The sequence below is a fragment of the Aplidium turbinatum genome, chromosome 2 (assembly GCF_918807975.1).
Source record: "Aplidium turbinatum chromosome 2, kaAplTurb1.1, whole genome shotgun sequence".
In the NCBI taxonomy this organism is placed as follows: domain Eukaryota; kingdom Metazoa; phylum Chordata; class Ascidiacea; order Aplousobranchia; family Polyclinidae; genus Aplidium; species Aplidium turbinatum.
This window is the reverse complement of record NC_137473.1, coordinates 22,662,934-22,807,112: the sequence shown is the minus strand read 5'-3', so window position 1 is coordinate 22,807,112 and position 144,179 is coordinate 22,662,934. Positions and strand designations below refer to the sequence as shown.

The 144,179-nt window shown below is 38.3% G+C and overlaps 1 protein-coding gene across 2 annotated transcripts; it reads right to left on the bottom strand.

Moving 5' to 3' along the window:
- Nucleotides 1–36,819: 36,819 nt before the first annotated feature.
- LOC145764534 (N-acetylneuraminate (7)9-O-acetyltransferase-like) lies at nucleotides 36,820–104,010 on the bottom strand. 2 transcript variants are annotated; one of them, XM_082576151.1, is made up of 19 exons: nucleotides 103,865–104,010; nucleotides 103,402–103,495; nucleotides 91,468–91,597; nucleotides 84,106–84,141; nucleotides 67,470–67,532; nucleotides 58,150–58,194; nucleotides 55,640–55,760; nucleotides 54,276–54,493; nucleotides 53,149–53,273; nucleotides 48,829–49,017; nucleotides 48,292–48,490; nucleotides 46,992–47,111; nucleotides 46,303–46,465; nucleotides 44,341–44,459; nucleotides 43,224–43,375; nucleotides 42,843–42,933; nucleotides 41,534–41,611; nucleotides 40,082–40,174; nucleotides 36,820–39,845 (listed from the first exon to the last, which is right to left on the bottom strand). In XM_082576151.1, the coding sequence occupies exons 1-19, from the start codon at nucleotides 103,992–103,994 to the stop codon at nucleotides 39,573–39,575; spliced, it is 2,439 nt and encodes an 812-aa protein (XP_082432277.1). In that variant the 5' UTR covers nucleotides 103,995–104,010; the 3' UTR covers nucleotides 36,820–39,572. The 2 variants fall into 2 exon arrangements, with proteins under 2 accessions (XP_082432277.1, XP_082432278.1); XM_082576152.1 differs by lacking the exon at nucleotides 84,106–84,141.
- Between the last annotated feature and the right edge of the window lie 40,169 nt (nucleotides 104,011–144,179).

Sequence of the window (144,179 nt, the reverse complement as noted above, 5' to 3'; positions counted from 1 at the left end):
TGCCCAACAGCACAGTATGGGTCTAAGTATGGGGTCAAAAGTGAGGCAGGGGTGATGACAGTAAAATCCCTAGGGTCGTCACTCAAAGGTACCAAAGGGCGTTCGTTCACGATCCGAACGGCACTGCCTGTGTACGTAAGCAGTTCAATAAAATTGGGCTTACGAATTGAAGAGTCCAAAATGTGAAAAAATGCAATTTTAAATTGTTTAACCATTGCCTCCCAGGCGCCACCTTGCGCCGGAGCATACGGAGGTATAAATTCCCAGTTTATCTCTCTCTGTCTCAGGGCGTTGTGAAATTCAGCTGATTCTATCAACTCGGATAACTTCTTAGATGCTGCCTGAAAGGTACTTCCATTATCGGAATAGATAGCATTAACCTACCCACGTAAATCTGTAAACCTTGTAAAGGCAAGTAAAAAATCACTCAGCGACAATGACGTAGGCCTAACCAGCTCAACATGAATAGCTCGAGATGCCATACATGTGAACAAGAGTCCCCAAGCTTTTTTGTGACTTCTACCTTCAACAAAGGTTAAAGGTCCAAGATAGTCTAAGCCGCAATCAAAAAAGGGTTTCCTATGCGCAGTTGTGCGAGACAAAGGTAAATCAGACATGAGCTGCCTTATAGGCCGTGCTTTCTCAATCGCACATACACCACAATCATTAAGATACCTCTTCACGGAGGCATTACCATTAGCGATCCAAAACTTCTGTCGCGTAGACAACAAAGTGTGCTGTACTCCACAGTGCGCATTTCCATTATGATGCGACAGTACAACAAGCCTAGTGAAGGGGTGCCTCGAAGGCAAAACAATCGGATGCTTTGCTTCAAGAGAGATCTCGGGAGAATTACTTAAGCGCCCTTCAATGCGGATTACACCAGCGTCATCTACACAAGGTCTGTACTTTTTAAGTGAACGTAATTCTTTCAAGCGTTCCTTCTCACGTTGCGAAGCGCCAACACTACCTCGTTTTATCACTTCCTCAAGGGCATCCGGCGATCGTTTGGTCATTAAATGTACCACATCGCCATACACGCTCTTCTGAACAAACTTCACAGCCAACTCTGAAGCACTGTTAAGATAAAATGCATCCAGTTTTGGCTTCACAAAGCTACGCTTTCTCGTTTTACAGCACAAAAATTCAACAAAAGCAACCAAATAAGCGATTCTCTTTTTCATAACATACAAAGAAGGTGCGGCCTCGATCAATCTGTGAAGACCACCCTGTCCAACGTCAAGCGACTCCTCTTCGTCACGAAGATATAGGCTATGGACAGGTACTGGAGTGGCATTTTCTACAGATGGAATTTCCTCACACTGGTAGAGAAGACTAGAACCATTTAACCACAACTCTCGAAATTCTTTCTTTGTAATAAGATTTGGCCTTGTGCCAACATCAGCTGGGTTCATATCGGTAGGGCAAAAACGCCAATCCTGGGCTTCAGACAACAATAAAATATGCTCAACTCGACGCGTAATAAACTTATTCAAACGTAAATCAGGGTTTTTAACCCACTGCAACACAGTACGAGAATCACACCAAAAATACTTAAGGCAGTCGGGCATCTTCAATGCCTCGTAGGCCTGCTTCACGAGTCTTGTTGTATTTAAAGCGGCAACAAGCTCTTTCCTAGCTATCGGCCAAGAAAACTGATTTTTTACAACAATGGTAGATTTACCCAGAACGAAAGACACACTCGGAACTCCGTTAACCAGTCTACGTAAGTAAACAACAGAAGAGAAAGCTTGATTCGAAGCATCACTAAACCCATGCAATTGATATGAAACAATATCATCCGGACTGCACACACCAGAGTTTGCAAAATACCATCTTGGTAACGAAAAATCCTTAAGCAGGTCCAAAGAGCGAAGCCACGACTCCCACTCTTTAACAAAGCTATCAGGGACCTCGGTGTCCCAATCAAACTTGTCTATCGCCAATTGCTGAAGTATAAGGCGTGCTTTTAGAAAAAATGGCGCTCCAAAGCCTAGCGGATCAAAATTTTGTCCAAGCTGACTGAGCATACTTCGGCGCGTGTGTTTAGCTAAGGGCTTTAAGGAACATGCGATACGCATCTCGTCAGACTCGGTTTGCCACACACAACCCAATGTCTTCGCTGATGGCAAAGTCATATTTTCAGTCTGAAAGTCAATGTCACGAATCAAAGGTGAAAGCATCTCATTATCCAAATTTGACAAGACAATCATAGCCTCCTTGTTAGCACTCCACTTAACAAGCTTAAACCCACGGCTATCAAACAAAGCAATTGATTCATGAGTGATTTGCTGAGCTTCCTCTAAGCTATCAGCCGAAAATATAAAATCATCCATGTACATATTATTTGCAATATTGCAGAGAGTCAATTCACCAGCACTGCTGGGATTCTGCTCGATCATTTTCTTTATAGCCAAGCAAGCGATATACGGGCTACTCTTTATTCCCCAAGGGTGTACACAAAACGAAATTTTACCATCCTACCATTTTCAAGGTCATCATCTTCAAACCACAATATACGAAACAAATCCCTTTGCGACTCAGGTAACTTTATTTGAAAGAAGCATTTCGTCACATCAGCCATGAGACCAAATCTACTCAGCCGAAATCTAGCCAAGACATCTACCAGAGGGTTTAACAAGTCAGGACCCGAAAACATTACATCATTAACACAAGTTCCTCGAAATTCAGACTTGCCATCGTAAACAATACGCTTTTTTAATTGTGACGTCACAAAGTATGATAAATACCATTCAAATCCCTTGACATTTCCTGCTTCACCAGCACGCTCAATATAGCCATTAGATTTAAGATCTTTCATGGTGTCAGTAAGGAAATCACGAAGTTCAGGTTGTTTTAAAGCCTTCTTCCTTAAAGCAGCAACTCTATCTGACGCCAACACAAAATTGTCAGGTAGATCAATATCTTCCTTCAACGGAACAGGTATCTCAAATCGACCATCTTTCAACTCAATATTCGGTTCAACAAGTTCTCTAGCCAAAATGTCATTGCGAGACAATTCACAGGTTTCATTTTGCAAGGTCAAATCCTGAATGACTTTATTCAGGTCTGCTATTTCCATATCACGAGACTCAATTTTACGCTGAAAGCCAGAGATGACATCCGACTCTGAAGACGTCTGCACTCTGCACACGTTAGCAACGCTTTCATCTAAGGGTGACTTACCACCACAAGCCAACCAGCCGAGAGGAGTGAGTAAAGCATGTGGTTCACTACGATTTTCACCAACACGCTCCTCTTTGGCCCACATCAAATAAGTGTTGTCGTTGCCAATCAGTACATCTACAGTACTACATTCATTCAAATGAAACATATTCACGTCATGAAAATGACGGAAACCATTTAAATCTTGTTTATGCAGTAAAGTTTTAACATCGTCAGCCCAAGCTGGGTTAACCACCGAAGTTATATCACAAAACAGTTCATCTGTCTCTAACGACTGGATGTTGAGTTTAACAAGGTTAGCACAAGTAGGTTTCTGACCAGCCAGGGTATCCATTTTAAACGACGCTTTATCGTACGGTTTAAGACCAAGTTCGCACACCAAATCACTCGAAACAAACGTCAACTGCGAACCAGGATCATGCTGACAATACACCAACTTCGATTTGCCAGTCATTGTATTCAAAACACGAGCAGCAGTAACGCGGTTAAAAGCTGCTTTAACATTTCCAATCTTAACATTACGCACAGGAACTCTGGCACCAGTATCATCTTTGCCGACCGAATCCAGAGAATCACGTGACGTCACATAAAAATCATGCAGAAGAAAATAGTGTTTCCTATCGTTGTTAGGCCCACACTTACGACAGTTATTTGCATGAACGCAATCCCTAACCATATGCTGGCGCAAACAATTCAAGCATTTGCCAGCTTTCACAATGACATCTCTCCGATCTTTAGGTGTCAAGCGCAAAAATTCTTTACAATTAGACAAAAAATGATATTCAACTTGACCACGTGACGAACAACAAATACATGCCGGCAGGTCTTTACGTCTAGCCTCACCACCGCGCGGTGCGCCAACAGCAGTCGAGTACTGCGAACTCCCTGACATCACATCATCATGGGGTTTTACGGACGTCTGCCTAACCGGACATGAAGGCAATTTTCCTTTGTCAAACTTTTTAAAATGCTGCGACTCACCAGAATCGCCCATTAGCATAATGCTAAAATCAGTCGACTTGCGCGTTTCCTCCCGTACTACAAATTCAAACAAACACTGAAAAGTAGGCTCATCAGTACCACCATACTGATCACCTAAAAAGTCAAGATAACGCTGCTTAGCGTCAAACGGGAGTCGCTTAGCCAAATCCAAAACAAAACGTCCTTCCAATTTGTCACGCTGACCATAAGCTTGCGCGTAAAGCAGACACTGCGACAATTCATCTTTAAACTCTTTCAAATCACTGGAAGAGATTGAATTCAATTTGCTACCATAACGATACTTTCTAATTTCCGGTTCGGCGAAAAGACCTCCACGAACTCCAAAACGTTGGGACAAGCGAGCTAACGACATTTCTATCCTGTCTTCCTCTGACAAGCCAGGAGTGTCAGAAACCAAATTAGCAATCGTTTGCGCAGCTGTTCTAACACAAGCTGCTTGTAACAAAGTCAAACGTGTTCGTTTAAAGGGCGAAGCTGCCATTAAGGCCATAACACGATTTTTAAAGAAGACAAATGGCATATTATTACCATCGTAACCAATCAAGGCCGCCTTATCGAAAAACGTCCTACTATTTTGGTATTCAAAAAAGCAATCCTGCTGTTGAGAACTCGATTTAGCGGGAGAAGACAAGCCATATCCCTTAAGGGGCTGAGTGGGCTCAGTCACATGCACAGCCCGATCACGATCCTCACACACGTTAAAATCAGGAGACACGATACGCCTCTCACAACCACCCAAATTACGTGTAGCTGGGCGATCAACAACTAGCGGCGCAGAAAACTGTGAAGGGGGCAAAGCATTACTGCTAATGGCGGCCCCGTGACCTGTACGCTCTGGGGGAGGAGTTTGGTTGTAATTCACAGACCTTGGCTCTACAGCATTCGGAAGACCCTTAGCAGCGGCCCCAAGACCTCCTGAAACAGCTGGAAAACATGTGGATTGTACACTTGTACAGGTCCACTTACGGATTCAACAGGCGTCTGGAAAAGGTTAGGTAAATTAAACTGCGATTGATGTTCACTTCTGGAATGCCTAGAAGAGCCCTTCCTAGAGCTACGCCGGGAGCTCAACTCAGAACGATATTCAGCTAAAACTACCTCTTTACGTTGTTCGGCCCTCAACTGAGCGTCTTTGAGTGCGAACTCAGCAGCTCTAGCTTCAGCTTTCGCGGCGGCCTCAGCAGCTCTCGCTTCAGCCTCAGCTCTCGCGATGGCCTCAGCTCGTACGGCCTCAGCAGCTCTCGCAGCAGCCTCAGCTCGTATGGCCTCAGCTCTCGCGATGGCCTCAGCAGCTCTTGCTTCGGCCTCAGCTTGTATCTGGAGCTCCTCTCGTTTTAACTGTAGGTTAATTTGTGTAACTATCCGTGACGAGCTCTCAGACATCCTAGTGCTTACATTTGAGGCGCTATCCTCAGGATGTATATCAGCATCCAACCTATCTGAGAACTCACTTTCTTTTTGTTCGAAGTTATTTTTTAACGAGTTAAATTCGGGATCTACCCTATCACGAAGTTCTGCCAGAATTGCAGAGTTACAAATTTTACTCAAAAGAGCATGGAAATGCCTTAATTCCTCTTCTAAAGTAGAGAACTTAGATCGAAAAATTAACGTTCCTGCTTATCACTCAAAGAACCTAGGGCTACAGAAAGTTTCCCAATTTGAGTCAAAATATCCCGTCTAAGATGCGGGCCTCTCGAACTGACTTAACCTCATCGTTACTGGGTCCCTCCCCAGAATGGCCTGCCCGACCGCAAAGAACATCATCAGGCTTAAACTCAGTCGAGTCGACGGCGGTCGAGTCCCTGTCGCCACCGAGTGTAGACATATTAAATGTTGGGGCTAAATTTAACAATTAAAAAGTTAAATTACACAAACACACAAATTTAAGTTATAAAAAACTTAACTGTAAAGACCGTAAAAAAAATACAAAAAAGAATTTAAATGCACGATACCGTAGCTGTACGGGTATGAAGTCCTAAAGTCCACAAAACTTGCTTGGATTCTTCCACTTGAATCCACAAGCACAGATGGATTGTCTTTAATCTTCTTTCTTGCCAATGAATGTCAAAGTTATTTTTCTTCAGTACCAAACTGAGAAGAAATGTCTTTACTTTTCCTTGCTTCTGTAAGAGTGTAGACTACCAACCAACAAATCTTCTTTTATTATTTCTTGTACTTCTCAGTAGTTCTTCTGCACTAGCTGACAACAAACACGTCTTTTATTTTTTATGGTCACAGCGGTAAACCATAATCTCTTCGTGGGAAAATTGTAACATAAGATTCCCGAATCCGTTCGTCTGTATGTATCGACCGAAAAAGAAACACTCCTTGAAACGTCTATTCAATAAGTGTATTCCTGTAAAATTAGCCCGCGGCTATCGAAATCGAGATGCAACGCCGTACACCTCTAAAAACTGTCACTACGATACAGATTACTTGGATAAAAGACGGAACTTTTGTCCAGTTAGCAAGCACTAAGCAAACAGTTAAATGTGCGGCCAACTTTCAAACAATCATTTTACGAATGACCAGAATAGATAGCAATATCTCAAACTCACATATGCAGTACTGTGACGCAATAATGAAAGACAATTATGAAGTCATTCAAACAGGTGTTTAAAGCTGATGTAATATTTCCTGTTTAAACAGGTTTCAAACTGAAACAGGCCCAAACAGGTCCAAACAGGTTTGACACAAGTCTTATGAACGATGGTGCAATTTTGGCACATTTTCTAGCAACTTCCATGACGTAATATTCAGTAGACTTGAACGGTTTTTTATATGACGTTTGATTAGGTGAACCATTGTCTGGAACACTAATAAATAATCTAATCAAAAATTCTTCAGAATAAATACTTGTAGGGGGAAGGTGGGGTAAAGTGGAATACCTAAGGGTTAATTCAGTACAGTTCACTGATTTTGCCAAAAAATTTAACTTTTTTTATTTGAGCGTTAATTCTAACATATTTCGACAATTTTTAAAGTGCACTTTTGATGACTGCCAGCTTTTTTATATAAATTTTTTTAATTTTAAAATTACCTCCAATAGTCCAGTTTACTCCGCGTATGTGGGGTAAACTGGACCGTTGTAAGTTTTGAGCAAATTCCGTAATTTTTTTCCCCACAATCAAATTATTTACAACTAGCATCATTAGGGAAGACATTATGAAACTTCACAACTGCAGTTCATAAGTCCATTACGAATCAAACTTTGAAGAATTTTTTTAAAAATGGAGTTCACAGATAAAGTTGTCATCCTCTTCATTGCAACCAGCGCAGGCTTCATGCGCCCACATGATGTCCTTTGGTGATAACGAGGCATTCTGAAAAACAAGAATATAACTAAGTTAAGAACCAGCTCGTCTACTCGATCATGATTGGTGGGATATTCCGCCCCGTTAGCTCAGTGGTTACGACCCCGGCTCAAGATTACGCGGCGCTGGTTCGACTATCGGGGTATGTGCTTGAGCAACGCATTTCAGGAGTGCTCTCCATTTAGCGGCACTTAATGGATGCAATAATTTCAGGCAACAACACCTCAGCAATCGGAAACTTCACTCAGCCAATCACGGTAACCGGCCCTGCGTCAAGAGCCTCTACAAGTATGCGAAACTACCAGGAATAGCCTATCAAGGCTTTGTCAGTCCGAGGATAAAGATTCAATAACCAACCAACCATATCAGAACAACTATCCACTTGAGTGCTAATTAGGCCTACACAGCTGTTGTGTAAGATAAGCTACAAGATTACAAGTAACGCAGCATCTAATTCGGTCAAGAAACCATAAACAAGAAAAATATTTATGACGGGGTAAAGTGGACCACCACTGGTCCACTTTACCCCACCTCTACATTACTACTAATTTAACTGTTGGCCAAATTTAGGCTAGTCAGCAACAAGAGTGAATCTACGTAATGCGTACGTGATATAGTGAGGCTCATTTTTATCATTCAAAAAAACTTTTACCTTATGTACATAAGATACAATTTAAGTTACCATACATACCTTTCAGTAGATCAGAGAGTGCAAAAAGTAATTTCCGTGCTTTTTTGTGTCTTCTAAACCATGAAACCTTTAATAATGGCGTGTGCAGCTACTTTTCGTCATGCTTTACTAAACTTAATGGTATCCCCACAATAGTGAAACTTTAATAGCAAAAAAAGGCGGGGTTCCACTTTACCCCGTTGGTCCGCTTTACCCCACCTTCCCCTAGATATATATTTATAAACTTTGAATAGACAAAAGTACTGTTTAATCTTGAGTCTAGGTCAATTTCCATTGGCAACAAGTGCCTTCCTTTAAACTAACCAGTGCCTAACATTCCTGGCAGAAAAGTTACCAACTGACCAGCCTTTCAAGAACCTATGTTTTGGTCTTCTGCTGAAGAAGCCAAAATTCAATTCCTTAGTAATTTGAAAACTCACATCATTTTTTAACTACTTGTTGGCCTAGTCATGCTACCAGTGCCTTTCTGCATGCTTTCTGTCTATATGGATCAACTTGGTGCTGCAAGCATTCTGAGCTACGGTATGTTCTGAGGAAAACGTGCATATGGAGTATTATATTTTAATTAAAATTACACAGTGAAGGCCTAAAAGGAACGTTTAGCACTTCTGTAACACATTTTCTTCTTTCTAGCGTTATTCTCCCCCATTCAGCAGCCCAAACTCACCTAACAAACACTGCAACCACTCAATTTGCCAATTTTCTACAGGTTTATATCTAGTAGTTTTGCTGAGTCAGCAAAACGTATTAACCACCGACAGAGGGCGTACGTGCCGAGTTTAAAACAACGGAAGCTGGCGAACTAGGATGATCACAGTGAATGTAGTAGGCTGCTAGTCAGTAGGCCTACGTGATAACAGGTTTTAATTACAACAGGATTAGGCTAACAGGCTTCTTAAATAATAACCCAACATTCTCTGCTGATAGTTAGAAATGTTCAACAGCTAAATCGGGGCTAGAATTGTCGATGAGTTATAGTGGGAGACAAAGGGAAAAGTAATAAAGTGGCTTCCTAATTTTGATTTGATAGAATTCAGAACTTTATCTCCAATTTTATAGTACCGGTAGGCAAAAGCTGTGACAGAAGTATTTTCATTCAAACAAAATTTGGATTGATATATCTTAACTCAGTTTCCCAATTTGAACGAGAAAGTTATTACAGAAGAACAACGGCAAAAATACTGCTCACATTTAGACATGCTTGATAAAGACATGTAACTTCGCTTTGCAGATCTCGTGGACCTCCTTGTTCCAAACTGGGTGGTGCAACCATCTTCTACCGAACCCAAAGACATAGAAGTGGAACTTCAAGGACAGTTCATTGATATGCAAACAGATGATGAGTCAAGAGTGAAATTCAGAAATGATCGGTACGATTTGTTTTGGTGCCAGGTTGCTGGCAAATATGAGCTTTTCTGGAAAGAAGCTAGAATGTGGATTTTGTCGTTTCCTACGTCATATACAGAGATGTACGTATACGCCGCAAATTCTACGGCGCATACTTGCGGCGTAGAATTTTTGTTTGCGCTAACGCTTGCGGCCACATGTTTTTGGATAGTTTGCGCTTGAGGCTACGCCGTAAAGTTTTCGCCGTTTTTTAGCGCATAGCGTCAACGCATACTTTTTAATGTATTTTTTTCGCTACAACACGCCAATACCTTCCAGCGCTGCAGTTGAAAGAATGTTTTCAATGGGAAAAGACATATTGGAACTAAAACACAGCAAAATGTCAGATGAACACTTTCAGATGCTTGTGTTTCTTCGTGGAAATTCAAAATAAAACTTGTATGTTTTGAGTGGTTTATACCGTGTGAATGTTTGGCACCTAGCAAAGAAAATGAGTTTACGCTAGTGTATGCGCTGACGTTGACGCCGCCAACTTTTTTTACAAGTTGCGTTTACGCATACGGCGTATGTTTTTTCGAACGTTTGCGTTTACGCTGACGGCGTCAATATTTTTTGTATGCGCGTACATCACTGGTCATATATGGTTGAAAAGGGGTTTTCGGCTGTGACATTGATGCTTTCAAAACAAAGAAATCGCTTGCTATAGTTCATAAACCGGGTGATCTTCGACTCTATCTTGCGAGGATGTCGCCAAACATTTCAAAACTTTGTAAAAGTCGCCAATCTCATCCATCCCATTGAACAGTAGGCCTATCATGTTACTATCAATTTCGTTGACTAAATTCCCAAAACTAAATTTGTTTATCACTCTATTATCAATGTTTATTTGTTTAATTTATTTTATCAATGTTTAATTTTACTAGACAGAATTAGGGGGGCAAAATTTTATTTCAATAACCAAAAGGGGGCGATGGACTAAAAAATGTTGAGAAACACTGCTTTAAACTTTTCCATATTTTTATTAAAATTGTATTGAATGTTAAAAAGTCATGACGATTTGTTGTTTTTGTGTTGAAAAGGTAATTTTTTGAGCTAGATGTGTTTTAAAATAATTGTTTCCTGCGCAAGAAATGTTTATGATTTTTTTTGATGATATATAGTTGTATTTTATGATATATATAATATAGGCTAATTAAACTGATTTTTTTAGATAGCAATGTAATTTTTTTTCTCAGCAGTTTTTTCATTTTCAAAACATCAGGAGTTATCTTGCGTCAGGACATGAAAGCCCTGACATGTTGGTGTCAGTGGTCATTTTATTAAATAGCTACTGTACTGTGCTTTTGTTGTTTTTTCAACGTTTATTAAAATACATAAATCAATTTTGACAACTTTTATGCCATTTTATATGACAATACTGACAACCCATTGCAAGTAATTATTTGAAGCCTCTATTGCTTATTTTGAGATTTTAGGTTTGAAAGCATTGATTTGATACAGAAATAATAGAATAAATTTATGGCAAGAAAACATCGATTTGACAAAGAAATAACAGAATTAATTCTTAGATTTATATCTGTAATTTGGCATAGTGAGTTTTTTGTAAAAATACTTTATTCACAAAGCTTAAATCTGGTTTGCAATTTGATTACAGTAGGCCTACAGTAGTTATGATCTATTTGATTACTTACGACGTAACAATTATTTTTCCGTTTCACAGTTGTTCCCGACAATGGTTCACCAAATCAAACGTCATATAAAACCGTTCAGGTCTACTGAATCTTAGCGTATCACGTCCAGGCCCGTAACTAGCTTGGAGCACCAGGGGGGGCAATAAGTATTCTAGAGGGGGCCCAACTTTTACCTTCCGTATCATGTACGAAAACGACGTTTGTAGGCTACACAATGTGGGTATATTTACGCAAAAACATTAAACGTATTGCAGTGTTTATATTAGCATAGATTATCGTAGAAACAGCAGCGTGAACTGGCATTATAAAGTAAATTGCATGCTGTAGAAACAGTTGTAATGACGACAGCACAGAAATTGAGAAGTAAAGTCATTTTTAAAACATTCGACCACCAACTAGTGGTAAAATGGTTAAAAATTGGCATAGAAACCGCAGTGAAATTTATGATTGTGTAGTTGATTCTTTTGTTAGTTAATCCATTGCCTTTCATGGACTTCGAGCTTTTTGTTTATTTACATTTTCCTCTAATGCGCTGCATAAATTACACAAAATATACTATAGCCTACATAGAAAATAGGCGTTTAACTATGATCAAATAGGGCTGCAGCCGCTGCACCTGTCACTCATCGTTTTGTAAATAATAATTGTAGCCTACAATGTGTACATTGCACCTCATTTTATCCAGTGCAGAATCAACAATCATCTCTTCCAGATCAGTCGTTCATGTCCAAAACTATTTTGTCTATCACAGCATAGGCTACATCAGTAACTTTCTCAGGTCCCTTTACTCCTCCATTCATCCAGCTTTCATTATCATATGTTTACAATTGAACAACACAAGAAAATCGGGTATAAAACTAAAAAGTCAGCGAACAGAGCTAATTAACATCATTTTTCCTAAGGGGGGGCCAACGTTCTTGCAAGGGGGGCTTCACCCCCCCTGCGCCCTTCCTAGTTACGGGCCTGTTTTACGTCATGGAATTTTTCCTAAAAAATGAGCCAAGATTGCACCATCGTTCGTAAGACTTGTATCACACCTGTTGAGAATTGCTTCACAATGTTTCACTATGACGTCACAGTAACTGCGTACGTGAGTTTGAGATATAGCAATGTATTCTAGTCATTCGTAAAATGGTTGCTTGAAAGTTAGTCGCATATTTAACTGTTTGCTTAGTGCTTGCCAGCTGGACGAAAGTTCCGTCTTTATCTAAATAGTTTGTATCGTAGTGACAAGTTTTTAGTGGTGTACGGTGTTGCATCCCAATTTCGACAGCCAGGTGGCGAATTTTACAGAAATACAATTTTGAATAGACGTTTTCAAACGAGTGTTTCTTTCGGTCATTACATACAGACGAACGGATCCTGGAATCTTATGTTACAATTTTCCCACGAAGAGATTATGGTTTACCGCTGTGACCATAAATAATAAAGACGAAGTTGTTGGTTGGTAGGCTGCAGAAGCAAAGAAATAATAAAGACGATTTGCTGCTGGTTGGTAGTCTACAGAAGCACAATAATAAGACGATCTTGTTGGTTGGTAGTCTACAGAAGCAAAAGATTAAAGCCGTTTTCTTCTCAGTTGGTGCTGAAGAACTTCAAGTTAAAAATTAAAGGCGTTTCTTTGTTGGTTCTGAAGAAAAAACAACATTACATTCATTGGCAAGAAAAAAGATTAAAGACAACCCAAGTAGCAAAGATTAGCGTCTAGCCAGCTCCACGCTAGCGAAGTTATTGGCGACGCGCCAGCGATAATCGCCAGCCAGCCGCCACCGATCTGCTCATCGCATAACCGGCGTAACGCTGGCGAAATTCGACAATAAAGTCGGCTGTGCGTAAGCGCCTCGATGGCGAAAGTCGCTCAAGTTAGTTAACAACGCGCTGTCTGTACGCCTACGAATTTCGCTAAACTTACTGGCACGTTTTTCCGGTTGCGCGCACTGTCGCTGGACTGACGAATGTCGCCCTGCTGAAGCCCCTTTTTTTTCGGCCACCAGCAGCAGCTGTTGTTTTGCGAAATTATTAAAACAAAACACTAAAACTTTTTGAAGCATTTTGTGTATTAATTGTCTTTTTGTGGTTAAAGCGAGACGCAATTCAAAAATGTAAAACAACGAAAACAATGAAGATTTTTAATACACTGACTTACCACAGCTCCATTTTCGTAACACAATGCAAAAAAATGTTTCAGTAATTAATGAATGGTGGTTTTTCTGATCATTTGTAATACAAATAACAAAACAATTTACAAGTCCAAGCCATGGGAGAGCAAAGCTAAAGACTATAAACATGAGGTTATTTGTAAAAGCCCAGCAGCTGCATAAGTAAATTTTGACAGTTATCGGGCAAACAATAATTTTTAAGCAAAAAATTCTATTAAAAAAAACTTTCTTGGTTTTCGAAACTATAATGAGTTTGATTAAAATGTTTGCTTGCAAGATTTACCCTAGGCCTAGGGTAGGGGTAAGTAAAATTTACTCCCGGTTAGAAACCAATTGTGTACTACGTACTACAGTATCATAACTATAAGCATATATTGTAGGTATTGCAATACGTCAAAATCACAGCACTGGAAGAAAATACACAGCAACATCAAGAACACTACCATTGCTTCCACTGTACTCTCTGATGTAATAAAGATTAATACGAAGCTAGCAGAAAAATTCAGATTAATGAGTTTTTTGTGCTATCTGGCTTTGCTATCTGTCGCCAGCCGCCTTCAAATACCGCTTCACTGCAGATTCGATATCTTTGTCCGTCGCCTTGGCTTGCCTTCGAATCACATCTGTAATAATACAAAATGAGCTCTCTGTGAAAACAATTTCGCTCACAACAACAACTTAATTACACTACTAACTCATCATTAGATAGCACATTTTATGATCGTGGATGAAATGTCGAAAATATGTAGTAAGAGTGACGCAGAATTAGGTCAGCGCGTCATAATCACCACTGTTGTATTGAGCGGGAACATTTGCTGTTGTATGGAATATATCCAGCTGCGATTACCAGCGCTGTAGGTCTTGTTTGCAAAGTGTTAATCCGAAGTGCTAATTTACATTGGCTGGCAATATTGTCGTTTTTATATCGATTCAATGTTGTCGGACATTGAATCGTTGTTAAAAAGGAAAACTAGGTTAGTTGACATCCGAGGGAAAACACGTGTCTTCATAGTTCAGAAATGTTCCTGCTGTGGGTTAGTGACTTCAAACCCTCAATGGTGACATCATAACAATATAAATGGTCAGATTTTATGAAAGGCGGTATGCAGTTGAAACAATTTACTGAGCTGCGAGCAGTTGAAACAATTTAGTGATCGTTAGATGGTCCCGCAATACCGGATTACAATCCCGATAAAGCAGTTATTGCGTGGTGTAACGATTCTATTGCAGGACGTCGCCCAGACTTTAACAACGCTAAGTTATCATTTTAACATTGTTGCAAGTTTAATTTTATTTGCTTGTGCTATCGTTACTTTGGCCTCCAAGCACGCAAATTTGGCCGCCGAGAAGGAGCTTTCGGTAGGCCACGATGGCTGCCGGAAAAAAACACGAGTTTTAAGGCCTGCCCTAGTCAACAATTTGGGTCGATCCTTTCCTGAAAAGCATAGGCTAACAATATATACTGCATCATGTTAGCATCAAAAAAGGTTTTGCCATTTTTTACATCATAATAATAAACCAGTAGAGTAGTAGACTACTATTTCTGGTGCTTTCGTGTGTATCTCTAGTTTTAGAAGCACTGTGAACACAAATCAACACAACACTTCAAAACTAACCGCAGCTATATCTTCTTAGAAACATCGTCCATTTTCCAGGAATAGGTTGAATGCCATTCTTTGCTGCGTTTGTCTGGTTGAATGGCGGTCACCAGGTTTCAGATCCAACTATTATGGACAATTGCCATAGCACCATCCTCTCCATCAAACTCTATTATATGATATTGTTCCATTTCTGTATCTTTCGTCCAAGAAAACCTTGTATCAATAATAGGCTATGAACAAAACTACAGTTAGTTAAGAATAAACCTGTGAACAAAACACATGTAAAACAAATAATTCGTCATATGGTTTGTTCCGATCTTAATTTTGTAATAGAATATATACAAAAACTAAATTAGTAATACACAATCTATACAGCAACCGGTATATACCTGTACCACAGACTAACTTCAGACTTAGGTTTTTATTGCATTGTAGCACTAAAGTAATTGCATTACCGAAATCTCTATCAATGTGCCTAAAAACCTGCTGAAAAAACACGATAGCCTAATTTGTTTTGTAGCTATTTCCTTATCTACTTTTGCCTTAAGTTCATTGGTAGTTACATCTTAAATGCAATAAAACATGTTCACATAAATTACGTCTCACATTATTTAGTGGTTTACCGCAAGTGACTAGAATACTGAATACCAGACACCATCAAATCAACCACTTAGTGAATTTGTTAGCAACACAATTGCATATCGCAGTAACCGAACGACTAACGAGGTCCCTAACCCTAAGCTTTACTACACAGCAGTCTACCCAATAACTGGTAAACAGGTTTCAACTCAATCGCGTGTTTGAAATGGCACGTGACTTCAATCAAGCGCAACTAAAACGGAATGAAGCGCGGCCTTTCGTAAGAAACTCGACAGCGCGTTGTCAGCAGAAAACGAGCAAAAATCGAAAGCGCTTCTCTCGCACGAAAGTCGACCGCGCGAAGCCAGCAGAAAACGATGAACTTTGAAGAAAAAAAGTCATGACGATATTCGCCATCCAGGCGCAGGCCTTCCGCTAACGATTTTCGATGTCGCCAATGTGAGCGCTCGCCGCCCTGATGACGCCAGCTGCACGACGACTGTTGCTACCTGGGAATCGATCTGTGCTTGAAGATTCAAGTGGACGAATCCAAGCAAGTTTTGTGGAACTTTAGGACTTCATATAACCCTACAACTACGGTATTGCGCATTCAAATTCTTTTTGTATTTTTACGGTCTTTGAAGTTAAGTTTTTATAGCTACTGTAATAATTTTGTGTGTTTGTGTAACTTAATTTTGTAATTGTTAAATTTATCCCCAACATTTAATATGTCTACACTCGGTGGCAACAGGGACTCGGCCGCCGTCGACTCGACTGAGTTTAAGCTTGATGATGTTCTTTGCGGTTGGGCAGACCATTCTGGGGAGGGACCCAGTAACGATGAGGCTAAGTCAGTTCGAGAGGCCCGGCATCTTAGAAGTGATATTTTGACTCAAATTGGGGAACTTTCTGTAGCCCTAGGTTCTTTGAGTTATAAGCAGGAACTGTTAATTTTTCGATCTAAGTTCTCTACTTTGGAAGAGGATTTACGGCATTTCCATGCACTTTTGAGTAAAATTTTCAACTCTGTAATTTTGGCAGAACTTCGTGATAGGGTAGATCCCGAATTTAACTCGTTGAAAAAAAACTTCGAACAAAAAGTAAGTGAGTTCTCAGATATGTTGGATGCTGACATACCTCCTGAGGATAGCGCCTCAAATGTAAGCACTAGGATGTCTGAGAGCTCGTCACGGATAGTTGCACAAATTAACTTACAGCTAAGACGAGAGGAGCTCCAGATAAAAGCTGAGGCCGAAGCGAGAGCTGCTGAGGCCGCCGTGAGAGCTGAGGCCGAAGCGAGAGCTGCTGAAGCTGCCGCGAGAGCTGAGACCATTCGAGCTGAGGCTGCCGTGAGAGCTGAGGCTGCCGCGAGAGCTGAAGCCATTCGAGCTGAGACTGCCGTGAGAGCTGAGGCCGAAGCGAGAGCTGCTGAGGCTGCCGCGAGAGCTGAGGCCATTCGAGCTGAGGCTGCCACGAGAGCTGAGGCCGAAGCGAGAGCTGCTGAGTTTGCACTCAAAGACGCCCAGTTGAGGGCTGAACAACGTAAGGAGGTAGCTTTAGCTGAATATCGATCAGAGGCGGGCTCCCGGCGTAGCTCTAAGAAGGGATCTTCTAGGCATTCCAGAAGTGAACATCAATCGCGGTTAAATTTAGATAACCTTTTCCAGACGCCTGTTCAATCCGTAAGCGGTCCAGTACAACCCACATGTTTTCAAGCTGTTTCAGGAGGTCTCGGGGCCGCTGCTAAGGATCTTCCGAAGGATCTAAAGCCAAGGCCTGCGAATTATAGCCGAGTTCCTGTCCCAGATCGTACAGGTCACGGGGCCGCTATCAGAAGTAATGTTTTGCCCCCTTCACAGTTTTCTGCGCCACTAGGTTTTGATCGCCCAGCTACACGTAATTTGGGTGGTTGTGAGAGGCGTGTCGCGTCTACTGATTTCAACGTTTGTGAGGATCTTGATCGGGCTGTGCATGTGACTGAGCCCCATCAGCCCCTTAAGGGAAATAGCTTGTCTTCTCCCGCTAAATCGAGTTCTCAACAACAGGATTGCTTTTTTGAATACCAAAATAGTAGGACGTTTTTCGATAAGGCGGCCTTGATTGGTTACGATGGTAACAATATGCCATTTATCTTCTTTAAAAATTGTGTAACGGCCTTAATGGCAGCTTCGCCCTTTAAAGGAACACGTTTGGCTTTGTTGCAAGCAGCTTGTGTTAGGACAGCTGCGCAAACGATTGCTAATTTGGTTTCTGACACTCCTGGCTTGTCAGAGGAAGACAGGATAGAAATGTCGTTAGCTCGCTTGTCCCAACGTTTTGGAGTTCGTGGAGGTCTTTTCGCCGAACCGAAAATTAGAAAGTATCGTTATGGTAGCCTTAATATTCAAATAGCCTAATATTCACCTTAATATTCAAATAGCCTACTGCTGACATTTCTTGAACAATTCATTCATTTTCTTATTTAAGCAACTGTTTAACCTGATATTTGCCGCAGGAGTCATAGCGGCAATGCAATATGACACAGTAGCCTACAGTAGTTGAGTAGTATAATTATTACAATAGTCAATAGTACGGTATGTTAATTGAGTTTCAGGCAAAATTTAGGTAGGGGTCCGCAGAATTAATAATTTGTCTAAAGGGGTCCGTGACAACAAAAAGATTGGGAACCACTGCTCTAGAAGTAGACATATTCTTGCATCAAACCAACATTCTTAGGTAGGCTAAGTAATTTTTCAAGTTTTTCGAAAAAATTAAAATGGACCGTCTTGCCCGTCTGTGCAGGTAATTTGGTCCACCATGGAAGGTAAGTTGGCAGGTGATCAACATGTCCATCTCTCGGTATACTAAACAGTGGAAAAGCTCTCTTTCTCCCCAAATTTACTTTCTTTCTAGTTATTGCTTGGTTTTAGGCCTATTCAGGCACACATACATTGTATGCATTCATGTAACCTACCGGTATGGTTCATAATAACTTATAGCCTAATCTACTATTATAGCCTATAATGCAGTATTTTACCTCAGTAAACTTTTTTGCATGAGTAGCCATAAACTTTCGAAAATAATGAAAGCTGTATAAAATATCATGTAGGCTATCGGTAGTTGAAACGGCATGCCTTTATATTCCTAACGATATACTGATAGGTATGCACATGGTACGGTATAGGACCTTGTTTGTAGTACAAACCCCATTTTGCATGGGTACCAATATCGAAACATTTTTTTAAATGTATCTCTGAAGCGAGGTACGTTTTAGTTTAGACCGTCGCTTGAGAAGTAGTTGCATATTTTTCTTTGACTCACACACACCATTCCTCAACATCTTTAGCCCCTCTTCATACACCTGCTGAGACACATTTCCGCGATTGGTTTTCTTGATCTAGTTACTTACCATTATTCTATTATTACAATATGGGTTAGGAAAAAGTTGTTGCAATCTGTGGCATAAAAATGATGTTAGGAAGTGTAGCCTATTATTGTTATTGATTGCTTAATGCTGATGTAAAGCCGCGATTTACTTAGCCTACTTTGGATACTTCAATCTTGAAAAAATAAGTCATCGTATTAATGTCCATTATCATTCTATATAATAAATAACCCTAGCGTTGCACTCACTAAATCAGGGGTGACGAACCTTTTTGCGGTCGCGGCCACTTTGTCAATTACACATGAGTTATCGGGCCACACAACTTTTTAATCGTAACCTACTATGAAATCTTTCAGAAGCAACTCAAGATATTATTCATGAAAAGTAACAAACGGCAGATGAAAGTAATAGAACCCACACAGTTGAAATTATCTTACGCAGAATCGAAACATACAACAGTCAAAAATAAAAACAAATCAACTTGAGCAAAAAGGATAGAGCAACAGTAGGCTACTTGCACTGATAATGAAGACAGTTTAACTTTCGAAGCGTTTGCTTTCATATGAGTAGGCCTATGATTTCTTCTTTTTTTGGCTCTATCTATTTTGCTCAAGTTGACTAAATGTTTCGACCATTATGCTCCGAAACAACAAATCAGTTAATGAAATTTCTTTTTCAAACAACAAACAAAAGCCCATGCGAATCATACAGCTGAAGCTATCTAATGCAGCATTGAAGCATATAATATTAAAAAATAATGTTGAAGCATTGAATTTTTTTGCTTAGTGGGATTTTTAGTAAGTAGATTTTCATCTGTCGACCTCGCCCTGTAACGGCTTTTTGTAAAGTGCATTTTAGAAAAGAACTTGTAACATTACTGAGATTGCCGGTTGAATGCTTCTGACTAAGGGTGGCTGACAACGATACTGGACTGTTGAAATCAGGAAGTACATCTTGTATTACGCCACGTGTGAAGCGATCAAGGCGGATTCAGAAACGTCACGTCATTCCATCAGAAGTGTGTTGATTGAAAAAGAAGAAGCAATTGATTGAGTTTCGCTTTTAGCAGCATGATCGTAGCTTACTTCACAAGGTAGATTTAAACGATCTGTCTTAGCCTGATGCTGCGAGTTTGCTGTGGCAATAGTAAGTTGCGCAAGCTTTCGGAACACAGTTCCCTAGTCATGTGCTATGATGAATGGTGTTGAAGTCAGTGAGTGGTTCTTTAGTGTGGTTCTTTCGTTTAGCTTGAGGCTGCTGGTTGTTGAGTTTCTGTGTTGTTAGGCGTTTTATGTTGCAAAATTTGTTTTCAGTTGATTAGTAGATTAGATGACGTAGTTCTTCCCTTTCGGCACGGTTGTTGATTTTAGGATTTTGTCTGCTGATGAATATGGCCTCTTTGAAACGTAATTTTACTGCGTCATTTTCTCGGGCAATTATTGTAAATTCAAAGTCGGTGTGACACTGTTGTTGATGATTAAAGACCGAACTTTTGTCTGAGCTGAGATGTTCTTTGATGCGGGAGTGGAGTGGTCGAATCGTGCTGCCTATGTAGCTTTCCCTGCATTTCTTGCATTGATGTCTTTGTCCAGGTGGCGTTGATGTCCAGGTGGCGTTGATGTCTTTGTTGCAAGTCGTGAGTTCAGAAAATTTACTCGGAGGCACCATTGTAACACTCCTAGGGTGGCTGGTTGAATGCTTCTGACTAAGGGTGGCTGACAAGTGACAACCACACTAGATTGTTGAAATCAGGAAGTACATCTTGTATTACGCCACGTGTGAAGCGATCAAGGCGGATTCAGAAACGTCACGTCATTCCATCAGAAGTGTGTTGATTGAAAAGGAAGAAGATTACCACACCAGTCTGTTTTATAGGCGAAATCAGTCACCCTTGGCGAGTGCTGCCAGACGCAATGCTAAAAATATTAAAACTTGAAAGTAGGCTAAACAGTACAGAATTATGAGAACGTTGGACTGCACCGCAGAATACCGGCTGGTGACGAATATAAGACAGCAGTCGGTACAAACTGTTCGCATAGGTAGGCTACGTGCTGCCGAAAACAAATAACCATTTCAGATCGTCAAACTGTTTTGCGGGCCGCACAAAATTCTTTGACGGGCCGCAGGTTCGTCACCTCTGCACTAAATAATAACCTTTCTTATATACCCTAGCAAGAAAAAACTCACTCGACATCTAAAAAATTCTAAAATCCAAAAAATTAAAAATCATAATTTTTCATACAAAAATCGTGCTCACATGTTTATACTGCTTGCTATAGCCTCCCAACCCGGTGATAAGGTAGTTTCAACAGCATTTTCTCGGTATGCGTATAATACGTCACAATACCTATGTTCCAGACAATTGTTCACCTAATCAAACGTCATATAAAAACCGTTCAAGTCTACTGAATATTACGTCATGGAAATTCCTAAAACATGAGCCAAAATTGCACCATCGTTCGTAAGACTTGTGTCAAACCGGTTTAAACCTGTTTCAGTTTGAAACCTGTTTAAACATGAAATATTGCGTCACGAACTGCTGACGTGCCTTTGAGTTATCACAAAATTTTCTGATTCATTCTTGAAGTTGTTTGTTGGAAGTCGGTCGCACATTTAACTGGTTTATTTAGTGCTTGCTAGCTGGACAAATTCTCCGTCTTTTATCCAAGTAATCTGTATCGTAGTGACAGTTTTTAGAGGTGTAAGGCGTTGCATCTCGATTTTGATAGCCGCGGGCTAATTTTACAGGAATACACTTATTGAATAGACGTTTCAAGGAGTGTTTCTTTTTCGGTCACTACATGCAGACAAACGGATCCGGGAACTTTATGTTACAATTTTTCCACGAAGAGATTATGGTTTACCGCTGTGACCAACCTATTGTAACTTACTTAAAAAATTATTTAAAGTGGGCCAACTTACCGGAGTCTCCCCTACTTTGGAATGAGGCATAGCATCTTTTCACATATAAACTAGGTGGGCACTTGCCTGCCTAGTCCATTTGCTTGCCACCCTAGCCCTTTCTTTGCCCCCCTACTTTGAAACTAGGTGGGCAATTTTTAAGACTTAATTTTTATTTAAATTAGATCCAAGTTAAAGAATGAACAGCTAAATAATTCAGTGGTTCTCAACCTTTTTTTGGCTGTTACCCTAATCTCCGCCCTGAAGTGAGCCAATTAGCCCCAAGATCAATTTTCAAAAACAAAGTGTTTATTGCTATGTATTTCAAAGGGCTAACTATGACAATTAAAATGCAATACAATGCTGAATACAAGATGACAATGCGTGGTAAACATTCAATGCGAAGGTTGGACCTGGACTTCAGCCGCCAGCTTTGTGATTCTGGGCATTGTGGTACTGAGGGCGATTCTTGTGTCGCTTTCGATATCCAGGCGATTGCGCTTCTTTGTCTTCATTCCCAAGACAGTTGAAAACCTTTGATCACAGCGATACGTTGTTGAAAAAGATGTCAGGATATTTAATGCACAGTGTCGCTAATGTTGGTGCGTCCTGGAGTCTGCCAAACCAGAAGGGTTCCAATCAAAGTCTTTCCTCTTGAAATCACGTTTCAACGCTTCGTGCACTCGGAGAGTGATAAATTCTTCTTTGGCCGGGAAGTCGTCATCATCCACCTGGCTGTCATCACATGTGAAGGACTCAGCGCAACATTGGAGATTATAGCCGTGTCCAAATTCGGAAAGTAGTTGGCCAATGTCCATCTTCTTGGCTTGCTGGCCTAAGTGGTCAGCTATATCCTCCTTCAACGCCGCTGTCAACTCAAATCCATTGGCTTCGAAGTAGCCTACATGTCAAGCGTCTGAAACTGCACTACTGTGTCTTTTCCAACTCGGTTGTTCCACAATTTAACCTTCGCGATAAATGCAGCTACGGCTACTTTTATGTCGATCACAGTTACATTCTTGCCGTGAATTAAAACATTGTCTTTGCTCAATTCACCAAAGATATCAGCCAGGTAGCACAGCTGGGAAATCCACTGTTGGTTAGGGAAATATTCAGCCATGTCTGACTTCTTTTCTATTAGAAAAACATGGATAGCCTCACAAAGTTCGACCAGGCGGGTTATCACCTTACCACGTGTTCCAGCCAATTGTTCACCAAATCAAACGTCATATAAAAACCGTTATGGTCTACTTAACCTAGCTGGCATCTTACGTGTCCTGATTTGTTAAACTCTCTGGCAGATCTCTTGGCTAGATTTCGGCTTGAAAGGTTTGGTTTCTTGGCTGATGTGATTAAATACTTTTTTCACATTTTGGACTCTTCAATTCGTAAGCCCAATTTCATTGAACTGCTTACGTACACAGGCAGTGCCGTTCGGATCGTGAACGAACGCCCTTTGGTACCTTTGAGTGACGACCCTAGGGATTTTACTGTCATCACCCCTGCCTCACTTTTGACCCCATACTTAGACCCATACTGTGCTGTTGGGCAACCACATGATCGTGACCAACTAAGAAGGGATTATCGGTTCAATTTGTCACTTTCTCAGCAGTTTTGGAGTAAATGGATCGATTTTTACTTGCCAGGTTTCAGGGCCGGAAAAAATGGCTAAAAATGGCCGACAATTTGGAGCCTGGTCAACTTGTAGTGGTGGGTTCTCTCCAGGACATTGGTAAACGTGGGAAGTATCAACTTGGGAGGGTGCATGAGGTAGTTCCACAAATTAGGAAAGGGAAGCCTGTGGTTCGTAGAGCCAAAGTTGCCGTCTGCAACTATGATGAGAGTACGGGGAAAGTGAAAGTAGACTACGTGTTGAGGGATATTTCGTGCCTCGCCCCCGTAAAGAACACCTAAGTGTTAGGGTTTGAGCCTGGTTTTGTCTGCGGTGGCCGACACTTGTCTGAGCCCAGAACAGTCGGTTATTATCGCAACCATTGTATATAGCGTCATTTTAGCGTGTACCTATGGTACCAATTTCATGTATCGTCGTGTATTATTCGTATTGTTGTTCATTCTTTGCATGCCCTTTGTATTTACGTATTAACTTAAACGTGAGCGATTCAAACAATTTGTGCATCGTGTGTTTTTATTCATTGGCTCACAATTGTCGTCAATTCTTTTTTAGTTATGCCATGTCAGACTGTCATAACTAGGGGCCGCTATGTTCCAGCCAATTGTTCACCAAATCAAACGTCATATAAAAACCGTTATGGTCTACTTAACCTAGCTGGCATCTTACGTCATGGAAATTGCTAGAAAATGTCCAAATATTGCACCATCGGTCGTAAGACCTGATGAAATATTGCATTAGCCGCTTGTACACCTGTTTGAATGACTTCATAATTGTCTTTCATTATTGCGTCACAGTTACTGTCTACGTGCATTTGAGATATCGCAAATTATTCTAGTCATTCGTAAAATTGTTTGTTGGAAGTCAGTCGCATATTTAACTGTTTGCTTGGTGCTTGCTAATTGGACAAAAGTTCCGTCTTTTATCCAAGTAATCTGTATCGTAGTGACAAGTTTTTAGTGGTGTATCGCGTTGCACCCCATTTCGATAGCCGCGGGCTAATTTTACAGGAATACACTTATTGAATAGACGTTTCAAGGAGTGTTTCTTTTTCGGTCGATACATACAGACGAACGGATTCGGGAATCTTATGTTACAATTTTCCCACGAAGAGATTATGGTTTACCGCTGTGACCACCACGAGACAGCCATCGTACTTGTGTGTGGTACAGTAATGCTTCGTATCTTTCTCCCATCTTCTTGCACAGTTCCTTGAAATGACGGCTGTTCAATTCCTTCGCTTTTATAAAGTTCACAACCTTTACTTGCTTCATTGTTTCCAAATCGGGCCTCATTACCCCCCCAAAAATAGGCAAATTACCCCCCGGGGGTAATTTACACCCAGGTTGGGAACCACTAAGCTAAATGGAAAGCTTTCCTTAATGTTCCATTCAAGCAGATTAATTATCAATTTGTGTTGTGAGCACCTCAAATTTTGTGTGAGATTCTAAATGTCTGAATTACCGAAGTTTGTTTCCTGATTTTCATCAAAATAAAATACCAGCTCTTTAGAATCATCTAATTCTGCATAGATTCAACTCATTATAATATCTTAGCAGTTGTGTTTCATATAGGCTATTACCATAGTTGTTTCTTTTTACTTTAGTACAAGAGACCTCTGCAACTAAATGTTGCTAGATTAAATTTTATTACATTATTATTTACAAAATATTGTGGGCGGGGATGAATATAGGAATCAATTATGGGTCTCAAAAGTTTAGTCTAGTTATAATATGCCTTTTCACCCACAATTTGCCTGAGAAATCTACATTTTTAAGCTTAGGCCTACAAGTTTTACGCTCGGGAAAAAAATGCCCCTTTTCCCATTATTTACGCGCGAAAAGTGCCCTTTTTAACATAACTCTCGCGCTAAAAGTGCCCTTTTTGAAAATTTGCCCACCTAGTCCCAATTTGTGAAAAGATGCTATGGAATGAGGTGCACTCTTGCGAAAGTTCTTGCCTCCATAGTAGGTATATGGTAACTTCATTGCAGAAAAAATGCAAATATTAAATAAATGCGAATTCTTGGTCTTCTCCGGCTGTTTGCATTATAGGCCTACTTCCAACGTAGAACCATTGTCAGTTTCAACCATTCTCCTCTAGACTTCTCTGCTAAACTTTTTTTTTTATTGTGTATGGTTGAACTTCGTTCAGAGAAATTGAGAGTGTGGCATGCAAACCCGCAGACACAACGGATAGCATGACTTGTTACTAATCTAGCCTAGGCTATATTGAGCACGCATGTATATTCTCACAAAACATAACCACAGTCAAGAATCGAGCTAGTGTTGCTTGTTCTTGACTATAGGCTACTGCATGCAACTGCAGCGGGTGTATCATGTATCTTTTTAATAGGTGTGTTTTATTGTGTTTTATTTACCTACCTGTGTTTTATTTGCAGAACAGCTGTTCTGAACTATTGTAATGAACAATAGGCTACGATTCTGTGAGTGGTAGCCAAAAGGCTTATTATTATTATTTATTTGCGTCAGACCATGGCCACCTGGAGATGCGGCCTGATTTGTCACATTTTGCAGATTTTGATTACAGCTACTGCTAGTGCTTGACTGACATTTTTTGAGATGTTTTTACTTTTTGCGGTTTCCTTATGACATAAAACTTTTTTGTTGTCTTGGGGAAGCAGTAGCAAATGAGAAAAAGTAAGTTGAAAAACGCAAAATCAGACTGTTATTGAAAATTAACAGTCTGACTAAAATCTTCGAAATCGAATTTTCTTTGTTTTTCAACATGTGAGAATGTTAAAACCTATTGTGTCATCTGGAGAAAAGAATAAAGAAAGTGCAAAAATCTAATTTTTAGAAAAAATTATTTAAACGTTCGCCCAAAGTTAGAAAAACCTGGAAATTTCTGCAAAATGTGGCAAATCAGGCCGTATCTTTAGGTGGCCATGGTCAGACTAAGCTGTCCATATCCAAAACAAAACAACGAAATAAAACACAAACTGCAAATACACAAAGGTCATAGAGAGCCAATTTGGATGTCATCAGTTTAAGAGCTCACTAAACATCTACTGTTACAAATTTACATAACCTACAATGAGCGTTTGAAAATCAATGACGCACTACGCACTGAATCAATGACGCATGAGCGTTTGAAAATCAATGACGCACTACGCACTGTGACTGGATGCCTGCGTCCCACTCTAACGGACTGCCTTCCCATCCTTGCAGGCATCCAACCTGCTGAGCTTCGCCGTAAAGGAACCATGATTTCCCTTGCTCGTCGCGCACTGGACCCCGACCACCTCCTCCACAGTACATTCCAGCGCCTACCTGGAGGACAGCAGCGACTGAAATCAAGACGCCGATTTGTGCCCGCCGCACGACAGCTTCTGAACAACATTGAAGATCTTGGAATAAGTGCGGCACACTGGACGAACTACACATGGAACATGGAGTGGCAAAACAACACCTCCCGACTCCATGATTTCCTACCCGACGTCGATCCCCACCCTCCGGGAATGTCCCTCGCAAGACTTGCGTGGGTCCGGCTTAACCGCCTACGAACCGGCGTCGGTCGCTTTCGTTCAGACATGTGCAAATGGGGCCTGGCTCCCTCACCGGGATGCGAGTGTGGCGCCACAGACCAGACAGTAGATCATGTCGTCCATGACTGCCCAATCCATCAACCACCACATGGAGCGCCTGGACTGAAGGCCCTGGATGACGAGACTGTCGAGTGGCTGATGACATCATGCCCAAACATATAGTCCAGAAGAACAGCTCATACGACGAAGAAGAAGCGTTTGAAAAGTTGAAAGTACCGTATTCAGAATAATAAAAACAGTCAGATGACATCAGGTCTGATATAAAGCGATTTGAGGAGTATATGCAACGGTTGATAAACGAAAACATGTTTTTCCTCAATAAAGCATCAAATGTTGTTATATCATTCATTACTTGATATTCGCGGGTAGCCTACTGACATAACGAGGCAAATTGTACAAAATTCTGAAAGAATCATTGTAAAGCAACACGTAGTGACTGGTCACAGCGGTAAACTATAATCTCTTTGTGGGAAAATTGTAACATAAGATTCCCGAATCCGTTCGTCTGAATGTAATGACCGAACAAGAAACACTCCTTTGAAACGTCTATTCAAACTTGTATTTCTGTAAAATTAGCCCGCGGCTATCGAAATCGAGATGCAACGCCGTACACCTCTAAAAAACTGTCACTACAGAACAAACTACTTAGATAAAAGACGGAAAATTTGTCCAGCTAGCAAGCACCAAGCAAACAGTTAAACTTGCGACTGACTTCCAACAAACAATTTATGAATGACTAGAATAATTTGCAATATCTCAAATGCACGTACACAGTAACTGTGACGCAATAATGCAAGACATTGTCACGCAATTCAAACCCGTGTTCAAAGCGGCTGATGCAATATTTCATCAGGTCTTACGACCGATGGTGCAATATTTGGACATTTTCTAGCAATTTCCATGACGTAAGATGCCAGCTAGGTTAAGTAGACCATAACGGTTTTTATATGACGTTTGATTTGGTGAACAATTGGCTGGAACATAGCGGCCCCTAGTTATGACAGTCTGACATGGCATAACTAAAAAAGAATTGACGACAATTGTGAGCCAATGAATAAAAACACACGATGCACAAATTGTTTGAATCACTCACGTTTAAGTTAATACGTAAATACAAAGGGCATGCAAAGAATGAACAACAATACGAATAATACACGACGATACATGAAATTGGTACCATAGGTACACGCTAAAATGACGCTATATACAATGGTTGCGATAATAACCGACTGTTCTGGGCTCAGACAAGTGTCGGCCACCGCAGACAAAACCAGGCTCAAACCCTAACACTTAGGTGTTCTTTACGGGGGCGAGGCACGAAATATCCCTCAACACGTAGTCTACTTTCACTTTCCCCGTACTCTCATCATAGTTGCAGACGGCAACTTTGGCTCTACGAACCACAGGCTTCCCTTTCCTAATTTGTGGAACTACCTCATGCACCCTCCCAAGTTGATACTTCCCACGTTTACCAATGTCCTGGAGAGAACCCACCACTACAAGTTGACCAGGCTCCAAATTCTCGGCCATTTTTAACCATTTTTTCCGGCCCTGAAGACCTGGCAAGTAAAAATCGATCCATTTACTCCAAAACTGCTGAGAAAGTGACAAATTGAACCGATAATCCCTTCTTAGTTGGTCACGATCATGTGGTTGCCCAACAGCACAGTATGGGTCTAAGAATGGGGTCAAAAGTGAGGCAGGGGTGATGACAGTAAAATCCCTAGGGTCGTCACTCAAAGGTACCAAAGGGCGTTCGTTCACGATCCGAACGGCACTGCCTGTGTACGTAAGCAGTTCAATAAAATTGGGCTTACGAATTGAAGAGTCCAAAATGTGAAAAAAGTATTTGGTCACATCAGCCATGAAACCAAATCTATCAAGCCGAAATCTAGCCAAGACATCTGCCAGAGGGTTTAACGAGTCAGACAAGTCAAGACAAGAAGACATTACATCATTTACACAAGTTCCTCGGAATTTAGATTTGCCATCGTAAGCAATGCGCTTTTTTAATTGTGACGTCACAAAGTATGGTAAATACGATTCAAATCCCTTGACATTTCCTGCTTCATCAGCACGCTCAATATAGCCATTAGATTTAAGATCTTTCATGGTGTCAGTAAGGAAATCACGAAGTTCAGGTTGTTTTAAAACTTTCTTTCTTAAAGCAGCAGCTCTATCTGACGCCAACACAAAATTGTTAGGTAGATCAATATCTTCCTTCAACGGAACAGGTATCTCAAATCGACCATCTTTCAACTCAATATTCGGTTCAACAAGTTCTCTAGCCAAAATGTCATTGCGAGACAATTCACAGGTTTCATTTTGCAAGGTCAAATCTTGAATGACTTTATTCAGGTCTGCTATTTCCATATCACGAGACTCAATTTTACGCTGAAAGCCAGAGATGACATCCGACTCTGAAGACGTCTGCACTCTGCACACGTTAGCAACGCTTTCATCTAAGGGTGACTTACCACCACAAGCCAACCAGCCGAGAGGAGTGAGTAAAGCATGCGGTTCACTACGATTTTCACCAACACGCTCTATTTTGGCCCACATCAAATAAGCGTTATCGTTGCCAATCAGTAGGCTACATCTACAGTACTACAATCATTCAAATGAAACATATTCACGTCATGAAAATGACGAAAATCACTTAAATCCTGCTTATGTGGTAAAGTTTTAACATCGTCAGCCCAAGCTGGGTTAACCACCGAAGTTATATCACAAAACAGTTCATCTGTCTCTAACGACTGGATGTTGAGTTTAACAAGGTCAGCACAAGTAGCTTTCTGACCAGCCAGGGTATCCATTTTAAACGACGCTTTATCGTACGGTTTAAGATCAAGTTCACACACCAAATCACTCGAAACAAACGTCAACTGCGAACCAGGATCATGCTGACAATACACCAACTTCGATTTGCCAGTCATTGGATTCAAAACACGAGCAGCAGTAACGCGGTTAAAAGCTGCTTTAACATTTCCAATCTTAACATTACGCACAGGAACTCTGGCACGAGCATCATCTTTCCCAACCGAATCCAGAGAATCACGTGACGTCACATAAAAATCATGCAGAAGAAAATAGTGTTTCCTATCGTTGTTAGGCCCACACTTACGACAGTTATTTGCATGAACGCAATCCCTAACCATATGCTGGCGCAAACAATTCAAGCATTTGCCAGCTTTCACAATGACATCTCTCCGATCTTTAGGTGTCAAGCGCAAAAATTCTTTACAATTAGACAAAAAATGATATTCAACTTGACCACGTGACGAACAATAAAAACATGCCAGTATGTCACTACGTCTGGCCACACCACCGCGCGGTGCGCCAACAGCAGTCAAGTACTGCGAACTCCCTGAAATCACATTATGATGGGGTTTTATGGACGTCTGCCTAACCGGACATGAAGGCAATTTTCCTTTGCCAAACTTTTTAAAATGTTGCGACTCACCAGAATCGCCCATTAGCATAATGCTAAAATCAGTCGACTTGCGCGTTTCCTCCCGTACTACAAATTCAAACAAACACTGAAAAGTAGGCTCATCAGTACCACCATACTGATCACCTAAAAAGTCAAGATAACGCTGCTTAGCGTCAAACGGGAGTCGCTTAGCCAAATCCAAAACAAAACGTCCTTCCAATTTGTCGCGCTGACCATAAGCTTGCGCGTAAAGTAAACACTGCGACAATTCATCTTTAAACTCTTTCAAATCACTGGAAGAGATTGAATTCAATTTGCTACCATAGCGATACTTTCTAATTTCCGGTTCGGCGAAAAGACCTCCACGAACCCCAAAGCGCTGGGACAAGCGAGCTAACGACATTTCTATCCTGTCTTCCTCTGACAAGCCAGGGGTGTCAGAAACCAAATTAGCAATCGTTTGCGCAGCTGTTCTAACACAAGCTGCTTGCAACAAAGTCAAACGAGTTCCTTTAAAGGGAGAAGCTGCCATCAAGGCCGTAACACGATTTTTAAAGAAGACAAATGGCATATTATTACCATCGTAACCAATCAAGGCCGCCTTATCGAAGAACGTCCTACTATTTTGGTATTCAAAAAAGCAATCCTGCTGTTGAGAACTCGATTTAGCGGGAGAAGACAAGCTATATCCCTTAATGGGCTGAGTGGGCTCAGTCACATGCACAGCCCGATCACGATCCTCACACACGTTAAAATCAGGAGACACGATACGCCTCTCACAACCACCCAAATTACGTGTAGCTGGGCGATCAAAAACTAACGGCGCAGAAAACTGTGAAGGGGGGCAAAGCATTACTGCTAATGGCGGCCCCGTGACCTGTACGCTCTGGGGGAGGAGTTCGGTTGTAATTTGCAGACCTTGGCTCTACAGCCTTCGGAAGACCTTTAGCCGCGGCCCCGAGACCTCCTGAAACAGCTGGAAAACATGTGGATTGTACAGGTCCACTTACGGATTGAACAGGCGTCTGGAAAAGGTTAGGTTAATTAAACTGCGATTGATGTTCACTTCTGGAATGCCTAGAAGAGCCCTTCATAGAGCTACGCCGGGAGCCCAACTCAGAACGATATTCAGCTAAAACTACCTCTTTACGTTGTTCGGCCCTCAACTGAGCGTCTTTGAGTGCGAACTCAGCAGCTCTAGCTTCAGCTTTCGCGGCGGCCTCAGCAGCTCTCGCTTCAGCTTTCGCGGCGGCCTCAGCAGCTCTCGCTTCGGCCTCGGCTTGGATCTGGAGCTCCTCTCGTCTTAGCTGTAGGTTAATTTGTGCAATTATTCGAGACGAAGTCCTAGATATCCTAGTGCTTACATTTGAGGCGCTATCCTCAGGATGTATGTCAGCATCCAACATATCTGAGAACTCATTTACTTTTTGTTCGAAGTTATTTTTTTAACGAGTTAAATTCGGGATCTACCCTATCACGAAGTTCTGCCAAGATTGCAGAGTTAAAAATTTTAGTCAAAAGAGGATGGAAATGCCTTAATTCCTCTTCCAAAGTAGAGAACTTAGATCTAAAAATTAACAGTTCCTGCTTATCACTCAAAGAACCTAGGGCTACAGAAAGTTCCCCAATTTCAGTCAAAATATCCCGTCTAAGATGCCGGGCCTCTCGAACTGACTTAGCCTCATCGTTACTGGGTCCCTCCCCAGAATGGCCTGCCCGACCGCAAAGAACATCATCAGGCTTAAACTCAGTCGAGTCGACGGCGGTCGAGTCCCTGTCGCCACCGAGTGTAGACATATTAAATGTTGGGGCTCAATTTAACAATTAAAAAAAATTAAGTTACACAAACACACAAAATTAAGTCATAAAAAACTTAACTTCAAAGACCGTAAAAATACAAAAAAGAATTTAAATGCACGATACAGTAGCTGTACGAGTATATGAAGTCCAAAAGTCCACAAAATTTGCTTGGATTCTTCGACTTGAATCTTCAAGCACAGATCGATTGTCTTTAATCTTCTTTCTTGCCAATGAATGTCAAAGTTATTTTTCTTCAGTACCAAACTGAGAAGAAATGTCTTTAATTTACTTTTGCTTCTGTAGACTACCAACCAACAAGATCTTCTTTTATTATTTTGCTTTAATTTCTTCTTGACCTACCAACCGACAAGAACTCGTCTTTTATTTTTTTATGTGCTTCTAGTGCTTCTTGGCCTACCAGCTAACAACAACGTCTTTTATTTTTTTATGTTTTGCCTGTGCTTCCGTACAAACACTAGCCAGAGAATCGTCTTTTATTTTTTATGGTCACAGCGGTAAACTATAATCTCTTTGTGGGAAAATTGTAACATAAGATTCCCGAATCCGTTCGTCTGAATGTAATGACCGAACAAGAAACACTCCTTTGAAACGTCTATTCAAACTTGTATTTCTGTAAAATTAGCCCGCGGCTATCGAAATGGGGTGCAACACGATACACCACTAAAAACTGTCACTACAGAACAGATTACTTGGATAAAAGACGGAAAATTTGTCCAGCTAGCAAGCACCAAGCAAACAGTTAAATATGCGACTGACTTCCAACAAACAATTTTACGAATGACTAGAATAATTTGCGATATCTCAAATGCACGTACACAGTAACTGTGACGCAATAATGCAAGACATTGTCACGCAATTCAAACCCGTGTTCAAAGCGGCTGATGCAATATTTCATCAGGTCTTACGACCGATGGTGCAATATTTGGACATTTTCTAGCAATTTCCATGACGTAAGATGCCAGCTAGGTTAAGTAGACCATAACAGTTTTTATATGACGTTTGATTTGGTGAACAATTGGCTGGAACAGTGACGTAGGCTAATCGTTTTGAAGTGTATTTTCTTTTATCCGGGCTGTGCTTTGTAAGCGATCGAACCATTCGCCAAATCCCAAATTTGGGGGCCTCTGTAGCGATCTACTGTATTATTACTTAAAATAAGTTTTCCTTCCATTTTCTTAAGATACTGTAAATTTTCATGTAGCCTAACCGAGATAAATACCAAAAAGGGAGCAGACCATAAAGGGGCTCGTATTCTGCCTTTGGAACAGAGACTACTACAGTCAGGGCCTCTGAGAGAAATTTTCACTAGGGGTACGAAGAGTCATTCCGGGCCCCCCTCTCACTCCGGCCCCCCTTTGTCTTGGGCAAAACGTATGATGTTTGCTTAGGCGTATTGCACACCATACAACATTTTACTGCAGACATTTGTGCGCAATAATAGTATCAAGCTGCAATAAAACTATTCTTTAATTTTAATAGGCTATGCACAATAATACTGAATATGAAAGAGGATAAATATGTCATTTCTCTCATATGATATAGGCCTACCCCGTAGCCGGTCGTTTGGTCGACAGGACATTTGGTCGACAGGACATTTGGGTTAGGGTTAGGCTAGGGTTAAGGTTAGTTAACTAACCCTAAAATGAATCGTTCTGTCGACCTAACGTCATGTCGACAAATTGTCTTGTCGACGAAATATCTGTCGACCAAACGTCCTGTCGACCAAATGACCGGGTACCGGCCTGCCCTGCTGCCAGATAAGATAAGACTGAGCATCATAACATACAAGTTTATAACAACAGAGAATGGCATTGGCCTACCCTAAATTAAATTTTATCCCATGCATCGGAATAATGACATAATGTAAGGTTTAAGTCGCCCCGATAGCTCAGTTGGTTAGCGCGTGACTTCGTGAACAAAGAAGCTTCAAGATCAAGCGGTGCTGCTTCGACTCTCGGGGTGTGCGCTTGAGCAACGCACTCTAAGGACTGCTCTCCATCCAGTGGCACTTAATGGATGTAATAATTCCCAGGTAACAAGACTTCAACAATCGGAAATTTCACTCTGCCAATCTCCGTAGCCTAACTGGCCCTGCTTCAAGAGCCTCTACAAGTATGCGAAACAACCAGGAATAGCCTATCAAGGCTTTGTCAGTCCGAGGATAAAGATTCAAAACCAAGTTTGCCCCCTTTTTCAAATAGTTTTTAAAAAACACAAAAAAGCTCAAAAACACCCGGGCATTAAAAAAAACTAGCGGTTTGGGATTTAAAAAAAATCTCAGGTTTTTCTCAACCCTGCTTGTGCTACAGTATGCCCGTCTCCCCCAGGACAGGAGAATAACCAACTTTTGTGATTTAATTTAGGGTGCTTTTAACAGAACATGTTTGCACGTAAGGCATTAAGTCACCACTTTAGACACCTAATTTCTTTCCGGGCCCTTTTGCTACATTGCGGGCCCCCCAAGGACTAACGAATAACAACATTTATGCTTGAATTTAGTCGTTTAGGATGGTTTTACCCAAACATTTTTGCACGTAAACTATAAAATCACAATTTCGGGCCCCCCAACAACCACAAGCCTGGGCCCTCAAGGGTACGCCGTACCCTCCGTACCCCCTCTCGTAGGCCCTGACTACAGTATAGCTACATAGAAAAAGAACGTTAAATAAATCTTGTATTTGCAATTTAATAATGGACTGCCAAGATGTAAAAATTTGTAATTTAATATTGTTTCATTATTCCATAATGTTTAATTTCATTGGACCTACAAAATTATGCGAACATCTTCTGAAAAACTTTGATTGATTGAACCTTTATCCTCGGACTGGGAAAACTTCTTCGAGAGCTTAATCCGGGCAGTTTCGCATACTTGTAGAGGCTTCGAATTACTGACGCAGGGCCGGTCACCGAGATTGGCAGTAAAAAATCAAATAGGCCTACATATTCCATCCATGATGTCGCTAAATAGAAAGCAGTCTTGAACGTTTGTTGCTCAAGCGTACACCCCGAAAGGCGAACCAGCGCCGCTTGATCTTGAAGCTTCTGCGTTCACGAAGTCACGCGCTAACCAAATGGGCAATAGGTAGAAGCGTCCGCGTTTTGTCGCTTCTACCTTTTTCTAGACCTCTGCTATGTTTGACATTGTTTTTCGTTGTATGATCAGAAATAAAAACAAAACTCAATTGAAATATGACTTCGATTTTCGCGTCGCAAGCAGACAGCACCGGATTCATGCAGCATTGCAGTCCATTATACGAAATGCGTCTGTTTGGACACTATATGCCTACAAGATTACGGTAGCTTAACGCAGAAGATGAGAACATGTTAGGCTAACCTTACTTCGCCAAGTTGGAGGTCAAATGTTAACAGCTGCGCTGCAGATAATAATTGTCAGTTGATGAAATAGGCAGAAGAGCAACTTTATGGATGAATAAGCTACTGTAGCCTATTTGCATTCCCGACTTTGAGCACGTTGTTTACAGAAACTGTTTAGCCTAAAGCGGCATAAACAAGCGATAAACGTGTTTGACCTAATGCCAAAAACGAGAAATCAAAGATAAGCAGTAGGCCCAACGCGCTATTTTTTCCCAATGTAACGGAAAGGCACTACATTAGCTTTAGTCGTACTTCGGCTACTTTCCGAGTTAAAGGGGAAAATGAATAGGTTTTACAGATTTTTGATGGAAATATTAGAGAATAGGAAATAAATTTCGGTAGCCACTTTAAACATGACAATTCCCGTTGAGACCCAATGACTGCCCCGATAGCTCAATTGGTTTGCGCTTCACTTCTGGAACGAAGAAACTTCAAGATCAATTGCGGCGCTGGTTCGACTCTCGGGGTGTGCGCTTGAGCAACGCACGTTAAGGACTGCTCTCCATTCAGCGGCATCTAATGGATGGAATAATTCCCCCGCAACAAAACTTCAACAATCGGAAACTTCACTCTGCCAATCTCGGTGACCGGGCCGCAACTTTCCAAAAGGTACCATTAAAAAATCCCCTTTGAGAAACAAAAGAAAAACGCAAATCATAGTTAAATTAAGTCATCCGTTGACTTGGTGCAGAGGGTTAGGGCGGTGATAGGCTAGTCATTTCATTGACGTGGGTTTGACTCCCACTATTGCTCTTTTTTTCTTCTGTAATTACCAAACAAACTTCAAAGGGGATTTTTTAATGGTACCTTTTGGAAAGTTGCGACCGGGCCTGCGTCAGTGATTCAAAGCCTCTACAAGCATGCGAAACTGCCAGGATTAAGCTCTGCAAGAAGCTTTCCCAGTCCGAGGAAAAAGATTCAATCAATCAATGTCAACCAATCAAAACATGTTTACTATTGTTTAGGCTAAATGACTACCGTCCAATTGTGACCCATCTAGCATTCAGGTAAAGTTAATCTTTGTTAACAACAGTTGCTTTTCCCTACTTAAAATTTTCTTTCTAATTATGTCGCTGCCCTGTCCGCCAGACCTTGTAGACTTACCTTAATACCTATGGTATCAAAATTAGAAATACACTTGCTGTGCTAAATTATATCTATTATGAAGTACTTTATTCGTAGCTATGAAAGAAAAATCACAATGCTATTGACAGAACATTTCGCCTACTAAGCAAAATCTCACAAAACTAAAAAAAAATTGATTTTTTTTGATAACATTTTTTGTTATAACTCCAATCGCCACAGGAAACAACACAGAACACAGACATGCACAGCAACAAGGAAACCGATCCAATGCAAACATGTAACAGTTAGCCTACATGTTTGTAATAATACAGAAAAGTTTGGGTGTTCATTAGGATAGTTATCGTTTCTAGCAACGTTCATCTGATGAAAGTGAAAGCAACGACAAACAAGTGGATTTATTGCTTCACTGATAACAATAGAAGATTTGAATTCCACAGCCATACCTATGTTACTACCATACTCGGTCTATCCACTTGCAATTTTTCTATAAGAAGTAAAAAGATGTTGCTGCTTCTTTAGAAAATACATTACTTCATTAATGGTACGTGTACGAACCCAAATAGATATCTAGACCCGGAATTGGAAATGGTTTGAATTTAAAACTGCGCTATATCAGTAAGGTCACTGCTATATCAGTAAGGTCACTGGAGTTTGTGCTTCACAACCACTTGTGCTATGTTATGGTTGAACACAACTAAAGCGATTGAGATAAAGACTATTTGACGAAAGGTGACAAGATCACCAACCAAGGCAATGCACATAGCTTGAAAGCTCACATTATTATGTCAGCAAAGCAATGAAGGGGCATTCCAACCCTTTCAAATATTTAATACCAACTTCTTCTATAGCCTATTTTGCAAAACAATCTAGTATGGAAGCGAGTGTGAAATTGATATTATTATAACCAAATATGGGTGAGTTGGTGACAAACAGGTCTTGTGAAAAGTGAGTTTTTGTGGGTCTAAAAGCGCCAGGTGATTAAGCTCTCTTGTTAATGCTAAAAGAGCAATCATTGAGAACATTATTAACAAAGATTTTGATGCCAAAACGAGAATTTTTTTCATAAGCACCATCTTTGCAGAGACACTGCTACACAAATAATCTGACAGCAATCTAACGCAACGTTGTATAAATAAACAATTCTTTGCAATTACGGCCTTACTTCGCCTTTCTTTGAAAAATACGCAGCACACACAAAAACAAATTCGCTAGATTATAAGGCTACACCCCGAGCATAACGGCAAATAGCAATAGGATAGCGGACACTGACGGTCAAACTACTGTCTACTGGTCTATCTGTTATGAACTTGGTATCGAAATAAATCAGTAATAAATATGTCTGTAATGAGATAATACTCAAATTGGAAAAGGGTCCCCAAAGTACAAGGTGCCAGTGAAGACTGATCTTGAATAAACACACAAATGTTTCCTTGATAGCCTGTTGTCATCCAAAAATCGTTTGGCCGACCAATAAAAGAAACTGAACAACCATCCCAACGTCTGTGACGACTAGCGTCGCTAGCCGGTCATAACAATATTCCTTCCGATTCCTCAGGATTAATAAAACTTCATGCAAGCAAAGTTTCTGTGCAAAATTGCGACCTTAAATAAATTAGTACCATTACATTACAAGCAATAAAACATATCATAAAAAATTTGATTTAATATTTTTCACGCTTATCAATATATACACAGCACACACGCTATATCTTGAATAAAGTAGTAAAAAGCCCTGCATTTTAAGCAACAAAATATCTAACGCAGCAAAACATCTGCCATGATAATCACGAAGGACGAGACGAGCACCCGACCAAAATAGACGCCTTCATTACACAATGCATTTTAACGATTGTTCAATCGCCACGAAATCTCGAAGAGCACCATATAAACTTCTGTGTATAACAGGTAAAAATAATAGAATTCATACGAAAGCACAAGAACATAAAATCCCTACAGAACCAATAAAATAAAACGTAGATGGAAAATATAAAATAAATATAACAATTGGAAAATTCCTCATACACAGAAATCATCTCCAGGACCAACAAAAAGTTGTTTCCATTTACACAACTCTGACGTGCCACACCATGACAAAGATGCCAAGAACTCAATTCGCTGATTCTTACCCAGATATACATAGCCCACAGTTTTGACTACCTCTGTGATACCTCTGTGATTATACGCTGCTTGTGCTAAAACAACAAACGTTACTGTTATTCAGTGTTATTTTACAAAACTTCAATTTTAGCCTGATTTTGGAATGACACACTATTTTGTAAAATCGCTGATATTTTTCATTTGTTTTTCAACTAAAACCTCTCCCTACTCTGAAAATTACTTTTTGATTTTGAAAGGTTTTCTGCAAACTTCGACGTTTTAACGTAATAATGATACAATGTAAAACATGCAAGATATTTAAATGAGGGGAAATCGGTAAAAATTGTCCATGAAAAATGTGCCAGTCTCGTGCTGGGAAATAATTAGCGAAGAAATCGTGTGATGGGCTGCAACTACCATGAGGACGTTTGCCATGGGGGATTTTAACGGAGTGATTTTACTTGGAAAAGTACCTGCATTCTTCAATGGCCCACCATGAACATATTTGTACATTTCACAACAGTGGGGCGGATAAGCCGGGTAAGTTGCAAAAAAAGACAAATATTTAAAGATAAATAGTAATTTTCGGAAATTTTTAATTAGCGAAGAATTGTTGTGATAGGCCGATGTGTCAACCATGAGGTGGAATATGACTGCGAGAAGACTCAAGTGGCCGATCATCATAAGTGCTTGTCCGGATATACGATTTCAGCGTTTGGGAAGCAAGCTAATTCCATATGGTCCAACGACTAAGTAAACCCAAAATAGCGAGAACAACCAAGATGAACAAAAAGCGGAAAAACGACGACATGTTTCCGTCTTTAGGAGATCCGACGCAATGCTTGGCAAATATCCCTGTCAATCTGTTGATTTCATGGGCCACGCACACGAATATGAACGTACTCATTACCAGATTTGCAGTGGGCCACGTCGGTGGGCCCAACACTAGGACGCCCTTGGTATCGGCCGCCAACCAGATATGGTACTGCCCGATGAACAACTGAAAAAATAAGTTGACATTATTGGAACGTTTTCCTATTTTCTACTAAAATAGCTACATAAAACGTTGAGGAATATTATTTAAAAATCAGTCTTTAGCCCCAACGAAACATGAGTTCAACTATCTGAGTGCAAGAAGTTTGGTCGCGACGTGAGCAGTGAGTTCATCGTTCAACCCAATCAGGTGCAGCTCAATTTCAAAGCAGTGTTCAGGCGAGTAAAGCTGCGGAGACTCACCTCTAAAGATATCTTGCCAAACCAAGCAAAAAAGGAGCTATAGACAGAACGAAAGTAGCCAGGAATGTTCCTGATCAGTATGAACGAAGTGATCTGGAGAAAAAAATCAAGCTTTGACTACGTAGGTTAGAATGGCTCGTTAAAAAACTCTGGGTATACGAAAAACCTCGCATTGGTACATATTGTATATGCTACTGTATATTGGGAAAATTAACGACTCCTGACTCTGCCAGGAATGTTGAAAAAATGATGCCATTCCACCAGGGTTTATACAGGCTGACACTTTTTTGGAAACAAAATATAGGATTTACGAGAAAAAGGTGATTACATATGCGTAAAGCATTTCACATGCAATTCCAGACGTCATCGTCTGTTGCCCGCGAACCATTTCAATGTACGGTAATACCTGGAAGTTTTGTATACTTGAAAAGCTAATTAGTAGACCACCTGCACACTGCACAGACCCGGTCACCAATGTTCTCTTTCCGTTTTGCTTCAAAGAGCTTGGTCTTGATACCGAAACATCAGGATCGACCAGTTGTAAGCAGCGACTCATCCACTTCTTTCAGTCGTTGGCATCTTCGATTTTTAAATTGATTTTTGTTAGATCCTCTTTCACTGCGTCTTTCCACGTTTTCTTTAGTCTTCCCTTCCTCATTTTCCCCATTACTACCTTATTCTAAACTCGCTTTGTCAGGTTATTTTTATACATTCCTTCAAGATGTCCAACCCATCTCAGACGATGTCCACGCAAGCACTCTGTTGACATTGTTGAAATCTTATTCTAAACTCGCTTAACGTTATTGGATAACAACAATTGTCTGTTTTATTTATTGTACGTTTTATAACTTTGCTAATTTATTTGTTTTATTTACTTTTAAAAAAAGTTCTGCAACGTGTCATTCAACAAATTTTCCGACCCTTCCTTCAATATGGCGTGTGAAGAACTTCTAAACTTTACCTACACATTCTTACAAGATGGAGCTCAACAATTTCTCTTCTTTCTCATATAAAAATATATAGACAACATTTACCACGAGGATACTTAATAATAAGCGCTATAAATTCTGACATAAAAAACCGGTAAGGTCAAGACAAATGGACTTGATAATCATCCTAACTCGTTTTTGTCCACTTGTGCGAGTGACCGGTTATTTCTTTGCAGCTACCAATGTCTTTCGGAGAAAATTATCTTTCTCCCTTCTTGGCACATACCCACACCATCTCACTCCATTTGCCCTTGTAAGTTGGTCTACAGCTTCCCCCATCTCTACCATGCCCATCAAATTATTTTTCTCCCTCCTCGTTTTTACCCCACACATTGCTCTCACCATGGCACTTTCCGTTCTTCTGCTTTTCTCTCACGCTGTAATAATGGTTTAATATATTTGTTTAAAACATCAGAATAATTATAAAAGGATAAGCTGCATCAAAAATAAAGGCGGTACTCACTGGTAACACAGAAGCATAGGAGTGCACTTGGTTGCATTCAACTTTGTTAGTGCAAGTGACCGTCCAAATTGTATACATCTGCAAGACGAGACAATTAGTGCAGCGACCAGGCACATAAAATATTACTCCACCAATGATATCTTGTTACATGAAACGTGTACTGTGCTTTAACATACCGGTACTTGTTCAGATTTTCATCATCATTTCTCACAACGTATGGAGACAGTAAAGTGTATCAATAGTTCTGCTATATTTCTCTTCATAATTTTACATTTTAAGCAGAAAACGTCCAATTCATTTGTGCTATGTTGAGTCAAAAAATACAATGCTCAGATCAGTGGAGTTGAAAATAAGACATACAATGGTGAAGACCAAAGTGAATGCACCGCTTTTTCAAACGTATCCGATGAATCTGCGTCATGTCAAATTTGGGCTACCTAAATAATACCCCGGCAGTCCTATTTGATTTAAATAATTACTCCCATCCCATGTATCTTTTTCATACTAGAAATACAACGGACAGTACATTTCTAATAACAACGAGTTCCGCGATAAAAGTAACTACTCCTTTGAGAACACTTGCGAGGGGAGTTTTATCAGTTTTATTGTAAAGATAGGAAACCAACATTCAACGAGAATAAGTTAAAAAAACGTGTGAGAGATGGCTTCAACTGCCAACAAATTTTTACTGGGGAAGACTATGCAAGTGACACAAAACATTTCAACATGAATTAAGTGGCACAAAGAGAGTACCTCCCCATGGAAATTACATCAATATATAATATTTGATTACACGGAATTTTTTGTTTCTGAGGGGAGTCCTATTTTAACAAGAGGAATAATTATCTAATAATAAATACGTACTAGTAGAGTATTTTTATGGTGTCAATAAGGACAAGGGAGTAGTTATTTAATTTTACGCCGAAACACAGTATGGCGCCAGGTTTATTTCCAATGCTCAGTGAGCATCAGACATTGGGTTAAAAAATGAAGCAGATTGGAAACAATACTTACCTGGCCAAAACATATGTTCTTAATAAACATAGTAAAAAATATAAATAAATACTATTAATACTACAAAAAGTGCTGAATGCCAAGCAAAAAAGCCAAGTAAAGCAAATTACATTAAACATAGTCATTACTTTCTAAAACCTCTACAGTCTGTTTCACCCTAAAAGGGGGATCATCAGAAGGTCCTTATTCAAATAGACTCTAAAATAAATGAAATAAAATGGAATAGAATATAAAAAACATACATGCAGAAACCATCGACCGTTAAAGTTTGTTGAAACAATTGCTAAGCCCATACCGTTATCACTCCGATAGACGCACTGACGGTGAACAAGGAAACCTTCATTGGACACAAACAGCCTTGTTTCGAATCGTCCACCATTTTCAACCTGGGGACATAGGAAGCCAATGTAGACACTGTGATAAAACAACGTCTCACACTGCGGTAGATAATAATCTCGTTGCATTCCCTCCAAAAGAGGAATCCAAGAACTGTCCTGGGCGATGCTTCCGTGAAGAGAAAGACACAACATCAAAGAAAGGTAGCTTCACAGAATAATAAAGCAAACTATTACTATGGCCAGCAACTCAACTACAAAAATATATTTAGGTTTAATTTTGTTCTACTCTTTTACGTCATTACTTAATTATTTGTCTGAAATTCAGGCAATCGTCTCACCTTCTCAACATAATATACGCAAAGCAAAACACGGCCCCGTGCAGCATTGCGAATCTATCAAGCCGACACCGAAACCACCACTCGGTCACTGAGCCATCCCGGTCGAACAGGTACACAGCAGGCCACCACGAAAACATAGCCTCGAACCATTTCTAAGGAGCATCGTAGCATTAAAAGAACATTCCTACGTTTATAACAATACTCATATAAGAAATCAAGCTTTCATTCGAGGGAAAGGCAAGTGATGGCTCTATCAATAAAATCCCAAAGGATAGAGTCTGTATAAATATGTTTGCTTTGTATGTATCTTTGAACATCGTGTGCATATGAAAACCGGTTATCACCAATATAAAAACCCCAGCTCAGCAGTTCGAAAACCAAGTGCTCGAGGATGACTACCAACAATGTTTGCCCTCATACAATGCGGTTGTGTTTTGCTCATACTGCCATCCAGGAAGCATGTTTAAGAATTGTAACAAGGTTCAGGTAAACGCAATTATATACGAAACGTGATAATGTGCACCTTCGTAGCAAATAACAACAAATGTGCACCTGCATTAATATACGTAGTGCAGTCTGTGTTTTTTTTTATCAGTCAGTCACAGGGCTAAAAGCAACTATACTAACATCTCTTATTTACAATTATTCTAAATGTGCTTTGACTGCGTATTTTTGAAATTTCATATTGCACTGGCAGCTATTTACTTCGAGAATAAACATTGTCTTATTGCACAACAGCAGTAATAATTTATAAATTTCTGTTTTTACATTTTCGATGAACAGTTGAACACTGCAACCACTGCAACTGATACCGATGAACATCCAAAACTTTCAGTGTTTATATGGTTTCGTAATTGCTGAAAAAAATCGAAAATAGCACAAAATTTTGAGTAGCACTAAAGCACTGCTAGTGCATAGTGGCATCAATCTATCAAAATAATATTGGTGTGGATGATATCTTATCATACTCGTCTCATAGGTATTAGATTAGTAAGCTGCGTGTGAAATTACTATTACATCTTCCATAAAACGTTCGTCACTTAACATAGACTCTATCGTGCGTTTCCATAAAACACACAAAAATAAACTGAAGAGATCAAAAGACCCCTTTGCTAACCTGAGAGAGAAAGATAATGACGATGGAAGCAAGCAAAGCAAGTAGCTTGAAAAACATGCGAACCGATGGTGACTTGATGGTGCACTGTGAACCCGGTGGACTTTTCAAATTGGTCGATTCTGAATGTGCAAAAAAATATATTCATAAGCCTACAAAATTCATGGCAGCCCTCTTACCCATGATGACAGCTGATATTCCTGAAAGTTTACCTGTCCACAGCCACGAACAAGCGGATACTATGACACTTTGGTGTTGGATCATAAGCACCTCTGTTGTATGTGAATAGTAATAACTATGGCGTAGAGCTATAATCAACAATTCACTCCCTTTCAAATGGTATAACTGGCCCATTCAGATTATGAATGGCTTCACATTAAGTTGCAAGAATTGTACAATATACCACGAAAATTTTTCTACTAATACACCAGAGTTCCCCTGCATAGGTTGAAAAGTATTGTCACTAGTCCAAGATGCTTCAGTTAGGTTAAGAAGTCGGTCTGCTACTATTCGGCGAATCCATTTCGGAGAATTCTAGGATTTTAAAGCGGCATCTGTTTATTCAAAGGAATTCGCTTATGCTAGAGGTTAACCAAGTAAAGTGTCAGCGAAAAAGTTTCAACTAAAGTAGAAACAAAAAGCTATCATATGGCGTTTCATGATTAACAACAATAGAGGTTCCACAAACCAACATTTCTTCACTCGTTAGTATTCAAATTGTTTTTCTCTTCACTCGCATTCGCAATATTTTTTCACCAACAAAGCAAAGTATGAGCGTCGCTGTCGACCTAGAAAAACTCGAAGACTAGCTCTACTCCCACTTGAAAAGAAGTGTATTTAAACATAACAAATTCTATTTGAATAAGAACCTTCTGAAGATCCCCTTTTACGGCGAAACAGGTTGTAGAGGTTTTAGATTATAGAAAGTGATAACTGATAATTGATGTAAATACAACTACAAATATGTTTCTGGTTTCAGGTCCTTGTTTGCGTTGTTCTTCTCTGAGTGAACGCAAAAACACGATATCAATTAACAGATTTTTATAAACACAATTTTTTAACAGATTTTTTATTAAGACTGCAGGGCGCGAGAATTCGGCCACCGGGAAGCAGCTCTCGAAAAAATAAAACGAGCTTAGAGGTCATGCATGCAAAGATCCAATTCCAAATGGCCCATCTACTGTATACTTTTTACGCATGAGTCATTACCACGGTCGACATATCAGTGGCGAATCTGGCAATCGCTTCCTTAAAACACAATAAAGTAACTTCATTAGCCCAGGCAAGCTTGTGGCTGGTGGACAGCTTTACAGAATCAGAAGGTAAATATACCTACTCTCCGCAATCCACACATGAAGCAAAAATTTGTTTTGATGTTCAATCAACCTCGTCTTGAGCTACTTGGTCTAGCACTCATACTTGTTGCAGTCGCTCTTGGCAGCTATGCTAATAACAAAAATACAGCAACTTGAAAGCTACCTTATACGGTTTAAGCTTTCAAAACAATACTAATCTTGAACAAGTATGGCACTGGCTGCGTACTAGACTACTAGTATTGAATGACTTACTTGGGAACCGGAATTACTTAGAAATGATCGTTAGTTTGTCTTGGATAAATTTCTTATTGATCAGTATTGTAGGTTGTGAATTACTTGTAGCCTAAGTTTTAGCATGGGTATGGAAAGGTAAACAATTAAAACAATTGCTGCGCGGAAACAATCGGCCACCCCCACTAGTGGGGAACAAACCGACGATGGATTATGATGATGATGATGAAACAAAAACGTCCTATCTAAACAATCTGTACAAATTCTCCGAATCGGCTTTCTCCGAAAAAGGCTGTCTCCGAAATGGGATTTCTTCGGATAGGATTCTCCGAATTGGATTCGCTGAAACGGGCAATTCCGTTGAGAAGTAATGTCACCAGTCTAAGATGCTTCAGTGATCGTATACTGTATATCCTACCAGCATTGGGCGTCGTCTCCATGAAAGCACGTGGGTACATGGACATGGAAAGGTAAAGGACAAGGAACCAAAAAGTACAAAGTGGAACAAAATAGTAAAACTGATAAGGCCGGTTCATGACAACGCACAAGAGAATGGTGAGAAAGTTCAGTCGAAACAACACCTGCACAGGAGTAAAACATTTCAATTAATGTTCATGCTTCGAAAATATCATATAATAAAAAAAGTGGAACTAGCTTTTAAAGTCGGTTAAAGTCTAGGAGGTTTAGGAAAAAACACAAAACCCTAAAGATTTAACTGGTTGTGCTACTTTGTGTTTACATTGTTATGGTACCACAAAGCGAACTTTCTTTCAAAGTTCCAAAATATAAAATGTAGCACCGGTACCACCACCATGGGTTTGAAATGAAACAATTGAAATGATAAGTAGTAAGCAATACCATAATATATATCATAAATAATATAAAAATTGTAGAATTGTTTGGTAAGGTCAATTGAAAATTAAGCATGTAATTAATCTTGAAGAGGAAAGTCGGCAGCAAACACAAAACGCATGATGTCCAATTCGAATCACTAAGGTGACATGGACAGTGAACAACCTTGTAAACTAATCTCGTGCCATTGATGTCTTAGACTGATATCAAACGCTTTTAGCTTCTTCCATTAAAATTTAAATACCAAATACTTACATTGAAGATACGATGGAAACAAAAATCTCCTTTATTCCAAAAGTAAGCAAAATGCCCATATCCGGTCATAAACAAATACATGGCCACAAGGAGACGCATGTGGAGATATATCGGTATGTTCTGAATGAGCAATGAAAGCAATTCGAATTTATAAACATAACCCTCCAAAAAAACATTGCAAAAGCATTCTTCATTCATTCAGTTTTAAACTACAAAATTATGCAATAGCATGCACAGTTGCACACAGTCCCTTATCGTCTTTATTTGATGGTCAATGGAAGAAGGGGATTTAAGTTGAATCAAGTGAAAATATACAATGGATGAAAATTTTACTGATAACGTTACACTGGCGGCTCTACAGGGGAAGCAGTAACTCATCTGATAGAAAGCACCCATAAACATGCTATTGATCAGGCTATGTTGTGATACAAATACAGTAGCCTATATCTATTTTCTATTGCCATTGATTGAATGATTACATTACGAAGTCATGCTTTTGCGCAAGGTTATAGTCCTACGCACAAATTGCAATGACAACTTTACCGTATTTTACAACAAGTTTAGACCAGAAAAAAAAAACTTTTTGGGGCTGTCTTGCAACATGTTGGAAAATTTCAGAAGTTTCATATGATATTTGACCTTTAAATGATATCAGCAAAAAGTGATACAAATACTAAATGAGACATTTTTGCAACGTCGTATATGCAATCCTTCTGAAAAGTAATGTTTAGGGTTGGGGGTTTTGGATGAAAATTTCAAAAAAATATATTATACAGTAGAAATCAGAATATTCTGTTGTATCCGAAAATTATTGCTAAAGTTGAATATGAAAACTTTTGCCAAATTAGCCCCGCCCCCTAGTATTAAAACTATTCGAAATTGTATTGAGTTAAGTTTTAAGTGTAAGCCTCACATTGCAGGTCATGTGACGTCACAACATAGCCTATCTTTCCATGTCAAGACAAAAACAATCGGAAGCATTCCTAACTAAAGTGGAGTCAAACCAAAGATAAATAGCACAAAAATCAAAATTTGTTTTTTGGAAATACAGTTCAAGGGTAAGATTCAGACTGAATTTGAGCGGCATCCAAAATAAAAAATACAATGTTGGTCAAAATGCTCAATGAAATTGCTATATGATTTTTTTTTAAGTTGATGCTTCGAAATGACAGACTGTAAGTGTTCAATAATCCAATTTAAATGAATCTCAATATCAACTAAACATCAATCAAACCAAAAACGATAAGTAACCACTAAGTCTTTGAAAAAGGTCAACGGTAATTGAAGCAACCACACTTACCACTGAAGCCCCAGTGATGTGGTAAATGAGAATAATGATCTGCATCCAGCCTTTCCACTCGTCAGTCTGATTTCTGTTTAGCATTCCCGAGTCTCTGGATTGGTCTATTCCAAACAAGCCAAGAAAGAGTATATAAAGAAGAGGGATGAAGAACTGGGTGTGGGAGTAGTGCTTGTTCGACTTCATAAATATGTTGGTTCTGCAACACACACCAACAACATTAGAAAATTTCTGCAATGCTCTAGCCAGGTTTTCAAAGAATCATTAATATCTCAAACGAGCTTGGATCAAAATCCACAGATTTCCAAATTGGGATTCGCAACACCCAGGTGCATCATTTAAAAATTACAAATACATCTCAAGCTTATACTCACTTACATACCAAAATGTGATGATTTTACAAACACATGCTAAATTGCTAAGATTTAATTTTATTGAAAATGTTTCCGTTGCAGAATCTGTGAATATACTGTCATAAACTGTGACACCATTCATGTGTCATGCCATTCATTCAGCAGTCATGTCAGAAAGACGAACCTATCACAAACGTAAAAATACAGCAAGATAAGTGCCATTCTCGCAGCTGCAGAAGCAATCTCTTGAAAATTAGAAGAAGCCTCAATGGATTTTTTGCTCGATTGCGATTCGTTGTCAACTTCTGAGCTTTTCGTGGTCAACAGTCCATTAGATGTTACCACATAGCTGGAAATTAACGCTGTGAAGATGCTGTCGAAAAAAAATGTTTTTTTAGCACTAGTTGCAACGTTCATCTGATGAAAAATAAAATAAAAACAAAGACATACAAAAAATGATACAAGTGCTAGAAAAGACAATAATCCTGATAAACATCCACTTTTTAGTAATCAGAAAAAAAAAACTGTACTGTGACATAAAAATAGCGTTGTATGAACATTGAGCAAATACGGCAACGCTTAAAACAAAGACCAAACTGCGCTTATAGCAGCAGTCTTCTTGCGTTTAAGGCCGCCGCAGGTTACGTTGTTAAGTCCACATATCTTTTTTGGGGTCCGTATACAGGACATTGGTAGATAATGTGGTATGCAGTCTGAAAATCTCAGCCACACATACACAAGATGGTGAGTAGGCGAGTCCCCATTGAAACAAGTTACTATTAAAATGGCCCATCTCAGTCCGCAAGCGATTAAGCTTCTCCCATAACAGCAGTGCTCTTCAACCACGTTGCCGTGTTACACCATTTTAATTTTTCAAACAATATGCATGTCATACAAATAGCAATGTTTAATTGTGCAAAATACGAAAAAAAGAGAAGTTGGTTTAGTGGCAAACTTTATTCTAGCATGGATGTGGAAATTTGAATATAATGTGGTGCTAGCATTCTGGATTGCTTTCAACATCAAAGAATCATAGTCAAGTATGGGATCACTCTCTCCATCAGACCGGAAAACACTTCTTTCTATCTAAAACAGAGGTGACGAACCTGAGGCCGTCAAAGAATTTTGTGCGGCCCGCAAGACAATTTGACAATTGCTCATGCATTAAAGACAAAAGACATCTCAAAGGTGTTTTATGCCTTCACTTCTAAAATGCACTTTACAAAAAGTCGTTACAGGTCGAGGCTGACAGATGAAAATCTTAGCCTAGTAGGCTATGCAGTTGAGAGTTGCCACATCGTCTGTTCGACCTAATATTGAACGCTTAGTCAAGCAAAAAAACTTTCCAAAAATCCCACTAAGCAAAAAAATTCAATGCTTCAATGTTATTTTTTAATATTTTATTCTTCAATGCTGCATTAGATAGCTTCAGCTGTATGAGTCGCATGGGCTTTTGTTTATGGCTTGAAAAAGAAATTTCTTTAACTGATTTGTTGTTTCGGAGCATAATGGTCGAAACATTCAGTCAACTTAAGCAAAAAGAATAGAGCCAAAAAAAGAAGAAATCATACTCATATGAACGCAAACGCTTCTAAAATTAAACTGTGTTCATTACACTAGTCTACAAATAAAGAATTTTTTTTGTGCCATAAACTTTGAAAACTGATTTAGAGTAATTTTGGGGTGCTGAATCTGAATCTGACCTCAGATTTATCCTATCATGTCAGGTTTATGAGATATGATAACAACAAATTGTTACTTTTGTCAAAAGTGGAAGATTTGGCGTTGCGTTTACTACCAACATATGCGGGTCTGCTACTATTCGGTGAGTCCGATTCGATGAGTCTGATTCGGTGAGTTCCTAACTTCTAACCCCTAACCTTAAGCCCTAACCCTAAAACGGCAATGATAATTAGGTTACGATACCCGATAATTTAAAAAAAAATTTGAAAAAATCCCCCGTTAAGGGATCGGACTAACCGAATCGGACTCACCGAAACGGGCCATTCCGCGTTTACTACCAACATATGCAGAGCTATAACGAAAGGTTAGTGTTAGACAGGCCAAAACAGCCTATATAAGGTTACTGGACAAGCATTGCAATAAATATCTTTGTGGTTTCATGCAAAACATTGACGGGGGAGGGGGTCAGTTATACTTTTAGCCTCCTTTTTAGCTGATTATTACTGCCTTGTTAATAATGTTGCTTAGAAAACAAATTAGTATCAAAATTATAGTTGGTGGGTGTATTTCAGTTACTTATGCACCATATGGCCTGGATTTCTGGATATAGCACAATGTGTATGTGAAATAAACGCAACATCAAATCTTTCACTTTTGACAAAAGTCACAATTTTCTGTTTTCATATCTCACAAACCTGACGTGGCAGGATGAATCTGAGGTCAGATTCAGATTCAACACCCCAAAATTACTCTAAATCAGTTTTCAAAGTTTATGGCGCAAAAATCGTGTAGACCAGTGATCAGTGCAAGTAGGCTACTGTTGCTCTATCCTTTTTGCTCAAGTTGATTTGCTTTTATTTTTTACTGTTGTATGTTTTGATTCTGCGTAAGATAATTTCAACTGTGTGGGTTTTATAACTTTCATCTGCCGTTTGTTACTTTTTATGAATAATATTTTGAGTCGCTTCTCAAAGATTTCATAGTAGGTTACGATTAAAAAGTTGTGTGGCCCGATAACTCATGTGTAATTGACAAAGTGGCCTGCGACCGCAAAAAGGTTCGTCACCCCTGATCTAAAAAGACGTTGTTGGCATGTTCACGACCCATACTTTGGGAACCACTGGTCTGAATACTCTGATACACAATCAGACATTTATACAGTGCCAGATAAGTTTGACTACTGCCACAGTTCAATAATGGCAAACCACAGATTCTTGTTCATTCGTGTTAAATGCAACAATTTACTTAGCATTCTTCTGCATGCCTTATTTCAATCGCTTCTTCAACGACCTCCCTAATTCATGGACAAGACAATGAAAGCACCAAGAAACCTAATGAATACAATGATCTGGTGATTGAAGGTAAATGCCGGCAGCACAAATCACAAGATCATAAGGTATCCGAAAAATACAACGACGCCCTATTTGTAATTCACATAAATATACGGAGCTCACAAAAACCTAGACAAATTGACTAACTACGTAAATGAACTGAATACTGAAAAGTTTGGGTGTTCATCAGAATTGTTTTCTTGTTTAGTTGCAACGTTCATCTGATAAGAAAGCAGAAAAATAAAATCTTAGAGCAAATAACATACAAAATAAAATTTACAAAATTGTATCCTGCAGTGCGGTTAAACACAAGTAAAACAGTGACCAAGAGATGTGCGAGCAGTTGCTTTCTACGTTGGATAGGATAAAACTTTCAAACAAGTAAAGATAATTCAATTTGGGTAGAGAGGTAACTTTTTTAAACCATAAACAGACAATTTAATTTGTCTGTTTAAAGTAAAGATAAAGCCGAAACAGTTCAGACCAACAAAATAGTTGAGACGAAATTGAACTACGAGGACGTTTTAGCAGTACCAAAAGGTATGGAACGTGCCCATCAAGATAATAAAAATAATCACGTAGCAGATTTCCATTGTTCCGGTTAGCGCAATTATAATCTGTAGGTCGCTGCAGCAACTACACTATTTTGTGAGCCCTCTTCTCGAAACTTTCTGATATCAAGTAAATTAAACGAACATTTCGGCAGGCAGAGATTAGCGTAATGGTTTGATCGAGAGTTTGGGAGATAATCATTTTGATGACGTGAGTTCGATTCCCACGGCTGCCATTATTTTTAAAATTATTTTGTAAAGCCGTTTCACATTTTCACTTGGTTATTAAATTCCCAAAAAACAATTAACCCAATTTAACTGAGATGAAAACTCAAATACTGACTGTACCCTAAGAAGTGAGCAAAGCCGATTTTTAGAACTGATTTAGATAGGGCACTGAAAAAGAGAAGATGAAAGAAAATGCTTGGAGTAAATTTGCAGTTGAGAATTTTTTGCTTTAATTCTCTGTGTCCATCCACCTGACATTTATAAATTCGCATCTGGTTAAAGCTGAATCGTGATTCTTATCCGAGTATACCACATGCCCGATAAAAACACCAATCCATACGCATGACAAGGGAATATATGGCTAATCAATCTGCGCTGTGTAGCTGGCACTAATTTGTTGACTGCGTAGCCGAGTGGTGAGAACGTCTGTGCGACGTTTGAAAGGACGTTAGTTCGACACTGCTCCAGGGCACACGGCTGTGTCTCGGCAAATACTTTTAAAATGGCAAACCAAAATTAGGGAAGCAGCTGACTCGAAGACTATATGTCACTTCACTGCTTCCTGTCATCTGTTGCATCGTATCTGTGATCGCAGTGTACTGTATGCTATCGCAATGGGCGTAAATAAAAGCATGATTAATATTGTGCTGCCAACAGTCCAACACCCGTTGTAGCCATCCAACACAGATCTCCAACACATAGTGTCCTCACCTGAGACAACCAATTGCGAAGGCCACTACTTGAGCACCAGTAACCAGTGGTGCTCTCTGGCAGCAAGATCCATCTATGGGTCGCACAACGTTATTGCAGAAGAGATTGAGCAATATTTGCGTATCCTGAAATATCCACCAGATAATTCTTTGTTTTCAAGAAGCATGGTCAAGCATTGGGGTTTGCTTTTAACAGCATTTATTAGTCAGTATTAGAACAACACAATTACAAGGCTAGATCACGGTTTCAAGTCATTCACGTTAGAGACCTACTGGGCGAACTTATTGAACTCTGTGGACATTAGAAACAAAAACCAATTGAAAACACAAAAAATTACAAAAGCAGTTCATGTCATGTAGAGGTAGATACAGCTAAAAAGTGTAACGGAGCAAAAACTAGAAGATTCGATCAGAAATGTGGAAATAAAGTCCCTGCTGCTTAAAAAAGTTTGTATCTTGGTTTAGCTCAACAAATTTGAGCATAATCTTCAACAGATACAAAAATCACATGTGACACATATTTAAGTAAAGAGTAAAAGCAAAAGCTATTACAAATTGGCAGGAAAAGTATTTCGACAGAAATATGGAACCTTTAATAACTTACAGTGGACGTTAACCCTCAAATGTACGTACTACAAAACATGGAGCACATCATCAGTGCACAGTTGTTTTTGACCAAGTATTTGTCAGTAGCATGACAGTTCTTGTGAAAATTGATTTCTTAAAAACAGAAGTTCGATGCATGCGATTGTCGATTTGTTTATTAAAGTGTATAGACCCCTGAGGGTTTCTTGTCGCTTTGCTGGGTCTAAGAATGGACGGTACTATTACAAAATGAGTCAAATTCGGAAGCACTTTTCTTTGTCCCGAAGTTACTTTTTGTAGCCTGTCCGCTAGCCCGGAGTGAATAGAGAATCCGGGTGGCTGATGTTCAATTGTAGCACGCAAACATGTTTCAAAATAAAAATTGGCCCATAAGTGTGTTTGAAATAGACATCGCTGCTTTAAAGAAATAATCTAATAAAATGTTTTACATTGCAAGAATTGAAAACCAGACACATGAAAAAGTTATAGTAAAACCAACATTCTCACAAAAAAAAACTAGTCAAGTGCTATCCAATAGTTTACCAATGTTTTTGCATCTGCACCCAGGTGTAAGCCATCAGCCGACGACCGCATGGTTTGCGTGGCTACTTGAACAGTTGACTCTACCACAGCAATGTTAGAAAACACGCGTTTTCCTTTTTCGTTTTCCAAGACAGAGAGGGCTGCGTCGTTGTAACGAGAAAGCCAAGAATTGGTGATAGCACGTCGAGCGATGTGCAGCTTTTCTTCTACCACAGGTTCTACCAAAACAAAACTTACAAAAGGTTCTATTCTAAGTAGAATAATCACAAATGTCGTAACATTAAACAGTACAATATAAATAGTATCAACCCTTTTAATAACGACTCAACACATTTATGGGAAAAACGTTCATTAAACCATTGCTATTATATCAGCAGGTTAACAAGTACATGAAGATTGCCAGATTGACGGTCATATTAGGCGAACAAAAATTGTATAAAAAGGAATATGTGGTTGTGAATAGCATTGAAGTTTTGAATTCCAAAAACAACCATAAATAGCAAAAGCAGAGTGAAACTGTTCACCAGGCATTTGACAAATAAAGTGACTTGCGTTCTTCTAGTGACTACACGCTACTAGGTTACGTCCTGATGTTAAGGATGATACCTAGCTTTTTATTACCGACGTTGCGTCAGTCAACACCACTGACTTTATCAAGGAGGCTGTAACAGGTAAACACAACCTGTTCAGCAACAAATGGCACAACACAAAAACATACTGATGAAATGAATAAAGTAGCAAGAATCAGAGTTAAAAAACGCAACAGAATTACCGCTCAGTTTAATTGATAACGCAGTGATGCCAAAAAACAGCAGGCTACTATCCGGCAGTGTAAATTTATCTCTTTAAGGCCAACATCAAAAGAAGTTGAAATAATATTAGACAAGACACAGAAATGGAATTAGCAATTACAACGATTGTGAAAAACCGCTAAGCAAAGAAAAAAGGAACGCAAGTCTAAGTAATTTTTTGTACACAGAGGGAAAGCTCTGACCATCATTCTGGTTTAGAACACGTCGTGCCTTTTGTGTTGTGCCTTTTTTGCTGAACAGATTGTGTTTACCTGTTTAAGGCCCTTTAATAAAGTCAGTCGTGCTGACCGACGAAACGTCGGTAATAAAAAGCTAGGTATCATCCTCAACTTTAGGAGGTAACCTGGTAGCCTATACAGTCACCAGAAGAACGCAAGTCACTTTATTTAATTACCATAAATGTTACAATAAGATTATACTTTTATTTTACTTCTAGTTGCGCATAAAACAAGTTTAATAACATTTACGTTGTGATATTAGTAACAGAAATGAAAATCTGATGGGATAACCAAGTCAGCTTTTACAGGCAAAGCCTCAAACAGGTCCACGTACCTTGCAGCATCCAATAAACTTCAGTGCCGCTTAAATGCTCCATGTGAGATCCCAAATCAGTCAAATTGACACGATATTCATCCAAGGCAGCAGAAGAACCATTTGTCCGCTTGATAGTATGCTGTAATAATAATGTAAGCATATTGTTTGCTACTCTGGTTAATGACAAAAGAATAAACATCTTCACCTCACATTCAAATCATGTTTGGTGATTAGAATGATAGTAACAGGCAGAAGTACCAGTTGCAGAGACAGAGAATTTTATTATTTTTGAAAGAAAACGTTGCAAAGATATGATGTCAGCCAATGACCGGTAGCCACCTTCTCAATTGACTGTTTGATTTCAAGACCAAGGTGCGGCAATTCAGAAACGTCGTTTCGTTGCAGAAGTTCTTGAAAATCCTGCGGAGGTTTCTGTTTATTTAGACCTTAGAACAATGTTTTTCAATTCCGAGTCCGCGAACTCAAATGAGTCCACCGAGAGTTCTGAGAATGAGTCTGCGAGCATATTCACTTGAGGAAATTTTTTATTTAATTTTATCTACAATAATTGCATCCTGCAGTTGGCCAAAGTGCCAAAGTTAATTGAAATGAGATAACAATGTAAAAATATGTCGAAGTAAAAATATTCTAAATTTGAAGACTGGATATGCGCAGTAAAAGTTTGAGAACGAATTTTAATAAAAAAAATTTAAACAACTGTAGGGATCATTTTTATGTTGAAGTTGCCATACTCATTAAAACCAGTGGTTTACAATATAACTGTTTCAAAATGAGGGGAATGTAGATTACCTGTTATCTTACCGATAATTCTAGGAGATTGAAAAGGTGGCCCCATTTAAAGTGAGGTGGAATACTGCCATTACCATTGAATCGAACGAAATGAATTGTTAGAATGTAAATCACTTTCTTGAATAAACTTATTTTTTTTCACTAAATTGCAGTTTTTTCACTCGATTTTAATTCTGTAAGAAAAGAAGTCTTGGTTTCGATTTTGTGACAGAAGTTACCTTGATTGCGAAGTCAATCTAGAAGTGTTCTTTTTTTTTTTTTTAAATAAAGCTTTACATGACACCTATAATCCTATATGGCATCCTTATATTGAAGCAGCATGATACAGATTACAGAAGCTAATGTAGCTAAGAACTAACAGAAGCTAAGAGCTAATGTACACTCACCTCAGTGAATCAGAGTTCAAACAAAAATATGCTTACAAAAGTTAGATTGAATTACATAGCTAGACAGCTCGTTACAAAAGCTACATTATACGCTCTATGTATGCAAGGTATTCTAATAAGTAGGGCAATTTTTTTGTAACCTAAAAAACTCAAAAATGTAACTTTATTTTTGCGAAAAAGTAACCAAAAAGTAACTTTATTCAACAAAAACAAAAAAGCGAAAGAAAAAGCAGCAAATCAACATAAAAAAAATCTAAATTAGTTTCAATTTGTGCTCAAATTAAAATTACACATTCAAATTATACATATGTAATGTTTTACATTCTCTGGCAGGAAGTTTCTGTCAATCAAACACTAGCTGTTGCAGAGAAAACAGGTGGTTAAATATAGTTAAAACAATTTGTTTCATGAAAAAAAAATATTTACTAGTTTTCGGGAATAGGCTACACGCAATACGAACAAGCATGGGCTCGTGCAAACCTAAAATCCGTACCATAGTAGAAGATATATTAAAAGTCTTGGCATTACATAGAATGTAAATATCGCTCTACAGTAGCATTAAAAAATAAATAAATAGGGAAATTAGGCAAAAAAGTATGCAAAATAAAGTGACCTAACAAATGAAAAGTAACCTAAAAACACAAAGTGACTTTTGGTAACTTTGTAACTTCTTAAATATTGACCCCACAACCATGAAATTTTGGTTCTACTTTTCTTTATTAATTAATACAAAAATCGCCCTACTAATAAGGTACGGCTGGCATATGCCTTATGGCACTTGTTAATTTCCTAAACTTTAATTGATCCGAAAGATAAAATAGCTAATACAACGTCATCATAGATCATCTATACAATTTCTCAAAATAAGCAAAAGCAGTCGTGAGATTTTCAAGAGATCTACACCTCCAGTCCTCCACCTTAAGGTATATGACAAGTATATGGGCCATTCCATGCCAAATGGGTTACACCACATGTCCTAGATTTTATTGAAATTTGGCATACTTGTAGATGTCAAAGAAATATGAAGAATGCAAAAAAGATGTTTTTTAATTTTAAATATTAGTGGAGCTATGGTCATTAGAAAAAGCGCCATTTTTGCCAGTTCCACTTTAGCGATTTTGCCCAATTTCTTATCATATTTCTAATTTCTTAACTTATAATCACACAAAATGGATGAAAATTTCTAGACAAGACAGTGTAAGACGCAAGAAACCCAAAAATGTAGATTAAAACGTTGACAGAGAACTGCTTGATATGATTATAAAGGTTTCAATTAGCTACATACATTCTTAGATAACTGCTACTCATGTACAAAACGTTTTAGTCACTCACCGTTGCAAAGGAGAGCACAATGATCTGTGGCTTCACACTAGGATTCTGCAATGACAAGCAAAAAATTTAATCACACTTTTTGCTTACGAAAACACAGGCAGGGAAGATTGATTGATTGGCGTTTATTTTGTTGCGAGTATAAATACACACATTCATTAAGCAAAGTCAAATAGTCGATCACGTAGAATCTGTGGATACTGCAACAGGTGGCTGCGAAGTGATCTGGAAGGTCTTCTATTCAGCAGCCACCCTCAACAAAAGAAAAGGTAACAAATGAAACATAAAAGAAGCAATCAAAGAAACGAAGCAAAAGAATTGAAACATAAGTTTACAGTATAGTTGCTGAAATAAACACAATACGAGTCAGCTAATAAGAGATCTACATAGGCCTGAAGCCATCAACATCAGTAATACAATTGTAGAAAATTTTATAATGATTTTTAAATGAGTTTGGTGAGATTTTTCTGATTTCCAACGGGATTGAATTCCAAATTTCCACACCTTTATATTTGAAGCTACGTTGAAGTTTTGAAGATGCGCATTGAGGAACATAAAAATTACTCATGTCAATTGCATTTCTGGTATTGCAAAAATGAACGTTTTTTGCCTTTTTAAAATAATGAGAAAAAGTACATGGTAGTGAATTGTTTTCATATTTATGCATTAATTTTGCAGCTTCGAGTTTAAACTTAAAGAAGAGGGAAAAAATAAGACATATTACTTACTTTATGTAAAAAACAAATATTGATTTCTCTGGATGCAACCTATTTTGTCCCCAGAACACTTCGTCCTCTGAAAAGATCGCAAGAGAAAAAATTGAACAAAGTTGAAGTCGTTAATCGGAGTTTTTGCAAACATTTTTAAGTTTCCCCCTTGAATTAATCATTAAATGTTTATGGGCCACCACAAAATAAGTGTAACTTTTGCTCTGTAATGTTGTCTAGAAATGTTAGTTGAAAGTGAATATATCATTCCAGTGGGGCAGCTCGTGATCATTTGTAATGGAAGGGCTACAATCTTAATTCGATAACCCTAAAGTGAGGTTCGGTTTATCAACAATTATTTCAAGATACTTAGTATGGTCAACTGTTTCGGCAACTCAGGCAAGGGCAACTCCAATCAGAGGCTTTGGCGCTTCAGTATTTTTTCTCTCAATCTTTTCAAGGGAAAAATTTTAAAATGTTTGCAGCAACTCCAATCAGCGACTTCGGCTCTGTTGTATTTTTTTCTCAATCTTTTCAGGAGAAGAAATAGGTTGCACCCGATTTCTCTTGAATCGTTGAGATGAGAGATTCCAAAATTCCCTAGTGCATTGTGGGTGTAAAAAAATTGCACGTTTAAAATACTGTACCGGTCGAACCATTAGGCTACTAAGTAGCAACTGCCAATGTTGGATTGTTGATGTTTGACAGCATCGGATGCCCAAGCAGCTACCTTATAGTATTTGAGCTTTTCCTATGGGTTGTAAGCTACGTTCACAGTTACACAATACACAATTACACATGCTGTAATATACAAAATGTAAGCCTTCAAGTTTTGTATAATGTTCTTAAAATTGGCTTGTTGAATGTTGACGTTCTTGGTAAAAACGACAAAATAAGGCTGCAAATTCAAAACAGTTACATTTGCTAAAGGCAATCATAAACTAATGAGCTCATGAATCGTGTAACTTTAAAGTATTATTTATTAGTAGCAATACAATCAGAATATACAATAATACATGTCAGGCAATATCAAGGTGGGCATGTAAGGTGGAGTGAAAGATTTATTTTTCAAATCAAAAATCGCACTAAAAGTGGCGTATGGAGTGGACTCAAAACAAGCTTCTGAATTGGTCTGGGGTTCGTGCCACCTCCTCCACACAATCATGTGGCCCATAATTTTCAAAGGTTATCCAGAGGTCAAATTTCATAAAAATGTCATAACTTGGAAGCCAGTTAAGCTAGAATGTTAATTCTTGGCTTAAAATGCTCACAAGATCCATGTTTATACACTACAGGGTCATCAATAAGTAACGTCACAAGAGATCCAATTCAAAAACTGGCAAAGGGGGCGAACGTGGTGTATGGAACCATGTTCACAGTTCTCAAGAAGGATTTGAAGATGAGCCCATTCAAACACATGAAGAAACAGTTGCTAAATGCCAATACCATTGAGAAACGTCTCTATAGAACCCGAATTCTGCTCTCACGTATGGAAGGAGGAGGCACACTGCCAAACCTTGTGTTCAGCGACAAGAAATTTGATGTCCAGCATCATTTTAACAGTCAGAATGATCGTGTTTGGTCAAAAGGAGGATCATCAAAAGGCCATTATTCAAATAGAATTCTATTTCTATACAATATAATATAAATAATAATATAATCAAATATAATCAAATAAATAATAATATAATCAAATATAGTTATTACTATCTGAATCCTCAACAGCCTGTTTCACCTTTAACGGATCATCAGAAGTTCTTATTCAAATAGAATCAAATAATTATAGAATCAAATGGAATCAAATATTTATTCAAATAGATTCTATTTTAATAAGAACTTCTGATGATCCGTAAAAGGTGAAACAGGCTGTTAAGGATTCAGATAGTAATAACTATATTTGATTTAATTTGCTCTGCTTTGCTTTTTTGCTTAGCATTTAGCACTTTTTGTAGTATTAATAGTTTTTATTGTTTTTAAATAATAATATAAATATATTCCATTTGAATGAGGACCTTCTGATGATCCTCCTTTTAGGGTGAAACAGGCTGTCAAGGGCTTAGATGGTAATAACCATTTAATTCACTCTGCTTGGCCTTTTGCTTGGCATTGAGCTCTTTTTGTAGTATTAATAGTAGTTCTTGTTTGACAATAATATTATATGGGCAGTTCCATCGTGACGGACGTACCATTCAGAGAGTTATAGCAGTCTATAATTGTTGATGAAATGGAAATCTAGGCAATTCTACTACATAGCATGAAAGGGTACCTACCACTATGAAATCACCCCAAAAATTATTTCCTAGCTGCTTTCTGTAAAATAGATACAGCTCGTTTAAAATATGTCGGTTAGGGTGTTTCATTTGCTCCCTTTATTTGAATTTTGATCTGTCCCTAAGTTAATTCTGTTCCATTTGGACAAAAAATAACCTGGAAATAATTTTTAATTTCATGGCCCCCCGTTTACCCCCACCACCGCAACTCCGAAATTTCTGCTTACTCCAATCGCCATAACTCAAAAACCACTTTAGATAGACATGGGTTGTTGGGTATCAAAGTTATTGCCATACACCACTTTAATTCAAAAATGCTGCCAAAATAATAATCTGAGCAAAAAAATTTTTTTTCATTTTTGCACAACATAAGAAAAGCAGTTGGCATGAATATTGAATAGCCAAACATACGATGTGAACAACCAAACATAAGTGGCAACTGATACAACACCAAAATTAATCACATGACACAATATTATCAAAAACCATCTATGAAGTAATAGGACATCACAATAAGTAATAGCACAGCAGGGGCTCACACAACCTCCATTAGCAGGCAGCAACATGGTGTGTTGTGCTTAGCGCATTCGTCTTCGCACCAAAGAGTGTTTACATTAATTTCAGCTGCTGAAACCACTGTGTTGCTGTTTTCTTGTGCAAGAAAGGTCAAAATGATTGCCTCCATCCAGTAATGGGTAGTTAAAATAAATTCCAGTCATACTAATGTAAGTTACTGGAAACAGTGTATTGCAGGCAACTCCAAAGCGAGTGCTGCAAAAATTGCCTACTATGTGCTGTGCTTCAATGATGTTTTTCCGTCCTGGAGGATAAAAATTCAATGACGACAACACAAGTGGGACATGAATCATGAATAGTAACACAGCAACAGCTAATGCTGATTAAGTAGGACATGGATAGGATACTAAGGCCCGTATTTTAAGATCCAACTTGAGTTCAAGCGGGAACACAAGTTGGACTTGGGTTATGGTATACCAAATGCGGGTCTGCTACTATTCGGTGAGTTCGATTCGGTGAGTCTGATTCGGTGAGTTCCTAACCTCTAACCCCTAATCCTACCCCCTAACCCCGAACCCTAGAACGGCATTGATAATTAAGCTACGGTACTCAATAATTTAAAAAAAAAATTGAAAAAATCTCCCGTCAAGGGATCGGACTCACCGAATCGGACTCACCGAAACGGGCCATTCCGACCAAATGCATGGACCAAGTCAAACTTGAGTTTCAGCTTGAACTTAAGTTGGATTTTAGAATACGGGCTTAAGTTATCTATAATCCTGCAAATAGTTACATTTTTTCAAAAACTGCAAGTACGATTAGTATCCAAGCCAGTTGGTTGACATATTATCATGATTGATGATGCATGCATATAATCGTCAAAGAGGCAGTTGGGCATCATCAACACTCAACAGTGGGTGCTTCTTTTGCAAAGGAATGGTTGACACTTTCTTTGTTTTTCTGCCACTTGCAGGGTGTCTTGGTAATGGTCTTCGCTGTGAGCAGATCCCAAGAAGTCTGAGCTTAATTTTATATACCATTCAGCACAGTCATTAATTACATTGCTTCCTAGGGGATTTGCCAGGTTTTCTTTTAAGATGCTGTTATCATGCCATTCATTAACAGGCAGGTGCAAAAATTTATGGTTCAGGTTTAACAAGTTGATAAAATAGCACGATTCTTGTCCAACTAAATCACCAAGCCTTGTTGATGGCCCAAAGTGTTGTGGAAATTTTGGTTTTTCAAACCCAGATCCATGTCGCTGTTTTGGGATGGCTGAGTGTGTATCAATGCATTGTAGCATTCGATCAGCAATAAACCAAGTTTCTTCAACAGGGGTGTGTTCTCTGAATAGAGAAAGAGAAATCATTTCCTCTGTCAAGTACCAAAGGTGTCTCTTTAATGCCTTCAGAGCAACACAGTTATTGATGTTGCTGTAAGTGAACAGCATCTTGTAAAACTTTAGATCATTCCATGGAGCATCAGTGGGCGATGAACATGTCAACCACCACTGAGAATACACATGACATGAATGACGAAGTTGACAAAGCCTCTTATCTTTGAGGTTTGTTGAGTGGTAGTAACAGTGCCAAGTGGAAGCTCTCCAATGTACTTTCCCAGAAGATATATCTTAATGGAGTAAATCAGCTTTGCCGTCCATCTGGCTTTATGCAAAGCTCCTGGGTTTTTGAAGGTTATTGGATTTTGCAGTGAATTTTCCTGGAAAATACGACAGAGTTCAATGAACTCTAATTAATCACCCCTCTGGAAACTATGCTGAGCAGTACAGCGTAACATCAGGAGACTTGGTAATTTCAAATTTTAGATCATTAAAAATTCGAGACAGAGTGACTTCTTCTATACGATGGTGTCTACAGGCAGACTACAAGGGACGCTGCAGACTATCTTGATACATGCTGCTGAATACATCAGAAAGTTGGACTTCGGTTATGGTATACCAAATACATGGACCAAGCCAAACTTGAGTTTCAGTTTGAACTCAAGTTGGATCTTAAAATACAGGCCTTAGTATCCTATCCATGTCCTACTTAATCAGCATTAGCTGTTGCTGTGTTACTATTCATGATTCATGTCCCACTTGTATTGTCGTCATTGAATTTTTATTCTCCAGGACGGAAAAACATCATTGAAGCACAGCACATAGTAGGCAATTTTTGCAGCACTCGCTTTGGAGTTGCCTGCAATACACTGTTTCCAGTGACTTACATTAGTGTGACTGGAATTTATTTTAACTACCCATTACTGGATGGAGGCAATCATTTTGACCTTTCTTGCACAAGAAAACAGCAACACAGTGGTTTCAGTAGCTGAAATTAATGTAAACACTCTTTGGTGCGAAGACGAATGTGCTAAGCACAACACACCACGTTGCTGCCTGCTTAATGGAGGTTGTGTCAGCCCCTGCTGTGCTATTACTTATTGTGATGTCCTATTACTTCATAGATGGTTTTTAATAATATTGTGTCATGTGATTAATTTTGGTGTTGTGTCAGTTTCCACTTATGTTTGGTTGTTCACATCGTATGTTTGGCTATTCAATATTCATGCCAACTGCTTTTCTTATGTTGTGCAAAAAAAAAAAAAATTCTTTTTTGCTCAGATTATTATTTTGGCAGCATTTTTGAATTAAAGTGGGGTATGGCAATAACTTTGATACCCAACAACCCATGTCTATCTAAAGTGGTTTTTGAGTTATGGCGATTGAAGTAGGCAGAAATTTCGGAGTCGCGGTGGTGGGGGTAAACGGGGGGCCATGAAATTAAAAATTATTTCCAGGTTATTTTTTTCCAAAATGGAACAGAATTAACTTAGGGACAGATCAAAATTCAAATAAAGGGAGCAAATGAAACACCCTAATGTCGGTATATATATAAGTTTGTGCAACAACTTTTGTGAGTTAGTTTATTCATTCATTAAACTAATCAAGTTAAAAAATTGCAGTTACCTGTGTACAATTCAGAGCGTTTCGTATCTTACGAAAGGTACTTATGATTTCTTGTTTCTCTGCATACGTCCGTCACGCATGATAAACGAGCTGTATCTATTTTAAAGGAAGCAGCAAGGAAATAATTTTTGGGGTGATTTTATAGTGGTAGGTACCCTTTCTTGCTATGTAGTAGAATTGCCTAGATTTCTATTTTATCAACAATTATGGACTGTCATAACTCTCTGAATGGTAGGTCCGTCACGATGGAACTGCCCAATAATAATTAAGATTTGTGGTACCGTACCTGGTATAATAACTTTTTAAATCAGTGACAGCATGAAATAGTGACAACATAAACATGATCCCTGCATTAAGCACCACAAAATGACTACGTTAAAGTTAGTTAAACAGTATAAAAACCTGTGATGGACGTACGTGACGGACGTACATGATGGAAATTCCATTACGGTGTACATCCGTCACGCATTTTTACTCAGTCAAACAAAAAATTTTAGAAAACCATTTGGGTTGTAGGTTGGTATGTAGGAACTAAAAGAAGAAATGAAGTTTCAAAATTTTAATTCATCTGATAATTTTTTTAAATAAAATAAAGGAAAAAATTTGTAACGGATGTACAGGACCCCCACGTCGAAGTCCTACATGCTATAAGTCCAACGTTAAATCTTGTTCAAAAATTTTTTTTGTTGTACACTCATTTTTGTAAATACCGCAGTTGTACACTCATTTCTGATTGTACAACTGCGGTATTAACAAAGTTTCTTGAAATATCAATCAGAAGCTTCAGAATTCAGTATATGAGTATTTTTCATGATTTTTTTGATATTTGAAGTGATATTCGCTTACTGAGGCATAACTTCCAACCATTTTGGGTGGGGGCCAAATATTTTTATTTTCTAAAAACTAGAAAGAATAAGCTTTCCAGGGATACAATTTTTATTGTTATCAGATAAAAAATATGTTTTGATGGGTTGGTTGTCCTTATCATGGAACTGCCCATATGTTTGTTACTCAAAAATTGTCTACCATTTGTTAAATACAGTTGCTTGAAGTAGTAACGTTAATTATTGATGACCCTGTATATGCCTAATTATATACACATGTCAATGTCGCTCACCAAAATCAACGCCCCCTAGTGGTGAAGATACATTGTCCCATAACTTATGAAGCGCTTACCCAATTCAAATAACCATTTAATTCACTCTGCTTGGCCTTTTGCTTGGCATTGAGCACTTTTTGTAGTATTAATAGTAGTTCTTGTTTGACAATAATATCATATGTTTGTTACTCAAAAATTGTCTACCATTTTTTAAATACAGTTGTTTGAAGTTGTAACGTTAATTATTGATGACCCTGTATATGCCTAATTATATACACATGTCAATGTCGCTCACCAAAATCAACGCCCCCTAGTGGTGAAGATATATTGTCCCATAACTTATGAAGCGCTTACCCAATTCAAATATTTTCCCCACTAATTTAATCCTCGGTAGCACACCCTAAAAATTATCCGATTTCCGTATATTTTTAAAGAAGTTATTTTTTTAGGAATTGGAACATAATGGGTGGGTGCCCCATAAAAAAATTGAAAGTGCATATTTATGAATCACCCTAATGTCTAATGCAACTTTTGTCCCTATTTCATCAAAATAAGCCAAAAATTGCCAATAAGAAGTTTTTGATGTTTTATTTTCATGAAAAACGTAGCATCCAGTGTGTTTGATTTCGAAATGGAACCTTTACCCATAAAACACTTTAATAGTACCAACCATTGATCATCTTCCATTTCCGTTGCCATTGTACTATGTGATTTTTATCAAAGTACATTGCTCATTGGTACTTGGTCACCCATGACACTTTGCTAAGTATGCATGTGTTGTGTAGTACTGTGCTGTGCAATAATCTAGTATATTATATCGTAAGTGTAAGACTGTAAGGTGACAATGATGAGTTTTAACCTACTACGTACAGAACTAGTTATATGGAACTTTACTTGAAGTAGCCTAGAATTGATGTGGTAACATTATTGGCCCATATCCTGTAATGTATTTCTATCATTAGATCTGTTGGAAAACCGAAGAATGTAAAAGGTAATGCATATATCGCAACGTAAAAGTTACTGGCATTGGCAAATATGTTGTAATGCCTATCAGATCAAATCTCTATAAAACTATGATACTACGAGAGTTTGGTTGAAATACCCTGGCCTGCCAGATGTAGTTTAGAAATATGCAATGGTAAGCACCATCAAACTTGATCATCATTTAACAATTGACTAGGCCTAGTAGGTGAATTGTTAATTAACTTCAGACCTGCACAGTGTACATGAGTTTATGCATGTTCAAACAGTATGTGCATAGTGAAGTCTGATTTACTGCACTGTTATAACAATATTTAATCTCATAACAACTCATTACTTTTGCAACAAAGTTCCATAAAACTCTAAGTTACTGAATTAAACCACTGTTCAATATGCTTACACACAAAAAAAGCTGCAAAAAGGTTTTGTGAACTCCAAAGAGAGTATGAGTTCAAGGGTACCAGTTCAATAACGAAGGGAGTTCTTTGCACAAAAAAACGTACAGCAAAGACAGTTACATGAGTGGAACTAGAGAAGAAAAGCAGCATCAGTTAGCGTCGCAACTGAGCTTACCGAAGGGCTGGGTGGCACGGCCGTTTGAGGGGGCCAGCTCTCAAAATTTTGGGAAATGACTTCTAGGTCCATTTTAAAAAGTCCATTTGAAGAGGTTTTAAAATGCAACTTTTTAAAACCTCTTTTTTTTTCAAGATTATTACACGATGTATTTCATTGATGATAACAAGTACAAAACTTTCAGTAAAGTAAAATAACAGTGCAACAATCACCTTGATCCATGACTTGTAGAGTGTTTTCATTTGATTGTTAATCTCCGGCATCCAGTGGAACTCCTAAAATTTAATAAACACAACAAAAAATAGTATACAAACAGAAAGAAATCCAAGGAGGCACTTGGTCAATGGTCACATGCTTTGCCAGCATGGCATTTTTTCAAATAAATTAATGTTTAGTTGATAAATTTCACTTTGTATTTTGTTCAAAAAAATTTTACTGCGGCAAAGCAACAACACTGTTTTTTTCATTGTATTAATGTTTTCATTGTATGTTTTTTCATAGTTATCGGCACTCATGATGCTAATTTTCTTGTGGTGACTGGTGAGTTGTGGTAATTCACGTTTGTGAAGTGAATGGCAACCATAGATCGCAAGTCATAGGGCACCCAAGGAGAACAAAAGGAACTAGGTCTTAGAGTTGTACGACATTCTCAGAAACAGTACTGAGAAAATGCACTTTTCAGTGCAGGTAGCTCTTTACGAGAGGGTCGGAGGAAAACTGGTGCAGTTTAACATGGAATGCCATCATAAAGCCAAATGCAACATTTTGGAACATCTAACATAGGAGCACAAAGCTACAGTAAACCTCCTACAAAAAAACCATAGACACCGTGCACACTGCACAAGCCTTCAGAACTAAAGTCGATTGCAGATTAACATCTACTTGAATTCTGTATTTGCCGAAAACGTTTGTTTAAATGTGCTTATTCAATTTGTTTCAGTGTTATCATGAAAAGCTTTGACATGAGAAAAAAATTAGCATCACTTTATCAAGCAATACATAAACCACCAGTTCAAATATCAAAAGGAATTCTCTATAATGTATTTGAATCCAATAGCATTTCATTGGCCGGGTGAAAAGGAAGTGTTTCATCGTGTGAAAAAGTGTTTCATTCTATTGAATAAGACTAATGTGTGGCGAAAGCTCTATATTATATTAATAAATTGGTTTTTCTGATTTGGTGTGATATTGCTTTACTTTATTTGAACAGAAATTCCTTGGACTTTTTTTCTTTTTATGATTAAACACATTGAATATCACTTTGGCTATTGCAGTGGTTTTCAACCTTTTTTGTGGAACGGAACCCAATGAAACATTCCAAATGCTCGAGGAACCCCTGTTCAGATTTATTTATGTACAATAAAAATATAAACTGTAAAAAATTACATTTATTCTTATAAAAAATTCAATGAGAAACTTGAGCCTGGTGTTTCTTGCACAAGTCTTAATAATATAATAATAATAAAATAGACTCTAGGATTTGAGTGTAAACTTGCGGAACCCCTAGAGTTACTGGCGGAACCTTTGGGTTCTGTTCTGCGGAACCTGGTTGAAAACCACGGGGCTACTGCATATTAGGGTGGAGTGAAAATTTTTTTTTCTCTCAAATCCAAAAAGAGGGGTTCTAAAAACTTGTCATTTGACCCAAAATCACCATTAAAATTGATTTTGGGGTGTGGCACTTTTAATTGGCCGTGCCACCCGACCCTAGGGGTCGCGACGAGGTCAAATTTCATGAAATCCGCATAACTTTACAACCGTACATGCTAGAAACTTGAAATTGGTCTTAAAAGATTCAAAAATTACATGTTTCTATCTGCTCTAAGAGCAATTTTAACCATAAATGCAACAGAAAATGATGTAAATGAAAAAAACTGATATTTTATCATTTCGCTCTCAACCATAATAAGTATGTACTGTGTGCATTGTGGAATCGTCCATTTTAGAATCTATTACATAGAGGAACAACATAATAGATTATATTTCAAAATCCATTCACAATCACAATCAATCCTGGAAGAGCACTATGTCATTGTTGGAGAACCAGGCGAGTATTATTTGACCCATGTCACACCTGAGGATGGGAAAGGAAGAACAACTGCAAATACCGTCAATGATGCCATAAAGTACACTGAACTGGGCGACAAACTTGCAGTTGTAGGAACTGATGGCACGGCAGCAATGACCGGATCATACAATGGCTTAATCAGAGCATTGGAAGAGAAGGTAGAACATCCATTGCAGTGGGTGATACTGATATGCCTTCTACACTGCAATGAACTGTCATTGCAACATGTGCTTGTTGCTATAGACGGGACAACACAGGTAATACTTTCTAAGGAAAGATTGGATCAAAACAAAGTGGTTGTGTTTCGGATTGGCCAATTCAAAAATTCAAACCAATTTCAAACCAGAACTTTCCATTATTGCCCAATAAGGTTGTCGCTAACCTCAGCATAGACCAGCATTATGCTTACAGGATTTGTTGGGAAACTCTTCTTGGTCATGTGGATGATGATTTAGCAATGTTGGAGATAGGGCCAATTTTCCACTCGAGGTGGCTCACACTTGCATGCAGAATCCTGCGGTATTATACTTCAATATCAAAGCCGTCCGCAAACCGGTATACTTTGGCTGAATTTTGCTTAAAGGTATATACTTCCACATGGTTTCAAATCAAGCACAAAGATAAAATATCTGATGGGCCAAAGACTCTGTTTGATCTTGTCCAGAGTTGAATCGTCCAGTTCCCGTCCAAAAAAGTGAGGGGAATTTTGTTAAAGGTTGTGCAAAGAAATGCATTCTTTGCACATCCGGAGAATATTCTGGTGGGACGGCAGTGAAGAAATTTGCAGAATTGCTGTGAACAAAATATTGGCGATGAGAGGATGTTTACAGCAACATGGAGTCAACATTTCACCCAATGACAATTTTGAAGGAGGTGACCTGAAACAATCAGATGAGAAGACTGGTACAAATGTTAGTTCCAGTGTGCGTTGGTTTCTTGTTCCTAAAATCAACATCAAGGCGAAGGAATATTACAAGCTTATCAATCTAAATGACCCTGGGATTTGTGAACCTCCACTGATCAAAGCTCTAAGTCGATCCACACTTGAGGAGATTTGAGATAGTCCATTGCGCCTTCAGCATCCTTGCCACAATCAAAGAGTTGAACGGCACATAAAGTTGGTGACAGATGCATCATCCTCTGTATCAAGGTATGACAGGCGTGACAGTTTGATCAGATAGAAAATTAAATCTAGACGTCTGATGAAACGCTTTGACACAGAGAAACAATTGCTTCATGAACATTGAACAGGCATAGAATACTGAGCAGTGACCATACAGAGTTACTTATTGTTGCTGTACCTTTGAGTTTCATACAATTTGGGTTGAGAGGTAACTCTCTTAAACCATAAACAGACATAACTCAGCAACAACATTACATTTAACATTATAAAAAACAAAAAGCGAACGTTTTCGGCTAGTCATACAGCCCTTTTCAAGCCTATAAGAAAAATACATTAAAAAAAAAATGCTAAAGAATCATACAGTATCACAGCAAAAATATGGTCAAATCTAAACATTTGAGAAACTGCCTCGCTCACACAAATTGATAACTTAAAATTACACAGCAGAACGGGTCAAGCATTTGAGAGGTAAAATTAATTAATTGTTCAGAAAATTTTCTTTTCGCTTTTTGTTTTTTATAATGTTAAATGTAGTGTTGTTGCTGAGTTATGTCTGTTTATGGCTTTGAGTTTCAGTTCATCAACATGCCTGAAGTGTCAAATGGCTGTGTTCTATATTCTTGACTGGGCTATACATTCATTTACAACTTTAGGTCAAGAAATTTGTTTAATTCCCACTCTCCTATTTCTAAAAGTGCTTTTGTTTGCTTGCATTTCATCGACTCGCAATGCTTGATGCTTGTTTAATACAAATATCAGTTTTCTTTTGATAAAACGTTTTCTGTTGCACTTAGGGTAAATATTGCTCTTTAGAGCAGATGGAAACATGTAGCTTCTGAATCTTTTAAGACCAATTTCAAGTTTCTAGCATGTACGGTTGTAAAGTTATGCGGATTTCATGAAGTTTGACCCCGTCGCGACTCCTAGGGTCGGGTGGCACGGCCAATTAAAAGCGCCACACTCCAAAATCAATTTTAATGGTGATTTTGGATCAAATGACAAGTTTTTAGAAACCCTCTTTTTTGATTTGAGAAAAAAATTTTTTACTCCACCTTACTGCATATGCCTTTCAATATGCTAAATATCTTGCTACACACTCTAAAATTTAGGTCTGATTGTAAGCATTAAATGTAAGGTCTAAAACGAGCTAAAAAGAAGCCATCATTCACCTCTATCATGCGAGGAAAACCAACTCTGAGATCATTAAGCTCTATAAAATTGCCAAATCCACTATTTATCATGTTGTGAATAAATTTTCTATTTTTTTATTTTATCTAAAAATTTTATTTCTATTTCTTTTTTCTATTTCACATCTTCTATTATTATTATTTTTTTTTTGAGAACCTCTTCTATGTGCACAGCTGCTCGTGATGATGGCTTATGCCCAAATCCGTCTGGAAGGCATAAGTCAGATGGAAGATTGCTGAATAAAAGCAAGTTGGTATGAAAATTTAAAACAAGAGATGTCGGTCATAAACTTTGATTTAATTGGGATAAGTGAAATTAGATGGATAGGTGATGGTAAAGTGACAGAATATAGTTTTGTTTTTGTATATTCAGGAGGTGAACAGCATAATATTCAGGAGGTAAACAGTAGGCTACATATTATGTACGGCGTCGGTATGATGATAAAAAAATAAATAGCTAACTCAGTCATTGGATTTTGGCCAATTTCTAACAGAGTTATGATGATTAAATTGTCTGCAGCACCATTTAATGTAAACATATTACAAATCTATGTACCAACCCAAGAACAAACTGATGAAGAGATTGAGTTATTTTATGAGTCAATAAAGGATGTACTTAAGTATACCAAAAGTGGAGAAGTTAATATAGTAATGGGTGATTTTAATGCAATAGTGGGTGATCATCATGAATTTCCCACAACTGGTCGTTATGGATTTGGCAATTTAAATGAACGTGGAAGATTAGAAGGTTGCTGGAATTTTGTAAACTTAATGATTTAGTAATAGCAAACACTCTTTTTCAACATCCTGCTAGGTGGTTGTATACATGGCAAAGTCCAGGTTATCAATTTCGGAATCAAATTGACTAATGACTATGTTATGATTAACCAGAGGTTCAGAAATGCAGTAAAACAAGCTAAAACGTATCCAGGATGTGACATAATGTCTGACCACAATCCAGTTGTTATGAAAATTCAAATAAAGCTAAAAAGAGTGAAAAGAACAAATATGTCAGAACATATGGACATGAACATGCTTAAAAATGAACAGTATTGAGAGAAATTCAGTACGGTATTACAGTAAACAATAAATTTGAATTATTACAGCAAACAGAAATTCCTCAAGTAATTACACAAGAAACTATTGATAGAAGTTGGAATGAAATTAAAGAAACCTTAAATGATGCAGCTGCCAACATTTTACCATCAAAGAGGAAAAACATTAAACAGCCTTGGATTACTGAGAGGATACTTGACTTAATGTAACAGAGAAAAAAAAACAAATTAATTAATCACAAGAAATATAAAGCTTTAAATAAGAAAATATCCCAATTATGCAAAGATGCTAAACAAAGGTGGTGGGAAAATCAATGCAGTGAAATAGAACAACTAGAAACATCTCATAAGCCACTTGAATTACACAACAAAGTTAAACAGCTAACATGTTTGAAGACAGCTGAACAAGCAAACAGTTGCATCATGGATAGAGGAGGAAAATTATTATTTGAGGAAGAGGAAATAAAGAGTAGATCGGAAGAGTATGTAACAGAATTATAATTATGATGATAGAACATGTATGCCTGAAATTACCAACAATGAAGGAGAAGAAATATTGATATCTGAAGTTGAGAAAGCCATTCAAGATCTGAAATGTAATAAAGCTGCAGGAAAGGATAACATTTATCCAGAAATGCTAAAAGCACTCAATGGCGTAAGTGTCAAACGCATACACAAATTATGTAATGAAATTTATATGACTGGATTTATACCTGAAGAAATGAATGAAACTGTTTTTGTCAGATTACCAAAGAAATCCAAAGCAAAGAACTGCAGTGACTTTAGAACATTAAGTTTGATCAGTCATGTACTGAAAGTTTTGTTGAAAGTAATTTTGTTTAAGAAATCGTAAAACTATTGAGAATGAAGTTAGCATGACTCAAAGTGGATTTATGACTGGTAAAGTAACACGAGAGGGTATACTTAATTTCAGAACAATTTGTGAGAGTTACAATGCAGTAAACAAAGATGTATATGCAATATGCATGTTTCATTGATTATGAGAAAGCATTAGTTAGAGTTAACCATGAGAAACTGATTCAGTGTTTGGCTAATATTGGTATGAATGGCAAAGACTTACGCTTTATTGTCAATTTATACTGGAATCAAAAAGCATTTATTCGCATGGAAACAGATTTGTCTAAAGGAATTGATATCAAGCGTGGAGTACGCCAAGGATGTGTAGGCCTACTCTCTCCATGTCTTTTTAATTTGTATACAGAAATGATTTTTTGACGCATTGATGATATAGAAGGGGTAAATGTTGGGCTTTGTTGGCGGATTGAACATAACAAATTTACGCTATGCTGATGATACTGTTCTTTTGGCTGAATCACAAGAAGATCTTCAAGAAATATTGGACAATGTTAACTCAATTGGAAAAGAATTTAATATGAAACTTAACGCTAAAAAGACTAAATCAATGATAATCTCAAAATCACCAGACACTCCAGTACTCCAACTTATAATTGACAATGAAAATATACAAAAAGTTAAATTTTGTTTCTTATCTTGGACATTTAATAACTGAAGATGGGAGGTGTGAACATGAAATTCTAAGACGGATAGAAATTGCAAGAACTATATTTGGAAAAATGAAAAATGTTTTAATCAATCAAAGTTTAAAATTATCAATTTGTCAAAGAATATTAAAATGCTATGTATGGTCAACCCTTTTATACAACTCTAAAACTTGGACAGTATCTCAAAAAATGGAAAAACGGATCGATGCCTTCGAGCTCTGGTTATATACAGGCTGGGTTTTTTTTTTCGCTGAGACTTTTCGGACATTTGTCCGAAATGACTTAGAAAAATTCGATCATTTTTTATTTATTTCGGTCATTTTTAGTCATTTTTGGTCATATCTAGTCATTTGACTATATATTTTTTCGGACGTTTTGACCGAATTGACTATATTTTTTTCGGACATTTTGCTAAAGAATCGGTCAATGACCGATAAATTACCGAGAAAAAAAACCCAGCATACAGGCAAATGTTAAAAATTTTATGGAAATAAAAGATCACTAACGATGAAGTATTATCCAAATTTAATTTCAGCAAAATTCTCTTACAAATAGTCAAAAGAAGAAAATTAAAGTATTTTGGACACACAATAAGGCAAAACTCGTTACAAAGATCATTAATAGAGGGGAAGATAAACGGCAAAAGAAACAAAGGTAGACCAAAAATGATTTGGACATCAAACATCACTAAATCGACAAAATTAGGTTATGAAAATGCAGTACGAGCAGCTCATGGTCAAGAACAATGGCGCATTGCATCCAACCCTCAATACGAGGAAGGAACGTAATGATGATATCATCATAATCCATTGTCGGTTTGTTCCCCACTAGTGGGGGTGGCCGATTGTTTCCGCGATAATGAATATATTTATGGAACTTAGTACTGTACGTGTACATCTGAACATCGTCCTAGGATTGGAAGACCTCGCACTGCTCGAACAAAGAAAATGGTTAAGACTGTCCAAGAATGAGTGAGGAAAAACACAAACAGATCCATCCGTCAAATGGCCAAAGACATGTATGTGAGCAACACTTCAAAGTGAACCATTGTGGAGAAGGATCTTCAGTTGTCTCCTAACAAGATGAGAAAACAGCAGGTCCTTAACAGTTAACACTTCTCCAAAAGCAAAAGATGCTTGAAACAGTACAGATTTTGCTTAGAGAACTGAAGGCAGGCATGGCAGGGCAAGAGATCCTTTTTTCAGATGAAAAACTCTTCACAATTTAAACTTCAAGTTCAATAAATAGAATGATAAAATTTATGCAGTCTTTAGCAGATATTAAATATTCTGTGCGAGTGTGAGAACAGTTTACCACCGTCAAAAACCATTTTCTGTCATGATGTGGGCCACCATTTCCAAAAGTATCCTCTGATTTTTGTGAAACAAGGGGTTAAAATCAATTCAGATTGCTACATCAACGATATCTTGGTTCCAGCCCTTGAAGAGATGAAGAAACAGTACAAAGATCAGCACTTCAATTCCAACAAGATTGTGCACCATTCCACACCCAAAAAAAGACTCATGACTGGTGCTCACGTCAACTTCCAAGATTCTGGAGCAAGGAAATATAGCCTCACTCATTGCCTGATTTGAGTCCCATAGACTTTCATGAGTGGTCACTGGTCATTATTGGAGGAAAATACCTGTTCAGTTGATCTCCCAAGTGTTGATGCTCTGAAGCAATCACTCCTGCGAGAATGGGTTAAAATACCCCAGGATGTGCCTCAGTCGAAAACTTCCAACAAAGAATTAAGAGAGTTATCCAAGTGAAGAGCGGCCACATTGAAAATAAATAAATAAATTTATTCTTAGTTAATGTAAGCTCTCATTGTGATACCTTTTTGATGAAATTTCATTTATTTTCTAATAATAAATCGCTTATTAGTTGGTCCAAGGACTTTCTGTTCAATTTTGAGATTATCCCAGTATACCTTATCAACTATCAAAATGCTAACATTTAGATTGCAAGATGAAAAAAGCACTCAACACTGAAGCAATTGAACACAAAAACACTTGAGGAAATATTTTAGGAAGATATAGAACCCAAGTACACTTTTATCTGCAATCGACTATAGCCGTCAGTTCTGATGGCATGTGCATGTTGTCCAGGCCAGCTATTTTTGTAGGCCACGTTTTTGAAGCATGGGCATCACTAACTGACGTCTAGTTGCTGTGCAATTCAAAAGAACCAGACAGCTTTTTGTTGGAAAAACGGAAAACAACCAATCCAGATCAGACCTTCGTCAACCTGATCACTTCTGAAAATCCATTCAATCCAGTGCCAAGCAAACCTGTGAAGAGGTGAAATTTACGCACTGCTAACTGAACGAATTTTTCGCTCCTGGTCAAGAAAAACCAGCCACCTCCACTCTCCAGGAATCAACCTCGGATGAGTTGGGAAGTCTTACAAAGACTTCTGCAAGATCTTATTCATGGCAGCAAAAAAGATCATCTTCATAGATTCCATCGTCAGTTTATACCTCCCTGGTATGAAAAATGTAACATATGCTATAGGTTCCTGGCTTTAAAAACTGGTTACGAGACATCCATTAGTACCACTGATCTGATGGAACACCTCAACACAAAACGTAAACATTAACCCTATTTTCTGTGGGGGGGGGGGGATCGGTGGGGACTTGGTACTTTTCAAAGCAATATCATTAAAGAACTGCGCGATCCACAGCTTTGAAATTTCTTGACTTTTCCTAAAAATTATTCAAGTATTTATTCCACTTTAAATGACGTTGCTATTGTCTATAGCTTTAAAGATATTACATGATTTTCATGACATACTCTGATATTTTAGCTAGCTACTAGCTAGCCCTTTTGTTTTCAAATTATACGGATTAATAGGATTACTGAGCGCCGCAGTGCGTGGTCTGCGACGCAGATATCTCATGAGTTGGCTTTGTTGTAAAGCATTCAACCGTAACGATTTCGCCTTTTGTTTGCAAACTCGAGTTTTGAGTTGCTTTGATTGATCTTTTAATTACATCTGAGTTTCTTTGAAATTATAAGAGAGCATCCGATAAGCTATGCTGAAAAAAATGTAATTTTACGTTGTTTTCTATGGCCAATACATTTTGTTTCTAACTTATATCAAGAAGCAGTAGGAAAATTGTTGACAAAACTCTGTTTATTTCATAAAACAAACAGACTAATGTGGTAAGTTTCTTGATTTCTTGTCGGAAAGCAAGGAGTGAGTTCTTGACCCGCCAATAAACTTTTGCATGTACCTGTACACTTATATTCACATAAATATTTATGGATGTTGTGAAAATGTTTTATGAAAACGAGAGATTGATGGATACTGAAAAGAACTTGACACAGACTATCTAAACTGCTTGACTTTTGTGGAAAAACACGCGCAGCTAAATTATTGTGCTTTGACAAACATTGTGCATATTGTATCAGCACTGAATCTTTACCTAAATGGTAATTTTGCAGTTGCTTGAGAGATTACAAAATTATTTTTTCTCTACGAGGATTTAAAAGTTTTGATATATCTCAGCAGAAACACTATTAGGACGAACTCAATAAATTCAAACTTTTCATTCAAATGTTTGTCTTCAAAAGCTTATTTTCACAAAATGGTGTAGGCCTATATCTTTTTCTGCATAAATTTGGACGTTTGTGTCATTTGGAGCAAAGTTGTTTGTTAGGTTGAAAAAATCTGAAATCAATGCCTCGTTTTTGTAACGTATTGTAACGCAATCTATCAGTCAGCCGCTTTTGTGACTTTTTGTTTTCGAATACATTTCCGTGACAAAAGATTGGCTTTTGTAATAACGCCTTCAACCATAAAGTTGCATTCTCTGACTGCATCTCAAACGCTATACCATACTCAGCAATTTTGCTAAAGCAATGTTACACAAAATGCATATCTGACAAAAGGAAAATATGTTGAATTGAATTATTTTTTATACGGATCATTTTCCTTGTCCTTGAAAAAAAGAAAGAACGATTTTTATCGTTTGGCATAAAAATATGTATATTGAGGTTCACCTTGGTTTGCATAATGAAAATCACCCCAAAGAATTGCTTGAAGTGATTTTCGCAGCTATTTGATCCTTCGCGATGATATCAATTATAGTTTCTATTAGATGAAACCTGTTCAAACTATTTTTTTTTAAAACTATGGTTCATTCAAGAATATAATACTTTGTAAATATAGCTTACTTCATTTTTGTGTTTTTACTTCGATTTTTTCACAAGCAAGACTTTACACAAAACAAGTTATTTGCAACGTGAGTTGATTGACCATAGTAGCCTAAATGGACCAGAAAGCTGTGGCCAAAACTTGATTACTTTTTATCAAAATGTTTGCACATTGGAAACAGCAATCACTTTGTTTCAAACCAGCAAATCACTTTTTGTCATTGGTTCAACGTCTGCAGACGTCTAAACTAATATACGACAAAATTGTTTTTCTGGGTCTTCGGTTCGGAAAAACATCATTATGATGTACTGTGACGTGGTCTATCAGCCAGCAGTAGTTTATGCGTCTTTTGTTTTTGGATGTGTGTCAATTACAAAAGATGGCTTTTGCAGTAACGCCATCAACCGAAAACTGCATCTAAAATGCTATTTCAAAATTTGAACAGAAAGAAATCTTCTAATGCGTAATAAATAGCTTGACACAAAATGCATGTCCAACAAATTAGAAAAAAATGCAGAAAACGTTATTTTGCAAATCTAGTTAACAACATGAAAAAAACACTTTAATCATTTTGACACAAACGTGCATTTTTAAATATCAATAACCTTCAATTTTGCCCAAGGAAAAAGTCAACACTTTAGTGATTTTTTGTTTTTTTACGACAATAGCACTCGGCCTGAAAAAGATTTTTTTTCTATTTTTTGTATCGTTATGCCACGACTTTGAGTTTGTCACGCAGAACGGGAGTTCCATTTGGCAAACGACCTCTTCTATGGCCTACCAACACGATTTGACTAAACGATTATTATTATCACTACATTTTGTCACAACTGTTTGCAAAATTGTTTCATTCAAAGTGATCATTGTTGGTAAGTATTGAAACATATCACTTTGGAATGCATCGTGACATAGTTTATCAGTCAGGAGTTTTAGACGCTCTTTGTTTTTGGAGTGCATGATGGCCTAAAATGGAACAAGCTCCTATCGAAGCACGTCACTACCTTTGGATAGATTGTTGTTCAAATACCACGTGACACCATTAGGCTACCTTACTTTTCTGTATTCAACCGCTACCCAGACAGCAAATCAGACACTTTTTACATCGACTCAACCTCTTTAGACGTTGAAATAATGTTAAAAACGAATAAATAGCTTCCTGAGATGTGCTGTGAAAGACAAAGTGTTTCTTGATCATGCATAACCAAATTCGACAGTGTGAATGTGAAAAAAAATTTGCTTGATTTAGTTCCAATATCAAGTAATGACAGTACGTTTGAAAAAGTGTAGACTATAAACATGTGGCTCAAAAAGAACTTGAAATAGTTTTTTTGCGGTGATTTTGTCTCATTCTCTGCAAATGTTGAAACAAAGCAAATTTTTTTTTACAATGCCTCCGGCAAAACAACAAGCAAACGCGAGTAGGACGCCAATTACGATTTCATTGAAGCGTGGACGACGTCTCCGCGTAAGAGATCAAAATCTACACAATGGAATTAACCCGTCACACTCAATTATAAGTTAATTAAGAAGCAATTTCTCAAGTCAAATAAAAAAATATGACCAACCATCAAATTATTTGATTTTTCAAGTTGCGCTGTTGAACAAATTGCAAAAGAGTTTCGATGTTATGTTGTCAAATAAATTATCTACACCATGTGAAAATTTGATTGATCTATCTTGCGTAGTTTTTGAGTTACACAAGCTCAAAGTGATAGTGTCGAACCGACCCCCCGTCCGCAAGTCAACTGGCCAAAAAACGTCACAGGAAAAAGGGTTAAACAACATTGAGAAGTTACAGTACAAACCACCCATTTGAGCAGAGTTGCACTTGCAGTTGGAAAACACTCAATGCTCTTAGAAGCTGCATGCCTTATAACTGCAAACGCCAAGGCGCAACAGATTCAGGCATGTCAAATCAAAATATTACCTTTCAGTAAAACAGGAATGATAACACTGGTCTACAAAAAAAGAATTTTTTTTTGCTCCATGAACTTTGAAGACTGATTTAGAGTAATTTTGGGGTGCTGAATCTGAATCTGACCTCAGATTTATCCTATCACGTCAGGTTTGTGAAATATGATAACAACAAATAGCTACTTTCGTCAAAAGTGGAAGATTTGGCGTTGCGTTTACCACCAACATATGCAGTGCTGTAACGAAAGGTTAGTGTTAGACAGGCCAAAACAGCGTAAATATGGTTACTGAACAAGCATTGCCATAGGCCTGCTTAAATCTTTGTGGTTTCATGCAAAACATTGACGGGGGGAGGGGGTCAGTTACACTTATAGCCTCCCTTTTAGCTTGTTATTACTGCCTTGTTAATAATGTTGCTTAGAAAACAAATTGGTATCAAAATTATAATTGGTAGGTGTATTTCAGCTACTTATGCACCACATGGCCTGGATTTCTGGATCTTGCACAATGTGTATGTGCAATAAACGCAACGTCAAATCTTCCACTTTTGACAAAAGTAACAATATGCTGTTATCATATCTCACAAACCTGACGTGATAGCATAAATCTGAGGTCATATTCGGATTCAGCACCCCAAAATTACTCTAAATCAGTTTTCAAAGTTCACAGAGCAAAAATCGTGTAGACCAGTGTAATCAATCAAATCAAGTAGCAGGAAAGCACAAGGCCCTGATAACATCCCTCCAGAATTTCTGAAGCACTGTGGCGCCAAATGCTTTACATGGTTGAAATGCTTCTATTCTGCTCGCCTGACTAGTGACCACCCAGAGTACACCTAAAATTTGGCAAAAAGCAACTGTAGTGGCACTAGAATAACTAAACAAGCCAAGTATTGATCACAAGAGCTATCGCCCAATATCACTATTCTGCATCCCATACAATATCCTGGAATAGCTCCTGCTAACTAGACGCAAATCAGTGGTTGATCCTCAGCTGCCTAAAGAATGGACTCCAGCACAGATGTTGTACCATTATTCATCAAGCAGATCAAGGATATTGAGGAAAGCTTTAAAAAGAGAAACAAGGCAGAAATAATTTTAGTGGACGTCAGTAGGCTACTGCTTGTGACATTGTGTGGCATTGAAGGCTAACAAAACTAACCCCAAACAAAAATCTAGAGTGATATCTCAACCCTATTTTAGCAAATCATTTCTCACACAAGCTATGTCCCACCTTCTTAGGATCGAAGCTCTCTGTGCTAAACTATTGATCAGCAAGTAACAGCTTACGGAGGCACCTGGGTAGAACATCTGAGATGTTAACATTTCTAGACTCCATACACTGCAGCACCTCCGAATATTTGCAGCACCTCCGAACAGTGGGAAATTCTCGTCCCCCAGGAATAAGCTTTATGGTAGTAAAAAAATCAACGCCTACGTCTTTGAAATTGGCATCGGTAATTGCCGAGGTTATTGCCGATGCAGATGCATGAATGGCACATTAGCATCAGCAATAAAAATGCCGAAGCCACACGAGCGCTTGTGAGGACCACAAGATTACAAAAAAGCTAATTTTCTTAGACTACACCAGACTATGATGTTGATTCAATCTTACTATCGCCGGATGCTTTATTTGGGTTGCTTCCCACTTTGCCGGCGGTTGGACACGTGCCCAGCTGGGAGAATTGAATCTTTTATAGAAATATCACCTGATTTGCATTAATTTAACGCCATTAGACGTCAAATTATTGTAAGCATCTACTCCTTATTGCGCCTCGCTTTGCGTTATCTCGTCCAGCTGATACAGCATCTGATGATACTGATTCTTAATAGTTCTTTATCAAACAGACTTTGTGTTGCTTGCAGTGTCCCCATTATGCCAAAATTATGTTAGCTTATTATTATGTAAATCGAGTCAATCTTCTCGCAGAGTGCTATTAATTTGTTACCGGTACTTGGTTGAGCAATTAACGTTATTTTATGATAATTCAACGTCGCTAGAGTAGATGTCGAATTAATCATTAATGTAAACAAACGTAAAATTCATATAGGGCATTGTTGTTATGTGATATATCGCGCCGGCAAAATTAAATCGATTTGTGCTGACTTGAACGTTGAAGCAACCCAAAATTAACTAACTTCCCCCCTCCTCCTGTGAGTTAGGCTATTTAACGTGAATTAGGCTTTATCGCTACTTTTGGTATTATTACATCACAACAAATCAAACAACGCGGTCGTGCTAGAGTACTCTAGTATATTTTTCGCTTCTTGCTTTACATCTTTTGGTACAATCTTTTCGTAATAACTGTTCACAGCAATTGCCGAGGCAATTTCAACTTTTCCCGTTTGGCCTGGGCAACGTTTTTGCTGAAGCAAAAATATGCTAATTTCGAAGACTGCCGTCTGAGGCTATGGTTTCCTTATGTTGTAACTTTAGACCCTACCGATAATAACAAACTTTTTTTAATTTTTGCCGGTTTGCACAACGATACAAAGTGTACAATTTTTAGTCCTCAGTTAAAGTGATAAAAAGCATTACACACTATAAGCCTCAAGCACAAATAGAATTAGTGAAAAAAATTGTCAAGTGTCAATTCTTTGTATAATCACAGTGTATGCAGAATCATGTAGTAGCCTAATGCGTGATTTCAGTTTACTTCCATGGTTGTATTCGACTTTTGACTTGCACAATGTGAACCGACATGTTTTGGCATATCTCTAGCTAGACTTTCACAATAAGCTATTCTGGTAAAATAATGTGGAAAAACAAACGTAAGCTGCAACCGTCAGTCTATACCAGGCATGCAAAAACTTTTTGCTGGCAGATGACGTTTGTATTTTTTTACACTGAATTGATTTGAAAGTAAAAGGAACACTATGAAATTATTTGATACAGTAGTTTCTGTTACCTGAAGCGAGATTTTGTGCTGGTGATGAAGTTTGGACGACAAAGTTTGAAGTCTTTTAACGCAATCCAATATTTAATTATCCATGTTATGAAATTTTTCGAACAAAAATTGTTTCTTTATTCACAATATCACTAGTAGAGCATTTTTTTCTTTCTTTCATGAAATGTTATATTAACTACAATATGACAACACAAAAATTAAGCTTAGGCTACTTGGTAATTTCAAATGGAAGATGAATACCACCAACCACCGTTATTCAAAGGAGTGTTGGAATCGAACGGGTTGAGAGGGCAATGTAAAGTTCAGTTAATGTCACAACTTCACAAACGATGACCGAAACAAAAGTTGTTACAACGAGGTTGTGAAAAGGTTTGTATACGTTTGATGGCATACTATCTTAACTTGATTGTAAACCATGCCTTATAAACTTTTTATTTCCCATTATTTGTGCGTGTAGATTCGAAAGTGGCTTATCTTTTTGATCAATATTACATATTGTTCACCAATAATGCAATATTAAAAACATTAGCAATCAACCAGCATTGGAGTTTTAAGATTACTCTGTTGCTGTTTTCTAAAATAGATCAACAAATGTCCACGATTCGAGTCAAACAAGCCATGAGCATGCAGTGATAAGAAAGCGTTAATCGGATTAGTAAGAAGTCCGCATCAAGTCATCCGGTGGTGAGATGTCCTTGGGATAGGTCGGCCGTGGTCAGTTATCTAGAGACAGGTCGGCTGCAATGTCATGTACCTATATTTATACACTAGTACTATAATGTATATATATATCTTTGTTGTTGTTATATGAGTTTTTGTTAGGCGGAAGGTTTTTAAAAAATAAATTTTCAAACACAAATTTTAGATTCTAAGTTGATATTACAATATACATCATAAAACGTAACGTACCACATTAGTATTTTCTTCTTCAAATGTGACAGAAAGCTGGAAAGACAAAATTACAAAAACGTTAAAACACTAGCAAGTTGTGTTGTACACCAAGATCTGGGATTCACTGTAAATCTGTTGAGATGAAGAGATGCAGTCACAACTAACAACTACTGACTACAATTTATTACAAACGCAAAAAATTACAAATGGATATTGGATAGGTCCAAAGCATAACCATCTATATACAGAACCTTTGCCAACATGAGAAATAGATGCCTGACTGGATGGCGATGCAATTTTGATTTTGAGCTTTAAGCTAAATTGACTTTATATTCCTTTAAAATAATAGAGAAAATCCAAACTGCAAAAATTTGAGCATTGAATCTCAAATAATCGCAAAATTTCTAATTTTATGTCAAAAAAAACAACAAATCTTTACCTATTATTAGTATCGATAGAGGTTGCTTAGATTTTCAGCACAAGTGCCAAAACGTAGTCCATTATTTGTATGGTAACAATAGCACAAAAGTAGCTTAAAATCACATAAAATATATATATATACCAAAAGACTTTATTTATTAATTATTACTCAAACTATCAATTTATACTAACGATTTTGGCTACTAAAAGATTGCCCTCAGCCAAATTTGAAGCTGCACATTGGCATGGCATGTGTATAAAGGTAGTCATGGTTCAAAGTATGACGGAATGGCCCGTTTCGGTGAGTCCGATTCGGTGAGTCCGATCCCTTAATGGGGGATTTTTTAATTTTTATTTTTTAATTATCGGGTACCGTAGCCTAATTATCATTGCCGTTTTAGGGTTAGGGGTTTGGGGTTAGGGGTTAGAGGTTAGGAACTCACCGAATCGGACTCACCGAATAGTAGCAGACCCAAAGTATGAAACACGTCATTTATGTGCAGACAGTTATGTGTAGGGATGGGCAATTCAGAATAATTCCGAATCCTATTGACTTCCAGGCTCCAGCAACACAAAAAGTAAAAATTTTATGCAATGCTTATTTGCAGTTTTAGACACAAAAATAACACAATCAAAGCATTATGTTTGTTGCATTGCAACACATTAAGGCATTCCAAATCACTACCAGTCAAACGGGAGCAGTGTTGCCAGATGCTGGAAGCTGCTTGGCACCAAAAAGTAACTAAAATTTCACCAGATATTTAAAACATCCTAAATAAAGCAATTTCGCCTAAAATACAAATAGTTTTTATCTGCCATCACGCATATGCAAACCTCTTACAAAACGTTTTCTATACGAGCAGGGATCAAAAAGTTGTCTGGTTCCAAGGTCAAAAACCTTGGCACCAAAGACCTCTAAATTTCAGCACAATTTTCACTGGAAAAGCATCGATCGGAAGATGCTGATGTGGCAGCTATGCTGAGATATTTCAGGGGCATCTGCTCAATGTCGTTACGCCACCAGTCAAACAATCGCAGAGTTGCATACGCACGTGGATTGAAAAAAAGCATTGCACAACTGTGCATGTGTACAAAGCGTGAAGAAAATTGCGCGCTTAGTTTCTTTGATTGCTCATGAGGCATTTCATTATAACTCAACAAATCCAAATAACCACTAAGTCTTCAATTTTGGTGACTAAAGCATATGTTATAGTATGTAAAAAATGAATCTCGGCAAAAAAAAATTTTGAAAATCGGACAAGTGGTTTTCGAGATACCGCGTTCTGAAATTTTGTGGCTGTCACAAGGTGGCGGTGTTGATGTGCCCAATGTTTTTTGATTTTAGGGTTATATTTGAGGTAGAAAGTCGGTTGAAGTGTCTGTTCCACCATTTTTCATGATGCAGAATTCAAAAATGATGTCAATTTTGGTGTACAAGCATTAGCTAAGGAGTTGTGTAACATTTAAAAAAAATTGGGGGACCAAATGCCAACCCTCAAATTTTCATGTGGGTAACAAGATATCCCAAAAAATATTTTTGTTCTTTAAAGTTTCTTGCGTATACTTCATGATAATATAATGCAGATGTCCGCAGAGGTCTTTACCAGGTCAACCAGGTATCCCAAGAGGAGATGATTGAGAACCTCACTGTAGTTCTTGGAGATGATTTCCAAGTTGAGGAAGCAGTGCTTCCCTTGAAGAGGAAATAGTGCAAACACTTACAGGAGCTAAAGAGGCAGAGGGTCGGGATAAGGAAGGTGTGGTGTTCCAGCCAAACCAATCACATGCCGTCATATAGGATGTGGGAGAAAACAAAAGTTGGTACTTTGGATTTTACCTTGACGATAATGGGGATGGAACATCTGATGTGTGCTGGCACTGGAGATGAAACTTGGCAGCGACCACCTGGCACTGATGACATTCAGGACTCCATGGAGCAACAGATTGTCAATGTGACAGTTTCAGGAACTTCAGTCTTTTCTCTAAGAGAACCATGTTACATTTTAAACAATGCCCCTGAAATTGAAACTGTGTTTAAAGAGATAACCCAATAAAGGTGAAAAAAACGTTAAATTAGTATTAAGTCAACTTCCAATTGTCAGTGACTTTTCTGATGTGCACTAACAGATTGCCTGACCCCATAAACATAGGGTTGGACACCAGAATCAGTGAAAACAACCACAAAATAGTGAAGTTATGGCTAAAAATCTGATTTTTCATGGAAAATAGCGGCCATTTTGGATTTTTGCTCTGCACACTTTTTTCTTGGATACAATATCAAAAATTTTGTCATTTTATGTTGAGATAAGTTAAATGGAATAGAAAAAAACTGTCCCCAGTAAAAAATAACAAAAAAAGTATTTTTGACCCATGTATAGCCCACTCCTACTAGTGGTTATATTTCTTTCTAAAATTTGTTGAATTATAATGGAATGCCTCTCATGCGAGCGAATGACGTAGGGATGCATGCGCTGTGCCAAGGCCATCGGCTGTGCAAAGTGCAGATGGTGTCAGTGCAAAGAAAAAAGAGATATTAACACACTTTTTTTCAGTTCATTGTCTTAAGCTGACAGCTTGCAAAGTTGCGAGACTTATGCACATCTTTAAAACCGAATCTTCTTACCCGGTTTTATTGCCATTTTAGATTCGGATAGTTTAGGATCCGAATCCTTCTGGATTCGGTATTCTGAATTGCCCAGTCCCTAGTTAGGTGCCTGCAAACTAGGTACACACACGGTGGCGTCAGGATATTCAGGTGTAGTGCCCGGTCATTCTGGTGCTATTCCAAGTAAAATCTATTTCATTAAGTGCTTGATGGTAATACTGCAGACAGTGACATATGCAGGAACTTCTCAAGGGGAGTCATTCGAAATGATTTTTGAAACAACATAAAACCGAATGAAAGAAACGCCCATTTGCTAATTGTAACCAGCAAGTTATATTGTATACGATTAGCTTACCATATTCACTACACAGCTTGCATTGGCGATATTTTGTTAGTTTGCATTAGTCAGGGGACTCATTTGGATAGATTTTGTAAATGCTATTTAAAAGAAACACTCTTGATGTCACGCATATACTGTTTTACTAAGACAACTTAATTGGCTTGTAAACTTAACCCAGTCAACCACGCGTATTGAGGGTACGTTCAGGGCTGCAATTTTTGCCTTTTTCGGCGGCAGTGCCACTCGACACATGCCGCCACTATTCGACAAACCAGGGTTTCCCAAAATTTTTTGGTCCACAGACCCCTATTTGTGAATCTGTTTATTCGCGGACCCCCAACACAAAAGTAAAAATGAATAAAACCGAATTTTGTTTATTTAAAAAACTGACAACATCAATGGAACGAATAAGATTGCTTATTATAGCATAAGTCATCAATTTTCGGAGTTATTTGTGAAAGGCAAACTCGTAAGTCAGGGTCTACGGAAAGACTGGACCTTTATTTAGTCTTCATATTGGTAAGAGCTAAAAATGCTGCCTCACACATGTAGGTCGTGGCAAAAGGCAATAAAATTTTAGTTGCCTTTTACGGTAGCAATGGGTATTCCTCCACAACACTCAACCAGAAAAATGCAATAGCTGTTTGATTAAAACTAAGCATTAAAGTTCGATCAGATGATGATTTGGCTAATTCGTCTTCTTTGCGTCCTGACAGGTCAGTTTTTGTAACAACAAAAGGGTTTAAAATCCAATCAAAATTCTCAAATGTCTCTTTTAAAAATTACTTCTTGAAATGTGCAGAAAGCAATTCCAAATTTTGTGTAACCTCAGAGGAAATCAACTCTGTATTAATTAAGGGTTTGTGTGTAATGTAGTCACGCAGAACAGGAAACATATCCACAACATTATCATTGCCATTATCATTTACGCACATTATCATTTATATACTGTGAACGTATATTAGGGTGGTTACAAAGTAGTGCCGCTACAAAATTAGCGCGCTACTGCCCACCTCTGTCTATCAGAAACACGCAATATTTTCTAGAAGCCATCATAGTGAAATGTAATTTAGTAATGTAGATGACGTCATCAAGCACCAGCATGATGTTTATGTTTAGAAAGTACATCAATTCATTATCAAATAACTTAGAGATGAAGCATGTAGGATTATCAGTTTTATCGTTATTTGCAAATTACTGTTTAATAACGTCATTGATGACGTCATCATTTTTCGGAGTCAGTACACAATGAATTGGATTCTCCTAATTATATTGAATCTGTTGACGCATAAATCATCTTTTTACAATAAGAATTAAGTAAGTTATGACGTTTTCAAATTTCGTGAAAACAACTTCCTATTAAAAACAATGCATTTTCAAGCCTCGAAAAAATCGCTTCAGGTACCTTTATAAATCGCAATTATTAGAAATGAAGACGATTTCCGATCAAGCTCAAATTTTCAGGAATGTCGTTTTATGACTATTTGCAAAAAAAAAAGTTTGTAGCAATGAAATCGGAGAAAAAGTCCAAATTTCGACCCACCCTACTAACTACGCACCTGAATGATCTCAATACAAGACTGCAGCGAAAAAATCAGTATGCAAATCAAATGTATGGTCACATAAAAGGCTTTATGAACAAACTACGACTTTGGAAAGCCCATATACAGACAGGAAATCTTTTCCACTTTCCAACTTTGAAAGACTATAGCATACTTCCTGAGGAGAAAACTGAACTTGCGGATCAATTTGAAAAATTATTGTATGAATTTTTGGCTCGTTTCAAGGACTTTAAATCTTATTCTTTTCACCATTCAACACAGACATTGATAAAGTACCAGCTGATATCCAACGAACTGATTGATCTTCAAGAGAAAACGAATTTGAAAGCAAAGTATTTAAAAACGAATCTTTGCGATTCTTACTGAAAACTTCTCAACCAAGATGACTTTCCACATTTGAAAAAATTCATGGCTTCAAAAATGGCTTTTTTTTGGCTCAACGTATTTGTGCAAACAATTTTTTTCTAAAATAGAAGAAGTCGTCCGGAAAAGAAACCAGCTGCAAATTTTTCACTAAACTCGTTTAAAGTCAGTGTGACAATAAATTTGAGTAGCATTTTTTTAGAAATTTATGCGTCTTAACTTATTACTGTATTTCTGCAAAGAGATAAGGTCACCTAATAATGCCATAAGAATAACATGAATAACAAAAGAACTACTTTTTTGTCTGCAACTACTAGAAAGCAAATGCTAAATAAACGCGCGGCCCGCGGTTTCACCCAGATATTTATATCTGGCCCTCCTCTAATAAAAGTTGCACACCCCTGCTTTAAGGCATTGATCACAACATCTGCTTGTGCTATTTTGTTTAAATTGCTCGCTATAAAACAGTGTCAAACTCGAACACACCAATTATACTTCTTAGAAAATAACAAAATAACTAAGAAAAAGGTGATAGCGGGCGGGCATAAATGTCTGAGCAGAAATACCTCTAGCCGACATTTGTATGATTTGAGTCGGACATGTCCGCTGGATATTTTGGAAAAATGCACAAAAATTTTAAAATTGCAATATTCCAAAAGTACAGATTAAGCATTGTTTGATTTTACCAAGTTATAGTACTCTCCAACCTGATGATAATGAACCCAAACAGATGTATGTTTGCTTCAAGGGTTTGCGAAAAACATCTATTTATAATTTGACCCATTTCGTCCCACAAATTTCCCCTAAACATTAATATTTTTCAAAAACATTTTACACAAGGTGTTTTTGTAGTAAATGGAAACTTTTAAAAGGGTGAGACTTTAAAATTTCACTTTTTTTGAACCACCCTAATGTGTATTGTGCGTATGGAAATTAAATTTTTACCCAACAAATTTATTGAAATAAAGCAATTTATCAAAAAACGTCAGAAAGTCGTTTTTTTTTCTAATTTTCCGAAAATAGCTTCAAAGTTGAAATTTTTGAATTATAACTAAACAAAACAAAAAATTACTTGTGCTCATTTACATAAGGCATTTTTGAACGTTTGTACATTTCAAAGTAATTGCACTACCATTTATATTGCACTAACATTAACATATATATAACTAGCATTGCATGAAAATGTCTAGTCACCTGAGACGAAATGCTTATTGTGATGGGCAGGAAGGTAGAAAAATGACCAGTTTTAGATGTAGAAAATTTGCAACTTAGAATAAAAACTAACAGTCAAGAAATTTCACATTTCTAGCATATTTCCTTCTGCAAAATATTTCACTACTAGAGTGGGGCGTCCTCATAAAACCCCGTGTCGCTACAGATAGGGTTAAGTTAATTGCCTAACCTTTTGCTTGAGTATAGAAAGGTAAACACAAAAACCACATACCTAAATCCCTACAAATTCACAGAATCGGTTTTATCCGAAAAAGGCTGTCACCAAAATGTGATTTCTCCAAAACGAGCCATTTCGAATTGCAGCTCCCCAAGACTGATGCAATACCCTCCACAACAAACAAAATTTTTGTGTTGGGTGACTACAGAATCCAATCAACAGCAAAAACGATGGAAAATAACTTTTCAAATCTACAAGCTAATATCTTACAGTAACTACACAAAACTCTTAATAGGACATGACAACTGGGTTTTTTTTTTCGATCATTGACCGATTTTTTAGCAAAGTGTCCGAAAAAATATAATCAATTCGGTCAAAATGTCCGAAAAAAGTGTTGCAAGGTTGAGTTTTGCTTATGAACGTTGAAGAAACATTTGTCTGTTCTAACTTTTCTCAGATAAAACACAACGTTTCTCAGCGAAACTTGATGTTGAAGCTAGTCAGGAAGTGCAAATTTTGGTTTGTATAAGCTACTTGAAAGGAAATATTTTCATCAGAAAGAATGACCAAAATTAATAAAAAAACTGACCGAATTTTTTCAAGTCATTTCGGACAAATGACCGAAAAGTCTCAGCAAAAAAAACCCAGCATGACAATAACAAAAAATGCACAAGCTTTGTAGCACACTGCCCATGCTCACAGTTTTTCCTTCTTTCTTGAACGGCCTGGGTGCTATAGTATCCACAAATGTATAGAAGAGTTCCCGCACTCTGGAGTCGCCAACAAATGCTATTCTTCGGCCATCCAAACACTTTTGGGTGTTTGAGTCACTGCAGAATAAAGCACATGGAAACCAGCTTGCAGAAAAAACATATATATTAGGGTGTGGCTGGTGCCCTTATGTTATTCAAATCAGCTCTTCTTTTAGCATACTCTGTGGATGGGTGATACAAACTCACCTGCGAATTTTCAGCTGATTTTGACAACATGTAGGTATAGCACATGGGATTTAAAGATTGCGTAATCACGCAGCACCGAAAATAGTCAAAAATCGCTTGTTTTTTTTAAATTTTTCCATAATACACGCATATTTTCAACTATAAAATGTATTATTGGCCTATGTCAAATAGGGTGGTCCATAGTTGTACACTAAAAAAAATTATTTTGGAAAATTGTTGGTCTGACCCTGCCAAAACGTTCTTTTTGGCTAAAAAACACCATGTGCAAAATTTCATTGATATTCATTAATGTTTAGAGGTGGCTCAATGGATCCGAAATTCCACCCAGATGAGGTATAGAACACATAAGCACTTCCATAGTTGCTCTCTGCCCAACGCTCGTATGCCTGGACCCCCCCCCCTTTATTGTGTTCCTTAACAGTGGATATTAGCTGCTCAATGCTCATCGGCAGGGGTGTCATGATGACAAATATCACTTGTTGTTGCCCAGTAAGGTCTGCTTCAGGATGTTAGAAAACTTTTTACGATGGTCAGCAACAACTCTCAATGCAAACTGCAGGTGCTCCTCATCCTTCGTGAGAGGGCTAGAGAAATCCTTAACTAAGGCAACGCCACGTTCAACGTGGTCATTGGTGATAGCCAATGTGCTGATGAAGCTTTTTGCAGTAATGAAGCTAGGCTGTGATCCTTCCACTGAGCTGCCGGATATTCAAGGAAACCAACCAAAAGACCCAAGTTCTTGAAAAGAAGTGTTGAGTACCTCATCGTAAAGTCGATTAACAGTCTTCTCTTGAATGAGTCTTAAGTCGATAGTTGCATGCTTAAATGACTCTTCTTCCGCTTTTTTCTCTTTCTTAGCCACAACCATCTTGCCCAAGCCATTGTCCAAAACGTTATCAAACAACACCAAGCCAACCAACTGCTCAGAAAGGAACCACAGTTGGGTTGAAATCTTTTTCACTGTAGCGTTGGATATGTCAGCACTAATCATTCGATATAATACTTCTGCAATTGCTTCAGCAGCTTTAGGTCCTTTCTTGGGGCCTGCCCTTTACAACAATACTTGCTGTTGCTCATGCTTCAACGTAGATGTGGGAAAAGAATATGCAGAGTTCCTGCGATCCTCGATGCTGGCGTGCTGTCAATTTAAACTGTGAAAGAATAATCCAAACTTTGAAAGTGTAGATCACTTTTGCCATCCATTGGTGCATGGCTCCGGGAGCTACAAAGTGGATGCCTTGAGGAGGGACAGCTCAAAGAAAAATAATGGCCAGCTCCAGTAGTTCTATGTAGTCATCTCTTGGCTGAGTGACTTTTACAGCCGTCTCCAAGACCTTCACCATCTCATTGTGGATGTCAACTACAGCATTGGCTGTATAGTGTATAATCATCAGTTGACAAGTCTTCAAATGCAGTCTGGTCAATAAACTGCCATCTTGCTTTGAAGCGCTTGAACAAGAGAACATCAGTCGCTGATAAAGTCCCCATGGATTCAGAAAAGGCTAAAGCAGCAATCAGAAGCATCCAGAGGACCAAATTATACTTTATTTAATCGCTGTAGAACAAACTGGGATAGTATAACAAATCAGGATTTTGTGGAATTGAATGTCTTCAATTGGAAAGATGTTAATAATGAAGAGTTTTTATACGACTGTAAAGCACAACCAATTGAAACAGCTACCTCTATGATGGCTGCGAATAAGAGATTTCGGTGCAGGGATGACTACAGAGAGATGTTGCATCTTTCATTGATATACGCTGGCTCAAACTTTGTGGAACTTGATAATTACACGATGCTAAAGCCTGGTGCACTCTATCAGGCACGGTGGATGTTTACTTATCAAATTGCAGTTGATGCACCTTACAATGACCTGGAAACTAATAAGTAAATTTTTCGCATATAAAGATGTTGATGAAGAAATTTCCACTATCGCAATTGCATCATTTGCAAAGCATCACTGGTACCTTACAGAAGATTTGATACAAGTTTCCCTGTTTAGTTCAAAGGTTAACTTGTCCTCAAGGGAAAAATTGCAACAAAACTTTAAGAACTTTGATAAAGGTACAAAATTCATCAACTGAATTGGTTTCGCTGCTAAAAAAGGTTATGGAAAACCCCAGTTTCTCAAGGAGGTATCATCGTCATCTTCTTTAGATCAATTTGTCGGCGCTGCTTCACGGATGTTTTTTGGTTTGTTTAAAATTGGTACAGCATTCCTTGAACTACTCTTTGAAAGTTGGAACTCACCGGCTGCATAGCCGAGTGGTGAGAGCCCTGGAACGGCAATCGAATGGGCGCCAGTTCGACACCACTCAAGAGCATGCGGCTGTGTCTTTGGCAGGACACTTAAAGGCATGCCTGAAGGTGGACATTAAGATTGGCTTCCTTGCCTTCCCGTCCACTTAATCTAAATCTTCAACCACCGGGTGTAAGGCTGGATACGACAAAGTATAAAAACTATTATCAACAGTGAATGTTTCAAATGATACTGTAGAAAGAGGAGTGAAGCTTGCTTCTGATTTCTTCTTACATCACTCCAAAACTGAAGAAAAGTATCAGAACATTCTCCAAGTTGTTGAAAACGATCAAAAGGTTCTTCCTAACCAGCGTGAACGTTCCTCTGGGGGATAGTTTAAAAACCTGGTTTCTGTATTATTATATACATCATAAACATTGTTGCTATGCTAATGTGTAGGCTATTATACTTAATATTGGTTTTAACTGTGTTTGTGTAGTACTGTGTCTGTGTGAAATAAAAAAATTTCAAAAATCAAAGTTTATAGTTACTTTGACGAAAAAAAAAATACCAAAAATTGATGGAAATAAGGAAAAAAAGCAAATAAATTATCACAATAATTCCCAAATATTATAATGCAAACAATACTTACTTTGACATAGGCCAATGATACATTTTATAGTTGAAAATATGCTTGTATTATTGAAAAATGCTAAAAAACCAGCGATTTTTGACTATTTTTGGTGCCGTGTGATTGCGTAATCTTTAAATCCCGTGTGCTATACCTACATGTTGTTGAAATCAGCTGAAATTTTGCTGGTGAGTTTGTATCACCCATCCACAGAGTATACCAAAAGAAGAGCTGTTTTAGTAAAGTATTTAATTTTTGCTAGGCACCAGCCACACCCTAATATATATATACACGAAACAACATTTGGATCTTTTTACATTTAACCTATCTACTATAGAGATTAACAATCTCTTAAAAGTACCAGGGTTGGCTGATTTAAATCAAATGATTTAAATCATTGATTTAAATCATGATTTAAATCAAACAATAAAAATCAAAAAAATCATATAAAAAAATCAAATGATTTTTTATTTGCTAAAATAAAAATAAACACATCAACAAACGTTTCACTGCTTCTCTGTAATACAAAAGTTATATTTAAATACTTAAGGCTATAGGCTATGCATGTTTTGAAAGGCAACTTAGTTTACTTGGCAGTTCACAAACAGTGTTGTTCACTAAACATAGTATACTAGGCTAGAGCTTTTTAGGTAAAAAAAATACAATCAACCATTCAGAAAAATGTATCTGTGAATTAATAAGGATGACACTATCATAATTCATCTGTGATGTCACAGACAATAACGTTAGTAGGCGGAAATAATTGCACATGGCCAGGGTGACTGCTCTTGTCATTCATGAGAAAGGATGAGCCTAGGTCTGAGGTTGCAGCAATGTAATAGCTCAAAGTATAGCTGTGATTTAAGATACTGATAATTATGGAGTTTGAGTTGTGCATTTCAACTCAGAGAAAAAAATTGTTTCAGCATTTTAATACAGAAGAGGGTAAGCTGCACTATTCTGCATTGAGGCTCAGGGTTTTCTAATGTGAGAGTTTGAGCTAAAAAACACGGCGCAGATTAATTTTTTATTAGACCTTCTTTAAAATGCCTGTCCAGGTTAAAAACCGTTTTAAGAATTTGGTACTTTTTAGATCATTAAGTATTTTGCAAAATGTGTTTCTTTCTTTTTTCAAAAACCTGTTACCATTCCACAGCTATTGATCTTTTTATAGAGCCATAAACTTTAGCGCGAATTTTTCCTTTTCATTCAACACAGATGTTGTCATGCAATGTGACGTCAAGATGGGAGTTTTACACCTAAGTAGACAATGCCGATTGGCTGACAGCGCTGCTGCTGACAAAACCCTTCTTAGTGTAAAAACGTGGTTGAGAGTAGTGAACCATATAAAACGAAGAAAACAGCATGGTTGAGTTCAGAATTAAAATAACGCTTTGCAGAATGACTTAATATTGATTAAATTGGTTACAGATTGTTTGTTAGACCATGTATTGATATATTTAATGTTTACCTTAAACGCAAACTCATTTAGATCGGACAGGCACTTTAAGGGAGTTTATTTTTGGCATAGATTCAACAACACATACAAGAATTATTTGCTAACCCAACTCTGCAAACCAATCCAGACAGAGCCGCAGGTTGGAAGACTTGCATTCTATTGTATGATTAAATGTTTATCAAAAGATCTAGTGTTATTAATTAAACTTGTATGCAGCCGAGAAACTGTATATAACTTGTGTAATTTTGTAGAGGGAAGAAGTGATAAAATGTCGGGAAGAAAGCAAGATGTTGTTTGGTTAAAATTTGACAAAATAGTTTTAGCTGGTAAAAGTGGTTGTAGAGCGAAGTGCAAATCATGTGGCAAAGAGCTTCAGGGACTAGTAGCTCGAATGAAAGCTCATATTAATCAATGCCAGCTTGAAGACGAAGTAATTGAAATCGAGCATTCAGAACCAGAGCTTACAACAGTAAATAACATACTAGTATCCTCAGCCGAAGTCCCAGGTCCATCTCGAAAGCGCTCATTCCCACCTGAAAACAATTCTTCTTCATCACAGATTTCAAAGAAAAAGACAGGAAATTTGGATACATTTGTTATGCGAACATCACCATCAGAAAAACGAGCCATTGATCTGCAGATAGCTCGTTATATTTATGCTACAAATACTCCCTTTTCTGCTGTTGATCATCCAGAGTTTCAAAAAATGATCCAAATGTTGCGACCTGGTTACAATCCTCCCAACAGAAAGCAAGTCGGTGGCAACCTATTAAATGAATCTTACATTTTACTACAGTCAGATTGCAAAAAACATTTGCAGGGAGCAACCGTTTCTATGTCATTAGATGGCTGGAGCAATGTTCACAATGAACCAATTCTGTGCTCTACTATTTCAACACCTGAAGGCCATTCATATCTTGCTCAAACGATAGATACATCCGGGCACAGTCATACTGCTGAATATTTGCTTGAGGTAACAGAAAATGCCATTGTGAAATGTGAAGAGCAATTTAGCTGCCATGTCGGAAGTTTTGTTACTGATAATGCAGCAAATATGGCAAAAATGCGAAGAGCACTGAAAGAAAAGAGTTTAAATGTTATCACTTATGGATGCTCAGCTCATTTGTTAAATCTTCTGGCACATGATGTGGAGATTGCTGGAGTGAAAGACCATGTAGTTCAAGTTGTCAAGTATTTTAGGAATCATCATCTTCCAGCTGCTTGGTACAAGCAAGCAAGCGGCAAAGCTCTGGTCTTGCCACAAGATGTACGATGGAACACTTTAGCAGATTCCATTGAAAGGTACTTGCAAAACTGGCCCATTTTGCTTCAGATATGTGAAGATCATCGTACTGACATAGAAAGCACCATTTACAATAAAGTGCAAAACCTACAGATGAAAAGGCTTGCTGAAGATTATTTGTCTCTACTGAAGCCTATCGCAGTTGCATTGGATGTGGTACAAAGAGACACCTGCTGCATAAGTGAAGCCGTAGATGTCTGGAAAAATTTAGAATGAGATCTACAAAATGCTGGCCACTCCAATGTATCTGCTAAGTTAAAAAATCGCATGAAGCAAGCTTGTACTCCGGCTCACTTTTTGTCCAATATATTGGACCCCCAATATGGAGGTAGCAGACTATCTTTGGAAGAAATTGACGAGGCAATGAAATTTGCTGGTGACATTAGCCCAATCATTTTGTCAGAAGTTCTCAATTATCGTGCTAAAACTGAGCCTTTCAAACCATACATGTTTCAAGAAGATGTGCTCAAATCAGTAACACCCTTGGCATGGTGGAAGTCTCAGTCTAACAGAATCAGCAGTGATATGTTAAAGATGGCTCTGAAAGTTTTGGCAGCAAAAGCTTCTAGTGCTGACGTTGAGCGAGTTTTTTCCACTTTTGGTCTGGTTCAATCAAAAGTTCGAAATCGATTGGGCACTGCAAAAGCTGGCGAGCTTGTATTTATGTACAAATTTCTCAATGCAAAATAAACTGCAATTTTGTGTCATCTGAACTTTTATTGTTTTGGTATGGTACATCGGTAACATAATTATATTACACAGTTAAACTTTCTTTGCAAAAAGTCTGGTTGTAGGCTATGCATCAGTTAAGCAAAAAAGCAAAGAGATGTGCGCCCAAACGCAAGGAAAGATCTTAGTGTAGTGAGATGACAGTCTGAGACGTACCTCAATCTCGATATGCACATTATGATTTAGTATAAAGCAACATATCACACCTAATTAAAAATATGTGCAATAGACAGGCTAGCCCACAATATGATAATAAAAAAGATTAAACACTTGCAAAGCAAAGCCTTTCAATCAATCAAGGGGTTAAAAATAATTCTGCTATGTAACTAAAATGATCTCTTCCCCCCAAGTAGACTCGACGCTTTTTTATCTAAAAAAAATCAAAAAAATCTGATTTAAATCAAAAAAATCCGATTTAAATAAAAAAAATCCGATTTTTTTGATTTTTTTAAAAAAATCATGATTTTTTCCAACCCTGAAAAGTACCGTACTTCACAAACGTAAACACAAACAATGTGTTTACGTTTAGTCAAAAACAGTATTATATAAAACAGGTTGTTTGTAAGTAAGGCCTGGTTTTATGTCAAAATATGACAATAATTGCTCTTGTTCTTAGGGTCGCTAAATGCTTCTCGGATTTCGAGCATAAGTGCCAATCAAGGTTTTTAAGGTGTTTTGATTGAAGCAACAAAACGGTCTCTGGAACTTCCCTACCAATCTCTGGAATATAGCCTACTCCAAGTCTTCGAAATTAGCATATTTTTAGGAGCAAAATGGTTGGAACGCCTGGTTAATCTAATCAAAAAATAAAGAGCCCAAAATGTAGATACCAAACTCATGTTCAGCAAACAAATGATTCGAAAACTATATTATACTGTCTTCATCTTCAGTGTTATAAACATTTATACTATACTGTCTTCATCTTCAGTGTTATAAATGTTTATAACACTGAAGATGAACATTATAAACATTTATAACACTGAAGATGAAGACAGTATAGTTTTCGAAACGTTTGTTTGCTGAACATGAGTTTGGTATCTACATTTTGGGCTATTTATTTTTTGATTAGCATATTTTTACTTTGGCAAAAACATTGCCGAGGCCAAACGGTAAAAGTTGAAATTGCCTCGGCAATTGCTGTGAACATTTATTACGAAAAGATTGTACCAAAACACATAAAACAAGATGCGAAAAATATACTGGGGTAGGTTATCACGACCTCACTGTTTGATTTGTTGTGATGTAATAATAGCAGAAGTAGCGATAAAGCTAACATCGCGATACGGTAATTCACATTAAGTAACTCACGGGGTGGGGGAAGTAAGTTAATTTTGGGTTAATTCAACGTTCGAGTCAGCATAAATCAATTTAATTTTTCCGGCGGGGTTATGTAGCGTAACACCAATGCCCAACAAAAAATTTACGTTTGTTTTACATTAATTCGACATCTAGCGACGTTGAATTATCATAAAATAACGTTAATTGCTCAACCAGGTACCGGGTAACAAATTAATAGCTCCCTGCGAGAAGATTGACTCGATTTACGTATAAGCTAACATAATTTCGACACAATTGGGACCCTGCAAGCAACACTAAGTCTGTTTGATGAAGAACTAGTCAGAATCGGTATCATCAAATGCTGTATCAGGTGGACGAGATAACGAAAAGTGAGGCGCAATAAGGAGTAGATGCTTACAATAATTTGACGTCTACTGGCGTTAAATTAATGCAAATCAGGTGATATTTCTATAAAAGATTCAATTCTCCCAGCTGGGCACGTGTCTAAGCGCCGACGAAGTAGGAAGTCACCTAAATAAAACATTCGGCAATAGTAAGAATGAATCAACATCCTAATCTGGTGTAGTCTAAGAAAATTAGTTTTTTTTTGTAATCATGTGGTCCTTACAAGCGCTCTTTGGCTTCGGCATTTTTATTGCCGACGCTAATGCGCCATTCATGCATCTGCGTTGCCAATCACCTCGGCAATTGCCGACGCTAATATCGAAGACTGTACACCTGTAACCACAGCAAAGAATTAGTAATTATTCTTTGTAAGCGGATCTGCTAATGTTTATTTCTAGGTCCCTTCTGGACTCTGCTAGACTCTGTTACATCATAATTTGATATTTCACAAATCACAATGCAATTTTCAGACCATAACCGCAGCTGAAGTTGGCCATGGTTTGAAAGCAATACTTTTTCAGCTAGTAATATGAAGTGTGATTGGCAATACAAACATAGGCGCCGGGTTTTAAAAATGGCCCGGGGGGTAAACTTTCTAGCCGACTGATTGCTTACATTCAAAATGCTGATGTTTATTTGTCAGCATTGATGTTTGTTTGCGTCTATCTGCCATTGTATATCGCCAAGCTTTATAATGTAGGCTCAAGCCTCGAAATTCACGGCGGACATGTCTGCCGTCACAGCATGTGATGTCCGCAGGAAGTACCGTCTAGATTGGTCATATTTGTCCGCCGAGAAACAACACAGGAACTAGCGATGCAAATCGTCATTGCATAGCACGAACAATTATTGCAATAATATGTATATTTTCCAGCGCATTCTAGCGCGCATCTAGAAAATGTGAATACTGTATCCCTTAGCTTCCATCAGCTTCAAATACTGTATCCCTTAGCTTCCAGGAAAACTTTCGATTTTTACGTTGCTTCAAGGATTATTGACATTGAATCAGCGTAACAAAGAGGAATTCTTCGCTAAGAATCGATAGAAGTACAGGTACTTCTACACTAATCACGCGCAATTTAGTTCAAGTTTTACGTCACAATATCTGGCTTTAATCTCCGAGTAATAATGATACGGCAAGGTTGGTTACTAAATTAGATTATATACGAGTAGGCTATTACAGCAAGATGCAACAAGCTTTGTTAAGTTTTGGTATTACAGTAAGAAAGAAAAGACCCAAGGAAAATTCACTTTCGCTCACATGACACGCAAAAATAAACTTTAAAAAGAAAAAAGCCCAATGAAACTTTGCACAGTAGAAAATAGTAGCGTTGGTGTAGAAATTTTCCGACTCCTGCCCAGAGTATTGTGACGCAATAAGCCACACGACCTCGTTCGGGGGAAGTTAATCAGTTATGTGACGTATTGACCAGCTACACGGCGCTTTGACTCTTCAGTCTTTAAGCGCAAGTCATTGGTCTGATGAAAGCCTTTCAGAGTGACTTGATTGATTTTTTAAAAAGCCTTCTAAAACCGTAGTTATAGTTCTGAAATGGCGAAGAATTATTATCAAGATAAAGTGATTAAGCATGACGATCGACGGCTAAAACTGGTATGTCTGCTGTGAGACTTGATTTGTCCGCCGAGATAGCTGCTCAGACCGGACACGTTTGTTCGCGGTCAACAAAAACGAATTTCGAGGCTTGTTGTAGGCTACTTCAAATTATATGCTGGTCACTTTGAACTTTAGCTCTTAATACGCTTAGATACTAAACTGAGCAAACAGCAAACTGCACCTCGTTATTGACACTCCCAAGAAAAAACAAAGCGGAAGAAATCAAGAAAAACTTTTTCAATCATTGTTACTATGATTCAGCGGCACCATGCTGGCGTTTATCAGCTACCATACTTCTGTTTCTTTTGTTATCTTAGAAGCAGCGCTCTTGTTGCAACAAGTAGATCTTTTAATTGAGATCGATCCGCAATGAAGGTCGAACTAACACAAATTTGAACTTAGAAACATTTGCTTTAGGATTTTTTTAAAATAATTTGCGGGGGGGGGGGCAGCCACCCTGAGCTAAATTTACGGGAGGGCGCTGCCCCTCCACCCCCCGGAGTCGGCGCCTATGAATACAAACATAATAAGTTAATGGCATACTGCTTAATTTAAGCATAATGGCATACTGCTTAATTTAAGCATTTAAGCCTTAAATGCATCAAAATTGAAAATGCCAAACTAAATCTAATGTAATGTAAAGTACCGGTAATCATTGGTTAATGATATACTGTTTAATGATAAATATCACTTTAAGAAATAAATCGGATAAGGTTTGCTTCTCATATGCATTTCATACTTCATTCATTTAATCATAGACATTCAAAAATAAAGTGACTGAAATCTCACGGAATGGCCCATTTCGGCGAGTCTGATTTGGCGAGTCCAATTCGGCTAGGCCGATTTGGCGAGGGCCCTTTTCGGCGAGTTCCCTATTCAGCAATTTTTTTAATTTTTTTTTAAATTATCGGGTACTGTAGCCTAATTATCTTTGCCGCTTTAGGGTTAGGGGTTGGGGTTAGAGGTAATGTGTTAGTTAGGGTTAGGTTTGGGGGTTCAGGGTCTTACTTTAACGTTTAGTGTCGTTAAAACGATGTAAAAGCGGCAATGATAATTAGGCTACGGTACCCGATAATTAAAAAAAAACATTAAAAAAAAATCGCCGAATAGAAAACTCGCCGAAAAGGGCTCTCGCCGAATAGGGCACTCGCCGAATAGTAGCAGACCCGAAATCTTAAGTGCAAAAGATTGCACTGTATGGACAGAGCCAACGTTCGTACAGCTGGACTTTATTGATGTGAAAGAACAGACAAAAAGAATGATCACACTTGTCAACACACATAACAGTACATCAGCTACAGAGCTAAAAATAGCATGCTTGAATTCAAGGTGCCAGCAAATAGGCTTTACGTGATGACATAACTGAGATTAGTAAAGATAAAAAGAAATCCATTTGCAGTAGTTTGCAGAAAAATGGAAAAAAGGGAAACAAAGTCACCTTCACGCAATCCTTCTGTAAGTAGCACTAAAATACAAAACGAAGATTGTTGAAACTCAGTCAACCTCGACCTGAAACATTAAGTAGATTTCATGGGAACCGCTCTTTTCAGAGCGTGGCAGTTCTACTGTTGGCAAGAACTGTCATCCCACCATCCTCCAGCTGATTGCTGAGGGCATCATATCTGCTCATAAGAACCAATTTCTTGTCATCCTACTCCAGAATCCCACCACACTTTTGCAGACAAGCTGGTTAAAATGCTCTGATGGTACAACATGCTTGAGCCGGTTGCTGACATTGCATTGTGTTGTGTAACACAGCACTAATAAACTACTGTATTTTAAATTTAACCAGAATTGTAAACAGTTACAGGATCACACAGTTGTAATTCCCATTGCAACCAACTCAGTACACACATGCCAACAATAACGTTCATTCATAAAAAAACATTTTTTTGTGCAAATTAGTTAAACGCCAGCTAATGGTATCAAAACGTCTGGCAAACAGGGGATAGATGATTGACAGATTTCATTTGTGTGTTAATAAAACTTAAAATGTATATAAATGTAGCTCATTTCACCTGACGGTATATTGATGCATCATGCAACCATCTGGCTGCCAATACTCCCCATTAACCAATGAACCGCCACTAAGCAAACGCTCACACACATCACCTGTAAAATAAGTTAAAAATTGTTAATAAGCATTATTATAGTATACAATATACATTGGCAATAGCTAACAGTAAGTAACAAACAAATTCAACTTGAAACGAACCTTCTGATGATTCCAGTAAGGATGAAACAGCTTGTTAAGGTTTTTAGTGAATAGTAACTGTATTTTAAGATACTTTCTGATATTATGTGCATTTTTTATGTAAATGAGTATCAAAGTTAAATGTAATTTTGATGCATCCTAAGGTCAATCCACTACAAAATTTCAATAGTTTAAAGTTGTTGTTTTAAAAATAACCCTACTTTCACAAAACCCACACTTACACAACACATACACAACTATACACTTTCACACACTTAAATTCTTACCAGATTCTAAGTATTGGATTACTCGTAATACTACCAAGAGTATGGTGACTGGTAAGGCAACCTTCTTGGCAGCACATATGTTTACCACTTTGGAAACTGAGGAAATTGTCATTTTAATTCGCTCTTCCATATGAAAATAACTGCTACACATCTAATATGGAAAGAAACTCTAGATTACCAAATATCACCACCCTGTTAGCTTATAAAATGAAAGAACAACAGTTGCAATGCAATAACATTTGTCATAAGAATAAAACAATTCATCCATTTTCAAACAATCAATTAAACATTACAAGGCAACTTATTCATACGACATTAAAAGTTCTTTAAGTTATTTCTCATAATCAGAGCTCTGTAAATAAAATTCAATGGAAGATTTTCACAACCCATTGCTAAGTCGTTGATCACATTATTTTGTTTGTACAGTACGGTACCGTATATTCATAGAATTCGCATACCGGTATTATCAATACCTCAAGGGTGCGAAGAAAAATATTAATACAGACAAAGTTATTGCTAAATTTTCACTATACTATAGTTGAATCCTGTAGGCCAGTGGTGTCCAAAATGTAGGACATGACATATTTAAAAGTGACACTCCAGCTCTTGCAAAAATTCTTATGCCAAAAACTAAGATTTTTCACATAGTCTTGTTGTTCTATTGTCGCAAGCACCACTATTTGTCGGAATTTCAAGCTACCTGGCAACCTTGGTTCTTTATTGGCATATTTTTTACTAGCCTGTGACTGCATTCATCACTATTTGTTATTGTGGTGTCATACAACTTGCGCCTACACAGATTTAAGACAATGGTTCTCAACCTTTTTCAGCATGGGGGTCAAACTCAAAACCTAAAATTTATAAAGAGCCGCAACAAATAAATGCAATCAAAGTGAATCTATTTGTTGGCTTTGATTTTTAATTAGTTTTCTAAACGATGAGTAATTTGAAAGATGCAATAGGCCGGATGCCACCAATGTCCTTGAAAGCAATGTTGCCAGATGTTCAATTTTTTTGTCTATTTAAATGTAGACAAAAATAAGGGGTGGTTCAAAACAAATTTTTTCAAGTCGAAATGAAATTTTTGCCACCTTTTCCTTTTTTAGCGAATATATGAAAAAAAAATCAACTACCGTGAAACCTTACAACTTTGCCCGGGTGGACAACTTTGCCCAAAATTTGTGACTTGTATATCCGACCACAATACGGATTTCATGATTTAGTGGTTTTGTTTAATGGATGATATTGTTAAATATGAATATTTTATCAATTGTTTCAGCAGAAAAAAATAACTTTTTAAGATTATTTTCATTAAGTTAATTCCAAATGAAAATACAAGAGAAAAAAATGCAAAAATTATGTGTCGGAAATTTCACATGGGGGTCAAAGGTCATTTGCCCATGCAGAGTGTTTTCCATATGGAAAGCTTCTATATTTATTCATGAGTATGTGCAAATGAGTTTTTATTCAATTTAAAGAAGTTTGATATTTTTTTGGGCATTTTAGTGGTTGTGACCCCTTATTTTGTGCTTTGGGTACAACTTTGCCCACTCCTCATGATCACTCCAGCGAACACAAACTGCCTATTTCTTGCATATAACTTTTATAAAGTTTGTATCTAAGGACATGAACTTGATTACAGGTCACTAAGAGACACATTGCTGTGATTGATTAAAATAGCATCATGAATATGAGCCATGAGGTGATACCTCATTCAGCTAAATCTCTAATTGCTAGCAGTTTTTAGATCAGCTGGATTGATGGCTATGATTTTTTCTCTGTTTAGTTATAATTTTTAGGATAAGCTTGCACACAGCTCTGGCTCCAGGGCTACAGCTTGCTCCATCACTAGTGCTGTCTACCAGGTTGACGTTCCAAATCACCACATTTTGGCACTACTGTATATGACATCTGACGACGTTGTGCAGAAAAAATATGGGAATCTATATCAATGCCGACATTGAAACAACAGCAGCTCTTTCAAAACCAAACAAAGATGAATTAATGGTGTCTAATTGGGTAGTGGTGGAATTTAATATTGGTTCAACCTCCCAAAATACAACGGGTGACAATTGCAAATTGTATATTGATTTCCATTAAGGATAGGCTAGGGGATCTCCTGACTAAGAAGCAGCAGGCCAGCGATTCTCCATCAAGTATCAATTAATCATTCTTTATTGCAAAAAATACATGGAAAATCAGCAGAGCCCTATTGGCATATGCATTTCGCTCTAACTATAGAGCATCATTAGTGCCTTATTCTAATAGAAACTTTTATTTAAACAAATAGATTCTATTTGAATAAGGCACTAATGATGCTCTATAGTTAGAGCGAAATGCATATGCCAATAGGGCTCTGCTGATTTTCCATGTATTTTTGTAATAAAAAATGATTAGCAAATTGTATGCAGGCCAAATCACAAGAAAAGTTTCCAATTCAGTTTATGAAGTCAAATTCTTAAGGCCCCCATACAATTTGTCTTGTGACAAATACTCATGGCCCTTGAATGAGGATCTGACCTTTGTGGACTTTGATGCAATATCTCGCGTTCTTCCAGAACCAATCGTTGACGAAACAATATTTTCTTTTCTGTGTAATTTGTCACAAACTGTAAAACATGTACTGTAATCGTTCTGCTGTTGGTATCCAAAAATTCATTTTTGTAACATCCACTGTTGCCGCTGTGTCACAGAAAGGTGCATGATTGATGATACTGTCATTCAGTAGTTGTTCATATTTCTTTGCTGTTTATATTAGGAATTTCTATTCAATAAACAAGTTGATTTCAATATATAATCGTTAAGCCTGGTGTGGCCAATCGCGACCATGAGGGTAACCAATTGTATAAAGTCCCTACCAATTGGGCAGAAAGTTATTTTTCTACTGTAAGTTAATTTTAAAAACACTGCTTGTGGGCAAAGTTGAATGATACCATGTTAAAATTGCTTGATCCACAACTAAATGTGTAAAATATAGCCAAAAAACTAGCTGTGGGCAAAGTTGCCACTTTGGGGACAACTTTGCCCAGCAAAATAAAACAAAAAAAAAATTATGAAAAAGATTACTTCTGATAATTTAAGTTGTTGCATGCTTTAGCACATGTCTTTGCAAACCAGATAAGCTATTGCAACAAGAACTACCTCCTTTACAACAAAATTTACAACAAATAATTGTCAGCTAACTCATGATATCTGGGCAAAGTTGTAAGGTTTCACGGTAGCTTAGAAATTAATTTTTATTTTAAAAATGTAATCGAATAAAATCAGAGACTTTAAAAAATGGTAGCAGGCCTCGAAACAATTTTTTCCGGCGCCAAACGTGACTGAAGCAAGCTATTCGGCGGCCAATCACAAGCACATGGCGGCCATCAAAACTTCGGCATGCATCAATAATGATTTATCGCATAAAAAAAGTGTATCGTGATGTCACTTGCATCCTGCTTACCGTCAGACATCAGCTGCTCAGTCAATCAATAATGTTAACAGTTCAAGCATAGACAGTGTGTATTGTGATTTATTGGGTGCTTTGGCTGCTTTCTAATTCTTGTGATTATAAGTGGCAAAGTACTTTACAAGGCCGCTTGCGTAAAATCTTTCTTGGAACTTTATGGCGGACAAATGTAGCCGACAAATTCATCAATCGATTGTAATGTTTGGATTTAATTCCAATCATTCTTCTGAAACGTGCTTCACACATGTTTGTTATGTTGAAGTGCGTCGGCTATTAAGTGAGAATACTTTCCCTCTGGCAGGCCTCGAAATTCACGGCGGACACGGCGGACATGTCCGCCGTCACAGCATGTGATGTCCGCGGGAAGTACCCTCTAGATCGGTCATATTTGTCCGCCGAGAAATAACGCAGGAACTAGCGATGCAAATCGTCATTCATAGCACGAGCAACTGTTGCAAGAATATAATTTGCGCTGGGAATGCGAAATTATCCCATTCTCATCGCGCATGTAGAAAAAGTTAATTCTGTAATCCTTTAGCTTCCATTCAAGCAGAAAAACTTTCGATTTTTACGTTGCTTCTACGATTGATGACATTGAATCAGCGTAACAAAGGTGAATTCTTCGCTAAGAATCGATGGGAGTACCGACCGGTACTTCTACACTAATCACGCCCAACTTAGTTCAAGTCTTATGTCACAATGTCTGTCTTTGATCTCCGAGTAATATTGATAAGGCAAGGTTGGTTACAAAGTTAGATAATACGAGTAGGTTACTACAACAAGATGCAGCAAAACTTAAGTTTTGGTATTACAGTAAGAAAGAAAAGACCCAGGAAAAATTCTGAAAGTGAGAATGAGGGCGATGAACCTACATCTAGGAAATTTAGTGGTGATAGACGCATATATTAAAGGAACAATGAATGTAAGGATTATCTCTGTCAAAGATCACAACACATCGTTACCTCATATGGCTGCAACTTCAGAATCTGGCCGACTATACCCCAAGCCATCAATTTCCGATCATCAAGGCTCTCGACAATATGAGTGACAACGAAAATAATCAAAATTAAGAGGTTGTTTGAAATCGCATATTTTATAGCTAAACAAGAGCGCGCATTTACGCTTTTCCCTCAATTAGCCAGTCTGGAGAGAAGACACGGAGTAGATCTCGGTATTACGTATCTTAACGACAAGCAATGATCGCGTGGAGATTGGCGCACGTTTTTGAAGATCGATACTATTGAAGCTCTCATGCGCATATGCCTGGACGGCCCTGATTATAGCCCCGAGCCTGCCGTGATCTCGTGGAATACTGATACTATTTTGGAGAGGCGACCGCATCACGGAGAGAGCAAAAAATAATTGCGCTTTTTCTAATGTTTTGTTTATTCTTTTTGTCAATTTCGCTCACATGACACGCAAAAATAAACCTAAAGAAAAAAGCCTCTGAGCGAAGCTTCGAACAGCAGAAAATAGCCTTAGTGTAGAAGTTTTCCGACTCGTGCCCAGAGCATTGTGACGCAAGAAGCCATACGACCTCGTTCGGTGGAAGTTAATCAGTTATGCGGCGTATTATTTTTCATTATTTATTTGCATCAGACACAAAGTCCATAAAATTCAAAATTTTAACAATCATCATATTATCATCATCATCATATTTAGCAGCTACACGATGCTTTGACTCTTCAAGCGCACCTCGTTGGTTTGATGAAAGCCTTTTAGAGTGACTTTGCTGAAATTTTAAAAAGCCTAAACCGTAACTATGGTTCTCAAATGGCGAAGAATTATCAAGATAAAGTGATTAAGCATGACGACTGACGTTAAAACTGGTGTGTCCGCCGTGAGACTTAATTTGTCCGCCGAGATAGCTGCTCAGACCGGACACGTTTGTCCGCCGTTAACAAAAACGAATTTCGAGGCCTGCTCTGGGATTCAACTCCAAAAGTGAAGTAGATGAACACATTTGAATGCTTACGTGTCAGCTTCACATCTTTCAAAAGCATATAATACAATTTAGACAAATAAGCTTGATTTAGCTGGATGCAACCTATTTCGTCCCCTGAACACTTTGTACCCCCATTTCATCCTCCGAAATTGGGGTCCAACTGATAAAATCGGGGTCCAACTAATAAAATCGGACGTCTGTGAAATATTTAGGAGCAATAATTAACGACTTGCTATCTGATGAAGTCATGAAACGACAATTACGCTCGTTGTCTTGTGTTGGAAGGGTCTGCTACTATTCGGTGAGTCCGATTGGGTGAGAGCCTTTTTCGGTGAGAGCCCTATTCGGTGATTTTTTTGAATTTTTTTTTGAAAATTATCGGGTACCGTAGCCTAATTAAAACCCCTAACCCCAAAACCCCTAACCCCAAAAACCCAAACCCCCAAAAAACCCCAAAACTCCCAAAAAAAAACAAAACCCCAAAAAAAAACCAACCCCCCCAACCCCAAAAACCCACCAAACCCCAAAAACCCACCAACCCCCAAAAAAACCCAAACCCATATCCCCTAACCCTATAACGGCAATGATAATTAGGCTACGGCGCGCAATAATTTAAAAAAAAAACTCACCGAATAGGGCTCTCACCGAAAAAGGCTCTCACCGAATAGAGAACTCACCGAATCGGACTCACCGAATCGGGCCATTCCGGTGCTGGAAACATGTAAAAAGCAAGCTTTTCCAAATGTTCAATTGCTGTTAAAAATATGTTGTTTTGTTCCTATTGTATGCCTTTATATGCCTGTCAACTATGGTGCAACTATCTTTTACCCAGTAGTAATCACTTACGTGTTGGATACAATAACTGTTACAGAATGTTGTTTAATCTGCAGAGACGATGCAGCATCACCTCTGCATTTGTTGGTAATACCACAACCTTTCAAGCTCTCATTCGCAAAAGATTATATCAGTTTGTCACACGATGTAACTTGTCTTCCAATCAATGGATTTATGAACTAATAATAATATAATAATCATAATAAATATTTGATGTTGTAAGCACCGAGGTGCTTTTTCATCATTCTGATATACATAATGCATTTGCTGTTAATTCGGTTAACAGCTAGTTTCATAACTAATAACTCTAACCATCAATAACATCTGATAACATAATATATAAACTTTTAGAAGACATATTAGTGGGAGCAGAAAATGAAAAAAATACAATCATACGTACATGAAAAATACATACACAATAGTACTGTCACTTAATACATATATAACATCATAAGATGATTTCAAGGTAATTTCAATGGATCACTGCTCCAGTGCTTGTCAAGCCTTGCCTTGAATGCATTCAAGTTAAGTGCATTTATGACTGTTGGTGGTAAATTATTCCAAGCATTTACTACACGTACTGTGAAAAAGTTGCTTCTCAGCCTTGACATGGTTTGTGGCTTATACAATTTTAAGTTATGGCCTCTTCTATCATAGGTATTTGGATTCATTTGAAACAATACAGTATAATTTACATCATAAAAACCATTTAAATATTTATACACTTGAATAATATCATGGCAAAGACGTCAAAATGCTAGAGTAGGCAAGTTTAATTTTTCTAATCTTTCAGAAGGGTGCAACCTAGTTCGTACCCTGAACAGTTCGTACCCTCAGTTTGTGGTACCCTGAAAAGATCGAGAGAAAAAATTAAAAAAAGCCGAAGTCGCTGATTGCAGTTTAATAGCACAAAGCCGAACACGCTGATCGGAGTTTCTGCAAACAAACTCAAGGGTTAGGGTTAGAGCGTAGATTACTCTATGGTTAGGGTAAAGGTTACCGGAAACTGCGATAAAATGTTTGCGGAAACTGCGATCAGCGAGGGTTAGGGAGCATATATTACTCGACAGATTACTCGTCTCGCAGCAGTGGCCGAGTGGTTAGCGCGTTGGGCTCGCAGTCGAGAGCCTGCATGTTCGGTACCTCTAAATACCCATTGTCAGGCATTGTCGGGCATTGTCAGGCATTGTCGGGCATTGTCGGCTTTTCGGGGGGTTGTGGAGCATTTCTAGGGGTTGTCGAGCATTTTCAGGGGTTGTCAGGCATTGTAGAGTAGCTACTTTCAGGCATTGTTGGGAATTTCCAGGCATTGTCTAAGATTTCCAGGCATTGTCGCTCATTATCAGTGGTTGACGGGTTTGTTAGGCATTATAGAACATTTTCAGGCATTGTCGAACATTTTCAGGTATTGTCGAGCATTTTCAGGGGTTGTCAGGCATTGTAGAGTAGCTACTTTCAGGCATTGTTGTGAATTTCCAGGCATTGTCCAGGATTTCCAGGCATTGTCGATCATTATCAGTGGTTGACGGGTTTGTTAGGCATTATAGAACATTTTCAGGCATTGTCGAACATATTCAGGGGTTGTTGAGCATTTGCAGGGGTTGTCAGGCATTGTAGAGTAGCTACTTTCAAGCATTGTTGGGAATTTCCAAGCATTGTCTAGGATTTCCAGGCATTGTCGATCATTATCAGTGGTTGACGGGTTTGTTAGGCATTATAGAACATTTTCAGGCATTGTCGAACATATTTAGGGGTTGTGGAGCATTTTCAGGGGTTGTCAGGCATTGTAGAGTAGATACTTTCAGGCATTGTTGTGAATTTCCAGGCATTGTCTAGGATTTCCAGGCATTGTCGATCATTATCAGTGGTTGACAGGTTTGTTAGGCATTGTAGAACATTTTCAGGCATTGTCGAACATTTTCAGGCATTGTCGAGCATTTTCAGGGGTTGTCAGGCATTGTAGAGTAGCTACTTTCAGGCATTGTTTGGAATTTCCAGGCATTGTCTAGGATTTCCAGGCATTGTCGATCATTATTAGTAGTTGACGGGTTTGTTAGGCATTATAGAACATTTTCAGGCATTGTCAAACATTTTCAGGGCTTGTCGAACATTTTCAGGGTTTGTGAATTGTGAGGCATTGTAGAGTAGCTACTTTCAGGCACTGTTTGGAATTTCCAAGCATTGTCTAGGATTTCCAGGCATTGTCTAGGATTTCCAGGCATTGTCGATCATTATCAGTGGTTGACGGGTTTGTTAGGCATTATAGAACATTTTCAGGCATTGTCGAACATGTTCAGGGGTTGTTGAGCATTTGCAGGGGTTGTCAGGCATTGTAGAGTAGCTACTTCCAAGCATTGTTGAGAATTTCCAAGCATTGTCTAGGATTTTCAGGCATTGTCGATCATTATCAGTGGTTGACGGGTTTGTTAGTCATTATACAACATTTTCAGGCATTGTCGAACATATTCAGGGGTTGTTGAGCATTTTCAGGGGTTGTCAGGCATTGTAGAGTAGATACTTTTAGGCATTGTTGTGAATTTCCAGGCATTGTCTAGGATTTCCAGGCATTGTCTAGGATTTCCAGGCATTGTCGATCATTAGCCTATCAGTGGTTGACGGGTTTGTTAGGCATTGTAGAACATTTTCAGGCATTGTCGAACATTTTCAGGCATTGTCGAACATTTTCAGGCATTGTCGAACATTTTCAGGCATTGTCGAGCATTTTCAGGGGTTGTCAGGCATTGTAGAGTAGATACTTTTCAGGCATTGTTTGGAATTTCCAGGCATTGTCTAGGATTACCAGGCATTGTCGATCATTATTAGTGGTTGACGGGTTTGTTAGGCATTATAGAACATTTTCAGGCATTGTCGAGCATTTTCAGGCGTTGTCGAGCATTTTCAGGGGTTGTCAGGCATTGTAGAGTAGCTACTTTCAGGCATTGTTTGGAATTTCCAAGCATTGTCTAGGATTTCCAGGCATTGTCGATATAAGTGGTTGACGGGTTTGTTAGGCATTATAGAACATTTTCAGGCATTGTCGAACATTTTCAGGGGTTGTCGAGCATTTTCAGGGGTTGTCAGGCATTGTAGAGTAGCTATTTTCAGGCATTGTTGGGAATTTCCAGGCATTGTCTAGGATTTCCAGGCATTGTCGATCATTATTAGTGGTTGACGGGTTTGTTAGACATTATAGAACATTTTCAGGCATTGTCGAACATTTTCAGGTGTTGTCGAGCATTTTCAGGGGTTATCAGGCATTGTAGAGTAGCTACTTTCAGGCATTGTTGGGAATTTCCAGGCATTGTCTAGGATTTCCAGGCATTGTCTAGGATTTCCAGGCATTGTCGATCATTATCAGTGTTCCAGACAATTGTTCACCTAATCAAACGTCATATAAAAACCGTTCAGGTCTACTGAATATTACGTCATGGAAGTTCCTAAAACATGAGCCAAAATTGCACCATCGTTCGTAAGACTTGTGTCAAACCTGTTTAAACCTGTTTCAGTTTGAAACCTGTTTAAACATGAAATATTGCGTCACACTAACTGCTGACGTGCCTTTGAGTTATCACAAATTTTTCTGATTCATTCTGGAAGTTGTTTGTTGGAAGTCGGTCGCACATTTAACTGGTTTATTTGGTGCTTGCTAGCTGGACAAATTCTCCGTCTTTTATCCAAGTAATCTGTTCTGTAGTGACAGTTTTAGTGGTGTATCGCGTTGCACCCCATTTCGATAGCCGCGGGCTAATTTTACAGGAATACACTTTTTGAATAGACGTTTCGAGGAGTGTTTCTTTTTCGGTCACTACATGCAGACAAACGGATCCGGGAACTTTATGTTACAATTTTCCCACGAGGAGATTATGGTTTACCGCTGTGACCATAAAAAATAAAAGACGTATTCTTGTTAGCTGGTAGGCCAAGAAGCACTAGAAGCACATAAAAAATAAAAGACGATTTTTGTTAGCTGGTAGGCCAAGGAGCACTTGAAGGCATAAAAATAAACGACGTGTTTGTTGTCAGCTAGTGCAGAAGAACTACTTAGAAGTACAAGAAATAATAAAAGAAGATTTGTTGGTTGGTAGTCTACACTCTTACAGAAGCAAAGAAAAGTAAAGACATTTCTTCTCAGTTGGTACTGAAGAAAAATAACTTTGACATTCATTGGCAAAAAAGAAGATTAAAAGACAATCCATCTGTGCTTGTAGATTCAAGTGGACGAATCCAAGCAAGTTTTGTGGACTTTAGGACTTCATACCCGTACAGCTACGGTATCGTGCATTTAAATTCTTTTTTGTATTTTTACGGTCTTTGCAGTTAAGTTTTTTATAACTACTGTAGCCTAATAATTTTGTGTGTTTCATCATCATCATCATCAACCAATTTAGATTATACAGGCCATGAATTAATCCTCATGTCGAGGGTGTGGCCTGTCTGTCTGTCGAGAACGAAGTCTTCCCCTCCACACTTGTTTGTGTAACTTAATTTTTTTAATTGTTAATTTAGCCCCAACATTTAATATGTCTACACTCGGTGGCGACAAGGACTCGACCGCCGTAGACTCGACTGAGTTTAAGCCTGATGATGTTCTTTGCGGTCGGGCAGGCCATTCTGGGGAGGGACCCAGTAACGATGAGGCTAAGTCAGTTCGAGAGGCCCGGCATCTTAGAAGGGATATTTTGACTGAAATTGGGGAACTTTCTGTAGCCCTAGGTTCTTTGAGTGATAAGCAGAAACTGTTAATTTTTCGATCTAAGTTATCTACTTTAGAAGAGGAATTACGGCATTTCCATGCTATTTTGACTAAAATCTTTAACTCTGCAATCTTGGCAGAACTTCGTGATAGGGTAGATCCCGAATTTAACTGGTTAAAAAATAACTTTGAACAAAAAGAAAGTGAGTTCTCAGATATGTTGGATGCTGACATACATCCTGAGGATAGCGCCTCAAATGTAAGCACTAGGATGTCTAGGACTTCATCTCGGATAGTGGCACAAATTAACCTGCAGCTAAGACGAGAGGAGCTCCAGATACAAGCTGAGGCCGAAGCGAGAGCTGCTGAGGCTGCCGCGAGAGCTGAGGCCGAAGCGAGAGCTGCTGAGGCTGCCGCGAGAGCTGAGGCCGAAGCGAGAGCAGCTGAGGCCGCCGCGAGAGCCGAAGCGAGAGCTGCTGAGTTCGCACTCAAAGACGCTCAGTTGAGGGCTGAACAACGTAAAGAGGTAGTTTTAGCTGAATATCGATCAGAGGTGGGCTCTCGGCGTAGCTCTAAGAAAGGCTCTTCTAGGCATTCCAGAAATAAACATCAATCGCAGTTTAATTTACAAAACCTTTTCCAAACGCCTGTTCAACCTGTGAGTGGACCAGGGCAATCCACACGTTTTCCAGCTGTTTCAGGAGGTCTCGGGGCCGCGGCTAAGGGTCTTCCGAATGCTGTAGAGCCAAGGTCTGCGAATTACAACCGAGCTCCTCCCCCAGAGCGTACAGGTCACGGGGCCGCCATTAGTAGTAATGCTTTGCCCCCTTCACAGTTTTCTGCGCCGCTAGGTTTTGATCGCCCAGCTACACGTAATTTGGGTGGTTGTGAGAGGCGTATCGCGTCTCCTGATTTTAACGTGTGTGAGGATCGTGATCGGGCTGTGCATGTGACTGAGCCCACTCAGCCCCTTAAGGGATATAGCTTGTCTTCTCCCGCTAAATCGAGTTCTCAACAGCAGGATTGCTTTTTTGAATACCAAAATAGTAGGACGTTTTTCGATAAGCCGGCCTTGATTGGTTACGATGGTAATAATATGCCATTTATCTTCTTTAAAAATCGTGTTACGGCCTTAATGGCAGCTTCGCCCTTTAAGGGGACTCGTTTGACTTTGTTACAAGCAGCTTGTGTTAGGACAGCTGCGCAAACGATTGCTAATTTGGTTTCTGACACCCCTGGCTTGTCAGAGGAAGACAGGATAGAAATGTCGTTAGCTCGCTTGTCCCAGCGTTTTGGGGTTCGTGGAGGTCTTTTTGCAGAACCAGAAATTAGAAAGTATCGCTATGGTACCAAATTGACTTCTATCTCTTCCAGTGATTTGAAAGAGTTTAAAGATGAATTGTCGCAGTGTTTGCTTTACGCGCAAGCTTATGGTCAGCGTGATAAATTAGAAGGACGTTTTGTTTTGGATTTGGCTAAGCGACTCCCGTTTGACGCTAAGCAGCGTTATCTTGACTTTTTAGGTGATCAGTATGGTGGCACTGATGAGCCTACTTTTCAGAGTTTGTTTGAATTTGTAGTACGGGAGGAAACGCGCAAGTCGACTGATTTTAGCATTATGCTAATGGGCGATTCTGGTGAGTCGCAGCATTTTAAAAAGTTTGGCAAAGGAAAATTGCCTTCATGTCCGGTTAGGCAGACGTCCGTAAAACCCCATGATGATGTGGTGATGTCAGGGAGTTCGCAGTACTCGACTGTTGTTGGCGCACCGCGCGGTGGTGAGCCTAGACGTAAAGACCTGCCGGCATGTATTTGTTGTTCGTCACGTGGTCAAGTTGAATATCATTTTTTGTCTAATTGTAAAGAATTTTTGCGCTTGACACCTAAAGATCGGAGAGATGTCATTGTGAAAGCTGGCAAATGCTTGAATTGTTTGCGCCAGCATATGGTTAGGGATTGCGTTCATGCAAATAACTGTCGTAAGTGTGGGCCTAACAACGATAGGAAACACTATTTTCTTCTGCATGATTTTTATGTGACGTCACGTGATTCTCTGGATTCTGTTGGGAAAGATGATGCTCGTGCCAGAGTTCCTGTGCGTAATGTTAAGATTGGAAATGTTAAAGCAGCTTTTAACCGCGTTACTGCTGCTCGTGTTTTGAATCCAATGACTGGCAAATCGAAGTTGGTGTATTGTCAGCATGATCCTGGTTCGCAGTTGACGTTTGTTTCGAGTAATTTGGTGTGTGAACTTGATCTTAAACCGTACGATAAAGCGTCGTTTAAAATGGATACTCTGGCTGGTCAGAAAGCTACTTGTGCTGACCTTGTTAAACTCAACATCCAGTCGTTAGAGACAGATGAACTGTTTTGTGATATAACTTCGGTGGTTAACCCAGCTTGGGCTGACGATGTTAAAACTTTACCCCATAAGCAGGATTTAACTGGTTTTCGTCATTTTCATGACGTGAATATGTTTCATTTGAATGATTGTAGTACTGTAGATGTACTGATTGGCAACGATAACGCTTATTTGATGTGGGCCAAAAAAGAGCGTGTTGGTGAAAATCGTAGTGAACCACATGCTTTGCTCACTCCTCTCGGTTGGTTGGCTTGTGGTGGTAAGTCACCCTTAGATGAAAGCGTTGCTAAAGTGTGCAGAGTGCAGACGTCTTCAGAGTCGGATGTCATCTCTGGCTTTCAGCGTAAAATTGAGTCTCGTGATATGGAAATAGCAGACCTGAATAAAGTCATTCAGGATTTGACGTTGCAAAATGAAACCTGTGAATTGTCTCGCAATGATAATTTGGCTAGAGAACTTGTCGAACCGAATATTGAGTTGAAAGATGGTCGATTTGAGATACCTGTTCCGTTGAAGGAAGATATTGAACTACCTAACAATTTTGTGTTGGCGTCAGATAGAGCTGCTGCTTTAAAAAAGAAGGCTTTAAAACAACCTGAACTTCGTGATTTCCTTACTGACACCATGAAAGATCTTAAATCTAATGGTTATATTGAGCGTGCTGGTGAAGCAGGAAATGTGAAGGGTTCTGAGTGGTATTTACCATACTTTGTGACGTCAAAATTAAAAAAGCGCATTGTTTACGATGGCAAGTCTGAATTTCGAAGAACTTGTGTTAATGATGCAATGTTTTCGGGTACTGACTTGTTAAACCCTCTGGTAGATGTCTTGGCTAGATTGGTTAGCGCGTTGGGCTTGCAGTCGAGAGCCTGCATGTTCGACTCCAGCCACGCGCACTTGCTGTTGTTTCTCTGGGCAAGAAACTTAACGATAATTGCCTCTACCCAGTGATCGATTTCGAGTAATGGGTAGTACCAAATTTAAGTCATAAGTAAAGTAGACAACCGGAAAACAGACATTGCCGTCGGCTGCAGCGTGGGTCAGGTGTATGTCGGAAGGCGTACACCGATGCATAGCGCTCAAGTCCGCTTTCCCGCAATGCAGGATAAAGATAAACAAACAAACAAACAAACAAACAAACAAATTTCGGCTTGGTAGATTTTGTCTCATGGTTGATGTGACTAAATGCTTCTTTCAAATAAAGTTACCCTAGTTGATAGAATCAGCTGAATTTCACAACGCCCTGAGACAGAGAGAGATAAACTGGGAATTTATACCTCCGTATGCTCCGGCGCAAGGTGGCGCCTGGGAGGCAATGGTTAAACAATTTAAAATTGCATTTTTTCACATTTTGGACTCTTCAATTCGTAAGCCCAATTTCATTGAACTGCTTACGTACACAGGCAGTGCCGTTCGGATCGTGAACGAACGCCCTTTGGTACCTTTGAGTGACGACCCTAGGGATTTTACTGTCATCACCCCTGCCTCACTTTTGACCCCATACTTAGACCCATACTGTGCTGTTGGGCAACCACATGATCGTGACCAATTAAGAAGGGATTATCGGTTCAATTTGTCACTTTCTCAGCAGTTTTGGAGTAAATGGATCGATTTTTACTTGCCAGGTCTTCAGGGCCGGAAAAAATGGCTAAAAATGGCCGAGAATTTGGAGCCTGGTCAACTTGTAGTGGTAGGTTCTCTCCAGGACATTGGTAAACGTGGGAAGTATCAACTTGGGAAGGTGCATGAGGTAGTTCCACAAATTAGGAAAGGGAAGCCTGTGGTTCGTAGAGCTAAAGTTGCCGTCTGCAACTATGATGAGAGTACGGGGAAAGTGAAAGTAGACTATGTGTTGAGGGATATTTTGTGCCTCGCCCCCGTAAAGAACACCTAAGTGTTAGGGTTTGAGCCTGGTTTTGTCTGCGGTGGCCGACACTTGTCTGAGCCCAGAACAGTCGGTTATTATCGCAACCATTGTATATAGCGTCATTTTTTGCGTGTACCTACTACCTATGGTACCAATTTCATGTGTCGTCGTGTTTATTCTTATTGCTGTTCATTCTTTGCATGTCCTTTGTATTTGCGTATTAACTTAAACGTGAGTGATTCAAACAATTTGTGTATCATGTGTTTTATTCATTGGCTCACAATTGTCGTCAATTCTTTTTTAGTTATGCCATGTCAGACTGTCATAACTAGGGGCCGCTATGTTCCAGACAATTGTTCACCTAATCAAACGTCATATAAAAACCGTTCAGGTCTACTGAATATTACGTCATGGAAATTCCTAAAACATGAGCCAAAATTGCACCATCGTTCGTAAGACTTGTGTCAAACCTGTTTAAACCTGTTTCAGTTTGAAACCTGTTTAAACATGAAATATTGCGTCACACTAACTGCTGACGTGCCTTTGAGTTATCACAAATTTTTCTGATTCATTCTGGAAGTTGTTTGTTGGAAGTCGGTCGCACATTTAACTGGTTTATTTGGTGCTTGCTAGCTGGACAAATTCTCCGTCTTTTATCCAAGTAATCTGTTCTGTAGTGACAGTTTTAGTGGTGTATCGCGTTGCACCCCATTTCGATAGCCGCGGGCTAATTTTACAGGAATACACTTTTAGAATAGACGTTTCGAGGAGTGTTTCTTTTTCGGTCACTACATGCAGACAAACGGATCCGGGAACTTTATGTTACAATTTTCCCACGAGGAGATTATGGTTTACCGCTGTGACCAATCAGTGGTTGACGGGTTTGTTAGGCATTGTAGAACATTTTCAGGCATTGTCGAACATTTTCAGGCATTGTCGAGCATTTTCAGGGGTTGTCAGGCATTGTAGAGTAGCTACTTTCAGGCATTGTTTGGAATTTCCAGGCATTGTCTAGGATTTCCAGGCATTGTCGATCATTATCAGTGGTTGACGGGTTTGTTAGGCATTATAGAACATTTTCAGGCATTGTCGAACATTTTCAGGGGTTGTCGAGCATTTTCAGGGGTTGTCAAGCATTGTAAAGTATAGCTACTTTCAGGCATTGTTTGGAATTTCCAGGCATTGTCTAGGATTTCCAGGCATTGTCGATCATTATCAGTGGTTGACAGGCTTGTGAGGCATTATCGAATATTTTCAGGCATTGTCGAACATATTCAGGGGTTGTTGAGTATTTTCAGGGGTTGTCAGGCATTGTAGAGTAGCTACATTCAGGTGTGGCGATCCCCGCATCATACCCTTCATATAAAATTCCCGCACAGGCAATGTTGGGAATTTCCAGGCATTGTCCAGGATTTCCAGGCATTGTCGATCTTTATCAGTGGTTGACAGGTTTGTTAGGCATTATATAACATTTTCAGGCATTGTCGAACATATTCAGGGGTTTTCGAGCATTTGCAGGGGTTGTCAGTCATTGTAGAGTAGCTACATTCAGGCATTGTCGATAATTTCCAAGCATTGTCTAGGATGTAGTACGATACGAGTATATCGTCGTGGTATGATAATAAGTAGTATAAGTTCCAATGTACTTGTTTAAGCAGACACGTTGTAAAATTTTAATTTGAATAACTTGGAAAGTGTTATATATGCGGCATCACAAGTTTTAACAACGGGTTTATTAAAAAATGGTTTTACGATGATTAGGTGTAGAATTCATTGCATTTTGATTTCAAAGCAGGTAAACACATTTGCTTACAACCCCATGTAAATGTTTGTTGGTTAAAAAAAGAGTAGCCTATCCAGTTCATTAGTGGGCATTAAACTGACGTTTTTCAACTAACCCCAGGCATGGGGTTAGTTGAAAAATCAATTGTACCGTATGTTTGTTTATTTTAAATTTTCATTAAAAGCTGAATTGACTCAATACTTATTTTTGGTTGTATGATAGAGGACACCATAGATGATAATTTAAGCCACTTCACGTTGTCAGGTTATGCACCAATTGTTTTAAATTTCAATTTAAAAAAAATCTTTCCGACTAGCCCCACTGTCCCTATATCACAAAGAAATAAAACATTAAAAAACGCAAAAACTTGCAAAAGAGTTTGACGTGCTTACATTTTAAGGTTCTCACACTTTTACAATAAATTATTGTTTTACTCAGATCTATTTCATATTGATTCAGCGCTTGTAGACGTTGCTGATTGGCTAGTTTGGCTAATTTTTCAAGCGAAGCAAATCGAAAACAATGTCCAACTATGCATGGGCCTATAGCCTATTGCAAAAAAAAATCCTGGTATAGATACTTACAACATATGTAGGTACAAACAGAGGTGGGTACTGGGCACCCGCTACTTTTAAAGTAGCGCGCTACCCGCTACCGCTACTCGGGCCAAAGTAGCCTACTTTTGTCTAAAATGACACTAGGAAACACTCAAGTCCCTAGTGACGCAAAAATGACCTTGAAAACGAATGTTATCATTCGTTTACGCTGTCATTTTAACGTCGTTATAGAAAACACATTCTAAAGGAAATTTATTGTTACGCATCTTTCAAAAACACGAGCATTTCAAAATGAGAGTCACTAAGTCCTGCCCGCTTTCGCTTAAGCACATCTTTTCCAACAGAGAAAAGTCTCTCCACCGCAGCACTGGAAGGAATTTGGGGTGTTGTATTTAATAAACAGATGTTTTAACTCGGTATTCGAAAAGTTCAAGGACTTGCTCTTGTCCGAAAAAAAGGCGTCCACAATTGTTACTTCCTTCTGCACCGACGCTTCACGGGATGGCGCAAACAGTCCAAAAAATACATGCTCGGAGTCATGACTGGTGTTGGTGTCACTCTTATCGGTATCAACCTGGCTTGATGTCTCCCGCAACAGTCGAATTACATCTGTCTTGACTTTTTCTCGCAGTGCGTCAGCATCATCCGTGGAAACGTAGTGCAGGAATCGTAGCCACGACGTCTTGAAGGAAGGATGAAGACATGATACCATAACGCATTTCATGTTGTTGAAGCACTTGTTGAATCGTTTCTTCACCCCTTCAAGGACTTTCACTTTCAACTCCTCACAGGTCACAAGGTCACTGATCTCGGTCAACTTCTTCCCGAAAATTATGATGGTTGGAAGCAAGACTCCGTAATAGGCTATGTCTTGGACTCGCCCTGGAGAATGTCTAAAGTCTGGCAGATAAGTTTCACTGTTTCATCACACGAAGATATTCGCCGAAGAATTTGACGTCAGCTAGAAAAGACCGAAACTTTGCAACCAAGCCGATTATATAGCTGCTTGACCTTATATTGCAAAAAAACAAGCATTTTTTAAAATTTAAATTAAAAAGTAGCGGGTAGCGGGAGTGCGACTGAAAAAAAGTAGCGCCTCTCCCGCTACAGCTACTTTGGAATAAAAATAGCGCCGCTACTGCAGCCGCTACTCCAACTAAAAAGTAGCGCCGCTACCGCTACTTTACCAAAAAAGTAGCGCCGCTAGTAGCGCAGCTACAAAAGTAGCGCGCTACTGCCCACCTCTGGGTACAAATGTAGGCTATAATCAATTTAATCTATGATGCAGCCACATTAGTAGGCTACAAGGAAAGAAGCAGCCTTTTAGTGGAGTCCATCTTTAGCATCTTATTCACAGCTGTATACAACTTCAATTATATTTCGTGCAAGTAATGATATGATTTCGTTAAAGTTGACCCTTTTTTTCTGAAAAAAGTTAAGACATAGCTACCTATAAACACTGCCTGATTTGTCACATTTTTATTAGCCTACATTATCACATCACATTTTTATTTTGTCTCACGAATTTAACAAATCGGCTTGCGAAAAATAAATTTGTTTGGTTTTTTTGTGTCTGTTTTTTTGCGGTAACTTTTGCTGCATAGGTTTATACTGTAATTATCCAAATGGATGTAAAAAATTCTTCATACGTACCATTGGTTGGTTGTTTTTGAATCTTTATCCTCGGACTGACAAAATCTTGATAGGTTATTCCTGGTAGTTACGTGATTAAGTGCATCCTTGGAGTATTTCGACCACACTGGGTTTTCTCTTAAACCAATGGTTCCCAACCTTTTTGACCTTGCGGCACCCTATCAAAGAGATAAATAGTTTACGGCACCCTAGCAAAACTGGATCAATTTTATGAGGTTTCTGTATTAAAATTTAAAAATAACTGTATAAAATAACACAGAATAAGTTGTACAGAATAGCGCGCGTAAATAAATGTATTTATTCAAAAGTCAGTGTGAAATTTGGGCTTGAGTTCTTGGGCTTGGCTTCTTGCACAAAGTCCCTTAATATCTGGGGGCACACTCGATAAAGCCACCCGTATTTCTTCCTCGACTATAAGCAGTCATTCCCGTTGTTTAGTGTTTATGTTTGTTAATACGGAAAACCTACTCTCACATAGGTATGACGTGGAAAACTGCAGCAAAAGCACAATATCTTTCTTTCCAACGCAAGGATATTCATTTTGAATTTTTATCCAGAACTCGTCGAGATGCATCTGCTTGTGCATAAGCTTAAAATTTCCATCGTTACGAATGTCAATTAATTCTTCTCCTTATTTAAGATTCAAAACAATATGAGAGTCTATCTGGACAAGCTGGAAAAATACTTTTCAATTTTTTCTTCCAATGATTTTAAGTGCTGAGTTATTAATGAGACAACTTCTTTGTTCTTTATTTCAGAGAAATGTGAAGGCATGTTAAAATTTCCGTTTTCCACTTTTAAGGACCACATTTGCAGTTTTTCTCTCAGTGCTTTCATTTTATCGTTTGAAGTTAAGAGAGTTTCATTTTTGCCATTTACGTTATTTAAATGGTCGAAGATATCTAGCCTACTCAATACGCTAATTTGGAGACCCAATCGTGCGCCGTGAAACTCAAAATAAAATCATGAAACCTGGCAATAATGATACGTTTCAAACGTTTTTATAGAAAGAATAACAACGAGTCAAAATCTCGTTCACGCTGTTTTTCCTGGGCGAGAAAGCAAAGGCATACCGCGGATTATCTACTTACAGCCCGCGACTTCCCCACTAAGCAACTCTCCTGGGGTTCCTGAGACACTGGGGGTATTCCATGGGGTGCACATTGCACAAGTTGCAAATGCGGACAAGAGCAAACAATGCAACACCTACTCGAATGCCCTGACCTAAAAGAAAGGTGCTCTGCACAGGATTTGGCGGAGTTCAACGATAGAGCACGAGCTTGCGTGATGCTCTGGGCTACGGCCGTGTTACATACAAAGAAGAAGAAGAAGAAGCAACTCTCCAGAAAGGAGCCGGGAATAACTGCGTAATGCGAAACTTAATACGCACTGAAACTCGGTTAGAAATAAATAAATTCCGCACTTACGGTTGAAGTTAAAACAAAGGGGCCGCAGTATTGCAATATCTTGGGGCACCCTTGAGCATTGCAATTGGCACCCCAGGGTGCCGCGGCACCCCGGTTGGGAACCACTGTCTTAAACCAATGAGTATAGCGTTGAATTTCAGTAACTTATTATGTTTTGGTTAGTTGATTTTGAATCTTCATCCTCGGACCTCGGACTGACAAAGCCTCGATTGGTTATTAGGCTACTGCTAATTTTGAATACTTGTAGAGGCACTTGACGCAGGGCCGGTTACCGAGATTGACAGAGTGAAGTTTTCCGATTGTTGAAGTGCTATTGCGGGGAAATTATTCGGTTATTCCATTCACTAGATGCCGCTGAATGGAGAGCAGTCCTGAAATGCGTTGCTCAAGCACACACCCCGAGAGTCGAACTTGCGTGATCTTAAGCCGGGCGCTTAACCACTGAGCTATGGGGGCGGACTAATTTTTTTTTAGTTAGCCTATTGAGTCGTGGCATTTTCAGTCATTTCACTTCGCTTTGTTTGCAATTATGGTAGCAGTTCAGTTGTGGTTTCAGTTTAATTTAGGTTACGAGTCATGATTTGAATCGGCTCACCACGTTCTGTTAGTTAGGCATTTTTCGATTGCACCCAGGGCCGTAGCAACAAAGAACGTGGCCCCCTCCGAACATAAGTCCGGTGTAACGGTCCAGGAGTTACTGCGGTCTGAAAGTTACCGTAACTTCTGGACCGCGTATACGCGGTCTGAAAGTTACTGCCAGTCCAGAAGTTACTAAAACAGGGTTTTCAGATTTGACGCTTGCAGCAGATTTGTATAAATGATTTCAACATTGGAAACATGTTGAACTTGAAGACTTATCCACCATTGCATCTTAACAACAGGATTTACAGCAGAAACGTAATTGGGAATGAAGCGAAAATAAGATGAAAGTTAAAAGATGAGTTTTGTACCAGAAATTTTTGCTGTATTGGAATGAAATTTGAATTTGTAACCTAACAATTTACGTAGGCTATCATTTTAACCTGATTTGTTTGTATTATACCATTTGAAGTTGTGTCCGTGCCTTACGTGCGTTGGCAAATAAATTTGCATGGGGAGGTGATTGACTAGATGACCACTTAGCCCAGTGGTTCCCAACCTTTTTGACCTTGCGGCACCCTATCAAAGAAATAAATAGTTTGCGGCACCCTGGAAAAACTGGGTCAATTTTATGAGATTTCTGTATTTCAAATAACTGTATGAAATAACACAGAATGAGTTGTACAGTAGGGGCCTATAGCGCGCGTAAATAAATGTATTTATTCAAAAGTTAGTGTGAAATTTGGGCTTGACTTCTGGCACAAAGTCCCTTAATATCTGGAGGCACATTCGATAAAGCCACCCGCATTTCTTCCTCGACTATGAGCACTGAGCAGTCGTTCTCGTTTTTTAGTTTTTATGTTCGTCAATACGGCAAATCCACTCTCACATAGGTATGAAGTGGAAAACTGCAGCAAGAGAACAATACGGTAGCTTTCTTTCCAACGCAAGGATATTCATTTTGAATTTTTATCCAGAACTCGTCGAGAGGCATCTGCTTGTGCATAAGCTTAAAATTTCCATCGTTACGAATGTCAACTAATTCTTCTTCTTCTTCTTAAGATTCAAAACAATATGAGAGTCCAGTAAAAATGGATTTCTCACCCATGCGTAATTTTCCGTGGACAAGCTGAGAAAATACTTTTCGATTTTTTCTTCCAATAATTTTAGTTGCCGAGTTACTTATTAGTGAGACAACTTCTTTGTTCTTCATTTCAGAGAAGTGTGAAAGCATGTCAAAGTTTCCGTTCTCCACTTTGCAGGACCACATTTGCAGTTTTTCTCTCAGTGCTTTCATTTTATCGGTTGAAGTTAACAGAGTTTCGTTTTTGCACTGCATTTTGGCATTTACGTTATTTAATGGTCGATATCTACTAAATAACCTACACTAATTTGGAGACCCAATTGTAATCGCAAAGCAATTTACAAAATATATTCATAAGTATAAAGAACAAATTAATTATAACTTAGCCTTTTCTCGATTAGCTATGTATCGTGCTTGTATCACCCATGCAAAAGTTTCCTATTTTATAATGGTTCGCAAACAATCGTACAATTTAATAATCGTGCTGGGTCACACAATCCGATAATCTATCACTGCAATTTGACTTTGTGCGCCGTGAAACGCAAAATAAAATCATGAAACCTGGCAATAATGATGCGTTTCAAACGTTTTTATGGAAAGAACAGCAACGAGTCAAAATCTCTTTCACGCTGTTTTTCCTGGGTGAGAAAACAAAGGCTTACCGCGGATTAGAGTTAAAATAAATAAATAAATTCCACATTTAACGGGTTAAAGTTAAAATAAAGAATGGGCCGCAGTATTGCAATATCTCGCGGCACCCTTGAGCATTGCAATTGGCACCCCAGGGTGCCGCGGCACCCCGGTTGGGAACCACTGACTTAGCGTATAGTCTTTTGCTGTCATCCTGATTGTGCTATAATGCAACCTACGATTCACAATGTAGTAATATGAGTGTTTTATTGACTCATTGTAGGCTATATGGCTCTGTTGAAACAAATAATTTAATTGATCATCGTTACAAACATTTCAAAGTTTAAATCGTGGCTATAGGCCTACGTGAATCGGTGGCATTTAATAAGTTATACAGGCCTTAATATATCGTGCAAAGTTTGCATTTGAAGGCTGACTTGTTAGCCGCTGGTCTTGAGTCGTAGTAGACGAACATAGTCTTTGACTATATTTTATGTAGGCCTATTTCATGAAAATTAAAACCAAAGTTTTCTAGTGAATGAAGCACTGAGCCTATTTTTGGTCTGGCTTTTCATAACTACCGTTTTGAAGAAATATAAAGTAACTTAGGCTACATGTAGGCCAACCGGTAGTCAAAACGCCATCAACCTTCAGTGAGTAGGCTATCACAGTGTCACACGCGGGAAGGCTTTAGCTTTTACGAAAGTGTTGAACACTTTGAGATTCCAATGAATTTCTGTTGGACTCCCATCGAAAACACGGTGGCACGAAACTTAAAAGTCTAGGATTATGGTTTCGTGGTGAGAATATTTATCCTTGGGATTCATCTTTCGCACACTTGCAGAGGGTTTAATCTACTGACCAAGCGAAGTTTCAGTCCATTTACAAGTTTTCCCAAAAGAATTTCGAAAATGCACACCCACTTACAATAGCAGTAACTTTTGGACTGCTTCTGCGGTGTTGCAGTCTGGAAGTTACTGTCAGTCCAAAAGTTACCAGCGGTGCCAGGCGTTTTCACAATCGATAGAAAAGCGAAAATTGTTTTAACTAAGTGTAATGAATTCATTGCTCTCAAACTAATGCAAGCTTTTCAGTTAACATTACAAAATACTTATAATTATTAATCTGACCTTTTGAGAGGTTAAAAATTTAATTATTTTTTAAAACAAAATTAAATAAAATTTAAATGAAATATTTGGCAACTCTTGTAACTTTTGGCATGCAGTAACTCTTGGACTGCTACACCGGGGCCCCTTACAACGCAGAAACTGGAATGTGGTATTTATTTTACGCAACATGCAGGGTTCATATTATGTAGGCTATACACAGTAGAGGGCACAGTTTCGCTAACCTCTAATTAGCGAAGCTAACGCTTTGGTTAGCGGATTAGCATTTTCGCTAATATTTAGAAATTTTAGCGGACTCGTTATCGAAAGTAAATTTATTGGAAATCCGCTGATTTCTTTGTTGAAAGCTAACTTTTACATTAGCTGCGCCCACCACTGTGTATAGGATAGGTCTACAGTGACAGTGTGGACATATAACTTAATCTATAATTAGGCTACGCAAAGCGCTTCTTTCGAGCCTTGTTCTGCGCAAATTGTAATGGGTCATAGTCCAGGGATTTGGCAATCTTGTTTTCGATGGTAATTGCAAGAGCAGAAAGCCTGTGATCTGCCACGGTTAAGCGCAGGATATTCTTGATCAGTTTCATTCTGCTGATGGTCCTTTCAGCACTGGCGACAGTAACTGGTGTGGTTGGTCAGAAGAATTCTGATGCAAATGCAAAGATTCTGATATGTCTCCTGAAGGCTGTTCTTGTAGGCTACGTTAAAAAAGTGCTTGCTGTGACAAGTCCTCTCTCTTTCTTGATGACATAAATAAAACGATTCAATTCTATTATTAATTCGTTGGCATCAATGCCTCCTATTTTTCTTTTAATTTTTTTGCAGTGATTGTCCAGTTCCATTGTCCGCCCCATTAGCTCAGTGGTTACGTTCCCGCTCAAGATCACACGGCGCAAGTTCGACTCTCGGGGTGTGCGCTTGAGCAACGGATTTCAGGACTGCTCTCCATTCAGCGGCACCTAGTGAATGGAATAGCCTAATTTCATGACAACAACACTTCAATAATCGGAAAACTTCACTCTACCAATCTCGATAACCGGCCCTGCGTCAAGAGCCTCTACAATTATGCGAAACTATCAGGAATAACCAATCAAGGCTTTTTCAGTCCGAAGAGAGAAGAGAAGAAGAAGTCCGAGGATAATTCAATTCAATTCAATTCAATTTATTTTTCTTTGTCAGAATGCAAAAGAAATGATATTGTGAAAAAGAAATACAGTAACAAAACTAACAAAAGGAAAAGGTGGCAAAACCTTAAATAAAGATTCAAAACCAACCAACCCAATCAGTTTCTCTGAGACACTTCTTCACGCTGCTGGCGTTCTACAGAAAATCAAACAACCTTTAGCCTACCACTCCACGAGTTGGTCAAAGCGCAAAGAAACAGAAGACATGGCCTGATCAGTGAGAACAAGATAAAATTGCGATTTGAGTTTTTCTTCAGCAGAAAGACGACTCGAATTATCAGCACATTCGTAACCAAACATTCTCTTCCTACGTAGTAGCTTACCGGGATGGTTAACTACATCCGCTATTCGTTCATCCGCAACATTAGAAGGATAATTTTTTATTTTATTTACACAATAATGTATTTTTTATGGGTTATATAAAAAGAGTGAAGTTGGTTTTGAAGTAATTTAAAGTTTTTAGTTGAAAGCAAACCAGCAGCAAAGCGTGAAAAAAATGTCAAATTGGCAATTTACCCTTCTAATGTTGGCGGAACAACGGAGTTGCGCGTCCTGGTAATCTACTAACGTGGTAGGCCTACCGTGTTTTTTTTAAAACACCTGCTCAATACCAATACGCTCTGCTATTTCGCGTGCGTTTGTGACCTTGTGGTTAGCCCATATCCTGCATTTCGATAGTCTTCCAAAAACTTCGGCGGAGGAGCCCTCATTCCTTGCGGGGCCCCTTCCGATCGGAGGGTTCGGAGGGCGGTTGCTACGCCTCTGGTTGCACCTTTTGAGTTAATGCGTCCTGATGGTTTGAAGATTTGTTTTTTGCAATAAACTCATGCATATAGAGATTGAGACATCATTTTCGGATCATCCCCACTACCGATGTACTCGGGATGTTGCTGCTATATAGTTTACAGCTAGGTAGGCCTATGTGCGGATGCTTAATTTGGACTACTCGACGTCCCCTACAAATCCAAACAAGAATAAATAACCATCCATTGTCACTTTTTTCGGGCATTATCAAAGTTGCCAGTTCAAATTGGCCCAGCTTTGCGAATTACAGTTTGGGTTACGATTGGGGTGAGGATTCAGCATATGGTCCGCCAACCACTTGAAATGTCTGCAAATTTTTGAAAAAATACAATTACGCCTGACAATGTCTGGTAATTTTCAAGAGTTGCCAGATTCACTAATTTTGCCTGCCAACTGGGCTAATTTGGCTTTCCAGTTGTGGAAAAATTTTGGCAGTTGCAGTTGTTGATATGCAACAGTGCAACACTGACAATGCCTAACAATGGGTATTTAGAAGCACCTGTATTTTGGGGTGATGAACCTGATGGCATTATTTTTTTTTCGAATTGGTTCTACTTTTTTGAGATATTCATCAATTCAATTTTACCAATCCAGGATAACCGTGTAGAGACACTAGACTTAGAGCATAGAAGAACCATTATTGTTCATAACTTTTCGTAGGATGTTTTCTTCATACTATTTGTGTTTTAAAGATCAATCAATCATTTCATTTTAAATTGCATTATTTGGAACACTGCATTGAATCGTGTATCGATGTTTGCTTTCCACCTGATGTACGGTAGTCCTGCAAATTATTTGTGTTTTTGCTTGTTTTTGTTTATTCGCCAACAAAACAAAGTACACTGAACCAGTAGGCCTATTATTTTTGATTGACTTTTTTGATCTATTTTCAATGTTACATATACTGGACTGGTACACTTAAGACTAATGTTCCAAGCTGGGTTTTTTTTTTTCGGTCATTTATCGGTCATTGACCGATTTTTTAGCAAAATGACCGAAAAAATTAGGTGCTCTTGCACAAGACGCCCTGTTGGTCAACTGGACAAAATGATGACGTCAAAAACGTCACACACATTGGAATATATTCAATTCAATTTATTTTTTTTTTTTTTTTTTTTTCTTTGTCGGAAAACAACAGCAATGATAAAGTTACAAATAGTGAACGGGAACAAAACCAACAAAAGGAAAAGGTGGCAAAACTACAAAAGTTTAAAACGTGCATGCGATGCAAATTTAAAGGTTACGTACACGAAAGTAAATTAAGCACGGCCACCAAACCTAACAGTTTAAAGTAGATGAATTAGTTGGAAGAACCAGTTGGCTCCACATACCTAAAGCAACTGGAGGTGTGCCAGTTGATGAAACCATGCGGGGACGACTGAACCTTACAACCAATATAAAAAAGAAAAATCAACAACACGAGCATTCAAGAATAAATAATGAACATACGGCATATTATTACATATTAAACATATTACATATTATTTACATATTAAACATATTACATATACAAAATACTATGTACAGTACATCGTTTTAAGGAAAATGGAGTGTTCGCAGCAACGACAGTGGTGTGATATTGAATAGGAATTGATAACTGATGGGTACAGGATTTTAGATTATACTATTATGAAAAAGGAAGTGCGGGGTGGAAATGCAATGAAACACACCAGAAGGAAATTGTCTTCCATTTATTGATTTGTTGTTCAATTTAAACAAATATGCGATCGGTGAAAAGCACAAGCATAGATCTAACCAAAAAAGTTAATACCAAGTCCCACTATGCTACTAGCTCCATCTGGTGGCCACCTAAACTTGACCAAATTCAAGCCATAACGAAAACATTCAAACCATAACTAAAACATCATTTTAAATGATAAACAATCTAAATCAAATCCAATTAAAAGAACATGTTACTGTTTATTGAAGTGCTAACTTTCATTTTTATATCTTATTGAATATGCGCGCAATCGTTGTTCGAAGACAGCCCCCCAACGAAGCTTTTGCCCAATGCATTTCAATGGCGAATCGATCGTCTTTCAGTTCACGCCCTGCGTGTTCACGATAATTAATTGTCTCCCATTTATTCATTTCTTGCTCAATTTCAACAGATTTGCTATCGTTGAAAAGCACAAGCATAGATCTAACCAACTAAGTTAATACCAAGTCCCAAAAAACTACTAGCTCCATCTAGTGGCCACCTAAACTTGACCAAATTCAAACCATTATCAAAAGTTTATTTGCAATGATAAAAACATTTAACGACAACCAATTAAAAGAACATATTACTGTTTATTGAAGGGCTAACTTTCATTTTTATATCTTATTTAATATGCGAGCAATCGTTGTTCGGAGACAGCCCCTCAACGAAGCTTTTGCCCAATGCATTTCAATGGCGAATCGATCGTCTTTCAGTTCACGCCCTGCGTGTTCACGATAATTAATTGTCTCCCATTTATTCATTTCTTGCTCAATTTCAACAGATTTGCTATCGTTGAAAAGCACAAGCATAGATCTAACCAACTAAGTTAATATCAAGTCCCAAAAACTACTAGCTCCATCTGGTGGCCACCTAAACTTGACCAAATTCAAACCATTATCAAAAGTTTATTTGCAATGATAAAAACATTTAACGACAACCAATTAAAAGAACATATTACTGTTTATTGAAGGGCTAACTTTCATTTTTATATCTTATTTATATGCGCGCAATCGTTGTTCGAAGACAGCCCCCCAACGAAGTTTTTGCCCAATGCATTTCAATGGCGAATCGATCGTCTTTCAGTTCACGCCCTGCTTGTTCACGATAATTAATTGTCTCCCATTTATTCATTTCTTGCTCAATTTCAACAGATTTGCTACCGTTGAAAAGCACAAGCATATATCTAACCAACTAAGTTAATATCAAGTCCCAAAATACTACTAGCTCCATCTAGTGGCCACCTAAACTTGACCAAATTCAAACCATTATCAAAAGTTTATTTGCAATGATAAAAACATTTAACGACAACCAATTGCAAGAACATATTACTGTTTATTGAAGTGTTAACTTTCATTTTTATATCTTATTTAATATGCGAGCAATCGTTGTTCGAAGACAGCCCCCCCAACGAAGCTTTTGCCCAATGCATTTCAATGGCGAATCGATCGTCTTTCAGTTCACGCCCTGCGTGTTCACGATAATTAATTGTCTCCCATTTATTCATTTCTTGCTCAATTTCAACAGATTTGCTACCGTTGAAAAGCACAAGCATAGATCTAACCAACTAAGTTAATATCAAGTCCCAAAATACTACTAGCTCCATCTAGTGGCCACCTAAACTTGACCAAATGCAAACCATCACCAAAACTTCATTTTAAATGATAAACAATCTAAATCAAATCCAATTAAAAGAACATGTCACTGTTTATTGAAGGGCTAACCTTCATTTTTATATCTTATTTAATATATGAGCAATCGTTGTTCGAAGACAGCCCCCCAACGAAGCTTTTGCCCAACGCATTTCAATGGCGAATCGATCGTCTTTCAGTTCACGCCCTGCGTGATCACGATAATTAATTGTCTCCCATTTATTCATTTCTTGCTCAATTTCAACAGATTTGCTATCGTTGAAAAGCACAAGCATATATCTAACCAACTAAGTTAATATTAAGTTCCAAAATATTACTAGCTCTATCTAGTGGCCACCTAAACTTGACCAAATTCAAACCATTATCAAAAGTTTATTTGCAATGATAAAAACATTTAACAACAACCAATTAAAAGAACATATTACTGTTTATTGAAGGGCTAACTTTCATTTTTATATCTTATTTAATATGCGAGCAATCGTTGTTCGAAGACAGCCCCCCCAACGAAGCTTTTGCCAAATGCATTTCAATGGCGAATCGATCGTCTTTCAGTTCACGCCCTGCGTGTTCACGATAATTAATTGCCTTCCATTTATTTATTTCTTGCTCAATTTCAACAGATTTGCTATCGTTGAAAAGCACAAGCATAGATCTAACCAACTAAGTTAATACCAAGTCCCAAAATACTACTAGCTCCATCTGGTGGCCACCTAAACTTGACCAAATTCAAACCATTATCAAAAGTTTATTTGCAATGATGAAAACATTAAACGACAACCAATTAAAAGAACATAGCCTATTACTGTTTGCCCAATGCATTTCAATGGCGAATCGATCGTCTTTCAGTTCACGCCCTGCGTGATCACGATAATTAATTGTCTCCCATTTATTCATTTCTTGCTCAATTTCAACAGATTTGCTATCGTTCAAAAGTACAAGCATAGATCTAACCAACTAAGTTAATACCAAGTCCCAAAATACTACTAGCTTCATCTAGTGGCCACCTAAACTTGACCAAATGCAAACCATCACCAAAACTTCATTTGAAATGATAAACAATCTAAATCAAATCCAATTAAAAGAACATGTCACTGTTTATTGAAGTGCTAACTTTCATTTTTATATATTTTTTAATATATGAGCAATCGTTGTTCGAAGACAGCCCCCCAACGAAGCTTTTGCCCAATGCATTTCAATGGCGAATCGATCGTCTTTCAGTTCACGCCCTGCGTGATCACGATAATTAATTGTCTCCCATTTATTCATTTCTTGCTCAATTTCAACAGATTTGCTATCGTTGAAAAGCACAAATATAGATCTAACCAACTAAGTTAATATCAAGTCCTAAAATACTACTAGCTCCATCTAGTAGCCACCTAAACTTGACCAAGTGCAAACCATCACCAAAACTTCATTTTAAATGATAAACAACCTAAATCAATTCCAATTGAAAGAACATGTCACTGTTTATTGAAGGGCTAACTTTCATTTTTATATCTTATTTAATATGCGAGCAATCGTTGTTCGAAGCACAAGTTATATACCGTATTCTACATCTTGTATCCTAAGGCTTGCTTCAAGTCGTATTTTGATTGTTACTAAGCCAATAGCCTAAACGTTAAATAGCCGTTTGTTTGGGTTGTAATCAACGTGATTGGTTTCAAATGGCGTTTATACAACTCAGAAATGTGCCTGGGATTACTTTCAGTTTTGTTTATGTAATAAACGACACGATGTTAAATCTATAGGGGCTCAAAATTGCCAAAAAAAAAAATTTGCTGTAGGCTATCTCAAAAACTAGAGCCAATTCGAAAAAAACAAGTGCGGAATCAGGGGCCTCGAAATACCCTAAAATGACTCTCACATGCCGTGCCTTTAAAAAAAATCTTTGTTTGCCTGTGTTATCTTTGATAGCTCAATGATGAAATCTAATCTTCAAACTTTTCTGTTGAGCCCACTGTTGATGGGCAGTGGATGTGGTTGCGTGTGATTAGTGAAGTAATCTATAAATCAATCTAATTGTTCTCCAAGGTTAAAACAATGATATCATTACATATTATGCAGTGCATGCACGTAGGCCTACTGTATAATGCTGCAGATTATTTCTCCCAGGTTGGTATTATAACTGTGTGTGTAGGCTATATTGCCTTTTTATTTGTGTGTAGCCTACATCGCCATATTTTGTACAGCGCTACAATTTAACAATTTTGTAATTTGTTTGACCAAATCGGGCCTAAAAACGCAATTTTTTCGGTGGCTGGGACAAAAGGCAATCATGAAAACACAATGCATAAGCGATTTGAAGTATCAGGAATGCAGCAATGCTATGGGAGGTCTGGGAGGCGAAGCCCCCCAGAAGTTTGAATAACTTTGACTACTACGCCTTTGGGCCCACCTACTTTTAAAATGGTTCCTCCATCCCTGTACGCCTAGTCAACTACGTTGGAGCAGGTGAGCAATATCACTTGGGCTTGGGATTTGAAGGAATATTTGACAACACTTTTATTTAACCCACCCTCCTTCGGGCACGTTCCTTTGCTTCTCAATGCCTGTAGATATCCCTAGTAAAATTGTGCTATTAGAGAATGCTTCATCGTAATGGTACCGCGGCGGGACAAGGCTACACTGGAGGCAGAAATTCTACGCCACATCGCACCAGGAACAGAGATTCATTCCGATGAATGGAGTGCATACTCTAACTTGTCTAGTGAGTGTTTCTTGTAGTTCTATTTTAAAATGACTTACACTAACATGTAAACACTTAACGTGGATTATGTTAAACATTAAATGGATTGGATGAAGTACATAAAATGCATGTAGATTAAACATTTGTGTAGACTAGGTGTACTGAGAGTAAAAATATGTAGGGGAGATGTGGCACCTATGGGACGAATATGACATTATTTCTAATAAAACGTTATTTTAAAGCAAATCATGAACTAAAGCAATTTTATTGCAAAGTTTAGTCATTGTTTCATAACATGAAATCAAAACAGTGATGACTGTAGGCTCATATTCTTTATCGTTTTTTTTTCATCATTAAAAAGTGTCAGACAACTGTCCCATAGGTTGCTTACATACATGATCAATGGGACAAGGGTCTATGTGCCAGGGGACACTTTGCTAGATACATCAATTGATTGTCAAGGGTATGATGGAATGAAAGAGACTCAAGAGAAGAAGCAGAACTTGTTTTCTTGGTTTTCATCAATAAATAGACCCGCTTTTCTTTTCAGACATGATAAAATAAGACACTTTAAAGGTTCAATGAATTGAAATCTAAAAAGGTATATACTTTTGCCATGATCTATAGCAAAGTGTAGTGTAATAAGGCTTTTCAAGATTGTACAAAAATAAAGCAGTAGCTCTTATCTACATCCCTAGCGAAAAATACTTTTTAAGTGAAAAAAAATCCTTTCAGCCTTAAAATAACCTAAGAATATGTCCCAAAATTGATTGCTTGCACAGTCCCATTGGTCATTCAACCACCAGTTTGTGTTTAGCTTGTCTGAAGACATATCACAGTATAATGTGTACTTTTCTGTTGTGATAGCATCAGACCCAACCATATGGCTTAAACTGTCATGCCAAGTCCCACTTGATACAACTTATTCATAGTGTAGAAACTGTTAACAACAGTTAACCATTTAAAGCAGTGGTTCTCAACGTGGGCGGTACCGCCCCCCAGGGGGCGTTTTTGATTTTGCAGGGGGGCGGTATGATTACTTCGGATTAAGGGGGCGTTTTGATTACTAGGGTGCATTTTGGTTTAACCCATCTACCGCCCAGCGTAACGATTTTGTCAAAGAGCACGTATCTACGTGGTAGCATTTCCTACCTCATACCTGGTGGAAAAGGGATTCATGTTGTTCTGCTACATGCCAAACAGCGAATCCCACTTGACATATCCATAAGAGGTGATCTTCGAATGTTTCTCACTGGCTTTACACCGGATGTGAAGAAACTGACACTTTCTCACCAAGCCCAAGGTTCACACTGACTACCAGTAGGCCTATACTATTTTCATGCTCGCAAATATATATTGCTTTTCATCAAATATAGTTACTAGTCTCTAAAACCCTTACAGCCTGTTTCACCCTAAAAGGGGATCATCAAAAGGTCCTTATTCTAATAGAAATATAATTCTATTTGAATAAGGACCTTCTGATGATCCCCTTTTTAGGGTAAAACAGGCTGTAAGGGTTTTAGAGACTGGTAACTATATTTGATATAATTATATCGCTCTGCTTGTCTTTTTGCTTGGCATTGAGCACTTTTTGTAGAATAAATAATATTTATTGTTTTATATTCGCTTTTCATAATTAATCGTTTTTGTTGGGGGGAGGTAAAATTTTGCCAGTTCATGAAGGGGGCTTTGGGCCAAAAAAGGTTGAGAAACACTGATTTAAAGTTACTTTGGGAGCAGAAAAAACAATCAACTGACCTCGCCACTTAATTGCACAGCTCCTTTTCAAAAAGCACGATGGCTCATGTCAAAAGAATTATGCATCCATTAAAAATAAATTTACCAATTTAACATGTTTTTGTTATTTCTATTTGGAAACTGTTGCAGCAAGCATTTTACGCTGAAATTTATTTAAAGTTGCTTTCGTATGTTTTTAGATCTTGGATATCGCCACCAAACGGTCAACCATCACCATCATTATGTTTCGGCCACAGGGGTTCATACGAACCACATTGAAAACCTGTGGTTGAATTGTAAACGGAAATTTAAAAGAATGGGTGGCACCACAAGACACATGATACCTGGGTATCTTGATGAATTTATGTGGCGACATCAGTTTCCACGGGGACGACATTTTCCGGAAGTTCTCCGCGCCATAAGGGAGTCCTACCCATTACTGTAGCCGCCACATCGTCCATTTGCCAAAAAACAGCCCTTTTCAGGGCTACCTAATGATAAAAAAGAGTTGCTGCCCACATACTTTGTGATGTTTATTTTATTACAAACAAACTAGGCTAACAAAAGTGCAATGTCGCATGAAACAAAATTATTTTTTTAACTTAATAAAAGTTACGTTTGTAACATGATTTTTGTGTGTCAACGTTTAAGGTTTGGACCTATGAATCATTTTGTTTACACACCACACGGATGCCTTTGGGAAAATGACTTCATGTGGTTATAAAAGAACACGAGAATGCAAGCCCAAGTCATTTCATTACGGTTTCGTTACTTACCTTTGATCCATATTTAAGCCTAGGTTTATTCGGCTTAGCCTATGTGTTGTGAAAAAATTATTTGGCTAAGCATTGAACAAAACATAAGTATCCGCACCCACTGTATCGCTGGTTGTTGTTTCTTTTTATTATTTGCAGAAGTTTCTCCATCCAAATAGGAACAATTTTCTGGTTCCTGCACTTGGAGCTGACATCACTTGCTTCCTCAGCCGAACTTTTCCAGTTGATGTCGACTGCGGGCCGAGTGACAAGAATTCTTCCACGACCTCACAAAGGATCAAAGTTCTACACCGCTCTAGAGCACACATCGCTTTCCTATTGATCAGTGTTTGTTACATTACTTGATTCGGACAAGCCATTACACCACCAATTAGGCTATTTGTGTGCCTGATCCTAATCCTTTCTATGACTTTAGCATTTTTTCAATATAAATGGGAGACAATTATTTATCGTGAACACGCAATGCGAATCCAGAAAGACGATCGATTCGTCATTGAAATGCATTGTGCAAAAGCTTCGTTGGGAGGCTGTCTTCGAACAACGATTGCTCGCATATCAAAAAAGATATAAAAATGAAAGTTAACCCTTCAATAAACAGTAACATGTTCTTTTAATTGCCGGTTGTTTAATGTTTTTATCATTGCAAATAAACTTTTGATAATGGTTTGAATTTGGTCAAGTTTAGGTGGCCACCAGATGGAGCTAGTAGTATTTTAGGCCTTGGTATTAACTTAGTTGGTTAGATCTATGCTTGTGCTTTTCAACGGTAGCAAATCTGTTAAAATTGAGCAAGAAATGAATAAATGGGAGACAATTAATTATCGTGAACAAGCAGGGCGTGAACTGAAAGACGATCGATTCGCCATTGAAATGCATTGGGCAAAAGCTTCGTTGGGGGCTATCTTCGACCAAGATTGCTCGCATATTAAATAAGATATAAAAATGAAAGTTAGCACTTCAATAAACAGTAATATGTTCTTTTAATTAGTTGTCGTTAAATGTTTTTATCATTGCAAATAAACTTTTGATAATGGTTTGAATTTGGTCAAGTTTAGGTGGCCACTAGATAGAGCTAGTAGTATTTTGGGACTTGATATTAACTTAGTTGGTTAGATATATGCTTGTGCTTTTCAACGATAGCAAATCTGTTGAAATTGAGCAAGAAATGAATAAATGGGAGACAATTAATTATCGTGAACACGCAGGGCGTGAACTGAAAGACGATCGATTCGCCATTGAAATGCATTGGGCAAAAGCTTCGTTGAGGGGCTGTCTTCGAACAACGATTGCTCGCATATTCAATAAGATATAAAAATGAAAGTTAGCCCTTCAATAAACAGTAATATGTTCTTTTAATTGGTTGTCGTTAAATGTTTTTATCATTGCAAATAAACTTTTGATAATGGTTTGAATTTGGTCAAGTTTAGGTGGCCACTAGATGGAGCTAGTAGTATTTTGGGACTTGATATTAACTTAGTTGGTTAGATCTATACTTGTGCTTTTCAACGGTAGCAAATCTGTTGAAATTGAGCAAGAAATGAATAAATGGGAGACAATTAATTATCGTGAACAAGCAGGGCGTGAACTGAAAGACGATCGATTCGCCATTGAAATGCATTGGGCAAAAGCTTCGTTGGTGGGCTGTCTTCGAACAACGATTGCTCATATATTAAATAAGATATAAAAATGAAAGTTAGCCCTTCAATAAACAGTAATGTTCTTTTAATTGGTTGTCGTTAAATGTTTTTATCATTGCAAATAAACTTTTGATAATGGTTTGAATTTGGTCAAGTTTAGGTGGCCACTAGATGGAGCTAGTAGTTTTTTGGGACTTGATATTAACTTAGTTGGTTAGATATATGCTTGTGCTTTTCAACGATAGCAAATCTGTTGAAATTGAGCAAGAAATGAATAAATGGGAGACAATTAATTATCGTGAACACGCAGGGCGTGAACTGAAAGACGATCGATTCGCCATTGAAATGCATTGGGCAAAAGCTTCGTTGGGGGGGCTGTCTTCGAACAACGATTGCTCGCATATTAAATAAGATATAAAAATGAAAGTTAGCCCTTCAATAAACAGTAATATGTTCTTTTAATTGGTTGTCGTTAAATGTTTTTATCATTGCAAATAAACTTTTGATAATGGTTTGAATTTGGTCAAGTTTAGGTGGCCACTAGATGGAGCTAGTAGTATTTTGGGACTTGATATTAACTTAGTTGGTTAGATCTATGCTTGTGCTTTTCAACGGTAGCAAATCTGTTGAAATTGAGCAAGAAATGAATAAATGGGAGACAATTAATTATCGTGAACAAGCAGGGCGTGAACTGAAAGACGATCGATTCGCCATTGAAATGCATTGGGCAAAAGCTTCGTTGGGGGGCTGTCTTCGAACAACGATTGCTCGCATATTAAATAAGATATAAAAATGAAAGTTAGCCCTTCAATAAACAGTAATATGTTCTTTTAATTGGTTGTCGTTAAATGTTTTTATCATTGCAAATAAACTTTTGATAATGGTTTGAATTTGGTCAAGTTTAGGTGGCCACTAGATGGAGCTAGTAGTATTTTGGGACTTGATATTAACTTAGTTGGTTAGATCTATGCTTGTGCTTTTCAACGGTAGCAAATCTGTTGAAATTGAGCAAGAAATGAATAAATGGGAGACAATTAATTATCGTGAACACGCAGGGCGTGAACTGAAAGACGATCGATTCGCCATTGAAATGCATTGGGCAAAAGCTTCGTTGGTGGGCTGTCTTCGAACAACGATTGCTCATATATTAAATAAGATATAAAAATGAAAGTTAGCCCTTCAATAAACAGTAATATGTTCTTTTAATTGGTTGTCGTTAAATGTTTTTATCATTGCAAATAAACTTTTGATAATGGTTTGAATTTGGTCAAGTTTAGGTGGCCACTAGATGGAGCTAGTAGTTTTTTGGGACTTGATATTAACTTAGTTGGTTAGATATATGCTTGTGCTTTTCAACGATAGCAAATCTGTTGAAATTGAGCAAGAAATGAATAAATGGGAGACAATTAATTATCGTGAACACGCAGGGCGTGAACTGAAAGACGATCGATTCGCCATTGAAATGCATTGGGCAAAAGCTTCGTTGGGGGGCTGTCTTCGAACAACGATTGCTCGCATATTAAATAAGATATAAAAATGAAAGTTAGCCCTTCAATAAACAGTAATATGTTCTTTTAATTGGTTGTCGTTAAATGTTTTTATCATTACAAATAAACTTTTGATAATGGTTTGAATTTGGTCAAGTTTAGGTGGCCACTAGATGGAACTAGTAGTATTTTGGGACTTGATATTAACTTAGTTGGTTAGATCTATGCTTGTGCTTTTTAACGATAGCAAATCTGTTGAAATTGAGCAAGAAATAAATAAATGGGAGACAATTAATTATCGTGAACACGCAGGGCGTGAACTGAAAGACGATCGATTCGCCATTGAAATGCATTGGGCAAAAGCTTCGTTGGGGGGCTGTCTTCGAACAACGATTGCTCGCATATTCAATAAGATATAAAAATGAAAGTTAGCACTTCAATAAACAGTAACATGTTCTTTTAATTGGATTTGATTTAGATTGTTTATCATTTAAAATGATGTTTTCGTTGTGGTTTGAATGTTTTCGTTATGGTTTGAATTTGTTCAAGTTTAGGTGGCCACCAGATAGAGCTAGTAGCATAGTGGGACTTGATATTAACTTAGTTGGTTAGATCTATGCTTGTGCTTTTCACCGATCGCATATTTGTTTAAATTGAACAACAAATCAATAAATGGAAGACAATTTCCTTCTGGTGTGTTTCATTGCATTTCCACCCCGCACTTCCTCTTTCATAATAGTATATTCCAATGTGTGTGACGTTTTTGACGTCATCATTTTGTCCAGTTGACCAACAGGGCGTCTATTCCAATGTGTGTGACGTTTTTTGACGTCATCATTTTGTCCAGTTGACCAACAGGGCGTCTTGTGCAAGAGCACCAAAAAATATAGTCAATTCGGCGAAATGTCTGAAAAAAAAAAATATATATATATAAGTCAATTGACTATATATGACCAACAATGACCGAAATAAATAAAAAATGACCAAATTTTTATAAGTCATTTCGGACAAATGACCGAAAAGTCTTAGCGAAAAAATAAACCCAGGTTCCAAGCAACATGTGCATTCTTGCATTGTTACTACAGTACATTGTTGTAAGAACCGGTGATGAATATTGAATATCAGGGTTCGACCTTAACTTTTTTTTGCACTGGCCAACCGGACCAGTGGCTTACCATTTGCACTGGTCCGCACGATATCGCACTGGTCCGTCCCGTTTACTGGTAAAAACAAGATTGTCGTGGGAAGCACGAGGCCAACCCAGGGAAAATCACTTTAAAACGACAATAATGAATGTTGGCAATAACATGGAAATATACAATGGCAATAACAGTAAGAACAGTTTATCTAGGCAAGACATTCAATCTACGTTGACTCGTTGAGTCTTCAATCTACTTGGGGCTCTTCTTCAATCTGATGACGGGACGATCACGGAGTCATAATCGGAACCCAATGTGTGTTTGTCTGGCCTTGTCAACACATAGCCAGTGTCGGGCCTTCTTGACCTCACAGATGAATCGTTTGCCAGCCATAGATGTATGGCAGGTTAGCGTCGAAACTAGGTTACCAGAGCTCACGTGTTGTTGCGATTACCCTTTTTCTTACAATTTAACACCGTCACGTGATGTTGCGATTGCTTTCTTACGATTTAACACGTGATGTTGCGATTGCCTTTTTCTTACGGTTTAACATGCACGGATCACCTGTTTTGTTGTTTGAAGAGAAGCACTAACGAGAACCACGCATTCTAAACGATCAAAAGATATAGGCCTAATACGATGATATTTTCGCACTGGACAGTCGGACCAGTGCGAAACGAATCGTACTGGTCCGCGGGGAACTCGCACTAGACATTGGCCAGAGGACCAGTGCTAAGATCGAAGGGTCTGCTACTATTCGGTGAGTCCGATTCGATGAGTTCCTAACCTCTAACCCCTAACTCTAAAACGGCAATGATAATTAGGCTACAGTACCCAATAATTAAAAAAAAAAATTTGAAAAAATCACCGAATAAAGATCGGACTTACCGAATCGAACTCACCGAAGCGGGCCATTCCGAAGATCGAACCCTGAATATCCATTGTTTTCAACCTCGTCCAAAGTGTTTTTCTCCAATAATATTTGCATTCCTTAAAAAACTCACTTGTTAAATTGTTTTTCACCCAATAGCCCACCGCATCTTTCACTAGTGATTCTGTTCAATAGCGATTGATGGTGTAGCGCCCTGCGTTTCACCTTAGGTCTTTTTAACGTTTACCGTCGTGAAATGTTACCATTTTTCTGCAAACTGTGGCAATCGGACTTCTTTTAATCTCACCGATATCTGTGACATCACAACGCGAACTTTGACGTTGATGTTTTTGATTCAAGCGTGCTATTTTTAGCTCCATACCAGCTGTGTAGTTTTGAGTATGGAACGTGGCCTACGAAAATAGTGGTATGGTAGAAAAGCACGGCTTACACTCATTGTTTGTTTTGAAATCGCAAAGTTTTTTTTTTCAAGTCTTTTGCGCTGTCTGGTAAAATAATTAATATGCAATGTTCTTCAACTGAACGAAACTGCACAAATCAAATTACGCACTGCATTTCACAACAGTAGGCTGCTTTTTTCAGCAATTTAAAAAAAACTCTTCTGTTTTAATGAAGTCCAGCTGTGCAAAA

Bases quoted from the DNA above. Each gene is read 5' to 3' on its own strand.
- LOC145764534 (XM_082576151.1), bottom strand. From the start codon at position 103,994: ATGGAAGAGCGAATTAAAATGACAATTTCCTCAGTTTCCAAAGTGGTA. The intron at 48,491-48,828 runs GTTCGTCTTTCT...TGTGTGTTGCAG, and splicing joins TATTTTTACGTTTGTGATAG to AACCAACATATTTATGAAGT. The intron at 43,376-44,340 runs GTTAGCAAAGGG...GATGCTCCTTAG, and splicing joins TCATTATCTTTCTCTCTCAG to AAATGGTTCGAGGCTATGTT.